This window comes from Emys orbicularis, chromosome 12 (assembly GCF_028017835.1).
Source record: "Emys orbicularis isolate rEmyOrb1 chromosome 12, rEmyOrb1.hap1, whole genome shotgun sequence".
Taxonomy (NCBI): domain Eukaryota; kingdom Metazoa; phylum Chordata; order Testudines; family Emydidae; genus Emys; species Emys orbicularis.
In genome coordinates, this window is record NC_088694.1 from 7,294,186 (window position 1) to 7,438,364 (window position 144,179).

Sequence of the window (144,179 nt, forward strand, 5' to 3'; positions counted from 1 at the left end):
GGACAAGGAAAGTTGCTTCTTTTAAAGCACACACATTACTTTGATAATTGAAATGAGACGTATTGCCTAATTCAAAATGTTCCTTGCTCCTTGATATAGAATTTCCCCCCCTGTCTCTACGAAAAGAAATAGCTATTTTAATTGGCCTTCTGGTTTCCTTCACATTGATTAGCCTGATTCTTGATTGCGTGATTTTTGGCAGTGCATCAGTAGGGGAGAGTTCTGCATATTTTGAGCAGTCCTGTAACTTCTGTATATTTTTGCATTTAATAGAATAAAGTCAATATAAAGTTTGCGGATTATACCAAGCTGGGAAGGGTTGCAGGTGCTTTGGAGGATAGGATTAAAATTCAAAATGATCTGGACAAACGGGAGAAATGGTCTGAAGTAAATAGGATGAAATTCAATAAGGACAAATGCAAAGTACTCCACTTAGGAAGGAACAATCAGTTGCACACATACAAAATGGGAAATGACTGCCTAGGAAGGAGTACTGCGGAAAGGGATCTGGGGGTCATAGTGGATCACAAGCTGAATATGAGTCAACAGTGTAACGGTGTTGCAAAAAAAGCAAACATCATTCTGGGATGTATTAGCAGGAGTGTTGTAAGCAAGACACAAGAAATAATTGTTCCGCTCTACTCCGTGCTGATTAGGACTCAACTGAAGTATTGTGTCCAGTTCTGGGTGCCATATTTCAGGAAGGATGTGGACAAATTGGAGAGAGTCCAGAGAAGAGCAACAAAAATGATTAAAGGTCTAGAAAACATGACCTGAGGGAAAATTGAAAAAATTGGGTTTGTTTAGTCTGGAAAAGTGAAGACTGAAAGGGAGCATAACAGTTTTCAAGTATGTAAAAGGTTGTTACAAGGAGGAGGAAGATTTTTTTTTCTTAACCTCTGAAGATAGGATAAGAAGCAATGGGCTTAAATTGCAGCAAGGGCGGTTTAGGTTGGACATTAGGAAAAACTTCCTAACTGTCAGAGTGGTTAAGCACTGGAATAAATTGCCTAGGGAGGTTGTGGAATCTCAGTCATTGGCAATTTTTAAGAGCAGGTTGGATAAACATCTGTCAGGGATGGTCTAGATCAGTGGTTCTCAAAGCTGGTCCGCTGCTTGTTCAGGGAAAGCCCCTGGCAGGCTGGGCCGGTTTGTTTACCTGCCGCGTCCGCAGGTTTGGCCCATCGCGGCTCCCACTGACCTCAGTTCGCTGCTCCAGGCCAATGGGCCTGCAGGAAGCGGCGCGGGCCGAGGGATGTGCTGGCCGCCCTTCCCGCAGCCCCCATTGGCCTGGAGCAGCGAACCGCGGCCAGTGGGAGCCGTGATCGGCCGAACCTGCGGATGCGGCAGGTAAACAAACTGGCCCTGCCCGCCAGGGGCTTTCCCTGAACAAGCAGCAGACTGGCTTTGAGAACCACTGGTCTAGATAATATTTAGTCCTGCTCTGAGTGCAGGGGACTGGACTAGATGACCTCTCGAGGTCCCTTCCAGTTCTATGATTACGTTGAACCAAAGTGCAGCAGCCATCTGGTTACTGGTATAGGGCAGCATTTTCAAAGGGGCGTGAACCCGGTCTCTATTTGTGCATGTACAACTTTGCCCAAGGCAGAGATTCCACAGGCTGCATCCTTCTGTGCATGGAAATCTCAATCAGTTGGGAGAGAAGAATTTTGTTTTATACTTGAATTGCTGAAAGAAGTTGCTGCCAATTCCTTGTGAACTGCACTGAAAATTCATTTTTTAAAAAGAGAACCAGTTGAACGCCAGAAAAATTGATTTGTCTAATGATGTATTGATTCTTTAATAATTGATGATATTGAGGAAATAGTTGCTTCTTGCGAGCCTAGTCATAAAGCAGCTGTGAAATGTGCTCTCCCAGTTCCAAGCAGCTGTCAATTTTAACCATGATTTAAAAGTTAATTTTCCAACCCTGAACGATTCCAGATGTTAAAGGATTTTTTTATTCTTCCAATCACATTTTTGGGCGTGCAGAAATCAAATCATTAGGATTGATTGGCTGAAAAAAATGAAGCCTTTACAGATTTTTCTCACACCTTGCTGACACTGCTTCTTGAGAAGTGGGGAAGAGTCAAGGGTATTTGAGGTGGAAAGTTGCACACTCAGCATTAGGTTTAAGGACACTGTTTAGCATGTAGGGAAATACATGAGTGTTTTGTTGCTGCAGAATAAATGTGTGTTAGAAAAATTGCTACCAAAAGGGTAAAAACAGAGAATGAGATGGGGGGAAAAAAGAGCAGATTATTCAAATAAATGAAAGGACAAGGAACGTAAGGATGATCTTGTGTTTAAGGCAGAGGCAAAGAAGACCTGGGTGCAATTTCCAGCTCTCCCACAGAACTCCTGTGTGACTAGGCAAATTGCTCAATCTCTCTGAAGCTCAACTCCCCACTGTCTAAGTCAAATTTGCTGCCCACTTTAAGATGCCAGCAGCATCTTGCTTTCGGTTTCTGGCTGTCTCTGTAGAATGCCCAACACTTACAGGCTAGGGAGGGAGGCATTCAGACTCGTCTTTCCTAAATAAGTCACTCCTTCTTCTATAAAGGAGTTAATAGATTCATAGATTCTAAAGCCAGAGTGGAACACTGTGATCATCTAGTCCAGGGATTGGCAACCTTTGGCCCGCGGCCCGCCAGGGAAATCTGCTGGTGGGCTGGGACGGTTTGTTTACCTGCAGCGTCCGCAGGTTCAGCCGATCGCAGCTCCCACTGGCTAAGGTTCGCCGTGCCAGGCCAATGAGGGCTGTGGGAAGCGGCCGCTGTTTCCCGCAGCACCCATTGGCCTGGCACGGCGAGACCCATACCAGCAGTTCCATTCTTTTGTCTGGGATTGAAGTTTGGCAGAGTTGCAACATCAGGTTAAAAGCCAGTTGAATTTCACATGCCTAGACCAGAGTTGAATGGCCCTCTAACACTAGTAAGTAAGCTCCATCATTAACCCAGACCTGCCACTTAAACATGAGCCTTCAAAATCTTAAAGTTGGTTATTTATTTCTTAAGATCAATGAATTAAAAAAACAAAACAAAACAAAAAATCACCATACAATACAAAGGTTAATATCAGAAAGTAGCCTTTTTGTTACAGTTTGGTCATAAAATACAGTATAAATAATAGCATGTTACATTAAAATAACATTTTAGATTGCTACACGGGGGGATTTCACATCCCACTCCCTTCCCTTTGCCAGAGTAACTATTACAAATTAGCCTCTGAGACACTCTTAACATTCATTATTTCTGGCACACAACAGGCCACATAAAATAAAGCACATACAAATTCTGTATTAAAAAAAAAAAAAAAAAAGTGCACTTTTTGTATTTTCACCACAAGTACATGTCAAATTGCACAGCTTAAGGGATTCTTGAGCACAAAGCCAGGACATCAGAATGAGATTTTTGGATTGGCTATTTAGCTGCTTAAAAAAAATCCAGACTACAACAGACACACTTGTTCAGCTGTCGTTTCATAATGGGAAATAATTGTAAGCAATACCATTTTTCCCTAACAGAATTACCATACAATTCCATAATCACCAAAATATCAAAATAATACTCAAATGTATATTGCACCCACAAACTCTGCGCTGTCATGCTGTGTAAATGTGTCTCCTCTTCATGAAGGGTGTATGCTCTGGTAATCAGACAGGCTAAAGGACCTTCCGTTTAAATCTGTAACACAAATTGTGTGCAGTTGTAACACACTTTTCTTTTGTGTTTTGTTATACATTTGCTGCTATAAATGAAAAGATCCTATTTGCTAACCCCTCCCAGATGAACCTTCTGTTTAGTTAAATTTTTAAAGGGCGAAGTCATTGAAGCGAAATCTCATGCACTTTACAAAAAGGCAAGATCAGCAGAGCATTAAAACACTGAGTGCTGGACCTTTGATGATAAAGTCTTGTCTAGGGGATATTTCTGACTAGTATAATGACACTAGAAATCTGATTTCACACACTGACAAAATGGATGACACTGTCAAGAACACTGCAAAGGTAAATGAAAGCTTAAAATTACATTTAAAGAGGTTGCCGGGCGAAATCTCATTAGACTCGAGTCACTTAGAATCCATGCTAGCATTTCACATCTGTGGGTTCTACGGCTTCTTTGAGTGGAAATGAGCATTGCACATCGCTAATAGGAAATTCACATAGATCCAGCATCTCACAGACGCTCTCTCTCCTCTGTCCCTATATATAATTTAGAAGTAAACAAGTATATGAAACAAAAATAAGGATGAGTGAATTAATTATGCCCAATGTCAAGCCCACTCCAACTTTATCAGTTTTAGAGTTCAGTTCATTCCCAAACCTTCTTAGATTAGCAGAGACTGTGGTTAAAAAGGATCAGAAAGGGAAACAGAGAAAAATTCTAATAAAGATTATTTGTATGTACTATGAAGTCTGTACCATTTTCTTGCAGCAACCAGTGTTCTTCTCTCTCTAATACACAGCACGGGCTTCTCTTTAGCTAGAAAAATATGAGTGCTTGTTTTAAATTGAGTGCTTGAAACCGCCTGCTCACACCCATGAGTTTCTGAATATGCCAGAACTTTGGGGTCTGAAATTATGTTCCAAACTGGAACCTCCCCTTGTTTCCAGACATCCAGATTTGGCCAGTTGAAAAAGATTTGGGCTAAAATTGCAAATCAGGACTTTTGCTTTAGGCCCATCTCTGTTTTAGAATGCAGGAACAAAGGTTTGTGAACCAGAAAAACGTTTGGGCAAGTTCACAAAATCTTTTATCTCCTCAAGGTTAGTCCGTCCCTACTAAGAATCCATAAAGGTTTGTCCCAATGTCTTTGTTTTCGGTTGAGGTCTTTCCTATTTTCGTGCCAAATCAAAGATAAACCTAACAGCTGCTCAGAATTACAAGGTTATCTGGGTATATCTCACTTAATCATTTTCCTGTCTTGGGCACAGGTGCACCTCAGTCCCTCCTATTCTCTGCGTGTGGCACATAATAGTCTAGTCTTCTGTGGGCTGTATTATTTTGGTCTAATTTCAGCTGTTGGGGTTAGTGTGCAGGTGCCAGCTGGTGTTGGTGGCCTGTAGTATACAGGAGGTCAGACAAGAAGACCTGGTGGTCCCATCTGGCTTTAAACTCTATGATGCTATAACAATATTCTCAGTGCTGCTGTAACCCACTAGAGAAAAACTAGGACAAACATCTCAGGTAAGACTGATTTTCATGCCGTGCTTTTATTCTCCCTACCGATTGAAGAATAGATAATCAAGCATGTTTCGGCAGGTTGGTATTTACCAGGAATATTAATGACATTTAACATCTCAAGAATGATTTGGTGCAGGGTCAGAGTTTCAAATGCATCTGAGTTAGGATGATGGGTCCCACTGAAAGTCGACTGGACTTATTCTCCTAACTTCCCTAGGCGCTTTTGAAACCCCACCCTTAAACTGTGCAGCTCCTGTTAGAGGTGTGGTTAAAACAATCCTGAGGCCACTCCCAGGATCAGAAATATGGGCTCTTGTCCACTAGGCCCAGAGTTCAGTGTATGAGGTTGTGACTCATCTTCCCTCTACTCAAACAATGTAATAGGGAGGGCAGGTTTTAGATCTGCAGGCTGAGTTTGGTGAGACTCTGCAGGGAATATGGCCACAGCCAGTGTGCACAGTACTTGTTGTCGTTCAAGTTATTTCTGCAGAGCTCTTAATCAGCTGGAAGCAGCTTCTAAGCCACGATGCTGGCATGGCTGCAACACATCCTGCTATGTATTATCTCTGCCTATCCCTGGGGTAAGGCCCAGCTGCAGGCCTGGTGACATTCTGTCTACCGACACTGTCTGTTAACGTCAATGGGAGTTCGATGGTAGCTACATTTCCATGTTCTGTGCTGATTGCTGAAATTACAGAATTATTTTTGTCTGTGTTAATTTTTTTCTAAGCATTCAAGGCGAAAAGACCGATCAACTACAGGGATAGAATTCTAGTCCATGAAACGATACAGATAGTCAAACAGTAGGAATCCTGCTTGGATCCTGACCTGCAACTTCTTCAGCCTGGACTTAAACAGGCCTCTTTTATGGGAGCAAATAATATCTTACTGCCAGTTATTTCTGGGTGCAATTTAGGCCCTTTAGACATTAAATTACCTGCTTTGGTAGCATAAGTGATTTAAATTGTTCAGGCAGCCAGAATTATTTGCAACTCGAAGGCCCAGTTAGGCTGAAAATTTGGTTCATTAGGCTCATTTCTGATCTGAAACAGACAGGTATTCGTTACTGTGTGACTTGAAAATACTGTTACAGAATCCAACAGGGCAATGGGTTGCTTATCACTTTGGCTTATAACCATCTATAACACCTTCTACTGATGTCTAACACATACTGCTCATGTCTGTAACATGCTTATAAAATCTGTTGATTATTCATAAACCATTTATAAATGAAACCTTTATGTAAAGTGAAACCACCCTATCTTTTGTTTTTTCTAGGTAAATTTAATAAGTTATGTTTCTAACCAGATAGAAGCCCACTGTATGCAAAATAAGATGCTCATTAAAGAGTAATTTTTGCACTGCTTCTGGGATTACCATGGGAATCAAATAAAAAACAAACAAACCACAAAATAGAGCAGAGCTCACATTTTGGCAGAGTCAAATTAAACTAAACCCACAAAAATTTCCATTCTAAACTTAGAACCCTTGATTTTCAAGTGGATTTGTATAGCGATAATTTAATAGCCTTTTGATAGCTATGATATGCAGCTGTGCATGCATGAACTCTGTCACCTAAACCTTATGGGACTTAATCCACAGGACACTAGTCCAGTACTAGAAAAATTCACTGGTGGTCAGAGTATTGGCAACTGACCGTTATCAATCAGGTGGGAAGTTTAACTGGGAAAAGGAGACTAATTTTCAGGAAACCTTTTGGCTCTGTAAAGTTAAAACGGTAAGCCTCTTTCATTTAACAATTAATATTGTAACCAGCTGGCTAGTATATCTATGTGTGTAACTCTGCCGTTTACTCAGCGGAGTCAGAGTTGTTCAGCTGTGTGTCATAGCCCCAGCACTGCTATGAGCTACTGGAGATTCTATTTTATTTCAGAGGATAGGGGATTATGCTTTTGAAGCAGAAGGACATAAATTCTGTCCTCCCTGACAGAGGAAATTCTGAGTGGCCATGGTGTGCCAGCATAGCAGCAACTGTTACCACCAAGAAATAATAGTTCCTAGGTGACAGTGGACTAGTTCAAGAATTAACCTTGCTTGGCATACCAGACACCCAGTCTTCCTTTTTCTACGATATGTGACCCACTCATTTTTTAGAACAAATCTGCAATTTACTTCCTTCTTCTAGCCCATTCAAATCAACACAATTATTCTAAGCACCACTTACTGACGATCAAAACTTTGCACTGATTTCCCTAAGATTTAACTTTGTCTGACTGGAATTATTGGTCTGCTGGTCAGGTTTCTGATATAACCATTTGCCCAGGAGACATGATAGCAACACCTGGCAATGTAAGTCAATTTGACTATGTGCAGGTGGGCCTGGACACTATTGTGTTAACTTGTGCATAGGTATATACTAGAATATGATGTGGCTGATCACAAGAGCTTGGCACACGTTGCACAAACCCTTGTGCTGGTTCCATTTCACTCAGCTCACCAGTGTAATAGCAGAGGTACTTCTTTAGTTTATTATGTGGGGCCTGTGTTTTTGGTGTATTTTCTTGCATTAGATGGTTGGCTGGTAGAGATGGGAGCATTAATTCAAACCCTAAAGCTACACAGCCCATTCGGATAAAAGGTTTGCAAATCCAAATCTAGGGTTAGATCTGATCCAAGTCCCACTTTTCATCCGGCCATAGCTTTGGTTTGCTGCCTGCATGCAGCCATGGTTGAATACAGATTAGCTCCTCCCAGCTGGGCTGAACTCTTGGATTAAGCACTCATTTAACAAAGAGGATTTATGCCACATAATGGTTTGTATGTACGCACCTTCTGTTGGAACATGACTGACTGTAACAGGGCCAGGCACCTCCTGAGCATCTCTTTGTGGCCAGAGGTCACTCTGTGGTGTCCGGCTACCAACTTCTCCCCTATTCAGGGCCCCTTAATAACTCACCATCAACAGGTAATTACAACATTCCCCTCCTGGGGACCCATTTATTGAGTCCTTACATACTGGACCTCCTGGTCCCAACATCAATTCAGTCACACTCTGCTAGTCAGGGTCTCTCGTAGGAGCTAAGCCCCATACTCCCAGGCTTTACCTGACTCAACCTCAGCCCCCTGGTTCTGGCTTCCAGGCCCAAACCCTTCTCTCAGTCAGGGTCCCTACCAGGAGCCTCTCAATTACTGCCTCTCCCCTTTGTCACAGCTCCCTTAGTTTCAGAGTCTTCCTTGCAGAAACCTTTCACTCACTGCCATTCCCTCCACTCCTCTTTCTACTTCATTGTGCCCTCTTGCTGCTCTTTATAAGGCAGTCACCCTAATCACTCCCAGGAGTGGCTCATTCTGTAATCAGGGTTGGCTAGCTCCAGCCCTTAAGAGGCAAACCATCCTATTACACTGGCCTATTCAGACCCAACAGTTCTGTCTGCTGCACCTCTAATCTGTCAAGAAGGGGCCTGGTTTTGGAACTGGGAATCCTGAATTTAAATCATCTTGTTTTCTGTTAATTCTTCAGGTGTGTTGTCTGTGGCTAGAGATTGGTAAAGACACCAGTTAAAAAATGACAGGAAATACAGATCATTAGGTCACAGAAAAAGAAAATTGCACTAGAGTCTTTTGTGGCCCTTGTACCTCGGACTTGAGCTTGCCCTTTGGGATATCAGCAAACTCTCTAATAAAACATCTGCAAATTGAGAAAAACTGGAATAAGAATGGCTAAGAAATCAATTATCTGTGCCCTGCAGAATTCATGCAGGTTGCTCTATGCCTCTCCTTCATCCATTAGCAGCCTTCGCTCATCATGGTCCAGGCATGTGCTCACCTCTTGATATGGCTCAACTAATCTTTTACCTTTTTTCAGTGGTAAAAATGGGATTTGGTTATGAAGCAAATGTAAGATTGCCCTCTTATTTGTTTTTAACAATAAGATTTGCCTCAATTTAAGCATTCTAAACTTTGTCATTATTCTTATTATTATGTATTATTTTATGTATTTGTGTGATGATCTTGCTGAAAGGATCCAAGAGGTATCGAGGCCCCATTGTGCTAGGCACGACACACACCCCTAACAAAAAGATGATCCTTGCCCCCTAAGAGCACTGAATGGTGTTTTCCAAGGTGCCATCCTAATCTAGGTAAGGCATTATCGTTATTTTATTATTTAATTTAGGGACACTAAATTGGCTCTCCTGGACACCCTGGTCTAATTAATCAGAATGAGTTCTATAAATATCCACCTTGCTCCCTGAGTGCTATATTCCCTATTGATTCCATTATTTCCATTTCTCTTTCTTTTATCACCTCTCAGATTACTACTCCCCCCCTCAAAAAATATCCCTGTTCACTCAAAACTGCCTTGCTCCTCATTAAAGTCTCAGCTCAGTGCCACCAAGAGAAACAATGTTGAGCTCTTTGACTTTAGCACGGCATCTCTGCACGGAGAAAAGGACGAAGCACGATATGAGTTGCCTAAGCTTGACATTTATAGGCTGAAGAAGTGCTGTGGCTTCCCAGATAACACTGCATTGGAATCTATGCCATACCGAAGTTACAAAATGCGTAGACATTATTCACAAGAGGCAAGGCTGATGCTTTAAAATAACCCCAAAGTTACTGGCAGAATGAAGCCTATTTGTTCCAACAAAAATGAGACTGCTAAACACATTCGTGTTATGGTGAATTTAGAGACCATGCATTAAGGTCCCAGAGGTCTCTCTCACGTCCTAAATCCATGTTGAAACACATTCTCCCTTCCTTTGGCTTCACTCGGGGCTCAGTATGTCGTTTCCCTAGTGACTTGGCTGGAAAACGTATGGTTGCTAGAGATGCTGTTGGACTTCCTGGTGAAGCTGGGTCTCTTTTTCTTCTTTCTCCATGGCAGGCACAGGAACATGAGCGTGGAGAGGAAGATCTGGCGGAAGTTTGCGGACACCAGGTTGTAGAGGATGGGGTTGATGGCAGAACTGACATAGAAGAGGACATTTGTCAACATGTAGAAGTAGTGGTAGAAATTATAAAGGAACCTGATGGAATAGAACAAGAAGAGAGTGGAAATATGAGTGGGGGAGGAGAGTATGAATAACTTACAATTGCAGGGTTGGAGAAAATGGAAGCCAGATTTTCAGGGGATTGCCATACTAGAGATCAAATGTGGTCCATCTAGTCCAGGGATCGGCAAACTTTGGCATGCGGCCCACCAGGGTAAGCCCCCTGGCGGGCTGGGCCGGTTTGTTTACTTGCCGCGTCCGCAGGTTCAGCCGATCATGGCTCCCACTGGCCGCGGTTCACCGTCCCAGGCCAATGGGGGCTGCGAGAAGCGGCGCGGGCCAAGGGATGTGCTGGCCGCCGCTCCCCGCAGCCCCCATTGGCCTGGGACAGCGAACCGTGGTCAGTGGGAGCCATGATTGGCCGAACCTGTGGACGCGGCAAGTAAACAAACCGGCCCGGCTCGCCAGGGCGCTTACCCTGGTGGGCCGCATGCCAAAGGTTGCCGATCCCCGATCTAGTCCAACAGTGGCCAGCACCAGATACTTCAGAGGAACGTTAAAACCCCTCAAAAACACTAACAGTAGATAGATGTGGGATAATCACCCCTCACAAACATCTTAACCTAATCCCCTAATACTTAGAAATTGCTTTAAACTTTGAAGCATGTGATTTTTATATCCCACCAAGATTTGCCTTGTCTATAGACACATTTGAAATTAAAAAGGCTAAACTGAAATGTTGCCCTACATGATGCACAAATATATCCACGTTTACCACAAAGGCTGCTTAAGTGGGGTTATCTACACTGCAGTATCTATGGCAGAGCTAAGACATCATAATGTATGCTGTCATCTCCTCTCTCAAGCCCGTGAGAACTGCATCGACGCATTGAATCGGTCTCTGTGGTAGAATGAATATATATTTTGAGGAGATATTCATTTTATGGTTGACAATAACAGGATTTTTCAGTGAATTCTGGACATGAAAAGTACAAAAGAGAGTTTGAGGGTTACAAAATAGAGCTGGTTAAAATTTTTCAGTCCCAACGGTTTTTTCAATGAAAAATGGCCTTTTTTGGAAACAAACATTTTTGTGCATCGTTAGAAGATTTCCAGATTTTCATTGAAAGGCTCCAAATCTTTCAGTTTTCAAAACTGAAGAAATGTTTGCTTTTTGGTTGTTTTCAGTTTTCAGCTACTGGAAAATATTCAGTTGTTGGTTGTTTTCAGATTTTGAAAACCAGAACATCTTTAGTTTTTCATTGAAAAGCTAGAAAATTTCCATGAGTGTTTTTTTTTTAGGGGTGGGGCAGGAGGAGAGGGGGAGAGTTTTATTTTTTTCAAAAAATGTTTGTGGAAAATATTTAGTGTTTTCTCTCCACCTCTGTTAAAACAAAGTTCTACATAAGGATCCTGATTCAAAGCCCATCGAAGTCAACAGAATGATTCCTATTGACTTCAATGGACTTTGGACGTGGTTCTTGGGAACAACTTTGCTATCTGATGAGGAGCTTGGATCACTGTAATAACATATCTAGAGTTGGTCAATATTTTTTGCACAATTCGTTTTTCATTTTTTTAAAATGGCCTTTTTCTGAAAATGAACCTCTTTGCTGAAAAATCGACAGATTTTTTTTTTATTTTTTCCTCAGCGTTTCTCATCAATATCTTCGCCAACTTTTTTAACAAGTGATTTTCAAAATCATTCTTGAAAAATTTCATTGACCAAACCCCCACTTTTCAGCAAGTCAAAATTTTCGATGATGATTTTGAAATTACTTTTGATAAAAATGTCAGTAAGGAATATCATGAGAAATTTCACAAAAGCCAGAAGATGAGTCCATTTCAAACCTGAAATGTCAGACACTTTAGTTTGCAGTTGTAGCCCTGTCCGTCCCAGAGTAGAAAAGACAAGGTAATATATTTTGATGGAGTAACTTCTGTTGGTGGAACAGACAAGCTTTCCTGCTGCACAGACCTGAAGAAGAGGTCTGTGCAGCTTGAAAGCTTGTTACTTTCACCAACAGACGTTGGTTCGTTAAAAGATATTACCTCACCAAACTTCTTAGTGAAATTGTCAACCTGTTTTTCAACCAGGTCTAACTATAACCCATACAGGAGTTCCATCCTGTTCCTATTTTAGTCAACTGCAAAACTTCCATTGCTTATAAGTATGTAGGAACCAGACTATGGCCAGGAACTCATCAACTTGATAACAAAAGGATGGTTTTTAGTGTGATGTGCAAACACCGCAAGGGTAGAAGGCACAGGAATCTCTACAGACTGAAGAACTGTGTATAAGATACTGCAACTGCCTTCTCTAATTGCTTATGAGAGTTGTCATAGGTATATGCCAAGCTTTGTAAAGTCAGGACAGTTATTTTTAGTGGTGTGGGAGGTTGTGCATCATTCTAAGGCTGTCAACATGAGAGCATGAATCCTGATTATAGGGTTTTGCTCTGTGCAAAAGGTTTTTCAGGGTTAAGACACACAGACCTTCAGAGAAAATCGCAATCTATTGCAGAACCCACGTCAGTGTCTCTGATTTAATGGCTACAAAGTGTTAGGATATGGCGGCAGCTGAAAGCAGCCAGAGGTGCGCTTGTTTGGGAAAGTGCACACCTTCCAGACTGAAAGAGCTTGTCACTTAGCCCCTAATGGTGTCAATAATTATAAAGAAAATGTGAAATTCTAGTAGCTTGCAGTGCAGGTGCCCATTATTCTTGCCAAAGGAAGTACTGTGAAAGTAAGTATCCTTTCAAGCAGTTCCTTTCTAAATGTTCTTAAAGATCAACAAATGTTAACTTTGGTCTAGTCAGTCCTCTTAACACACTTTAACAGCTTCTTTACTGTGGTTTATCCCTACAGCAAGGTACAAGATTTCTGACGCATACACACAGAAAATCTTCACCGGTTCCTGTTCACTGAGGACACAATTTTCAAGTGACTGGCGATTTTAGGTGCCTTAACTTTTGATTGCCCAACCTGAGACATCGAAAAGGGACCTGCCTCAAGGCAGGTACTCACAAACAAGTCTCTTCTGGAAAAATCTTGGTCTCTAAAATCACAAATGCTGTCTGGGGTCATACTTTATATTGACAGGTTTCAGAGTAGCAGCCGTGTTAGTCTGTATCAGCAAAAATAACAGGAGTACTTGTGGCACCTTAGAGACTAATAAATTTATTAGAGCATAAGCTTTCGTGGGCTACAACCCACTACAAACCACTATATGCATCCGAAGAAGTGGGTTGTAGCCCACGAAAGCTTATGCTCTAATAAATTTGTTAGTCTCTAAGGTGCCACAAGTACTCCTGTTATTTATACTTTATATTGATTCCCTTTATAAAGAGGTTAATAAATGATTAATAGATGTTTTAACAAATGGATAATCAATGGTTGTAGATTGCCATAGAGTCCAGCAGGTCAATAGGTTGCTTATAACCATCTATAACACTTTCTACTGATGTGCTTATAACCATCTATAACAAATACTACTCACGTCTATAACTTGCTTATAACGTCTATTAATAATTTATTAACCGTTTATAAACAGCAATTTAATATGAAGTGAGAGTCTCTGCCTTGTTTTTCATTTGTTTCTGTAAATATTAACTGGAAAAGGACCCTGGTTCATCTCAGACTAGGTTCCTCTTTAGAGCTGGTTTCAGACTGCTCCAGGGAAAAGGATGGATGTATTTAGACAAGTACTATTTTATCATTCCCACAATAAACTGAATATCAAGATCATCTGAATTAAAGGCACAGCCATCGTGCTGGGCGAATGCCACCAGGGTGCAAGCCAGGTTAGAAGAATGGGTGGGATGGCTGGGTGATGCGTTCTGATAGAGTGGAGTGATTCTTGTGGAGCAGGGGAATAATCTGACGAGAGACAGCATTTTCAGTAGGAAGGGTGCAACCGCTGGACTAAAATCCCTGGATTACTATTTGTGAGCGGGTAGAATTCATAGGCATAAATGGCTACGTTACACTATGAGTGAGGGGTGTGATTCCCTTGCTTGTGTACCCATGCTTGCACTAGCTCAGTGACAGCTAGCATGAGCAGCGCCGTATTATTGCCTAGGCCGACAAGGCCTAGGCCTAGGGCGGCAAATTTGCAGGGGCGGAAGCTCCCCTCTGTGCCCCGCCCCCCTGCTCCAGCTCACCTCCACCTCCTCTGCAAGCGCGCCGCTGCGTCCTGTTTCTCTCCCCTCCCAGCGCTTGGGCCGCGAAACAGCTGTTTCGCGGGGCAGGGAGGGAGGGGGGAGGAGGAGGAACGCCGCACGCTGGGGGAAGAGGTGGGGCCGGGGGCGGGGATTTGGGGAAGGGATCCAATAGGGGAAGGGAGGAGGCGGAGTTGGGGCAGGGACTTTGGGGAGGGGGTTGGAATGGGGGCGGGAAAAGGGCGGAGTCGGGACGGGGCCAGGGCAGCAATTATTTCCCGGCCTAGGGGCGGCAAAATTATTAATCCGCCACTGAGCGTGAGTATAAATAGCAGTGTAGCTACAGTCGCATGGGTAGCGGGAGCGGAGCGAATACATACCTACTGGGTTCAGAAAGGTTTGTACTCAGCACGGCTCAATCATAGAATCATAGAATATCAGGGTTGGAAGGGACCTCAGGAGGTCATCTAGTCCAACCCCCTGCTCAAAGCAGGACCAATCCCCAACTAAATCATCCCAGCCAGGGCTTTGTCAAGCTTGACCTTAAAAACCTCTAAGGAAGGAGATTCCACCATCTCCCTCGGTAACCCATTCCAGTGCTTCACCACCCTCCTAGTGAAAAAGTTTTTCCTAATATCCAACCTAAACCTCCCCCACTGCAACTTGAGACCATTGCTCCTTGTTCTGTCATCTGGTACCACTGAGAACAGTCTAGATCCATCCTCTTTGGAACCCCCCTTCAGGTAGTTGAAAGCAGCTATCAAATCCCCCTTCATTCTTCTCTTCTGCAGACTAAACAATCCCAGTTCCCTCAGTCTCTCCTCATAAGTCATGTGCTCCAGCCCCCTAATAATTTTTGTTGCCCTCTGCTGGACTCTTTCCAATTTTTCCACATCCTTCTTGTAGTGTGGGGCCCAAAACTGGACACAGTACTCCAGATGAGGCCTCACCAATGTCGAATAGAGGAGAATGATCACATCCCTCGATCTGCTGGCAATGCCCCTACTTATACAGCCCAAAATGCTGTTAGCCTTCTTGGCAGCAAGGGCACACTGTTGTTTCATATCCAGCTTCTCATCCACTGTAACCCCTAGGTCCTTTTCTGCAGAATTGCTGCCTAGCCACTCGGTCCCTAGTCTGTAGCAGTGCATGGGATTCTTCCATCCTACGTGCAGGACTCTGCACTTGTCCTTGTTGAACCTCATCAGATTTCTTTTGGCCCAATCCTCTAATTTGTCTAGGTCCCTCTGTATCCTATCCCTACCCTCCAGCGTATCTACCAGTCCTCCCAGTTTAGTGTCAGTCATGCCTCTGCTGCCACAGCCAGTGCTACCGCAGCGACACTGCTATTTATACTCATGCTAGCTCTCATCGAGGTAGCGCGAGTACGTGTACATGAGCAGGGGAACCAAACCCCTAGCTCATAGTGTAGATGTAGTCTAGGTAGTAGGGGACTCATTTGCAGAGGTGCAGAGCGCTCCACAGCTCCACTGATCTTAATGGACGCTCTGCATCCTTGAAAATCAGACCTTGTGCTCTTCTACTTGATCACAGATGAAGGATAAATAGACCTGTGATTGTGATGTCTTACTAACCCCAAAACAAACCTTAAACACTGTGTGTTAAGAATTGGTGGCCCGTTCCAATCATTACAAATACATAGTTGGTCTGTAGCTATGAGGTATTAATTCAAAGGAACAAGATTTCTCTTGTTCAGACATGGGCATATTTGTGGATGATCTTACGTCAAACCACCGTAAATTAATTAACCAGCAATATTGATAGTTCGCCGTTCATAATGTATCTGTAATTTCTGGACTTTCTTAAAATTAATCATGGCTTTTAAAAATATTAATATGCAAATGGTACACATCAATCTCTGTTAACTGCTGACAAAGTTGTCTATTCCTTTTGCTCAGAGCAAATGTTATTGTTACATAACTGCTTGCTGCTTTAAGTGCTTTTCTTATAGTAAAGTAAACAAGAAATAACAGTTTGCTCCAATGCATGCCTAGGAGTCTATTTTCACTATTAAATGTAAAATCCGGTTGTTACCATGGCAGGATATACAATTTGTTTCGGTGGACTGCTCTACTGGAAATCACTGTTTCTTGTGCTTGGAATTTATGAAATTTTAATAATCACTTAGTTTGGCTGCATTTTAGCATTGTAGAAGTGTCCTCCGCTCCCCTCGTCTCCCATTCACTGCAGGAAACAGAACTCTTTTCAGAGAACAGAGGATGTAATATTGGAAAAGAACTACCTGAGTAATGATTAGATTGTTCGCTGAACCCATCTCCTGTCATCTTCGCCTCAAGGAATCTGGGGCTAGATTTTCAGAAAGTTTAGGTGCACAATTGCATGTGCAAAATGTATGCTCTATTATTTACCTGATTTGTACGTGCAGTTGCCATGACTATGCAAAAAATTGGATAGTTGCATGAGCATATAGCTAATAGGATGTATTTGCATGTGTTATTTTCATCTTTTATGTGAGCAATGTCAATACATGTGCATACAAACTAGGTGTGCAGTTACAAGTATAATTGCCCACTTAAACTGTCTGAAAATCCCTGCAAATGGATGATAATCCCTATATGTTAATTCTGGCCTTTCATTGCTAAAATTAGCAAATAACCTACTCCACTCTTTTCATAGACTCATAGATTTTAAGGCTAGAAGGGACCATCTTGATCATCTACTCTGACCTCCTGCATACTGCAGGCCACAGAACCTCACCCACCCACTCCTGAAGTAGGCACATAACCTTTTGCTAAGTTACCTAAGTCCTCAAATAATGATTTACAGACTTCAAGTTACAGAGAATCCACCACTTACTCTCATTCAAACCAGCAAATGATTTGTGCCCCACACTGAAGAGGAAGGCGAAAAACCCCTAGGATTTCTTCCAATCTGACATGGGAGAAAATTCCTTCCCAACACCAAATATGGCGATCAGCTAGACCCTGAGCATGTGGGCGAGACCCAGCAGCTGGACACCTGGGAAAGAATTCTCTATAGTAACTCTGAGCCCTCCCCTCTAGTGTCCCATCTCCAGCTATTTGCTAATAGCAGTCACGGATTGCCTACAATGGCCTGTGACCCATCTCATCAAAACATCCCCTCCATAAACTTATCAAGCTCAGTCTTAAAACAAGTAATGTTTTTTGTGCCCTTTACTTCCCTTGGAAGGCTGTTACAGAACTTTACTCCTCTAATGTCAAGCCTAAATTTATTGATGACCAATTTATATCCATTTGTTCTTGTGCCAACATTGGCCCTTAAATAACTATTCTCCCTTCCGGGTGTTTATCCCTCTGAGGTATTTTTAGAGAGCTATCCTATCTTCCCATAGCCTTCATTTTGTTAAGCCTAACAGATAAGCTCATTGAGTCTCCTCTCATAAGGTAAGTTTTCTATTCCTCTAATCATCTTTTGTAGCCTTTCTCTGCACCTGTTGCAGTTTCAATTAATCTTTCTTAAACATGGGAAACCAGAATTGCACACAGTATTCCAGATGAGGTTTCTTCTTGTATAATGGTAATAACACTTCCTTATCTCTTCTGGAAATACCTCACCTGATGCATTCGAGGACTGCATTAGCCTTTTTCACAGCCGCATCACATTGCCAGCTCATAGTCATGCTGTGATTGACTAATACACCCAGGTCTTTCCTCTCCTCTGTCACTTCCAAATTCTTGTTGTTAGTCCCTAAGTACGTGACCTTGAATTTTGCACTATTAAATTTCATCCCATTTCTATTACTTCAGTTTCCAAGGTCATCCAAATCTTCTTGTATGATATTCCAGTCCTCCTCCGTATTGTAATACCTTCCAATTTTGTGTCATCCGCAAATTTTATTTGCATACTCCCACTTTTTTGTGTCAGCTTCATTAATGGAAATGTTAAATAAGATTGGTCCCAAGACCATTCCTTGAGGAAGTCCACCAGTAACCTCCCTCCTGCCTGACATTTGATCTTTCAGTATGACCCGTTGTAGTCTCCCCTTTAACCAGTTCCTTACTCACCTTTCAATTGTCATACTAATCTCCATCTTCTCCAGTTTAACTAATAATTTCCCATGTGGAACAGTGTCATGCGTTACTGAAATCCAAGTAGATTAGATCTACTGCATTTCCTTTATTTAGAAAATCTTCTCAAGAAAGAGATCAGGTTGGTCTGGCATTATCTACCTTTTCTAAAACCAAGATGCATTTGTATGTTGAAATGATGCAACTATTTTTCTGTCTGTGGATTCTCTCCTATCACCTGGAAAATTTAGCTTTTTGGAACTAAATTGTGTTTTGACATGAGCTGCTCCACCTTACAGCTAATGTCTCTGTGTCTTAGATAGATACCAACAATCCACTTAGGATGGATAAAAAATGATCCAGCCAAGGATTTCTTAGGGACTGGCAGAGGTGAAAATTGGTCGCTGTACTAGTAACAGGTGGTAATTTTGTGATTGCCAACATGAGATAATCGGATGCTATTTGACTGCAAGGTAATGTTTTCCATCACATACATCTTTGGGATCCGGCTTTTAAAACCTGTTATAAAAAAATCAAGCTGAAGACAATTTTGAGACCTTCTTAAGTTCATATTTCCCCTGTAAAACTTCAGGGCCAGATTCTGATCTCCTTATTAAATATCACCAGACCCCCTATTGACCTCAAAGGTGCTAGTAGTTGAATAACATGGTACTCAGTGGAAGGAAGGGGAGCGCAGTCTGGCCCTTAGACTTCTGCAGTGGCGTGGTACAATTGCATTCTACTTCAAAATAATGACTCACTCTGTCCAGTGATCTGTGGGAACATAGCAAAACATGAGACGCCGTACATGATAAGGAAGCCAGCAGGCCACAAAGGCAATCACAACAGCACCTGCAAGGTACAAACATTTCCATTATTTTTTCCTGGAAATAAAAAAAGCGATCAGTTTTTGTGCACGTTTAACACTGTTTTCTTTTAAAAGCACCAGAATGGTCCTATGTGCCATTGTGCTAATCAATAACAGTCCCAGAGGGATAACCGTCGCTTTTATCTTTATGGTAGAACAAGGGTAATGGAAATAATGGAAACTGGTTACAATCCATGGGGGAGTAGCGGGGTATAAATAGAAGAAAAGAAGTCTAATGCATGAAAAGGCAGGAAAGGACACCTCACTTTGTCTAGTTCAGACTCTGCATCAAGCAAAATCTGTCTTCACATTGATTGTATTTATATTTTATCTAACAGAAATAACCATAGCTCTTTTTCCATCCAGTGGCACATAGAATAAGGAATACTACGGCCTCAGTAGTTCATAGCACATACCTGTGTCCCACGTGTATAAAGCCATTGAATTACCAGGAGTCCCATTGTGTTACTGATCATCAAATGATTTCTAAGGATGATTTAGCTCTTTGGGGCAGGACTCATCTTTTTGTTCTGGTAGGACAGCACCTAGGGGTCCTGGTGCATGACTGGTGGTGCATGGCCACAATCCAGATAATGCATAATACTACTACTAATAAAAATCAATAATCAGGTGTATCTACCAATGGTAATGTTTTATTCCCGAGGGACACCTTTTCAGCAGGAGTTTGCAACACACCAGTCACCACACACTCCATTAGATTTGTCGAAGTAGAAACTTTGACAGTTCTGCTGGAAACCTTGTGACATGAATGCAGTGGCATAGATGGAGTCTTTTTCTGATGAGCACAGAAGTCCATTTTAAAATGGGATCCTTCAATATGATATTGTAGCAGGAATAAAAATGTTATTCCAGATCCACTTATTGACTGAGGGAGTTCTATGGGTGTGGCCCTAACAGCATCCCAGTGCAAGAGGCTCATTGGTAGGCAGTTCCAGCTGGCCTGACCAGTTCAGTGTACCCCAGTTCATTAATGTCATAAACTGTATCTGATGTGTCATATAAGTTATCATTGGAAAACTAATCACACTGATCATTAATATTCTTGCATGGTGTATGTACTGTAAATGCCCAAGGGCCCATACAAAGGAAGGAAGGAAATGTGAAACTAAAACATGTTTATCAGACAAGTCTGGGGAGTGGGGAAACAGGTTTCTCCCAGACAAAGGACAAGCCTATGCCTCCAGCCAGCCATCATCAGAGTCGATTAGCAATCACATGGCAAGTGGCCATTTATTTGCATCTGAGAGGGCAGGAACAGATCAATTTACATTTTAGCAAACACCAGCATGGAATAAACCAGCACAGAACTTCCTTCCCCACCCCACTCCACTTCTCCTTCCTGGCAGCTGGAATGACCTTTATTTGGGGGGGGGGGGAACCTTCCCAAGAATTTATTTCAAAGGTTCACTGAACTATACAAGAGAGAGACAAAGAACCCCAAGTTATCGTTCACCTTGTGGAAGGTCCTAATTGAGACACAGTCAGCCAGGCTGGACAAAGAGTGATTGGTGAGAGAAACCATAGTAAACAAAGGCTGTACCTTGCTAGATTAAGTTTTAGATTTTGATGCATGTTCTTCACTTTTATTTGCTTGTAACTACCCCTACCTTTATTTCTTTTACTTGGCATCACTTAACCTATGTCCTGTTGTTAATAAACTTGCTTTGTTTTAATCTAAACTAATCCAGTGCTGTATTTGAATTGAAGTGATTATTAATCCAGTTAATGAGGCAAGCTGCTGGGTATTGACTCTTTAAAAAGCAAACAAACCTTATTATTCCTCTGAATGGCTCAGGAATGGGCTGGACATTGCAGTTTGGGGAAAATTTGGGCCTGGGGGTGTGTTGGAGTCACTTGGCTAGTAGTAACCATTGCTGGTAGATACCAGAGTGGGGCTAGGGCTGCTGGAATAAGAGCGCTGAGTCAGAGCTGCTTAATACACAAACACTCAGTGCTCACTTATTTGCTGGCTGTCAGCGTCCAGGCTGTGAGCCACAGCAGCAGAACATTTAAGGCACCCAGAGTCACAGGGCCGGCAGGGACACAACCCCTCGCTGGTCTGGATCGCACCCAGAATGCGACAATAGTATATTGCATTTGTCTGATATTCAAGAAAATGCCTCTAGCTCAGAGGGAAATCCCAGTGTGGAGTTTAGAACCTCTCCAGCAACATCTCTACTTAGAAGAATGAAAGTATGTGTGAAAAGCCAGGGGCTCTCTACAATCAGAATGTGTTTCATTATATGGTGATCTAGGGATAATTCCCAGATAAACCAAAAAACTTCCATCAAGAGACACAATTAAGGCTGCAAATTACTTTAAAAAAAAAACAAGTTTAATAGAATTTTAGGGCCTAGGTCTCCCCTCACTTTAACTGAATTACTCTTGATTTACACTGGTAAGTGGGGAGTAGAATCATGTCCTTGGAAGTTTTCCAAAATAAAGCAGTCAGACCCTCCTGAAATTCATGAAAATTGCAATTCAGATTCCACCAGTAGCCCTGACTGTGTTCCCCAAACCAATTAAAAATGCTTCCATTTAGACCTGAGCCAAACCCCACTGAAATCAATGGGAGTCTTTCAACTGACTTTGATGGGGTTTGAATCAAGCCCTTTATCACGTCTGAAATTATTTCTTGACATCAACCCAGGACCTTGGTAGCTAGGTATTTTGTTTTGCGAGGCACAGAGCTATGGCTATCAGTCAGTCAGAATCGTGGACGATAAAGCCCAGTTGGTGGGTGCCTTTGTTAATCTAGATTTTTTTAAAATCAGGGAATCAAGGGAAAGATTCTTTTCTTACAATGCATATTTCCAGCGCTGTAAGAAATGACAGGCATCTGGCAGAATCCCAGTAGGAAACCTCAGTCAAAACAGCACAAAATAACAGCCATGGAGAAAAATCAGAGATAAATATAACCATCATATTGCTTTTCATCCCAAATGTGCTTTACAGATGGTAAGGGCCAAATTGTTCCTGGCCTTTATGTGGGCTCCTATGGTGATGGGAGACAGGAAAGATCCCTTTGAGGCCTACGTAACAGCCAGCTGCAATTTGCAGCCGCCGTATTCAGGGAGGCACCCCTTTTCCCTGGGTGTGAACAGTGCCCCAAAGAGTGGAAACTTGTCTCCAACCCTTCCCTCTTCACCAACAGGGCTGGTGCACAGAGGGGACTATGCTGTGTCTCATGAGGGGGCATAGCCGCAGGCATGTTCCTCCTAGGGAATGGAGCGCTTGAGGAGGATTCTGACTTCTGAATACAGATTAATCCTCCAGAAGTTCCCCCACTCTAATCACCCCATACTATGGGCCTATACCGAGAGGCCGAATTGGTCCTTCAGTAACTAACTGTCCTCATGCTCCTGTGGAGCAAGCAAGAAAGCGATCGTATCTCCATTTTGTGGGTGGATACAATGAGGCAAGAATGACTTGCCCAAAGCCACCCAGGGAGTCGGCATCTGAGCTGGTATCAGAACCCAAGAGCACCTGGCTCCCAGCCCTGTACTCGGAGCATTATACCATGATCAGTGCCAGCTGTAACAGGACTGTACTGGGAAGGAGTAGGGGAGAGAAGCATCGCCAGAAGGGGAGGTCAGGCCATGGCATCCTTGTGTGAGGCTCCCACGCAGCCTGTTCTGTTGGCTGTGCCTATGGACAGCCATGTCAGCAAATGGACAGTCTAAGGAAACAGAGGAAAGTTCATACAGTGTAAACTGAGTTAGACAAGCCCAAGAGCCCCCGTTTAAGATGAGACTGAAAAGTTGAGAGTTCAGACATTAGCCAGAACTTTGTTCCACTGGGTTTGAGCCATAGGCGCCGACTTCCCCTCTAGCCGGGTTGTGTGTGTGTGTGCTCGGCCTCCCTGCTCTGCCCCAGACCCCGCACCCACTCCTATCCTTCCCCCAAGTCCCTGCCCCGCTCCGCCTCCTGCCAACCATGGAGTCGGCGCCTATGGTTTGAGCTGGGGATAAGTTGGCCCTCAACTCTCTTCTCAGCCAGGATTCATCACCGAATTTGGTGCAATGAGTGGATCATTCACTTCCCCTGCCCAGGTCGGGTACTGACGGGGAGCACGACATGAACGCTGATCCACCCCCTAACCCACCCGCTCTCGACTATGATCTGGCATCAAGGCCCAGAGGAGATGATGTGCGTTGGTTGGAGGCATCTGATTTTCTTAATTAAAAGTACAGCACTGAGGCTGCCTGGAAGAGGGGTACATTTGCAGAGGCTAGCAGTATTCCCCTGGGGCATTTGAACCTTTCACAGATGCTGCAATAGCCATTAATTTTGATAAGATTTTTGGGAAAGGTGGGGGTATGTTCCTGAGAGAAAGCTAGAGGATCTGTTATTGCTCTTTCAGCTGAATGAATTCATTATTTCAGTGTGATTATTTTTTGGCTGCTGTGTGGTCACTGTTTGCAATTGTAGCTCTAATTCACTGTTAGGACACCTAGAGCTTTGTGATTTAAATCTAAAGAAATAATAAAATTAATACATCCAATGAGGGCCTGATCCTGTCATTTACTTTGGTGGCTGCAGACGCAGACCTCAAATGAGATGAGATGAGGGAGAAGTGGAGCACTCTAGCATCTTCTTTAAAACCATCCTCACAGTCTTCAAGAGGGTGTGAAATCATTTCTTCACAGTGGGAGGCAACAGGTGTCAGTTCCTCTCAGCCACCCTGCCTGGGAACATTGCAGGACACACAAGAAAAGGATGTTTGAATAGCTGCAAAGTTCGGAGTGACACTGATAACTCCCAGGGAATTCACAGGAGGACAGACACCATCTTCAACTCATTTTGTGATGAGTTAAAAAAAAAAAAATCCAGTAGACACAGCCAGTTTGTGAGCGAAAAGCAACGCACATCAAGGCAGACCTGCTTTCTCCTGTAGAGCTGGGGCTATTTCCCTCAGCTGTGCCTTTTCCTTTATTTAGCAAAATTCACTAAAGCATGAATCACAGTTACTGCTACGCTTCTTCAAGTTTCCCAGTCATTCTGGATGGTAGCATTCGGCCAGCAGCAGCTGTACGGGACCAGCTGTATTGTGGACTGCCCTTTGCAGAGCAGGGAGAGAATTAGAGTACAAACGTCCTCAAGGCTCATAACAAGAGCAAAGTGTCTGGATTCTGGTGTAGCAGACTGGAAATTTTGTGACGGCTCCTCTGAATTAAAAAAAGGGAGCATTTTTATTGCATATGAAAATAAATGATTTGCTCGTTTATGTATCCTCTGTGCTATTCATTTTGATATTAAATTCAATGTATTTATGCTGCCCCCATGTATACTAACACCATATAACAGCATTGTAGACGCTGTCAGGAAGAAAACAGAAGTTTTGCAAAGGGCCTCCAAAAGGTGTTACTTGTATGTACGCACGTTTTTACATACACACACACTTTTCAGGTGCTAACAACTGCTTTAAAAATGGTCCCCAATAGATTCTTTTGGAGCAAAGTTCAACACTTGTGCACGCCCTGGTTTTAGCCTTATTAAGAGACTCTTATGGTTTGATTTTAAATCCCAGATATGCAGCATCTCAAAAATTGTTTTTCCACTGTGCTATTTCTGATGTGTGGCATTGTGCATCTCAGCTTAGAAGGCTCTGCCCTGTATTTGTCACCCTTAGTACCTGTGTTTCAACTTTATTATCAACTGGATCAAGAATACACAGGGTAGCAAGCCAGCCCATCTCCATCCACTCCCTGGGGTCCAATCCCAAATAGGGGCACATGTCAATTTTCATCTAAAAAACATTGAGTAAAAAACCTCCCCTTTTATCTCATTCTCTTTCAGAAACCTAATGCCCCTTCTCTTTCATCACGCCTTGGTGAGCGAGGTGCTTACCAGGGAAAAGAGCTGGGTTGTAAAAGGAATGCTGGATAAAGTAGATATTTAAACAATTTCTATTGGATCCCAGAAACAGTTACATACAATCTTTTGGGTTCAGTCAGGGATTTCTTCTTGAGGAGGCAGAGACTGTTGATTACATGTCGCAGTTCAGCTTGGGTGAGCCCCCAACGTGTTGTGTTCTCAAAGAAAAATAGATGCGGATGAGAGAGTTCATTTAATCTCACAGCAGAGTAACACGTGCTAGAGCAGAGCATACGTGGTGACAGTGCCCTGGGGACTGACTCAGCAGGAAACATTACTTTCTGCACCATGGTGTAGATCTAAAGCCCATTAAAGTTATTGAGCATCCTTCCACCAACTTCTATGGGCTTTGGATCGGACCCACCATTGAATCAGTCTGTGGGTGACCCGCAGGAATGGTGTTCATGGGCCTGGAAATGGATTTTTCTCTCTCTGTCATTTTTGTGTTTTTAAAGATGGTTTGTTCTTTATTCCCCAAATTGCTATTTCCTTATTAAAAGAGACTGGGCCCATTATCTCTGCCCCTGAAGCAAAAGTGCTCTTAACGAGTCACACCGACACGATGAATGCCCATTTATCACATCGAAAAAAACACCGGTCTTGTTCCCAGTGAACTCAAGGGCTGCTTTTAAATTGAGTTTAATAGGGGCAGGATTGGGCCCATAAAATGCTGCTATTTCCACATATGAAAAAAATAGGATTCAACATCTGTAAGCAGAACCATGGTGAACCAGACTGGGGAGAACACAGACACAATCCCCTAGGAACAGATAAAGCCTGTGTTTGGCTTTTTATTTTCTTTCTACCCCATTTCTACATCTAACTTATTATTGAAAATCAGTTCAGTCCTTAAATTATTGCATCCGGGCTTTTCTATTCTTATTTAAACTAATTACAGCTTTATTTTTCTATCTGTTTAAAATGAATTACAAGAGTTCAATGCTGCTGCTGCTGCAATATTAGCTTTTAGCCATATTTTGCCTCTAATACTTTGGCTTATTTTTTAAAATTAAATCTGCAATTTGGAAAGCGACCTCAGGGGGATTTAGATGGCGATTTCCTATTAAAATTAATTGTACCCAAATCCCTTAGGCAGTTTTAAAGACCACAGTCTAAAAGTTTATTAAACCTTTTAAGCAAACTATGAGATGAACACATAAAGCACCCATATAAATCTGCATTTGACAGTAAGACGGAAGGTCTAGGAGAGTATTGTCTGATAAATATTCAGTGGATGAATGCATATCAAATGTAGCAAACCTTTGGTCTGCGTTGTGAAATCTAAACTGTTTTAAGACACAGTTATACATTCTATTCTTCATTAGAATTTTAACTTTGTAATAGGGATGCCCAACAAAAAAAAGGCAAACATATACAGTACTAACTCACGTATCCTACTAGGCAGGGCAAAGACAAAACAAATGTTTAGAGGAAGAAAGCAGCAGATAAACGAAAGAAAGAAAGAAAGAAAGAAAGAAAGAAAGAAAGAAAGAAAGAAAGAAAGAACAGTTTGTTTATTGTGCAGGAAGCCCTGCAGAGGAAGCTATGAATTTTGATGGATTTTTTATTTTATTTTGCAAAAGAAGATTTAAAAGATGCCAGTCTTGATTTTCTCAATAACATGTTAAACTAGATATGAAGATAACGTAGGGAGATAATTATATTAGATTACACACAGTATTTTATCTTAGCCTGGGTTTATCCTGCAGTGGCTGGGAGATGGTTTTTTCCATGTCTAACTTCTATGAGTACTCACACTGTGTTAGTATAAACATGGAAAAATGTGTGGTCTCTAGAAGGGTACTGACCCGACATGCAATGGCCTCCATTCTCAGTCCGTGTGCTGAGTGCAGGAATTACAGGAGGAAGGAGGCACTTTAAACCGCCTTTGTGCTCCCTGTATTCTGGGGCCATTTGGGAGCTTATGTGACTCCCAGCACTAGTTAAAACAGCCTCAGGGCTGTTCTAACTGATGCTCTGCCCCTGAGGTTCACTATGGGCCCTGGGAAGCAGCGAGTTGTTGGAGAGGAGCGTGTTTTGGCTGCAGCTGCTCCATAACTCACCCTGCCACTCTCAGCTCAGTTTGCCCCCACACTTTCTGCATTGGAGGACACGACTCTACAACCTGCTTGTGTCAGGGGGATTCCCTGGGGCTTGTTTCTGCCCGTTGACTGGCCCTTTGTGCCACCAGAGTGGTATAGAGAGGCCTTAATGGACTAGCGATCCTGCCCCTAGAATTTTGTTTATCACTCTCCATTGCTGCTAATACCTTTGCAAGAGCTTGGTGCTAGTTTTCTTTACTGATTCTGTTCAGCTGATGGTGGCAAACCCTGAGGATTTTCTCCTGAAGTTTTTGAGCGACGCTGAAATGAATGTGGCCAGTGGACAGTTGAGCAAAGGCAGAAGCACTTTGGCTACACAGCCATTTTCCCCAGCCTTATCTGAACTAAACATCTCAGCTTTTGGAGGGTCAGCCCGTCCGTAGTCATCCATCTCCAGCACCTCTTAAGGAATGTGTGCTCTGGTATGCAATGCCATCTCAGACTACGTAATGGGGCTTACATTAGGGATTTGCTTTAATGCTGATTTCTGGAGAGGCAGCTTTTATGTGTACCCATTTTATATTCTCATTTAGTTGATGCCTATGGAAAGTGTGTGTTACAGGTCCCCTGCTGTGCTGATCCACATGGGATATGAGTTGTTACAGCCCCCAGCTACACAGCCACTATGCTTTCAGTTCTGGAGGTCCCCAGTGTGTCAGCCAAGATGGTGGTCCTCACACCATGTCAAGAGAAGATCTCGCATGACGAAGAACAAATGTTACCATGTTATTTGAGATAAAAGACAGTCAAAAGTGTTAGTGCCAGCTGCGGCTAGTAGGTCACTGAATACTGCAATAATTCTTGGAGAACAGGTCGTGCGAACTTGGTGCAGTACATTACATACTTCATGTAATATTTACACAATTAAATTAATGTCTATATGGGCATGACGCCAGGAGGAGCTGAGACTAGCAGCAGGTGTCATGGGCCCTCAGCTCCCTTTGAAGTCAGTTGGATTTGAAGACACACGGCATTTTACAAGAGACAACCCTCTGAAGCTGCTATAAAGGAGGGCTCACTGGCGTAAGCACCAGGTTTGAAATCTCTAAGTACTCTGGAGCTGCTGATTTCAATTCCAGCAGGGTCCGCTCAGCCCTTCATCCTTCCAAAGTAGATAAATTGAGATAATTGTTTTGGTGTCTTTTAGAGAAGACCTCAGAATCCACGGGCCCAACCCTCTTCAACCAAGGAGTGCCACTGATCGGATGGGTAAACTTTTGCTGGGATTGGGCTCCGAGTTGCCGTGTGGGATTACGTCACACAAAAGGACCACCTGTTCTCTCCAGCATCCTTAAACTCAGGGTCTCGTCTCTTCACTGTTGTGCACTATGGGCCTGATCTAAACCATGATGAAGTCAATAGAAAGACTCCTTCCGACTTCAGTGGGCTTGGCATCAGGCCATGTATCCATTATCTGCGTGGCTGTGGCCCATCACCCCAGAGGTCGCTGCATTTCAGTGGGGAAATGGTCCCTATACATATGCAGCTTATAAAATAAATAATAATAACAGTTAATAATAATTAATAACCAGCACTCATTGTGACACAGAGGCCCATTGGTGGTTCACTACTCTGTGTCAGCAACTTTTGTCAGGCCTAACATACTTAGTACACCTAACACTCTGTTGTCATGATATATACCCAAAAGGTGGCATGTAATATATCACTGGAATACTAATAACTCACTGATCATTAATATTCTCATGTGAGGTATGTACAAGGTGTGCACAAAGAATTGTGGCTAGGTGCTAGAATTATATCCTTAAAATGTGTTTGGCAAGCAATGCATAAGCACAGTTTGCCTTAGACAAAGGAGTGTGTATTTGCTTGTCTGACCAGCCTGGTCGTCAGGCAGAGACAATTAAGGTACATTTACATAAAAGGTAAACAAAGTCATTGAACTAGCAGGGTGGGAGAATAGCCCTATCTTTATAGATAGGGAACAGAACCTAATGATAAGCAATTGAATCAACTACTTGTATACAATATTACAAAGTGTATCGGGTAAGGTCTTTTATGAAAGCCTGTGACACACTGGTGGTTTATATCATTGTGTAATGTCTGTATTAACACTGTATGAGGAATTATGGCTTTTCATTGACATCATGCTTTAATATTGGTGAAAAGCACGTTGCAGCCACATGAATGCAGGGATAGCTGCCCATAATGCACCGCTCCCAACACAGCTGCAAATGTTACAAGTGTGGCCACACCACTGCGCTGTCAGCTGTCAGTGTGGACAGACTGCAGCGCTTTTCCCTACTCAGCTGCATGAAGACAGGTTTACCTCACAGCGCTGTACAGCTGCAAGTGTAGCCAAGGCCAAAGCAATCTCTGTATTGCCTCAAGTGTTATTGACTAAACCGTTTTCCATTAAAATGCTGTCAGCAGTTTTGCTCTTGGCTTCATTTATAAACTCTACCGCCAACAATGTGTACATGTGAACATATGTGCTGAATAGATTTATGGACTCTGTGTCCAGAAAGCAAGAAGATAAACCGTGTTAATCACAACAACACAACAATGGGCAACCAGAAATTCTCAGCGACACTTCAATAGGCACCACCGCAATAGCCTAATTTCTCCAGGTAATTATCCTGAACGCACATGCAAATGGTTGGTTAGACAACATATGCACTACTAATTATGACAATTGTCTGTGCAACTGCAATAACTATGTGTGCAAACGTGAAATCCATTATTGCACATGAAAATTTGCCTCGGCATGTTTGCAAAAGCTGGGCCTGGATGTCTACCTGAACCATATTTAAATTATTCAGAAGTTTGGTTTGGCTGTAGTTTATTGAAGCCCACAGTTTATTAGTGTAGTGGTTCAGGGCCAGACAGTGGCCTTCCTGTGTATTGGTGCACAATGTGGGCTGGGGGGAAAGATGCAAAATGCAGCCTCTGTGCTGCCACAAATGCAAGCTTCATGCTTGCCTGAGCACATGGAGTGTGTGGGGCTAGGGCTGCTCTCCGCTCCAAAGGGAGCAGAAGAGGATGGGTAGGAGGTGTGGTCCATTGCACTGAAAAGGTACATTCCACATGTGTCCTGGGCAGTTCTGGAAGATGCACTAAGTTGGGTGCCCTCTGGGACAGCACGATTCAGCAAAACCTTCAGTGCAGGACTGTACTTATATGGCACACCTGAACCCTGAGTGGTTTTAGCGTAAAAGTGCAGATGAAGCCATTTCTAATGCTCCACAATGCAGTTCCTCCTTCTCCTCACTGATATTGAGTGAACGCTGGAACTCTGTCCAGCCACAGAACCCATTAACGACCTCCAGAGCAAAACCTCAGCAGCCATTCACCACTGCCAGTGAACAGTAAATGAAAAAGAAAGTAACCCTGTCCCTCAGAGAGAAATTATAACGCTGTCCAATCCCTCCCATGTCATTAAAAAACCAAACTGTCCTTAGGGACTTAAACTGTCTCATTTTGAAACCTCAAGTCATAAAAGTAGAAACCAGAGAAAAAATAGGCCATATGTGTTCTTGGTGAAATCAGTGGAGCTGGTTGTGACATTTTAACATTATTGTTTCAAATGTGCTGTGAAAATGTCAATTTTTGCAGGGGGGAAAAATATTTCCTCAGAAGTTTGAAGGGATGAAAATTCATGATTTTGTCCGAAGTTTAGGCTTCTGCCATTTTCACCAACAGAAATGGTGAAATGGCAAAGCTGAACCCTGGATCAAAGCTGTGAATATCTGTCAAAGACAAGGTGGGTGAGGTGATATCTTTTATTGGACCAACTTCTGATGGTGAGAATTAAAAGATATCACCTCACCCATCTTGTTGCTACAGCATCCTGGGACCGACACAGGTGCAACAACACTACATACAATATCTGCCAAAGTCTCTTTTCACACACAGATCCATTTTAAGTGAAAAACTGATTCTTCTGCACAGCTCCAATAAAGTGAAGAATATTTTCACAGCAATTATTAATTTTACTACATGGTAAGGAAAATAAATTGGACTAGGAAATAAAAAGGGATGGATTTTGAGAAGACTCTCCATGCAAAAATTGAATTGCATTTGCATGCATAATTACTGTGACTGCATACACAAACAGCATTAATTGCATATGCAATTGAGATAATTGTGCACATGTTTTGTATTCACTGTTGTGTGCATAGGGTAGCCAAAGTACAGATCCAAATCTTTGATTGTACAGGTTATCCTTAGCATCTTGCTGCTTAGCTCTTGATCTGTTGGTAAAACCACAAGTTATAATTAAAATGGCTTCAGTATTTGGGCCCTGATTCAGGAAAGCTCACCTATTTGAGATGGCACTTTAGCACATGCTTCATTTTAAGCACATACTTAAGTGTTTTTCTAAATAAGGATGGACTTAAAGATCTGCTTAAGTGCTCCCACAAATTATCATGCAACTGTAAAACCTTAAATTTGTCATCCATTCACTAGTGATGAGACACAAGACAAATAACATGGTCGGTTAAAAATGGAAAAAAACAATTCTGCAGGAAATTTGGCAGTTGTTTCCACTTTAGAGTTTGAAACAGAATTTTTTTTATTATAATAATTATAATTATAATATAAGTATTATAATTGTTGATTACAATAATAATAATTTTGAGGTTTTCCCCCTGAGCACAATCAAATAAATGATATCCAGGAGGTTGCTTTTACTTATGTTACTCCAACTTTTCCAAACTTCTCTAACTTTTGAATAGGTTCTGAGTAGCACAGTCACAGTTTCATTTTTCTGTTTGCCACTCTTCAACTTTTCCCAGGTTGAGGATTTGGAAAAGTTAGAGTGTGGCAAAGGAAAATGAAAAAAAGAAAAAGAATGAAAAACTCTCAAAACCCTAGATAGCATTCATTTTACTGCATTCATTGGCAAACATGGGGGGGAAAGGGAAAAAGAAAGGAGAAAAACAAAACAAAAAAATGAAAATTTGGGGGTTTGAGGAAAAAATGGAAAATTTCGTAAACCAAAAACTTTCTTGTGGAAGTTTTGGGCTTCAAAAGAGGCCATTTTTCACTGAAGAAAAAAAAAAAGGATTTGGAGAAAAACTACAACCAGATCTAATGCTGCTATCTGTAATTCTACCAGGTATGTCCCAGAACATGTTGCTAACTCATTCAATGCTTAACATCACAGGTACATACGCAGGACTCTCACTCCGTGCTTCAGAGCTTGCACACGGCTGGGCTCCATGGACATGCTGAGCATCGCCTGCTGTCCTCCAATAATGCAGACCTGGTTTTCTTGTGCCGCTTGCTTGAACATGATGATGAGCTGGTTGGCGATGATACTATTCAGGACAGAAATGACGACCATTGGAAACACAAAGGAGATGAACGTGTTGACCTGCAGGAGATACAAATGGCAAACCCATTTAGGACTTCAATCAGGAGATCATATTTTATTTCACATGATATCAGATAAACAGCATGCAAGGGAGATCTTTTCCATCCACGTAGGCTACACATTTAGCTTTTGGAATGCAGGACTTATTGCACAGAGGGGAATCTTAAACAATGGTGAAATAAGGTCACCCAGGTGGCAGAAAATTAGATGCAAGTGGCTAAATCAATCTTTCTCCAGTTATGGTGCCTTGCCCCTATATCAATGCAATGTGTTGATTGAAATAAACCATTGATTTTGTTATCCACATGACCAGCAGGATACTTCTCGGCTTTCATAGTATATGGTAGTCCTTATCAATGTTTTCTGAATAGCAGTTTCTTATTGTACACTGTATTCTTTTCTTATCATGGGCAATTCTTGGCCTCAGTTTTCTTCTATTGCATTCAGAATATTGGCCTTTCCTTGTAGATTTAATGATAGTTTTTTGTTAGCTGGTGATCAAATTATCCAATAACCCTTGTGCTCTAAGAATTAAAGTTGATCGGAATAAAAAGTGGAAGTTGTATTGTTTTTAATAGAAATTATTTGGTTCCTGGGGTTTTGATAAAAATTAAATGGAAGATCAAATTAACCAGTGATTGCCTCAAGTGGAAGGCACTGTTAACATCAAACAAACATTTGTGCATTCTCACTGTAGTATCTACAAACTCAGCCAGGAAGTGAGTTTAACAAGCAACGGCTTCAAGAAAATTAGAGGCATCTACATCTTGAGGATGCACTTTTAATCCATGCCAAGGCTCAATGTGATAAGGTCGCAACCACTTTATATTGCCACTCCAGTGTCTTAAAACTCTGGCTAATCTGCACAGCACAGTGAGAGAGAGCAAGAGAGAGTTAGGAGAGAGACTGTACAATGGCATTAAACTTTGAGCTGAAACCTGATGAGTGTATATCAGACTAACAAGCCTCTGTCTCCTATACATTTGAATTGGAAAGCTTATTATGTATTTCCCACCATGATTATTATGGCCTGATTCAAAGCCCATTGAGGTCAATGGGAGTCTTTATACTCCTAGGGCTTGTCTTCACTACCCGCCTGGATCGGCGGGTAGAAATCGATCTCTCAGGGATCGATATATCGCGTCTCGTCGGGACGCGATAATCGATCCCCGAATCGACGCACGTACTCCACCAGCCCAGGTAGGAGTAAAGGCCGTCAACGGGGGAGCCGCGGCAGTCGATTTGCCGCCGTCCTCACAGTGGGGTAAGTCAGATCAGATACGTCGAATTCAGCTACGCTATTCCCGTAGCTGAATTTGCGTATCTGAAATCGATTCCCCCCCCCCGTAGTGTAGACGTAGCCCTAGATTCTGGCAACTGTACATTTGTAGGAATTGAAAGTGTTATAGGTCTAGGTGTAGGTAGTTAGCATTTATATTTAACCCATCCTCATTGGCAGTATTGCAAGAGAAATGTGTAGTTGTTAAGTGTCTATCACCCTTGGATCTTTTGAAACCTTTGTCCAGCAAGCTCAAATTTCTAGAGTGGAAAATGAACTACACTGATTGCAAGGAAATCATTTAACTAGAGGGTTCTGTGGACATCATAAGCTACAAGAGCAGTGTCTGAGTAGTTTATGATATCCACAGGGAATTGTTTATATCTTAGTCGTCTGTGAAGCACCACAAGCCATGAGCCTTAAAAAAAATTAATGAATGCAACAGTTTTAAAATTTCAAAACATTTACAATTTAAACTATTTTCTACAAGTGACTGAAACCATTAAAACAGTTTTGTTAAGACAAAAAAATGATAGGGATTTTTGCCAGAGTCAAAATTAGCATTTTAACAGAGATCATTCTAACTTCATTTCCCAAAATGGCCAGGTCTCCATCACATCTGAATGGTCTAAAACAATAAATCAAAATCCATCATTTGAAAGTCAAACAAACAGATAATAACTTATTAGAAGAATGGTTTCGTATGCTGTTATTTCCACCAGCTATATCTCAATCTAATTCAGACATGGTGACTATCCATTTGGATGATGAGTGCATTATAAATGTCATGAAGGAATGGATAGATAGATACACACCAATTAGTTTTATGAATTATTTATACCAGCAGTAATGCAAAAAATAAGTACTACACAAACATTTGGATAACAGGTACAGTGCAATTACAAGTATTTACCTTTTTGGTTCATAAATCTAAGAAAGATGTAAGTCTAGTTTTGGAGAAGAGAGAAAGAATTCTTGTTACCCACTTTTCTTTAGCTAGACCAAAAATTTGTATGTAATGTATAGCAATTTGCTCCAGAGCCTAATGTACTTTAACAAAATAACCAGCTGTGTTCCATCTCTAGCTATCCATACGATGAGAAGGTCTTTTTTGGCTAATGCTAACAATAGTAATGGAGTTCCTCTATGGTCAATTTCTTGAGGAAACTCCTAGATACAACTCATTAAGACTATCTGCTAATCACTCTTGTTCTGAACATTTTCTAAGCAAAACGCCTGTATCTTCTGAAAAAAAGATATCTTACCTTGTTACTTACTGTTGGGCCTTAAAAATGCCTCACCTTTTGAAATCCACCCCAAAACCGCAAAGTGCTCCGTAAATATTAAAGGTCAGATTCTCATCTGGTCCAAACTAACACAGTTCCATGGAAATACATGATGCTGTGTAGATTAACGCTCACTGAGCATCTGGATCTACTTCGATAAGCTTCACAACGCACCTCTGAGGTAGGGATAAACTTGTGACATAGAAAGGTAAAACGACTTGCCCAAATTCACACAGCAAGCCAATGGCAGAGCTAAGAGAAGAACCCAGGGGTCCTGATCCCCATTTCTGTTTCTCTAATTGCTGGATACGCTTCTTTCTTACCTGATGCATAACTACTGCACTCAATAAAGGGAAATGCTTTACCCGCTCCCCTGTGTTCCAGAGTTTACTAACTTTCAGCTAGAAACTTTTGCCCTGCCCGTAAATTGGCCGCACACACAGCAATCACACAGGAATCATACAATATCCTTATAGAGCTCTTTAAAGTCCTGTTTCTTTGCTTACACCTCATTGCTATTGTACACTCTTCAGAAAGCCTGAGAGACTATCAGGAAACTTATTGACTTTCTCTTTTAAGAATTTATAGTGACAAAACACGAAAATCAGATCTTGGCGGAAGGTGGTTACCTTGAAAGACTATTTTTTTCCTTTCTCGATTTAGACCCAGGCTCTGATGATAAAAAAAAAAAAATAGACAGAATCAATGCCTCCCCCAGAGGCAGAAGGTTTTAATTTCTGTCCAAAATTATTTACAAGCACATCCTCCTCAAAGCAATGAATGCTGCTAAAAGCCCATCTCCTTCCTCCTAGCCCCAAGTATTCTGAGGTTTTATTCTAATTGAATTTCTTTTTAATCAAATTCTGTGAGCTCAGCCCCAAAACTGAGCTGAGTGGTGGGCCAAGCGCCACCTCATTTTCAGGAGAAAGAATGATGTTGCTCATAATGCCTGATCCAACTCTCATTGAAGACAATTGGAAATGTGCCATTGTCAGAGATGCAAATCTGGGTGTATCTGGCTAGCTCGTGGGCATGCATGTTGGAGTCTATGCATCCAAATTGTGCTTTGGGCATGCATGTTGGTGCTGACACACAAGGAAAGAACCCTTTGAACATTTGGCTATAAGTGATTTAAATATTTCTCCAAGCAGACATCTTCTTTAGGGGCATGATGCCAACTGCAAAGTTCTCATTGACTCCGACAGAGGTAGGATCAGCCCCAATCCATGATACTGATGAACGCATGCACAGTTCAGACTAACTCTCAGATGCATCAGCAGCATTTGTGCCATTATTCCTCAATGGTGAAGGAACATATACCGACTAGCAGAGTAATTCTCATCAGGAAGACACATATCAACCACGATGAGTCTGCTCGCTGAAGAATGGCAACTTCTTAAATACAGTGGTGAGTGTCTGATTACTGGATGCATACAAACACCTGACTGTCATATTTGTTCTGACTCACCGAATTCCTAAAAATACAGTCTCCTGAATAATGTTCCCAAGCCAATACAGAGTGTTTGCTGCCATATAACATCAGTCTCAAAGTTGCGTTTATGGCCTATGCTTTCAATGGGAATTAGGCACTTAACCTGTTTACAAGCTTTTCAGAATCCCAGCAGGTGCCAATTTGTATTTTTAGGCACCTAAATATCTTTGAAAATCTGACCCCTTTTCTTCCTGTTTGTACAGAGCCTAACACATGGTGCCCCAACCTTACTGGGCCTTACTGCAGTTCAAAGGACAATGGAGTGATTTGTTTAGTCAACCCTTTACTCCCTGTTCTTTGGGTATACCTGAAATTGACTTTTTTGATACCTGATTTCCTTTTAATTCCTTATTGCCAAGTGAGTTCTTAACTTCCACATAAACATCAACACATTTAACACCTAACAGCAGATTGACACAGAAGATGGATGAACTGGGTTGGGACTTCATATGCTTACGAGAAATAAAACAGATGGAAATTTATAAAAATTAAATCAAATTTCTGATAAAAATAATTCATCAGCCCCACACAATCACCTCAATAAAATCAGGCTTCTCTGAAGTTTGTCTGAACTCTGTCCATGCAGCTGTGACTGTGGGTTTCATAGAAGTCACGCAGTGATGCTAGCAAGAGACTAGCAAAACCACAGAGAAACTAAATCAGAGCCCCACTCATCTCTGTTGTAGGGATTTTTCCTGTGATGGTTATTGTAACTCTAACTCTTCTGTATTCAAAACAGAAACTCCACCGGTCCCTACTGAGGTTTATTCTGACGCATTGTGCTTATGCATAGTCTTCCCCCGAATTGTTCTGCTCATGTGGTTTCCCTGGGATACCATTGAGGCTGACTTGAATTTATTTGCAACATCAATAGCTAAGATAGACACATCACTTCACTTAGCGACTCTGGGGAGGGCTGAAATTGATTCTGTAAATTAGAAGCCCTGAAAGGTTTATTATGTGACCCCCCCTTTAATCCCAGGAGCAACAAACTGTAATAGCAGGGCCACTTTGGAAGAATTCTGCTGTTACATTGGTAAGCTCCTCACACGAACTCTGTGTTGGGCTTTTCTATTTTTGAAGCGGGGCTAAAGAAATCCCTTTGCTTGGACGTATTTTACACGCATGCACATAACGGAGGGTACAGTGGGTTGCATTTCTACACCAAGGTAAAAAGCGCATGGGAACCTGACCCTGCATTAATGGGAACGCTTTGGAGTCGTTACCATGAATTACATGCTCCTACCTGGAGGCAGGACTAAAACCTACAAGGGGAGTGTGTAGCTGAGCACTGTACTAGCATCAATGTCCTTAGATGCACAGGCATCTGCCCAGGCCCCACCCCTTTTTTTAGGAGTAAGGGAGAAGCACACGGAGGGTTTGAGAGTTTCAGCTGTTCAGTCCAAATACTACTCCCAGTGCATAGCCTGTCTCACAGCCACATTTAACTTACACTGGAATGGAACAACCTTGCAAAAGAACTTGCAAGACCATTGTCTCTAAACCAGCCACATGGGTGACAGCTCATTCACAAGTTGTTTGGCCGACTGCCCTAAGCCGCATAGGAACCAAGCAATGATGCGCTCCGAAGTGCACCCTGAATAACACTGCCAGGACCAGCTGTGACACAGAACATCTATCCCCCATGACAACACTTAAGCATTGGCCTCACATGTGACATGTATGTGCCAAAGGAAGAGAATGCCTCTGCATGAGGGAAAAATCAAGGAGAGTAATTTTCAGGCTCTAGTGGTTGCAACCAAAAGAGACGCGTTACTGTCAGCATTGAGGATTAATCAAAACCATGGAAGAGGTCAGAATGGAAGAAGGTAATTCACATAGTCACTCTGTCAAGGCAATGGGTAAAGGCACCAATGGATTATGCGATGGATTTGTTTTGCAAGATATTATGTGTTCCTTCCTATGTGCTCAGAATCTGGCCCTAAGGAATCATATCTCCAGATAAACCTGCCCAGCTATCATATATTTTCAAGCACACTTCATTTCCCCTTTTAATAGCCTGCAGCCACAAAACCTCTTCACTGACAATCCTGAACATTAAGCACTTTTTCCACTGATGCATCAAATGGAAGTTCAAAGCTGATATTCAAAGTGAGAGGCATTAGCAGTCAGTGGAATTCTTGGCTTTCACCTTAAGCCATCCTCCTCTTTATTTTTGTGACATTTGGAGATTGTTGTTATTTTTAAAGAAGAACCTCATTGTCCTACAGCTGTTTCCGGATATGTAGATGACCTGGAAGGAAGATTGTGATCTAATTGAGATAAGTCAGCTTCTCGTTATGGAAGCTTGATACCAATGTGACAACCCAAGTCGCTTGAATTGCATTTAAATGACAAATTCCAGAATCTCTTAGTAGTGTTATACAGCCTTCAACAGTTCCATTGGTTCTGATTTACAATTTCCTTCCCCGCAAAATGGATCTCGTAAGCCAACAGACCACATAAAACCAATTGTATTTTTAAACAAAACCTTCAGAACGGATCTGCAGTTCTTTGCAAATACTGTTTGCCCGAGGACCCTTTTTATTTACAGTTCAAACCATTCCAGTGTCATTTGGATATGGAAAGCTGAGGCATTCAAAATATGGGCGAGAAAAGCCAAGAACCGTGAGCACAGAAGCAAGTTGGCTTGAGCAGAAGCATAATTGAGGGATAGTTGAAAATAAACAATTGTCAAAATGGACCAAGATAGACGGCTAATTGGAGCCTCAAGTTATGATAACTTTATTCTGGCCGAGACTGAGGCTCCTATCAAGTCACAGTAACAAAGTTCAAGTATGACTCAAGAGAAAGATTTCCCTCCCCCTCCCCCCTTGTTACACGATGAAACATGGAGGTCACAGCAGAGGCAAATATTTAATTTTTCAGAGATGCCAAAGCTATGCCTTCTAAGACAAGGACACAGCTGCCTGCCATGTCAGCTGGCAGAAAATAAAATAGGGACTAGGAATGGGAACTGGCCAAAATGAGGGCTAATTTATAGCAGTGAGTTCTGAGACCGGGAGAGAGCCAATTTTCTTTCTTCCCTCTCTGGATGTGGGAAGTCTGATGATTGAAATACAGAGGGGTGTGGAAAACAGTGAGCTGCTAGGAACTGACCTGGACAGATGGCTTTTTCTGTGCTCACATTTCCTCACATCAACTATCCCTTCAGGAAGCCTTCAGCTTTGAGCTGAAGCACACATCTTGAGGTGTGAGAGCGATGCTGGCTGTGAAGCTCTTGATTTTCTGCTGGTGAGGACGTTTTAGCACAGAGATTCTCTACCAATACACCAGGAAGGATGGTACAGTGGTTAGCACACAGGGCTGCGGGAGACCTGGGTTCAGTTCCTGCTCCACTAGAAATATCTGGTGCAACTCTGGACAAGTCTCTTATAGCCTCTCTGTACCTCAGTTTCCCTTCTGTAAGATGGGGATAATAAGTGCTTCCCTACCTGACAAGGGTGTTGTGAGGGTAAATGCATTAAAGATTGTGAGATGCTCAGATACTACGGAGATGGGGGCCATATAAATACCTAAGATAGATAGGCCCTCTTGAATTCCAAGAGCACCACTTGTGAAATGGTCATTAGCACCTCTGTGTTTAGGGACTTCCTGGAATATGATGCTAGAAACTTCCAATAATCCAAACAATCCTTCACTTTTTGTTTCTTAGCAAACCAATTAAACCCTATATCTGAGATCTAACAATCTACCACATTCTGGCGCACCTAATTTCCAGTGGAAATTAAAAATAAATTATTCTCCCTCTGATAGCGGAGACATTTATTGTTAGTATATGTCAATCAGAAGAGCACATTCTGTTAGATCAACATTTGACTGCCAAGAATCTTGATAATTTGACTAAATGAATTTTACAAAATTTCCAGTTCTCACTCATTGCTTATAATTATCTTTTTTTTTAAACTAGTGGTGATTATTTTTAGCTCTTAATAATTAAAAGACCCCTAGCAAATTGCAGTATTGCATGCTCTGACAATCAGAGTATGACAAGCTTCAGAAAAAGGAAAATTACACAGGAATCACAAAGGAAAATTCATTTGAGAGTGTAGTGATTGTCTCCTAGTTGTTATTGGGGCATTTATTGCACTGGATGAGGTACACCACATATTGTGATAGGCATGAGTCGGACCCATGGATCTTGAAAGGCGTGTTGTGGGGGGTATTGATCATCAAAGGAACTCACACAGAAAAATGATAAAAAGACAAAACACCATATCGCTGATGGGTGAACACTTTTCAGGAAGTGATCACTCCACATCTGACCTCTCAGTCCTCATTCTCAAAGGCACAACACCTTCAAACAACAAGCCTGGGAGCTTAAATTCATCACTCTGCTAGCATGGGTGGCGCATCGCATAGGCGGTGGAAAGCTGTGCCTCCCCAAACAGCCTGGCATGGCCCTGCCCACGCTCCTCCCCAAAGCCCTGCTTGCCCTTCCCCCTTGGCCCCAGCCCAGGAGGCTGCTCCTCTTCAGGAAAGCAGTGTGCTGGGGCTGGGGCTAGGTTGGCCCAGACTTGGGGGGGCTGGGGTCGCCCAGTGCTGGGGGAGGGAGGGGGAGGGCTGAAGGTGCTGGGGCTACCTGCCCTGTGCTTGGGGGGCCTGGGGCCATGCACTGCCTGCCTGCCCTGTGCTTGGGAGGGGGCCATGCGCCATCTGCTTGTCCTGTGCTCGGGGGCTGCGGGAAGGCTACAGTGAGGGAAGGGTGACCGGGCCAGCTGGGGGCTAGCCTACCCCAGCTGGCGGTTCATCCGCCGCCCAGGTCTGTTAGATACTAAAAATCATGGATTTAATAAAGACATTGGGTTTATGGGTTTTTACAACAATCTATAACTCACTCTCCCCCACCCCCCTTTTGTGCTCTGACTGTGTAGGTGTTAATTGGCCACTTCACCTTGTATGGTCTCTTACAATATGTGCTTACTCTTGGGCTAAACAATCTGTTCCACCTTGTATTTACTTGTGATACTCTGAGTACCTTTCCCAGACCTGAAGAAGAACTCAGTGTAGCTCGAATGCTTGTCCCTTCCACCAGCAGAAGTTGGTCCAGCAAAAGATATTACCTCACCCACCGTGTCTCTTAAATGGCAATATGGACCTTCTGGAACTTTTAGGGTGATTCTCCATTACTTCCTTCAGCAATTCCCATAAGGATTATTTTTGGACTTTTTAGTATTGAGCAGTACGTTTTAGCACAACTTTGTCAGGTTTTATTCCATAAATATTGAAACTGTGTCCAGATCAAAAACACTGCTCTGAAAGGGTGGACCAATATGAGGGTTTCACAATCTTATAGGATAAGAGCTATAAACAGGGAAGCCCTAGAGAGTCAACCTCTAAGAAATGTCTAAGAAATACTAGCAGGCACTTGCCTAGCTGAGTGAATTAGGGCACAGGCATTTGTCTTTGGGGGCTTACAGACTTGTGTTCCAATCCTTATAGGTTACCAGTAGAAATGGAACCAAGTCACAAAATTTACCTCGGGACTCAAAAAGCTTTCAAGGGTGATTGGATTTAGAGTTTTGTTCTGGACCCATCTCTAGTTACAACTTACATGAATTTAGTTGTCTCATTCCTGGTGTATACTTGTCTGGGACACCCAGACATTTTGATGCAAGTTGACGTAATTGTCAGTCTCTGACCAAGACTGCCCCAGGACTACACAAGGGATTGCTGGAGGTCAGGCTCAATGTCCATGGTCATTAGTAACTGTGCATGTGGAAGTTACGTTTGGATCATCCTGTTCCTATCAGTCCATGAATAGTAGCAGAGAGCTATTAACAAATCAACAAACATAGTTGATTACAATGCTATTAACATACTATGCTATTAAATTGCTATTCATTACAATGCTATTAAAAACAATGCAAGTAACAAACAATGTAACACATTTACCCAAAATATAGAAACAAAGAATTTCACAGTCTGGTACTGTGCTTATCTGGCAACCAGTGATGCTGTGTAGAAACCCACAGGTAGGAAACATTCAGAGCTGGGATTATGTGGGAAACCATTTAAAATAGCAGAACATGGGTGTACTTAATCCGGCTTTGGCACAAAAAGATGAACTCGGTGATCTCTTGACATTCCTTCCAGCCCTACATCTCTATGAGTCTATCCTCCCTTTTGGACCAGGCACATAATTCTGCCACTATTTTGTTGTGTGAGCTAAGAAAAAACACCCAACAGCTTTGTGCCTCAGTTTCCCTGTGTGTAAACCAGTGGCATTAATACTTTCCCATCTTTCTAAAGCACTTAGAGATATAGCTGCAAAATATTATTGTTAATACAATCTGATAAGTATAAAGATACTATAACTAAAAAAACCACATCAGTAGTGTCCATATTTTGCATCCTACAGAAGACTCTTTGGAGAGCTTGAATTTCTCTAGAGGGATCTCATGTAGTCCAGAACTGTTTTGCTCTGGGAATATCCATAGACCAAAAAGGTTCAGGAGCAACTTAATTCCACCCAAGCAAAACCTTTTCAACAGAGTGTTAAATATCATCTGGAGACATTTAAAATAAAGGTTATAATGATGTGAAAAATTGTTCACATGCACAGCTACCTGATGTCAAAATGTTACAGTCTGCTATGAATTACAGATGTAACCTTTGAAGTTAGCACACGGCACAGCACTGACCATAGGGGATATATGATAGCATCAGGCTACATATCTGAAAGAGGCAGGAAGGGGAAATGAGCACTAGTTTTGTTTTTGTTTTTTCTTATTTTATCAGTAGGAATTAGTCAAAGAACCTTCGCATAATTATGCAGCAAACTGCAGAAAATGTTAAAGAGTAAACTAAGGGCCTGTTTCTCTTATCGCTTACAATGTAAATCAGGAGTAATTAATCCCCTTGAAGTCAGTGGAATTACACTAGTGTAAAACTGATTTAAGTGAGAAGAGAATCAGGCCTCAGATGTCTACACCTCAAGAAAAGGAAACCAAGCAAAAAATATGAGTGTTCCCTTTCCCTAGCTAGACACATCCTCAAAGCTGTAGGCAGGGGCGGCCCAAGCTTTTTTGCTGCCGCAAGCATGGCAGGCAGGCTACCTTCGGTGGCATGCCTGCGGGAGGTCCCTGGTCCCGCGGATTCGGTGGCATGCCTGCGGGAGGTCCGCCGGTCCCGCGGTTTCGGCGTACCCGCCGCCGAATTGCCGCCAAATCCGCGGGACCAGCAGACCTCCTGCGGGCACGCCGCCGAAGGCTGCCTGACTGCCGCCCTTGCAGGGACCGGCAAGGCGCCCCCCACGGCTTGCCGCCCCAGGCACGCGCTTGGAGTGCTGGTGCCTGGAGCCGCCGCTGGCTGTAGGGGTGGGGAAGCTCAGAAAGAACTGCACATTCGTGTGCTGATTAAGATCCACCACTATTTGAATAACTCCATCAGCTTCACTGATTTAAACTGGTGTAAGTTAAAGGAGCACCCCAATGAGTATGAATCTTATATTTCAACGGTGGTTCCATCTTTTTTTAAATTGACATTTACAGGCTGCTAGCTAGGATTTTAATACTAGACATACTTCCTTATACTCCTATGCTGGAGAGTTTGTCTTGACACAGCAATCGATATTGACAGTCACATCCCCGCCATGTCTACAGAATAACTAAACAAAGTCACAACTGATTGAAAGCGAGCTTTTAGTAAGATGCAACACGTGCTGCACTTCAGCACACCCTCATGACCAATTTGGGAATGGCATCACAGGCTCATTAGAGGCCTCTGGACAGTCTCAGCCATGGAGGAAGCAAACTGATTGTAATTTGTATTTGCACGAGGGAGGGGCAGCACAGTGGTTTAGATGAAGGAGTGGGCAAAAGCCTGAAGACATTCTGCAATCTGAAGTCACTGAGTCCCAGGGATTTTAATGGAATAACTCTCACTGTCATCAAAGAGCCCAGGATTTGATACATTGTCTTGCAAATATAAGTGAAGCTTCGCAATAGGTAACTCCATTTGCCAAGCTCATTCTGCTCACAAAGAGCCAGTACTTCAATGATGACGCAGGCGCTGATGGATTGTTAACATTTTTCCAACTGAATTTACATGGTTTCTACCACATTAACGAGTGTCATTTGCATTAAAGATGGAACCTCTTCCCTGGGTTTTATTAGAGAGGATTTGTTGATCCTGCTTAAAATATCTGAAATAATTGGGTTTTATGAGACTGAAGATATATTGTATATTCACTCTGGCTGGTTGCTTATATTAAGATATTTTAGTCTTTTTTTGTTGGTTGATGTTTAAGTTAGGTTTCATTTACATAAAAAAAATCTACGTGTCTCTGTGGAGTTTAATGCTGTCATGCAATATTTCCAGACCTCACCTACGTGCTTTAAGACCTACAGCAACTACCACTTAGAAGATAGGACATGCTGCACAGTAGGCCCCGTTCTAGATGGTTGGAGATGCAGGGGAACCCTGGACAGTTAAAGACCCCCTAACTTAGTCTGAATCTGTCATTCAGATATCTACTCTATTGTCTCCCAATTGCTGACCCTAGGCAACAGCTTTGCCTCTGGTTCCCACATAGGCCAGCTCTGTAAGTGTTTGGCCAGAGTATCTGAATGTTAAAGGCTTAGGGGAGAACAATGTGGTCCAGTGGATAGAGCATAGGATTGGGTGTGGGGTGAACTGGATTCCTTCCCTAGGTATGCTTCTGAGCATCTGCAGTCTTCGACCTTGAATGAGGCACTTTACCTCTCTGAGCCTTCTATAAAATGGGGATAAAGACTATCGAGCTGGTTTTGTAAAATGCTGTGTTGTAAAAACTGCTCGATAAGGGCTAATTATTGAGAAATGCTACAGACACTGCTACTGTGCACATGCGTGTAGTCTGCTGTACACTCTATCTCAATGGGCACAACAGCTCTCCTGAGAAGCATTTTTCATGACTGAAATGGAAGACACCATAACAGCATTAGGGCCCAATCCACTCCCATGGAAGCTGAAATTCAATTCACAGCATCAGAAACTGAACGCTGGCTACAAAGAGTTTGCAAACAACCCATCTGGTGTCTGTTTTCCACCTGTTTGTTCCACACACATTAATTGCTTTGGGGTCTGCGTCTGATCCACTGGTGAGATATGATGAGTCCACGTAAATTGCATCTTCATCAGTATGGCTTCTTTGTTGCAATAGAGTGTTGCTTTATTGGTTACTGTAGCTTATCACTTTATACCCATGAGCAATCAAAGAGCGTGACTGGTTGATTCCAGTTGGGACACTGTTTAAGAATACACAATGTGGAGCATTTTTAAGCCCATATGCATCCTACTTGATGAGAATGCAAAACAGTTAACAATCTGGAAAAGTGGAAAATTAATTAATCATATAGAGCAGATCGAAATGAACTGCTCTGCCACAAAGGATCCAACATGTATCGATGATGAACACATTCTGCCAACCTTCCCAATCATAAGTCTCCCTTCATAGACAAATCACTTGCCCATATGAAACAGCAGCTGATGCAAAACAACTTCAATGTACTTCTTGCTAAGGAAGAGATTTGCAAAGCCATCAAGGCGCTGGAAGGTGGCAGCATTGACTGAATATCTGCTGACATCATTTCCTTGCATAGTTAAGATCTTGAGGTCTGAAGTATTTCCACACTAATCACAGATAGTGGCAATATTATGCTAATTATTATTAATCATAAATGATGGTAATATCTGAGCTACATGGGTGATTAATTAAATTGACCCTATTTGGCTTGCAAATATGAGTGAAGGCTATAGGACATTGCCCATAGGTTCATTAGCCCTGACTTTGCTTCTCAAGGTCTTGTTGTTGATTTGCTTCCATTTGTTGCATTATTTTTGGCTGAACTGAAACTTACTTGAACATTTCCCCTTGGACAATGAAACCCTTTGTTGCTAGAGCTTTTTTTTTTTTTTTACAAACAGCCACAGTCTAGTCTGTGGTGGGGAGGGGGAGGGAAATAAACATGCAACTTCAAATGACAAGTTGAAATTATGCTTTAAATAATACATCAGTGCAGTTGGCTTTCACTTTTCAAAATCTGCTGGGATTTTGGTCTGCACTCGCTTTTGTAAAGGGGCTGTTACTCATCACCCTTCACAATTCATTTAATTTTCTATCCTAACTCTGCTATTTGCTTGCCATCTATATATTTTAATAAACGTTCCTCCTATGATGGCCAATGCTCATGATATTTAAATAATCTAGTCTTAATCCAGGTCCCTATGGGCTGTGGAGTCATAGGACTATTTTACATCTTTCCTTTCTTCTTTCTTCCCTTTGAAATAGGTGGAAAAAACCAGTGGCATATCAAACGGTGGCCACTTGTCAAAAAAAAAAAAAAAAAAAAAAGCTACCCTGGTTATCATGCTCCCCGCAGTTCTGACTGATTCTGCTTTGCTGATGGTAACTAGTGATGCCCTTGTCAAAACTGAGAAGAAAATCGTCACACTTCCTATTCTGTTAGACATGACTGCAAGCTTTCAGTGCAACTGACACACGTTTTCCTTGTGTGGGCTTTGTAAACTGAGATTGGTTAAGAAGGTGTAGCCATTCTTGTCTCAAGGAGAACAGTGCAGACTAGTTACATGCATTAATGGTGTATGTTTGTGTAAATAAATCATAGCAGGTGTTTCCTGAGGCCAAAGCAGGGATCTTTGCTTCTTTAACTTCTGCTGGGTATTGCATGGTTCTTCGATTCATGCTCAATATATTCACTGCAGTGAATGTGAATCTGTTATGCTTGAATATTTTCTCACAGAGCAAGTCTAAATGACCAGGATGCAAAGACAGTCAATTATCCTTATTTTTTCTCTTTCGTCATCTGGTAACATCAAATCTCTTCAAGTCCTGGTGATTGCAGCCATGGCATTTGCCTGCATGCGTGTTAGAATATTTAAAGGGCCCACATGTGTGCGACAATTATAAGTCAATGTTTGTGCTGTGAAGTGAAGGGACAGAGTTTGTCTGTTCAAGCAGATGCTGCGTAGATTCCTGAATGTTAATAGCCAGGAAACCGTTAAACTGGAGGTGATGGTAGATTTCTGTCACTTCCCTCACTTTTTTAGAGATCTGTGATAGATGCACTGTATAAATGGCAAAAATAAATGTGGACTGCACGGTGGCCATGTGGAATCATTAGGAGGAGTAAGACCTGAGTCCAGGCATATAGGAGCAAATTGGCGCTATGCACCGGCTACTCCTCACAAGGAGGAGAGTGGGGCAGGGAGTGGGGGAGGCCGTGGCTTTGCCCTTCACATGCCAGCTGTGTGGCTGAACTGGGATCAGGGGATGGTGGGTAGTAATTTGCTGTTGAAATAGGTCATTTTCTTGGGCATACAGTAAAACCACAAATAATTAGTAAGTAGTAATTTGCTACTGGTGTGGGTTATTTCCTTATACTCGTTCTACAGTAAAACCACAATCTAGCCCTAAACACATAAACTTAATTATTGGTTTCACTCCCTTGTCAGCTTCGGAGCCAGATTAAGGTGTTATAAGACCAAGGCTAGGCCCTGAGTTTGGGGAGTCACTTGATGAGATCAGAATTTCGGGATTCATGAAAAAAAATGTTTCTAGCTCTCAGAGCTGTGAAGAAAAGCTTGAAAACATGAACTGAAGGGTAGCCAGAGCCTGCCTGAGTGTGCACACGACCTGAAACAATCATTTCAAGAGGTATGCGCTGCCCCATTGGTCCTAACTCTGAAACTTGCTGCTTCCCCAAAAGGCGAACTGTCATGTGTGTGTGTGTGTGTGTGTGTGTTGGGGTGGGGAGCATAGGATATGTGTCTAGAGCCCTTGATTGCTTTAATTTGGCTCTGGTCAGTCTGCACTGGTATAGTGAATCAAGCTTGTGCCTAAATTAGGGTGACCAGATGCGATGAAGAAAATATCGGGACACCGCGGGGGGAGGGTGGGGTAAAAAAAAAACAAAAAGCCGAATGCTGCCAGCCGCCCGAGCAAACAAAAAGCCGAGTGATCCCGGCGGCACAAAATATCGGGACAAACAGCTCAAAATCAGGATGGTCCCAATTTTATCGGGCCATCTGGTCACCCTAGCCTAAATCCTTCTGCATGAAGTGCATGAAGCTGGAAGCAGAGATGCTAAAGAGAAATCTAATCAAAGGGAGGTCCTGGAAGAGAGTTTATAAAGAACAAGAAACAGAAAAATTGACATTGGGCCCGATTCTGATCTCCCAGACCCTGTTGCAACGAAGAGGTTACTTCAATGAGATCAGTGGAGTTGCACCGGTGTCAAATTGGTATAAGTGAGATAGGAAAATAAGAAAAAGGTGAGATCAATGCCAACAATTCCAGGGATGATTTATCTGTTGGTTTGCCTCCAGGATGAAACGTTTTGAAGCTACTTGAAATGGTTCACAGATGATTAAAAGTCACATTAATACAGCTGGTAAAACACCATCACGTCAGCTTAAAATAATTAGCATTTGACAAATAGTTTGAATTTTGAAACCACCAGGGTCTTTGGTTAACACTAACAAAGTTTGATTAAAAGCAGCAATTAAAACTCAGCCTCTGTGGGGCTATGAACTTTACAACAGATGTTTAGAGTTTTGCTCCATTGACCTTGGAAGTGCCACCAGTTCTTAACTGATTTGTGTTGCTAGGCCCTGCCACAGCCAAACTGAACCTCTTTGTTTTTTACAAGAAAATTGCTCATGGCTTGGACTAGATGGTGCAAAGCCACGGGCCAAGATAGGTACGTGCTCTACTCTGAGGCCAGGCCTACACTGGAATCTTTTGGTGGTACAGTAATGTAAATGGGGGTGATTTTTAAAATATTTCTAAACTGGCAAAACTCCTACTGTAGATGCAGTTATACCAGCATAAAAGTGCTTTTGCCAGTGTAGCTTATTTCGTTCGGGGAACTGTTATAAGCTATACTGACAACAGCAGTCTTTTGTGGGTATAAGCTGTGTCTCAGGTTTGCTGATATAGCTATATGTATAAAACCTTTTCTAATGTAGAGTAGGTCTCACACTGTTGAGAGCCCAATGCAAAACTCACCTTCCCACAGAAGCCTGCCCACAAGAAAAGAAATCTATGCATGATTATCTAAGCCCTAGAATGGAAGAGCAGAGTCTATTTCAAATAATTTTATTCTTATCTCAATATAACTCTCAGTGCCTAGATACTGTGGTGATTGGCTCCCTATAAATACTTAAAGGCAGATAGATTTTGCTACAATATTTGGTGATTAGTTATAGCCTGGACTGTGGTACTAATCACTATGCCAGGGAAATCTGTGTGTACTTTAGGATAAGTTAGCATTTTAAAACTCTCTTAAGTCTGTGTTTCCATGATAGTCCTTCCCAGGAGGATATTCAGGTCTCAACAGTATTTAAGAGAGACCTGTCTCTTCTCAGAGCTGTTCCATAGCTTTGAAAACGTAGCCGGCCTCTCAAAAACAAATAAGTGTGAGTAGCATTCACTGTTTGTGTCCCGCCCGAGTTACTTTCCCACAGCTCTGCAAGTCCTGGCTACGCATTTCATAACTGCAGGGATTGGATGAGCTACCAGGAAGAAATCTTTCAGATTATTGCTTGAGAAAGAGGCAGAAATTGACCTGCCTCTGTTATACTCGAACAGTATTGTCAAAGACAAATCAAGAGGTGCTTTTTTTTGCTTATAGGCTTGAGACAACATGGTTTACTTAATTGATTTATGAGCATGAAACTATCCCTCAACAAGGGGTCTTTGGGGCTTAATATGATCTTATGGAACATAAGAACATTGCACCTGATTCTGCAGAGTGATATTTTTGAAGGAGGAGAGTGCAGTGGGGTACTTAAATGAGTGCCTCTCCTATTCAGACCAAATCCTGCATGCCTTACCACACAAGAAATACTGCTACAGTCAAGGGGTAAGTGTGGGGAGTAACACAAAACAGGATGTGATCCTCCTGGTATATTGTGTGCTAATTGCTAACTATATGTCTTCAGTTAATTACATTCCCTCCATCACGCCTTATAAAGAGGAATGCCGGAGGGACAAGCATAGGAATGGCGTGAATTGTGAAATCGTTTGTTCTTTACTGGTCCCAGCTAGCTGATTGTTATTAGCAAGTGCATTGCTGCATTCTTATATTACAGTACACTACATGTTTTCATGCCTGTACCTGTTCCCGCTGACTTTAGGGGCAACTGGATTGGGCCTTTCTTGAGCCAACACATTTCTAATAGCAGCTGTTTAATCAACAGAACAGCAGGGAAGTTCTTAGGGGCACATCCTAGTCCCTGTGCTTAGGCCTGGGATCGTTCACATGCGGAAACCACTGAGATCTAAAACAATCCTCCCCCCATCACAGACCTTGCAATAATATCAGAGATGCTCTGCAGCTGAACCTGCATCCTCACGACTGCAGCAGTCCCCATATCTCTTGCACTACACCCTACTATGCATGGATGAGCAAGTTGGCCAGACTCCATAACTGCAGCATTAGTTTGTAGCTGATGTTTTCTCTCTGGAGAGGCATTTCATTGTTTTGCATTATTTTAGATGCTTTGTCACCCAAGCTTGCACTTTGACAAACAGACTTCGTTCAGGTTTCTCTGCAACTTAAGAGAATCAAGTTTACATTGTAACTTCCAGTATTCCAGATGGTGCAGTAGCGCATGTAATGCAAAGAATGTTCTAGTAGTACAGAACATACCACTGGGGCCCATCCAGCTGACAAGAGTCAGCCTCTGGCAAATAGCTGTTGTGATAACTGGGCCTATACATTTCCCTTCTTGTGAGCACAATTGGAAAAAGTGAGTAAAAATTCCTAAAATGTCACCGTAACCTATAATAACAAATGTTGATGGGAAAAGGTGCAAAAAAGAGGCAGAGAGGCTGAATTAGTCCAAACAAAAAGGCCCAGTGATCTATCTCAAGGGCTGTGTTATGAGCGTGCCTGGTAAACAAGAGAAGTGTGGGAACAGAAACCAGTGAACCAAAACTGATGCGTCGGAAATTAGGCCTACTTGGTACACAAACTAATGAGGGGATGGGCTATTCCATCCATCATTCCCTTCTGGGGTCCTCAAAAAAGAAACTTTGGGGAAAAAGCTAATGGACCATGACACTCACTGGCTGATTCAAAGAAGAGGAAGGAGTGAGCTTCACCATGATGTCTGCCACGCCCTCTGTCCCCTTGGACCCCAGACCTTCTTTATTTTAATCCTGGGAAATGTCCTGACCAGACTGTACCAGAGAGAGGGACCCAGATGACACACCACCTCCACCAGCTCCAGCTAAATCCCAACCACCACCTGGTATATAAGACTTTTCCCCTCTCCACTCCCATGTGTCCTTTTCCTTCCCTACCTTATTTCTTCTCTTTCCTATCCTTTTGCCTTCTCTCTAATAAGAGTCTGGTTTAGACAGCCAAGACTGCATATTTTGCAACACTGCTGTAAGCCTGCGACCAGAGAGGCAGCTAAATGGTATGCCCTAATCAGCCTGATGCTTGAACAAGTTTGCCAGGTCTCTGAATGGCTGATAAGATTGTTACTGGCCCTGTGTTTTTCCCAGCAGTGAGGCTGCAAATGAAAGTCAACACCCGAGACTGATGCTGCATTTTCTATCGTTGATGCTCTTTTCTCTCCCTTTTTGAGAGTGTTTGTCCTGCTTTGTCTTCTAGGAAATGGGACTGCACTTTTAACAACAACAGCTATGACAGCTCCAGGTCATCTCTACTAACTTCTCCTTTCCTCCAAAAGGACAGTTATTACCATTTTTAATCCCATCTAAGAGACTGTCGAAAAAGGGGCTATTTCCTTCTAACGACTCGCTACAGCAAAAGGGAGAGGGAACAAGGGATATTATTGAAATGAAAGCCTTATTAATACTTTAAACTGTTTCACCTTCTGTTCTTTAATAAAAGGTTAACAGGATTTTAATAGTTGATGTGTTTAATGGTGTGCCAGGTTACTAAGCAGGCTGAGGTCTCTGTATGCCAAACCCCTAACTTTGTTTAAAACTATTTAATGTTGGACAGTAAGTGGGTTATGTTAACACCTTTGGCCCATATATTCCATCTAAATGAATGCAACATAGCATACAGCATGTACAATATACATCTGATGCTGGCTATATTGGGAAACAGATGAGTGAGAAGCAGAAGAGATCTTGGATATTAGAGACCGGATATAATTTAAATGTTATTGTTGCTAGTGATGCACAAAGGCTCAGTATTTGCACCCACAATCTTACCAATGGATGTGGTAGGTTCTCCATCAGTTGAAATCTTTCTCAAAGATACCTTCTAGTTCAACCACAAGTTACTGGGCTCAATGAAGAAATTACAGGGTGAAATTCTATGGCCTGTGTGATGCAGGAGGTCAGGCTAGATTGATCATTTCTGGTAGAAATGGGTGAATTACAGATTTTTGTTTTGTTTTGTTTTATTTTTGTTCCCTGGCAATTCCACAAAATAAAAGAATAAATCTTGTTTTGGGTAGAAAAGAAACTGAAATTTTTCAAAATCTTCAGCGAATCAAAAACATAAAAAAAAAAAGTTTTGGGTTGCATGAAACATTTTGTTTGACCTGAAACAAAACATTTCATTTGTAATTCAAGCATCTATTAATGTTTTAAATTAAAAATTAAATTAAAGGAAATTATGAAATGAAAAACCACTTTGAGTAAAAAAATAAAACATTTTGTTTCAAAAATTTTGAAATGAAACATTTTGATTTTTTTAAAATTTTATTTCCAACTAAAACAATTTGGCCAAATCGACACAATTTTGTGAAATGTTTCAGGGTTGTCGAATCTGCATTCTTCTCCAAAAGGAAGTTTTGGGTGAAAAATTTCTCCCAACTTTTCTTCCTGGCCACAAAAATCTATGAGTCTATGAAAAAGTTCAAGTGCGTTCCTAACTTCTCCACACCAACACAGTCTGCAAAACTGGGGTGGTAAGTTAGTGAGACTTGATTTTTCCAATGAGATTTCCTGCAGGGTCAGAAATAGTGTTAGGATGGACTCTTTCATGCAGTTCGGGCACTTCCCATCCTGGCCATTAGCAGCCAGGGGAAAATCCTGAGTCTACTTTTTATAGCCATGGAGGCTCCCCAACAACAAAACTTAAGCAGATCCAGTGCGCAAGAGGGGCCAGGTCAATATTTCCCCAGCTCAGCATGAAGCTAAGTGGCACACAGGCTCCCTGCACACAGTATTTCTTATTCCACCTCTTAGGCTCCAACTGCAAGAGGAAATTAATCAGTTGGGGAAAGCATTTTAACTTCTTTGGCTAACAGTTTCCCAGGAGGGGCTACCATGCATACATTCCTCCGACCTGGATATCAGGAGTTTATTACTTTCACGCAAGACCTCCCTCAGTCTCTGATCTCCTCAGGGCAAGAACGTGTGACCAGCACCTAGTGCATGGAGTGTGCTACCATAAACAAACAACAACAATAGTAGCAGTGCACAAGATTACAAGTTATGTTGGAACAAGTGATATTGCATGACAGCCAGTGAGAATCTGTTGTAACAGTGCTCCAGCCACCGCATCCCCAATGAGTCTGCTGCGCTTTACTGAGAGGGTATCCATTCACTGCATTCTCCTCTTGACAGTGCAACTGTGGAACATCATGTTAATGCCCTGTACCATTTCCCATATGTACATTCAATTGCAGGTTGCCCTGGTGCATCCATCCCACTTGGGTTGTCTTCTGCAGCAATATCACCTGACTGGCTCCTGTGCTAGACTGTGACTGATTCATTCAGAATCTCATCTGCTGTATTTATCTGACATCACATCCCTCTGAAAGCAGCCTTAATGGGCAACGTTCCACTGTTTTTATAGGGTATCATACGGAGCAAGAATCTTGGTTCTTCCTTCTCTCCCCTCCCCAGTGACCACAATTGAATCTATCCACATGACACAAAGATGATCACTGCATTGTTTGTCCATCCCCAATACTATTCTTATCTCCATCCTAGTAATGTGCTTATGACATCAAATAAGCTCATTAAAATTAATTTATTTTTATTATACATTTTTGATACCAAGATTTTTTGGGGGCTACAAAACAATTAAGTATAAGTTCAGCTCCATTGATCTTTAAAGAAAGTTTAAGATAATGCAGTCATGTTGCTGCAAAGCCTTTTCCACCGATCCTGTAAAACCATTTCACCTTCCAAATCTCACTTTACAAACCATTTTTATTTGCATAAATCTGCGACAGTACGTCAAAAAGGGTGCTTTGTGCATTAGTGCACTTAAAGGTCTCACCCTTTTCTGCTGGAGAATGATGTACATCTACAGTGAGAGAGAAAGAGTACGGCAGGGCTGAAGCTAAGGTGGTAGAATGGAAATTAGCCTGCTTTGGAGGAAAAAGAATTCACTGCCATTTTATTTCCTGTGTTATAGGAGTAAAGTACAAATGGCTCTGACAAAAAGCAGGAAGGAAAGGGTGAATGCACAATTGCTTGGGACACTTAGGGCAACTTTTAAAAAAGGAGGCTCAAGGTCCATGTACACCTCTACCCCGATATAACGCTGTCCTTGGGAGCCAAAAAATCTTACCGCGTTATAGGTGAAACCGCGTTATATTGAACTTGCTTTGATCCGCTGGAGCACGCAGCCCCACCCCCCCGGAGCACTGCTTTACCGCGTTATATCCGAATTCATGTTATATCGGGTCACGTTATATCGGAGTAGAGGTGTACAATTGTGCACTTATGTTTGAGTGAGTGATTACTGTGACTGAGGGTGTAAAACAGGTGGCTGCAGATGCAAATAGATACTTAAGTTATCATTTGCATGTGAAATACCCCGATCTGCATATGCAACTGAGATAATTACTCATGCAAATGTGCACAGACCTGAGGCCTGCTTTTTTGAAAATGTGCCCCGTTGGTATTTTATAGTAATGTAAATGCACTCTCCGCAGCGGCTCCTGCGGAACCACAGAAGGGGTCAGCCAATGGCAGGAAAACTCCTGAAGAAGCTGTGCTGCTGTAGAGATGGGAGACAGGTTAGTTGTGTAGAGGCTTAGGATCTCCATAGATCTTGCATTACCTACTGAATTCAGGGCCCTGAGTCCCTTCCTCATTCCAGAGCCTGTCCTCTTATTGAAATAATGAACAAGAAATTCCACAAGTCATCCTGCAGGAAAGCACACAAATGGTACAGAATAATATGGCCCTATGTTTGGAAGAACTTGCTGACTGAACTGGGGGGAGCAAGCAGAGTGTGAAAACACGTGTTTCAGACACAGCAGTCTTAAACTTGGCCCAAACTGAGAAGAATATAGACTAGACAACCAACCCAGGGGATTGGAAAATATGTCTGCTTCTCATCATGATGATGATGAGGTAGTGTTAACTGGTTAAACACCTCCTGCGCTGAATAGATCAGTTCCAGTGGGACTCAGCCAGGTGTCAGAGCTACAGACATGATGTCTTAACAGGTAGGTAGAAAGAGTGGGAGAGGGAAATGACAACACTGGAATCCTTATGAGGTTTGAAGAAGGTTCATCATACTTTAAGTTAGGGAAACAAATACAATGCAAAACATATACCAGTAGGTGTACAAGGCCTCATCAATTAACTGCAAATAATAATAATAAATAATAACATATTAAATAATAATAAAATAGGTTTTATTCTGCAGCCATGGTCCTGCTCTCATTTTCCAAAAGGAAACGCTTTAAAAAAAAACACCATAATGCATAATTAACCTATGGAACTCATTGCCACAAGATATCATGGAGGCTGACCAGTAGGATTTAAAAAAAAGATCAGACATTTATATCCACATTATAGGATAAAACATTTATATGAGATATAAGCCCTCTTACTGCAGGGTGTAATCCAGCTAATAATAATATATGGAGATATCCTATCTCCTAGAACTGGAAGGGACCCTGAAAGGTCATGGAGTCCAGCCCCCTGCCTTCACTAGCAGGACCAAGTACTGATTTTGCCCCACATCCCTAAGTGGCCCCCTCAAGGATTGAACTCACAACCCTGGGTTTAGCAGACCAATGCTCAAACCACTGAGCTATCCCTCCCCCCAGCTACTAACTCCCTGGCATTAAGAAGAAACTTCTCCTATAGGCAGGTTAATTTTTCACTACAGAATTTGCACCTTACTCTGAAGCCTTTTTGCACCTTACTCTAATAGTAGCCATTGTTTGAGATGGGATACTAGACTAGATGGACCACCGGTCTGATACAATATGACACTTCCTATGGTCCAATACTCCACTGAATTCAATGACAAAAGCTCAACAGACTTCAATGGTGTAGAAATGGGATCTTGTAAGAGAAAAGTTAACTTGTTTTTCCTAAATTAATTTTAATTTTTAATCTGTTTAAACTAGAGATGGAGCAGAACTCATCCTCTGACGCCAAACACCCCACAACTTAGGCAACTTTAGCATCAGTAGCCAAACACTGCAGCTCATGCTTGTGTGGAGTAGCTGTCAGTGCTGTGAAAGGGTCTGTGATACAGCTGTAGAGAACACAAATCATCCTCTATTTGGCAAAGTGGGGTGTAACACTACACTGCATATTCTTCATAGAAATATTGTTATGATACGAATATGGCATAACTAACATATATTTTATGCAAAATGGGTCATGTAAGGTATCATTGGAAAGGTTATGATTTACTGAATATGATTATCCTGTTTGTATCATTTCTGAATCTGAAGTTAGGAATATTGACTATGTAACAATTACAACTGTGTGTGTACTTGGGGGAACGCCCACCAGACAGCAGGCAATCATCCTGAATGGGCCATTTTTAGAAGGACAATAGAACTTTGAAGATACTAATCTCCCACCTTCCTGAGAAGCTTCCTGGGATGTTCCTTTGGCATTGCAGGGTCACGTGAAGATGTCACCTGGTACGGAGTACCACCTTGGACACTGCTGGTATTTTCCACTGGAAAGAAAGCATTCCTGCCTTACGTAAATCCTACTTGAGGCTGGGAAGTGAGCCAAACAAGGTTCTTCTCCATTAGCTCTCGTCCCAAGAAGGAAGACTGCTGAAAACACCTAACGAGACAAAGGAACTAAGCTGGAGAAAGGCCAGGGCTGAGTCCAGGCTGAGACGGGGTCTAGCCTGCGAAGAGAAATAACTGGAACTCTAAGCTGCAGAAACTCTGTAACCTGCCTAAAACAACATCCAGGGTGAGAAATGACTATTTGTAACCTGTTTCTTTAGTGAATTAAGCTTGGGTTCTGTGTTTTGTTTTATTTGCTCAGTAATCTGCTTTGTTCTGTTTGCTATCCCTTATAACCACTTAAAATGTATCTTTTGTAGTTAATAAACCTATTTTTTGTTTATTTCAAAACCCAGTTTGTGCAATTCATATCGGGGAGGGGAGGGGGCCAAGCGCTGTGCATATCTCCCTCCACATTGAGGGAGGGGGCAATTTTTATGAGCTTGCGCTGTGCAGATCTCTCTATACAGCGCAAAACAATATTATTTTTGAGTTTACACCGCAAAGGAGCTGAGCGTGTGAGTGCTGGGCAATCCCCTAGCTGATTCCTCCCACAGAGAGCTGATCGCAGACTCGATGTGATTTTACAGCTGGGTGTGTCCCTACTTGTGTGTGTGCTGAAAAGGGGCTTGAGAGCCTGTCACAGCAACACAGAGTAAGGGAAACCCAGGCGGCTGGGACATGCGGGATCAGTGGGACCCCAGCACATTCGGTGGCACCCCAAAAGAGGGGTCCAAGTCATTACATGGGGTTCTGCACAGACTGCAGCTGGCTGCAGTTTACAGAAGGCCCTTGTTGCTGTGTTATATAATACATAAATTAAAATAATATACTTTTTAAATACAAGCGCTCATCTCTAACTAAAACAATGGCTTCCCCAAAACAGGAACAGATGCTGGCTCAAACATAAAACATTCCGCTCAAAATAGTCTTGGAGACAGAACCCTTGTGGAGAAGAGGTGTCCTAGCACTATCAAGTATGCAGCCAGGCTTTCCCAGCTAATTACTTAGCTAATAAATAAGCAACCAGTTTATTTTTTTAATTAAAACTAATTGTCATCTTCTTCAAATATTTGGCTTAAAGGGTGATAGGACAAAAGTGTTACTGTTCTGGGGAATTTTCTGAAGACCATGCTAATTTCCCAATGTTATGATCGGTAATCAAGAATCATTTCTCTGATTTATCTTCTAAAGGAAAGACTTTACACTATTTATGACATTTAAATTACTTCAGATTTGCAAGTCCAATATTGTCATAAATATTCATAGCCCAAAATTGACTATTTAGGGTGGTTTTTTTTTATAAATTTTAATTTATTTTCTCCAACTAACGACTAGCTTCAGGGCATGCAAACACAAAATAGAAATGCCTTTGTTTGTTGTCTTTGTTGCCCCACAACAACTAGCTCACAAACAACATTTATGGTTTTTGTTATTATTTATCAGACTGCATGCCAAAAAATTGATGGTGACCATTTCCCTGATCCCTTTCATTAAGGCCATTTGTAAAAAGCTTGTGCTATTTGGATGTTGCTGGATGGCTTCACTGTAATTTTAGTGTTTGTCAGATCCATTACTGAGGGAAATGAGAGAAATTCAGTGCCAATTTCTGCAAACTACAGATGCAAATCAACACAGAGCTGATAATAACCAGTGAGAGAACCACAGCCGCAGGCTATACTGTGGATTGCCCATTCTATTTTTTACTATTGGCCAGCGATAGCATGTTAGCTTCCTCGTTTACATAAAGAGGAGGGTTTGGATTTGACAACACAGCCTCCGTGGACACCAAATGCAGCTTGGCAAAGATGACCGACAATACTTTGGAAAATTAGAAACTGTGTCGTAACTATGGTTACAAAAGAACTTGCAAAAGTGTCCTTAAAACCTTTGTCAGCTTAGGCTTGATGCTGAATGGTGGTGAACATTTGCATCTCCCATTCAAGTCAATGGAGATGCAGTTGCAAAGCACAGCCTGCGATCAGGACTTCTCCTCATCTTCCAAAGCGCTTTACAAACTATGGGCCCAAAGCTGAAGTTCTCAGGCAAAACTCCTGTTGACATCAGCAGGACTATTGCCCAGATAGGGATTGCAGGATTATCCCATTACTCACACAGTATCCCTGAAATACAGCCATCTCCGGTGAGGGTGTGCATCCTCCACATGCCATAGTCTAGTTCTGTGCAACACGGCTTGGCTGGGTGGCTGGGGAAGGAGTAGGAGTGTGACAATAGGATCTGGTGCTATCTGGCTCCTCAGGTTCTTCAGGTGTACCGGAGTGTCAGTCAAGGGAGTTTCAGAGGGTGTAGCTGCAGGTGCCGTACTTAGAGGTAAAAGGCCTTAGTGAGCCGTGGGTTTGGGCTGTTTGCCTTCAGGAGGACTGGTTGGCTGGGGTTTTGGACCGCTGAACAGGCCAGGAGAGAGAGGACTGTTTGCTCATGTCTCCACGTGGCTAGGATACTTGGGTTTCAGATCAGACCCAATGTTTGAAGTCCCTGAGTGGTTAATCTGTCCCTGTCAGTGAGAGGGTGGAGCTAAACAGTGAGACTAAGTAAATAAATCAGTTGCCAGGTGAACCCTTTAAGAGGGGAACAGAAGCACCAAATGGAGGGTGTTTCCAAGAAGGGGTGTGATTCCTTCCATTTAGGAATGGCTGCTCATCAGGCAGCGGATATGGACAATGAGAGAAAAACTGCTGTGAACTGTCGTGGATGTGCCAGGTTTTCCTTTCTGCTGGAAGACAGAAGAGACTTCTGGTGTATGAAACGCAAGCTGGTGGCCATATTGGAGAAAGTACATGGTATGGAAACCCAAGTTTCATCACTGTGTAGCATCGAGAAAATGAAGACCTCTTGGACAACCAGGTTCAGAAATTGTTGCCACAGATGCCACAAGAGGAAGGATCAGTGATACAGGAACTAGAGAAAGTAGAAACTGAAGAAGCAGAATGGTGATTTGTGACCAAGAGGGGAAAGAAAGCCAGGAGGCATTAAACCCAGCTAGAAGTATCAAATCATTATCAGATATCCAGTGAGTCAACTACAACTGTTTTTGGAGGAATGGAACTGAAAGCTATAGGGGGCATTCTTCATAGGTGTCATTGTGGTACAAAGCAAGTAGCTACCAAAAGAGGTTCTTCAACTATCTTAAGAAGGCAAGCAATCACTCTACGTCAAGATGAATGGACAGAGAATTTAGTAAGGGACACAAGGAGGTGCTGTCTTTCGGGAACAAAAATAAAAGATATAATGGTAAGATTGGGTGGGACTGTGAAGTCATCTGACAAGTCTCCACTGGAGATGATACACATTAGAACCAGTTAATGGCATCCCGTGGAACTACACAGACTACAGAAGACATCAGGGATCTTGGAAGGGAGCTGAAGAAGAGGAAAGTCCAAACAGGTCTTCTTCCCCTTCTAGTTCCATGAGGAGAAGGCAGAAAATACTGGAGGTGCCTGCACAACTGATGTGAAGCTGAAAGGATCAGTTTTGTGGAACATGGACCCATATTCCAAGGGAAGTTGGGGCTTATGAAGGGGACTGCTTACATCTCACAAGGGGAGGGGCACTAATCTTCTCAATTGGAGACTAGCTAGAGAAGCCCGAAGGGCATTAAACTAACAGTGCAAGGGGGGGGGGGGCCCTCAAGAGGCAAATGCAGTACAAACTCCAACGCAGTGGATCACGAACAAATTGAACCAATGTGGAAAAGAATGTGAAGAGAAGAAAGTTTTCAGTTGCTTCTAATCCAATGCTAGCAGACTGTGCAACAAGCAAGAAGAATTTGAAATTGTCATTGATGAGAAGAAATTTGATATAACTGGCATTACTGAATGACTGGAATGTTAAAATACCAAGTTATAACCTATATAGAACGATAGAGTGAGTAAAAGTGGTGGGGAGGAGGGCATTTTACATTAAAGACACCATTACCTGCTTTAGAGTTATTGATAACTCAGAACCATGAGCTCTTTAATGCATATGAATCAATGAGCTAGTTATCAAAGTGCAGGAGAGTGTACTGGGAGGGGTCTGTTACAGACCACCAAATCAAAACCAAAAACAGGATGATTTACTCCCTAAGCACCTGTCTGTAGTGTGTGGAAAGAAAAATTATGTTGTTATGGGGACCTCCAATTGAGCAACATAAGCTGGAGGCCCCAGGCAGCCAGTAGTAAAAAATCATTAGCTTCTAAAAATTATAGATGATAATTTTCTAACATAAAAGGTATTAAACCAAAAATGAAGTAACTCTATTTTGGATGTCACTATGACATAAAGATTAATTAATCACTGTACTAGAAGTTGGTGGTTGCCTAGGGAATCGTGATCATGACCTGATTCATTATGGACAAACACGGGACAGTCCTAACTTATAATATATATACATGGTGCTTTACAAAAGCTAATTTCCCAAACCTTGATAATATCTTGATATCTTCAAATCAAGACTGGATAACTGTCTGGAAGATATACGTTAGCCAAACACAAGTTGTTGGACTTAATACAGAGGTAACTAGGTGAAATCTAATGGCCTGTAACATACAGGAGGTCAGACTAGATGATGTAATGATTCCTTCTGGCTTTAAACTCCATGAATCTATGAATTCATCCCCCATGACATGAGGGTACAGGAATGCTAGGAGATACTATACATCCATTGAATGATATGCAGGGACTTTAATGCCACTCCTGTGTACTCCATGCAGGAGCGCGTCTGCAGCGTGGAGCCGGCGTGGTCGGCTGGGCAGTTGCTAGGTGAGCTCTCCATACTGAGCAAATTCCAGGATATGGAATTTAAAAGGGAATGGGCATGTAGCTGTGTACCTGGCCACCGGGCAGCGGAATTCTAAACAGTGACCAGAGCGGTCACAGTGGGGCATGGTGGGACACCTCCTGGAGGCCTCTAAGGTCGACATAAGTAATTTAGCATCTGCACTGACCCTAAGTGCTACATCTCTCGTGGAGGTTGAGTTATTAAACTGCATAGCGGATGAGTTATATCAGTGGGAGCCACATTTTAGTGGAGATGCTAACAGAGTTAGGATGACATTAGCTGCCTTGTGTTGACCTAACTCTGTAGTGTAGACCAGACCTAAGTAACTAAATAGCAACTGCTGTAATCCCATGAATAATTCATAGCTGCATTTCTGTATTTATACTTTGACTATCACATGCGTCTGGACTCTTCTGCACCATTTCAGTGACCAAAAAATGAGCGGCATTTCTTATCAGAACATTTTTAAGAAGAGTTCATTGTACATTGGGTTTTTAGAGAACTGGAGTCACGTTTCTGAACATGAAGAGGCAAAGAATTCAGACTGAACAGCTGAGAATAGTAAGATAGCTGTTTAAACTCTATCAAAGGCAATCCAAGTGAACCGGCCAAGCAAATACGTTTGCACAAATCTGTCTCAATAAAGTGCAAATTGGTTTTCCAGTGAAACCTTCTTCTCATTTTCCTGCCTGATTATTTCCTCAAATTTCACTCTGATACCTTTCAAAATGTAATTAATTTCACTGCTTTTCTTCCCAAGAACAAGGCAGGAATGAAAAACTGGCTGTTTTCATGTTCATTTATCTAAAATGTATCTGTTTTTTAAAAGGCTAATAAGTTGCAGAAAGAAACAACACTCAGAGTGGCCCCTTCTGCCCTTAAACTGAGGAATGATTTCTAAGCCTAAGAAGATATTGCTGCTATTAGGAACTGTCAGTGCTTTAACTAACACAAGAGACAGGTAATCTAATGCCAATGGATCACAAAAACACTGTAGACTAACCATTTACCCCTTCTATTTCACAAGACAGGAAATCAGTAATGAACCACAAAACTAGTGATAGACGCCACCCATCCAAATTGGATACAGGTTTGGCTTTGGATATTGAAACTTCCAAACTTCTGGGCATCTATTGACTGGGCTTTTGGGTTCAGGCCTCTCTCTACCCAAAACCAGAACAAATTCACCTGGGGGTGAAATCTTGGTCCCACTGAGGTCAATGGCAAAGCTCTCATTGATTTCAATGGAGCCAAAATTTCACCTCTGGAAGAAGCTGGCTGGCTGATGTCTGAGAACCTTTTATGAATCAGGGAAGAGTTTCAGGGGACTTTCTGATTTGGGGTGAAAACCAGACAAAATTTGGTGATTTGATCAGAATTTCACATTGGGCATTTGGATTAATGATCAGGAGGATGGTGTGGACTGCACCCTCAGCAAGTTTGCAGATGACACTAAACTGGGAGGACTGGTAGATACGCTGGAGGGAAGGGATAGGATACAGAGGGACCTAGACAAATTAGAGGATTGGGCCAAAAGAAACCTTATGAGATTCAACAAGGACAAGTGCAGAGTCCTGAATTTAGGACGGAAGAATCCCATGCACTGCTACAGACTAGGGACCGAATGGCTGGGCAGCAGTTCTGCAGAAAGGGACCTAGGGGTTACAGTGGACGAGAAGCTGGATATGAGTCGACAGCGTGCCTTTGTTGCCAAGAAGGCTAATGGCATTTTGGGCTGTATAAGTAGGGGCATTGCCAGCAGATTGAGGGACGTGATCATTCCCCTCTATTCGACATTGGTGAGGCCTCATTTGGAGTACTGTGTCCAGTTTTGGGCCCCACACTACAAGAAGGATGTGGAAAAATTGGAAAGAGTCCAGCGGAGGGCAACAAAAATTATTAGGGGGCTGGAGCACATGACTTATGAGGAGAGGTTGAGGGAACTGGGATTGTTTAGTCTGCAGAAGAGAAGAATGAGGGGGGATTTGATAGCTGCTTTCAACTACCTGAAAGGGGGTTCCAAAGAGGATGGATCTAGACTGTTCTCAGTGGTACCAGATGACAGAACAAGGAGTAATGGTCTCAAGTTGCAGTGGGGGAGGTTTAGGTTGGATATTAGGAAAAACTTTTTCACTAGGAGGGTGGTGAAGCACTGGAATGGGTTACCGAGGGAGGTGGTGGAATCTCCTTCCTTAGAGATTTTTAAGGTCAGGCTTGACAAAGCCCTGGCTGGGATGATTTAGTTGGGGATTGGTCCTGCTTTGAGCAGGGGGTTGGACCAGATGACCTCCTGAGGTCCCTTCCAACCCTGATATTCTATGATTCTATGATTCATGTGAACCTCAAACTCAAAGCAAGATACAGAAAGTGAGAGTGCCGCACTCTTCAAAACAAAAAATAAAGGATGTCGCTTGAGCTCTGCTGATTTACACAAGCTCAAGATCTGGCCCAATACATACACACACAACTCAATGTAGCAGAAATAGAAAAGGTCCCGAGAAGGGCAACAAAAGCAATTAGAGGCTTAGATGAAACATTTCTGTATGAGCAGAGATTTAAAATATTAGGGATAGAGCAGCTGAATACAGGAGAAATCTGTCCACAGCTAGTCATTGAAGAGCTGTGAGAATGGCTAGAGGATTGGAAAACATGCTTAATAATGAGAGATTCAGGGAACTTAATCTATTTAACTTAACAAACAGAAAGTTAATGGGTGACCTGATCACAGTCTATCTACACGGAGAACAAAAATTTGTTAATAGGTTCTTCAATCTAACAGACAAAGGACAAAAATCTAATGGATGGAAGTTGAAGCTAGACAAATTCAGACTGGAAATAAACTGTACATTTTGAACAACTGTACATATTAACCATTGGAACAATTTACTGAGAGTCCTGGTGGATTCTCCAACACTGGCTATTTTTAAAATCAAGATTGGATTTTTTCTTTTTTGGAGATATGATCTAGTTCAAAAATAATTACTTTGGGGAACGTCTATGGCTGGTGTTATACAGGAGGTCAGGCTAGTTAATCACAGTGGTCCCTTCTGGCCTTGACATTTATGAACCAAGGCATGCACTTAAGGGCTTTGCTGGATCAGGGTCTTTATATGCCAAAGCAGACTCACAGTGCTCAAATTAATTTGACAACTTTGGTTCAGGCAGCTTTTGATTATCTTTCAACCGAAGATCTTAATGCTCCTCTATGATTTGAGGAACCATAATGAAATGTTGACCTTTCAGATACCATGACAAGAATTGGTTTGCATGAATTGTGTCTGAACCTCAAGTTTTACTTATAATAATAAAGACGCTAATTCAGAACTTTCAGGTTTTGATTCCATCTGTTTTTCTAGTCAACTTGTCCTATGGGTATGGTAGGAAAACAAGACCCCGGAGCCAATTCTCCTAGCAGAACATTACAACCCCCTTTCATTTCTGATTCAATAAAACATATGGAGAGCCTTTCAAGTGACAACTTCTCATAAATAATTCCACCTAATGGAAGATATTTTGGTAATTGCTGCATTTTAATTTCAACCTTCAAGTGTGGAGAATTCTCATTAGCTCATGTGTTCAGACACTAATGAATTTGCATGGAGGATATGTAGAGAATGGAGATAAAGGCTGAATTTATTCAGCACCTTTTGGACATGGATTTCCAAGGATTTCCAACATTCATTAAACAAGCCTCACCACTTTCTGGGAATGAGATAAATGTTATTATCCCATTTTACAGGTGGAGGAGAAACTGAGACACAGAGAAGCTAATTGAGCTAACAGAACAGAACTAGATCTGGTCAAAAACATTTTTGTGCAAAAGATTTCACAAATATTTTATCCGGTTTTTGTCAAAATTTCATTTGAAAGAAAATTTTCCAACTGATTTTAAATAGAGGAGCCCTGATTTCCAGTGTCTTGCTCTAACCTCTAGGTAACACAGTCCTACCTAGGAGCAAAGATAAAGCTAACAGTGTAGAAAAAATATAACACAGGCAAGCTGGACATACAGATAACAAAAGTTGATAATGCAGATTAACTACAGATCTGTATAAGATTCAGATGAGTATATATAGAAGGTAAGTACCATTTCTTAAGGGGTGGCTAGAATCTGGCCCAGTCTCAATGTACATGTTTTTTAAATGAATAAGCAATAGCTCAGAGATGTGTGAATAAGCTCTGTTATTCTCAACATGATGTCAATTGTGAAGCCTCATGATGGGAATTTAAATATCAGCATTATAAATTATTTCACTGTTCTTGTGTTCAAGAAAGAAGAGGGCCGCTGATCAGCTGATGTCACTGTATGCACAGGGCATAAGGAAGAAGAGGGAAATTCGTATTGTGAAGAACTGCACCATCTACTGTAAGTAGCGGTGGTTTGACATCTCAAGATGGCAGGGCTGGGTTTGTGGGTGCAGCTTGTTTTTAGGGCAAAGCGTGGGAGAGCAGCACTCCATTCTCCCCCCACAATTCCACCCTTTCATTTAATATGGTTTTGAAGGTGTTTGCCAGTTCAAAAGCCGAGGTAAATAAGCATGGAATTGCTTGTCCCTTAGATGTGCCTACATGGGACTGGTGTGAGGCTAAGGTCAGGCTGGTGGGAATGGCAAGTATTGAAATGTGTCATTCCCTCTATTTAACTTCTATGGAATTCCAGGCTCAGGGAGCCATCAACTGTATTTTGTTTGAGACAGGAATTAAATGTTTTCGAGACTCATCTCCCTGCTGGGTCTTTGTTGCTAATCAGCCTGTGAGTGATATTGTCAGAGAAGAGGAAAGACACCAAAGCAAAGGCAAATTTGTGCCAACCCATGGGAATTTTCTGTGCATCAGTTTTACTGCTGCTGACAGCATCTCTTTTAGGTGCTTTTCTTTGTATGAGTCTCCCTGCTTAAACACACAAAGAAGTGCAGCCGAATCACCCCAGTCCAGACAGCCTCACTTCAAGAGCCACTTTAGACATGTCCTCTTTCTCTCTGACCACTTTCCTCCATGTCCTTGATGGTCTCATGGACTTTGTCTCCAGTTCCCTTTCTCCCTTTCTTCTTATCCACCTCCAGCCTCATCACTGTCCCTTTACACTGCTGATGCAAGAGCCTGCTCCTCTGCAGCAAAACTGCCACCCAAAAAAGCCTCCTTGTACCTCACCATGTCCATTGAGTCCAATCTCATTTGAAAACTTCTCTCTTCACCCTGGCCTATAGCTCTGATGTTCTTTCCCCCATGCAAGGCATTGTTTAACTCTGGAAAAGCATATAGGGCAATGCCCATTTACACCAGCTGAGGATCTGGTCCACACTTTGCATGAAAGATATATTATATTTTTTTATATTGAAAGATGCATGTTGGTGGCTAGTGTCACAATAACCCCTTTCCCCGCACGCCTTCTACAATTCATGCAAATTCCTGCCCATCGGTACCCACCGGAAGCAAAGGCAGTAGCCTTTGTTATATGATCTGAAAACTCATACTCACAGCTTTTCTCCTCCTGCATGAAGAAACGCCTTTTTATTTAGTGTTTGCACATGCACATAATGCAAACAATCACCGTAATCCTGAAGTCGGAATTAAAAGCTAAATGAAAATGCACTGAAACCTTTCAAAGGCAGGAGACCTATTTTTGGCCCATCAAAAAGACATTCACAAGCCCTGCCCTACCTGACCACTATCTGGAAACCAGGGAACATACAGGAAAAAAGGGGAATGATGACTAATGTAATGATAGAGGCGGCTTTATCCCCCTACAATTTAAGAATAAAAAACAGGGCCCGATCCAAAATCCATTGAGGTAAATGGAAAGACTCTCACTGATTTCAGTGGGCTATGGATCAAGTTGCTATACCACTGCATACCTGGATTATAACACTTGTGCGGTGGTTTGTTTGGGGTTGGGTTTTTTTTTTTTTTTGCTATGAAAAATGGGGTTTCTGAAAGGAAGAACCGGAGAACTGTTCATACTAATAAATCTCTCTAGCTTATGTATATAGTGGAGACAAGTGAAAGTGTTTGGTTGTCAGCAGTGGAGAAATATGAGCAGAGAGAGCGACACACTAAGACTGGTATTTTAAACAAAAGTTAAATGACAGCAAACGCAGAGTAGATTGCCGTTAACTTTTAAAGTACATTTTGTACCTGTTTCTACTTAGTTAATACTCTTTTGGCAAAAATACATTGTTAAAAAAAGAACTTGACTCCCTTCCATCTTATGTTGATCTTAATGACACAGTCCTCACCTGAGCTTTGTGATCCAGCAAGAGATGGGTGTGAAACAGACCTACCCAAGTCTTTAGACCTATCGGTATTAGGAAATTTATAAAGAGAAAATTACATCCTGTCCTACTGTAATGTGAGGTACAAATGGGTTTGTTTATATACAGCATTGCAGGCATAAAAATACAACAAGACCTGACAAATATCCATATAGTGTAAGAAATGGTGTGATCCTAACTGGCATGATTAATCAGAAGAGGAAATCTTGTGTCACCTGGATCCTGAATTGTATTAACATACTTGTTATGCCTTGTAACCCACTGGTCATAATATGGCCAGAGAAGATGTGAGTTTGTTCCAGGTACCAGCTCTGGAGGTCTCTGGTTCAATCCCTGGTGTGTAAACCAAGATGGCAGCCATCAACAACAGGATCTACTAATGGTTACTTGAGAGATTGGAAACTCAGCATTCAGCCCATCTCTAAGTACGTGGAAATACTATGGGGAGAAAATGCTGATTCAGCATTAAATGGGTGTGCTGGAGTGTTAGGAACTCAATGCTTTTCGTGGACACATAATGGCATTTCATAACCAAGCCTTTTTGCAGCTTTTCCTACTGCAGCCCTATTTCCAGGATCTCGTCCTTCATTATCTTTTGGTAGGTGACTGTTGCAAGAAGGTCTTAGATTTGGGAAGACTTACAGGTTCTCTTTACATTTAGAATTACCCTTAAAACGGAAAAAAGGTCTAAGCCAGATATTGATTTTGGCTCTTAGACTGTCTAGACTCCTGGAGAAACAGAGTAAACAGACACCGCTGTTCCTCTCTACTGTGACTACCACTAGGAAAGTATTAAAACAAAAGCCAGGATGAATTTATTTTAATACAAGACCAGGAAAGAGAACCTCGGCAACTAGCAACAAAGTATACTAGAAGTTTAGAGGAGGGGGAAGGATTCTGTGCCCCAGTTTCTGCTCTACTCTATAACAGAACTATAATGTTCTGAATTAAAATTAAGCAGACACCTCTATAGAAGCATAAGCCAGGCAGATGACAGCTGACTCCTGAGTAATGAAAGCCTTACAGACAATCCTGACAACCAATTGTTTAATAAAAAAGAAGTGGCACGTTTGATAAGATGAATTTTACTGATGAAGCATTAGGTCATTTTAAAGGTATAACTTCCCCAATTAGACCCTTCTAGGTACAAGCCTCCAGGATCTCAGTCATAAGCCCTGGTTGATGGCAACCCCAACTGCGCGCCTTTCGCAAAGTAGCACTGAATTATGCTAAAATATTCATGTCAAGCTTTGTTTTGTTTGCTTTAACGTAAAACCTATGATATCTATGACATAAACTGGTGATCTATCAGTTTAGTTCCTAACAGAGGCAGCCTGCAAATCAAAATAATCATAATCCAAACTCCCACAGTCCAAGTCATAAAACCCACTTCACAATTCACAGTGTCATTTGATATTGCAGCTGAGAGGATTTCATGCATCTATGCATTTCATGGAGGCTAAGGATTTCATGGATCTATGCATTCAACTACCTCGGCAGTTTTAGAGGTATTCTTTCTATGAGGCACAGGGATGGGAAGCCAATAATTTACATTGATCTTTTCCCGTGGTCTATCAGTTTGGCACTTTTCACAGCTGCTGAAACCAATTAAAAATGAAGGGCCAAGATTTTTTTAAAATGACTGGAGATTTTAGGTGCCTACGCTGAGACACGTTAAGGAGACTTGATTTTCAGAGGTAAATCAATAGTGATTTCTGAACATTTTGGCCATAAAGAGGAATTAATGAAAAATAATATTAAAAGAAAGAAATTGTTTCTGAAGTAAATGAGAAGAGAAAGAAATTTGACTTGTCCTCGTGAGGGGTTCTGAGAAGGCAGGTCCATTTTAAACTTTGTAGTTTATAGACACTATAGGGCTCATTAGTCATGACACTGAGAAGCATTCTAAGCACTGTCAAAAGCCAGGGATACTTACTTTTCCATGTGATCTGCCTGCTATTTTGAGAGCAATTATATTATGTTACTATAGCATCTCTGCAGCTCCTGGCATTTGTTACAACTCCTCTTACCAACTATATAAAAGCCCCTTTATAATTTTATAACTTATCTGGGGGAACTTAATCAAATTTGACTGAGTTTAGTACACATGAAAATGAGAGCCTGATTGCATGGCAACTACTGCATCTGATATAAGCTCGTTGGCTTCACCTTCACCTCCCATGACGATTTAGCTCCAGCCTTTCTGTTCTTATCTTGCTTTCTTTTGCTCCGCCTTTAGTCCCCATGGCTCCACCCCAGCCACTGAATTACCACCCCTTCTCTATCTTTGTCCTATTTTCATCTCCATGCAGACTCCAATCCCTTTCCCTGAGTCTATAGTTCCTCCTTCTCCTTCATGCCCATCCTTAAAGGCTAAAAAGGAGGGAAAGGATTCTCTTTCCCCAAGGAACAGCCCTGTTCTTCTAGGAGGTTTATAAACCTGGTCCTCAGCTCCTAGAAGTGTTCATAGAAATTTAAATAACAATAATACAACAATCATAGTCCTATATGGTGGTAAAAGAACACTTGAGCCTTTGTCCACACTCACCCTCCTGCATAGCTACTTGGGTGGAGATGCCCAAATTTCCCAGCACAGATGCAAGCAAAGCCCATCTAGCAAACTTCTGCTGCTGTATAATTAACTACGGACAAGCAATAATAGCAGCATTGGAAGGAACCATGTAAACTCTGCCAGTGCACAGGGATGAAAATCCTGGCCCTATGAAATCAATGACAAAGCTTCTGCTGACTTCAGAACCTGGGGTTGACCCTAGCCCCACTGAATTACAACCCTCACGCAACCCCATTCTCCCAATCCATAGCCTCTCCTGATCTGAGACCATCTGCATCAAATTGTTTTTGTTTTTTTTTAAAGCTTACACTGACAGATATCCAGTGGAACTAGGTTGAAACCCTCCGTCTGTGAAATAAAACAAAGTTGCAACCAGCTTTATGGAAGTTGTGAGCTTTATGAGTTAGCTTACTCAGTCATACAATCTGTATTATCTGTGTATTCCCAGTGCATTGTCTCTTCCCACTCTTTGCCTAGTACCAAACTAAAAAGAATTATTTTAACATAGTAGTTAATGGCAACAACTTGCCGCTGGTCTCTGCAAACTTAGTCAATCACTGAACCATTCAAGCTGAGAAATCCAGCATCTTTCAAAGGAGGGAAACTGGCCTGTAAAATAAAGGACACGGGTATCTAACTGGAGACCCAATAAGCTAATCAAACAGCAAGGAATTTTGTCTCATCTTCATGTCAATCAGCAGCAAGGCAGATCTTCATTGAAGCATTTGTTCATTGCTGAGTTACTGCAACAAACCAAAAATGATAAAGGAGGGCTGGAAGACAGGTCTGAAAATGGGTTTTATTCACTGCAGGCTGATGGGAAAAGAGAAAGCCCTGAGTATTTCTGGCATGTGACAGTCCTGATTTTGGCTCCCCAAGGACAGGAAATAGCTTGTATTATTAAAAAGTAATTACACAATGAAGGGCTCCAAATGAGAATTGCAGAGAATAAGAGAACATCATTATGGTCACTTAGACAGAGAATGAAGGAAAGAGGCAGCACAGTCTTATAAACCAAGCCAAGTTCTAGTATTGAGGAACTACTAAGTCTTGCCACTGACTCCCTGTGTGGCCTTGGGCAAGTCACCCAACCTCTCTTTGCCACAGGTTCCTTGCTTATAAAATGAGGATGGATAGGATGTAAATGCCTCTGAGGGGCGCTGTGAGGATTCACCAGACACAGTGCTTGTAAATCTCAACATGAGAGGCCAAATCCTGAACTGGTGTAAATTGGTGACATCTATGGAAATGTCAGAGGAGTCCCGCGGAGCTATGCCGATATACACGCTGTACATATGCTAAATATTGTAACCTCAGTGGTAGAGGCAGCCAGAACCCTCACACAGCAGCACCTGCCTTGGAGCTGGTGACAGACAGCACCGCCCACCAAAAGAATCCAGTTCGCTTCCCCCAGCCACTCTCTCAAACCACACCCACCCTAACAAGGTAGGGGTAGCTCATTATAATATTTGGGGGCTCTTAGAAACAGTCTTTCAGCAAAGAAAGGTCTTCTCCTTACTCCAACCCTTGGTTTATGGCCTACATTTTCAGACAGTGACATGAACATCTGACTGCTGAGGTTGCTTCTGCATTTACCATGATCGTATGCGCAATGCAGTAATTGCATATATAAATGACTGTTTATTGATTAACATTTCTACAGTGCCCATCACCATATTGTGGTCCCCATCCCCCAAGGAACTTTGAATGTCCCAGTCTTCTCTCCTCATTTGGGCTGACTGAAGATAAGTTTCACTGAAGAAGCATCACAAAGACATAATGATAAATCACAATAGGATAACCTTGTTTTTACTGATGATATTGCCTGCTTAGTTCAACACATTGCTTAATGCAGTGGTTCTCAAACTGGGGCCGCTGCTTGTGTAGGGAAAGCCCCTGGCGGGCCGGGACGGTTTGTTTACCTGCCGGGTCTGCATGTTCGGCCAATCGCGGCTCCCACTGGCCATGGTTTGCCGCTCCAGGCCAATGGAGGCTGCGGGAAGCAGCGCGGGACAAGGGATTTGCTGGCCGCCGGGGGCTTTCCCTACACAAGCGGCCGCCCCAGTTTGAGAACCACTGGCTTAATGGAAGAAAAGACCCAGCTTTTGGTAGATATAGCAAAGCAAGTTTGTTTGTTCATCAACACGGGGAAGACAAAATATATGGTTGTCAATGTCCCAGAAGTAACTGTTGGAGTGGACGAAGAAACACTAGAAGTAGTAAGTCATTTTAGCTACATAGGTAGTAAGATGTTCTGTGATGGTGACACCATGCTAGATGTCAAGTAACAAATATTAAAAGCAGCAAACAACTTTCATAAACTTGAAACTATTTGGAAAAGTAGCATGATTGGCAGTGACACAAAAATTAATTTTTAACGCCCCCATAATGTCTGTCCTCCTGTATGGAGCAGAGTGGTGGGAATCTACTATAGACATTTATAAGAAGATCAACTCATTCCAAAGTAAATGCTTGTGTCAGATCTTCAGAGTCCATTGGAAAAAGTTTCTTGCAAAACCAGAAATACTAAGTAGCACAAACCAATTTAAAGCATCAGATATGGTAAGAAGATGATGATAGATATATTGAGGACATGCTTTTAGGATGCCACCAACACAATTTCCACAGGAAGTGATAATATGGACACCACCTGGAAAGAGAAAAAGAGGGCTACCTAGAGAAACATGACACAGAAGAACAAAGGAAAAAGCCAAATCCATGAACCTGGTACTCAGAAGCCTGAACAGAGCCACACAAGACTGGAATAAATGGAGGAAACTGGTGGATGCCCTATGCACCTGAGGGTGCGAGAAGATAAAGAAAGAAGAAAGAAAGATGGCACTGATTTGTGTCACCCAAGAGCAGCCACCCCTGGCTGATTAAGGAGTGAAGAGGATAGGCTTTGAAGGGGAGTCTTCTTCTTTCCTTTGGCAGAAAAATGAAGGTCAAAATTTGTCAGGCTTCAAGGGCGGCAGATGGGAAATATGAGGATCTTTGGGGCCCCAAGAAGACCAGGGTGAATCCCCAATAAGGAAAAAGCTCCTTCCAATCATGGGAGGGCACGGTGGGGAGGATTTAAGGGATCAATTTTCAGCCCAACTGAGACTCCTTATCTAATCTCCGCGTGTGAGAGTGCACGTCATGACCACGCATGAACTGCTGGTTCAGTTGCAAAGATCTGAGCCTGCCATTCATCTGCAAACCAAAAGCAGCTCTGGCCACCAAAACTTTGCCCCCTCCAGTTCTCTATCTATCCCTCTAGGTTCTTTAGCCCCCATCAATGTAGTTTCTACATTTCAGATTCATATCCTTCAAAAGCATGCAGAACTAGACTCAAATTCAGGCACTGAAATAGGCATCCAGAAGGGATAACATTATGACTCAGCTGGCCCCCCACAGCAGCAGAGGATACAGAAAGCGGCAGATTAGGAAAGCATTCCATCATGTAATAGGAGGGCAGGACAAGACTCTGCACGCCATCACTGACTATCTATGCAGTGGTCTATGCCAAAAGAAGCAGGCTTAAAAGAGACGTGTACACAGACCACCCTTGCTGACGGGCTCCATCATCATTTCCATCTCCCTGAGTGCCATGCAAATCAGCCTGAGGTGACAAAGGAGAGCCGGTACCGAGCATCAGCGCGGAGATGGTGAATAAAGAACCAGTCACCTAAAATGACAACAGAGGCAGCTGAATAAGGTGCAGTGCAAACGCTGCCGTTCTTGAGGTGGGTAGCTAGAATCAGCTCATTTGACTTTCTCCTTGCTGCTCTTCCAGGTGTTTCTGTAGCCCTGAAGCATGTGTGCCTTTATAGGATATTTTTAGCAAGCTTAAGTTTACAGATGGTGAAAGGGAAGCAAAGCATCAGCATCTGGAAGAAGTCATTCCACTTCCAGTGTAGCAGGAGTAACACATTGACTTATTCATGAGTGAAGCCAACTTCCTTCTTTTTGTGTCTATCACCCTCTCTTTTAACACTTGCCGGATGTAGGGAAATAATTGGCGTTGTCACCAATTATTAAAACTCAGAAACTAAGGCTCTGGGAGACAAGAAGCATTCTCAGACCATCCCCCACCACTCTACACTGCTTTCAGAGTCAGCCTATTGCATTATTTAAACCAATGCACATCAGTCACTTATCATGACAAAAGGACAGAAAGGAAATCATTTAAAATGGCATTAAGATCATCAGTTTGACCACAAAGCCTCAGGGATTCATAGTTGAGGACTGGTCCACCACAACCCAGGCACAAGTTTGAGTGCCAGCGCCACATTAACATTTCCGGCCAACCTTCATCTCTCATTCTAATGAGGGAGAGTGTTGGGTGAGGGGAAGGGGGAGAAATCTCACAGAAGCCTGGTGGTCAACAGTTAACGTTCTTTCCTGCAAACAGATTCCACTTCAAGGAGCTGAGGAGGTTGGGTGCACAGACAACGTGAAGCAATTTTAATAAATCTCACAAGACAACATCCTAATATTTTGTTCCCTGCAGGAGAAGCTTAATCCATTAGCTGAAAGCTGCTAGTGTCGAGAATGGCAAACCTTGCCACAGATGATACCTGGAAGATGAAGATATTTGAAACACCCTGCAGTGGGTATCCATTAAAAATGGTGGCAGTTGCTCAGCAAGCTTAAAGGATGCAGTCTGTTACCATGTGGGGAGGCGGGGTTTTGGCATGTGTCACTCTTGGATTTGCCAAGGACCCAAGATTGCCGACTGCCCATTGTTATTTATGGATCTCACTCTTTTTTGTTTTTTATATGGATGTTTGAAAATAGTCCTGCTATCACCTTTTTCCTATGGACATGAAAAAAGAGAAATAATGAAAAGAAAAAGTTAATTGACGTTATTCTCACCCCTTTAAAATGAAAACGAACCCAACAAAACTCAGTTCACTTTGGATTTGTTTTGACGATTAGGGTCCTCTCTTCCTAAAAACAGCTTGAGTGCAGCTAGCAAGTGCTTCAGCAACAAGCAAGGTTGTTCTGCCTTTTCTCCAGCAGAAAGGAACGAAATGAATGATTAAAATGTGATCAAGACCCAGCTCTCTTTCTCCCCCTTATTTTGCAATTTAATATCCAAGACGCGTCAAGCCAAAGAAAACACAGCACTGAAGTGACAGTCTGATTATTGTTTATTCTCGGTTGATACTGTAAATTACCAATCTGATGCTATTCTTAGTCCTCAAAGAAACTAAGCACTTCAACTCATCTCTCTTGTTTTAAAATCCCAACTAAAATGTATTAAACAATAATCTTTTAATTCAATGGAAATGAAAGGTCTACTCAAGAGTGATGATGTTTAGCCACAGTTGGAGGTTATCCAGTCCCATATAATTACTTTGATTGATAATGTATGAAGGGAATGGTCAAGCATTACTGCTTCCCCAACAGCATTTTGTCTCCTCCACTCACTCACATTGGTATGAAGTAGGAGTGTCTAACTTTTGACACAAACAACATGCCACCACTGTTAAACCGAGCTCAGAATCAGCCCCTGGCTCCGTCTTTATTGTATTGTTCGGGGCTATCTGTCCATGTTCAAAAGCATAGCAAGTTCCAGCCGTGTTATAAAACTAGTGTCGGCAGAACCTGGCACAAACCCTGGGTGCAGAAAAGCCTCCTAGATACTTCCTGACTGGATGAAAATTAGAGTTGAACCAAATTCACAAAAGTGGATCCCCTTTGCTGGATACGGGGGGAAATTTGGGTCAAGAACCAAATCTGAACTTCATAGTCAGCCTCTTTTTTCATAATGGACTGAACCAACACCCTGGATCTAGTTTGACACACTGGTTGTCCATTTAAGACAAGATAAGAGCCAACCAGCATCAGCTAAAAGTGACTCCTTTAGCTACAGGGCAGATGTTTGTGCTTTTTGGTGCACAGGGTTCAATCTCTGCTGACTATTCATGGCAGGGGTCATTACACAAACACTCCAGAATTGTAAAGAAAGTCACATCTGGATATATACAGTATCCAGACTTTGTAGGTAGGACCCATTGCTACTGCATTTAATGTAAAAATATGAAAACCTACTCTGAATCTTGGTAAAAATCACAAATGTTCTGCTCACAAAAGAGAAGTTCATTGACTTTCTCTCTTCAGCCAAAAGGGGAAAAAAAGGTCACATCATTAATTCAGTTTGAATACTAAGCATTTCAACGATGTCTAAACAGCACTAATAACACATAGCCTGATGTGATCTCTGTTTATTTTATCAGTGAGTTTTCGCTCTGGAATTGATAATGTGGCTCCAGACAATCTTGTTTTGTTCACCTTGAAACAGTATAAATGTGTAGCTTTAAATAACTGGCAGCTGCGTGAGACCGGAAAGCTGGAATGAACTGCTTCCATAACTTCTTATTTGTATTGTGGTACGGCAGAGACTTAGTGCAGTAATCACGTACAAAACGGCAACGTATCAATTTCTAACTGTGAGTTGCCACAGGTATATCCTGCTCTAAGTACAGAGGAAAAGCTGTGATCACAGTGGGGATAATTCCTGGCAAACGGTGACTTTTAAAATGGCAATCAATGTACTTTTTAGTATTTCCCAAGCTGTATTTTTCCTTTTGCAGCCCAATCAACTCCTCTACAGCCACATTTTGGACAAGTCACAGTTAGAATTATGAATGCAAGGCAAAAGCGATTCTTATTTTCAACCATATCTCTGGTCTCTCAGGATAATAGCTATGCTTTTTCCCAGCAGCCCCTGCAATGCATTCTTTGTGATTCAATACATAAAAAGCAGCTTTCATTGAGATTACTTATCTTCATGTAACCTTCACAGAATAACAAACAGTTGTATGAAAACACAATAAAAAATAAGCACTATCCCTGTGTGGAAATTAATTTTCTAAACCTTATTCATTGGTATTTGTCAATACTAATTACAAATTATAATACGAATACTAAAACGCTGAGTTTTCTCTCCAGCTGCATCCCTGAGCATCGATGATTGTATATCAGTACAAAGTAAAGACAATTCAGATTAATCTGCTAGCTGTCTGTATTACAGCCACCTTTACAATAATGCAGAACTTATTACTTTGGCAAGCCTGCCAGGAGATGAAGTGTCCACAAGAGGATGGATATTTTATTATTGCTACAAACTACTAATATTTTAACAACATAAAGCTGTTTGGATCAGGGACTGTCTCAAGGTCTCCTAATCCATCCCCTCATGCTAAGGCAGAATTTAGTATAGTTCATCCCTGAGAGGTGTTTTTTTAACCTGTTCTTCAAAATCTCCAATGACAGGGGTTCCACAACCTTCTTAGGTAACCGGTTTCAGTGCTTCATTATCCTAATAGTTAGAAAGTATTTCCTAATATCTAACCTGAATCTTCGTAAAATGAACAGACACTGGAGAAAAAATGATCTGTTACACATGGTATTCCAAAGCCTCCTTCTCAGTGTGGGAACAAGTTTTGACTCTTGGAAAGACATGCTGTGTTACTGTCAGTTTTGCGTTATACAAGGTTATGTATCAAAAGAGAGGGAGCTGTGTTAGAGTTTGCACTCTGGTTAGAGTCAGTTCTTGAGACAGAGTTGCTCCCTGGGAACTGGGCATTGGTCTTGGGCTGAGATTCCTGGAAGAAGGGATTGCCCTGCATGCTGTTTGACCACCTCATTTCAGGACTGCTGTATATGTGTAAATAAAGCAAGTTACTTTCAGAATATACCCATATTCCATATCACTGATTTCTTCTCCACTGGAAAGCCGACATGCAAGGCCTCAGACATCGCCTACTTCCTGACACAAGGGCAAGGCTGATGTCAGAATGGGACACTGGTGTCAGACAGGCAATAATATGAATATATATGCAGGATGACTGAATAATGACTGACAATCATGAGTAAAGGCTTGGTCCAAAGCTCGCTGACGTCAATGGGCCTCTTCCCATGGATTCCATTGTAGCTGAGCAGACTAATCCTGTAGTGAGCTTTGTGGGTGGATCCCTGGCCCTATGAATAGCTCATTGCAGGATCAGTATGAGACCGGTGGCTAAGGGACACAACCTACAAATAAACACCAAGGTGAAAGAGGAATTGTTGTAGGGAAAAATTAAGAAAGGGAAATTTTACACTAAATATCAGGGTCAGTTGCCTGCTAATGATATGTACTGCGCTGTGGAATAATCTCCCAAGGAAAGTGGCGGAAAACCCATTGCAAAAATAATATTGAGACCTAGGAAATTTTCTAGTTTGAAAATTGGTAAGAGATATGTGTGTGTCAAACCCTGTAACAATTTCACGCACAACACATGAAGCAATGTAAAATCCAAGCCAGATTGAAGTATGTGTTACTATAAGAGCGACTCTCTGAGACTATGATGATTGTACACTGGAAGCGAGAGAGAGAAATTTTAACCATTGGTTGGCAGGAGCCTCAGCCAGGCCTTGGGCGGAGGGTGGGGGTCTTCTCCAGGAAAAAAGGCTGAGACTAGAGGTCATGACCTTTGGACCATGTGAAGTCTCAAATGAAAGCCAGTGTCTCCATGGTCATCAATGTCACTGTGAAATATATGTACAAATACCATGTAACAAGATATATACTGAAAATATGTTCTTAAAGTCTGTGTCTGGGGGTGTTGGTCACTAGCAAAGGTGAAAAACAGGTTTCCTGTCAGACAAGAGCTGTATATGCATCTGCCTGTTTACATATAAGTTCAGTATTGTCTCGTTCACAATAGGTCTCCCATCACCAGTCTGAGCTGAATGCAAATGAAGGATTATGGGGACTTCAGAAAGAATGTAACTGAAAAAGAAAAACAGCAGTAGGGGAGGGAAGCCTGCACTTGCTGGACTATATCTGGGGGTAGAGAAGTCTCCCGGGCAGCCTTCACTGAGGAAGTAAAAGGACAGAGGCTTTGCTTCATGAAATAGAGGTCTCAGCCTCTGACATGAACTTTTGGTGAGATAAACTTCTTTAGACAGGAGGTTAACCTGTGAGTTAAGTTGAGTCTCTAGAAAGCGTGTTATGATTTTGTTTTATATGTAACTGTTTATTCCCAATATTCTGACTCATGATCACTTGAATCTCTCTGTTTGTTGATAATAAGCGTATTCTTGTTCTCATTATGAATGTGTGTAAGTGCTGGCCCTGAGCTGAATCTTACGAGCTGGTGTGCCCTGTTCCTTTGGAACAGCAGGCCTGGTATTTCGGGGAGTGTTCAGTGGCTAAGGGGCTGGACACTGCAGGGAACACTGGGAGGATCTGGGGTTGGTGTGTGCCTTTTGCTACCTGCACAGAGAAAGCAAGGCCTGCGAGGACTTGGAAGGCAATGCTTGGGCAGCCAGAGGTGGGTGGTTTCCGGCAGCAGATCCACAGCAGCTTCAGACAAGAGAGCTTTATGCTCAGGGCAGGTAGTGGTAAGGTGTCTTACAAACCTGGGTACCTCGGGGCAGCATCACACTCAGTTTCATTCCATTGCTCCTAATGACACCCTCTCCCCGGAATGATTTCTCTGCCTCCTGGGTGTCAACACCTTCATGTACTGGTAGATCATTATCATTGTAGCAATCTGTATGCAGCGTGGAGGGAGGAGCACAGGCTGCAGGAGGGAAGAATCAGGAGGAAGCACCAGGAAGTCAGTCTGTTAGCACATGGCTTGAATGTTAAACCGCAGCTGATTTAATAAAGACACAATTTAGTTTTACAAGCATGGAGTCCTCTCATGTTATTACCCTGCATGCGGCCATGAGATTATCATTTCCTCCACGCCTTAGTCCTTATTTACCTGCTTCTCCTTTTAACCAAATTATCAATTTTTAAAATCTTTTTTCCTTAATTTCAATATGCATGGTACTTTGCTGACTCATCACTTTCCCCCACCCTCAGTAGTCCAGAGAGTATAACAGAAAGTTTCCTATTACTGCATGGGGAAAAACCTGAGGCTCAGGACTCGCAGAATGTTAGCTGAGATAGCCTCTAGGACAAGAACAATGAAATATGAACTACATTAAGTAAGGGTCAAGCCTTAAGGAATTGCATCACAGGCAGTAATTAATATATGGCATTTGGTACAACAGAAGGTGATGCTAGATTAAACATGAATTAGCAAAACTCTGGAGTCTGCCTTAATTAAAAACCAAAATCTTCTAAATTAAAATTATCTAGATACAGATTGGCTTTCTCTTCCTATTGTAACCACATCTTCAGTACACTAGTAGTAGCTGAAAAAGCCCCAATTTTTAAGCACACATAATGGTGGAAAAAATCATTCACTGGGCTGAAATTTCACAGGCTTATTCTCACTGTGAGAGAGACCTTCTCTAGGGAGTGTGTGTGGGGTGGGGTGCACCTCTCTACTGCATTATGGAGAAGCTGAGAAGGGGGCCACTCATGGCATAAGTGGGAGGCAAGCTCATTTGCCAAGCCTACCCCTAGCCGAAACTGAAGAATGCAGATGAAATCTCTACCCCTTGAATAAATATCTCTACTCCCTGAATAAATAGTTTCTAGCATGTCTTTTTCCATTTCCTTTCCTTGAGGGCTTCCTGGCCACTTTTCTCTTGGAAGGGATTAATGTCACCAGATTAGAGAATGAACCAAAACTTGCTCCATTTCCCCATACAAATGAATAATCTCTTCTGTGAACACTTCTCTACAAGCATGTTTAAAAGCACTATTAATGTATATAGTTTTACACATTGTTTGAGAGAGGGTGGGGTGTTAGTACAGTAACTTCAGGCTTAGTTGAAAAGTCTGTTCACAGGAATTCCTTTAACAGACCCTTCCTGTTAAGGGGAGCCACCCCCTTAGAGAGGCTTAATTTAAAGAGGGCACTTCTAACTGATTGGGGCAGGCTGAATTGTGGGAAAGAAGCACTAGGACTCAGAGAATTCTGGGAAAGCAGCTCGCTATAAAAGGAAAGGTTTTCACACCTGTTTTCAGTCTTGCTCTGACTGCTAGAGGGATTAGTCAGTGCTAAAGTTAGGGGATGACTATCTAAATATAGCTATTCTAGTAACAAAGTTGCTTTCTGTTTTCAATTGAAACAGCTGTCTTGAGATAGTTTGTTTGTGTTTGAATTTTTCACACTGGGCCTAAGTGGTAAGTTCCTCTGTTAAACTTGGAGACACTAAGCTTGTATACTACACTAGTTAGAAATGTTTGTGTGCTTTGTACTACACCCGACAAGGACTTGTTAGGTGATGAACTAGATGACCTAATAGGTCTCTTCCACTACTAAGTTCTGTGATTCTGGGACAATGGTCCCTAGAGTTGTCTAATGCTTTTTTGTTGCCTAGTAGGAAAGTATCTCTCTGTCATGCTGTTAAGATAACATAGGAAGAGAGAACTCCTTTGTTGCAAGATGACCTCAAACAGTATCTAGCAGACCAGGAAGCTTTTCTGATACTTGCCAACTGTTACACAGGTAACTTCAATTCCACAGCACAATGCAATCTAGGACACCAAATCCACTTTGAGGGTCTGATTGGGACAGAGATCTTTGTGATTGTCAGAGTTCCGCCTTCCCATTCCAGAGTAGGAGGGGAGGGGAGGGGTTTCTAACTGCCTAATACCCCACCCCAGCTCCAAAGCAGTCAAGGCCCTTGAAAAGAGTCAACAATGGCCTGTCTTCCACTCTGAGGAGAAGGGGAGGCTACTGATGGTCATACCTGTCTGTACTAACCCTCTGGGGAGACTGTAAATAGCCCCGTCCTATCCAGAATAGAAGGGAACTTTTGCAGTGTGAATTTGGCTGTGTTTCTCACTGGAAGCTCCTGGACTGGACTGGGTATCAGCCCAGGGATCAGGAGACATGAGTGCTCTCTGACATCCACTCTGTGTTACCTAGGCCAACTCATTTATCTTTGCTGAGCCTCAGTTTCCCTATGGAAATAATGCTTGACTATCTTTGTGAAATGTGTTTTGATCTAGGGTTGAGAAGCACTGTAAGAATGCTAGGCATTAATGACAGAAATGCCTATCTGTATATCCTAGGGTATGAGTGGAGTTGCTGTTCTGATTATTTTGATTGTAAGTTCTTTCCCCAAAGAACTTAGTCTTTGTTCTGTGTTTGGACAGCATCTCGCATGATGGGGGCCCTGGCCCATGAGTGGGGCTTCTAAGTGCTGCTGCCACACAAATAATTGTTTTATAGAGTAATATGTGTTGGTTAAAGAAACTGGTTACATTTAAACTACTGACACTGGGTTGGGTTGTGTGGCTTTTTATTTCAGGGCTGCATTTTGATGGGCAAACATCAGTGGCTGAAGCAAGTATCCGAGTAAGTAGTGATGCCAACATCCTAAAAAGCCCCCTTCTCTCATTCAGCACAATGGGGCCCAAGGCAGACTCTGTGTGCTGGGCCGGAGAACAGTACAGCACAGGGCAGAGTGGCATACGGTAAGGCCATGTAAAAACTCCTCCTGTGGACTGGTAATGGATTTAGATGTGTTCCTCCCACACAACACATTAACTTACTGTGACCAGCTTGAGCAGGGCTATTTTTCAGCGCTCATGGCATTGAGGCATAGAAAGGATTAACTGGTCAAAGGGAGAAGCCCACATTGTTTGTGATGCTTAGTAAAGCTGCGTCTTGCCTAGCACAGTCCAGCAAATGCATTTCAAACTGTTCCAGAAATGCTGTGCTCACTGAGGGTGATAATATCACGGTACAAGAGAAGCAGGCTGTGTAGCAGGTGACTGAAAGCGAAGGTGGGAGGGAGGGGGAATGCTAGCACCTGTAAAGAGGACCTGATACTGTAAGATGCTGAGCACCCTCTGCTCAGTCAGTGGCAATTGAGAGAACCCAGAACCTCACAGGATTGGGCCCAGGCTGGGAAGCTTCTGCATCCATCTCCCTTGCTACCGTGGCGTGCTGTTTACCATGGCGTATTCACGAAGCATGAATATAGCCCAGCATGGTGTCCTGGCTTTCTTTAGTTGAAAGCCACACAACCAGTAATGACAGCCCCATAAAGTAACTACCCACATACAGTCTGGCTGTTAATATGCCCCCCCATAACTTAATGCCTCCATGTTGTATAGCTGTCTAGTTCCTTTTGTAAACTATTGCCCAAGGTCTATAAAATGTCACTTTGAAGGGCAAAATGCTGGTGAATCCAACTAAATGAGTTAGGAGAAGTGTGAGCGTGGACCCTCCCCAGCTGGGAGAGAAATGGTAAAGGAGGAAGTACAGCTTTATTTACAAGCATGCATGGGGACTATTAAGAGACCCATATTGTCACTTATGCCCATGGAAAGTGGATGCAAAATACCACATCAGACTTCTAGTGCTTTGCACTGGTGTAAATGACAGGCAGTGGTGAATCAGACCCTCCACACTTCTTTGGAAGCAGGAATTACTTGTATACAGTAGAGCCCTGGTATGCAGATTTAGCAAGGTGGGAGGGAAGAGCAGACAGGAGGTCAAATGCAAAAGCTGTTAATGAAACTAGAATGAGGTGCTGAGTCCATAGCGTTCTACCTGACAAACTCATCACACGTATGTGCCAAAGAGTAAAATAGCTCCAGATAATTGCAGGGCACAAGAATTTGTTGAGCATCATCTCAGATTAATTTTCCTGACAGCTTGTATAGAATGAAAATGGGCTATATATTTAGAGATAAAACCTACAGCGACAGCATACTCCGTGATCAGCATATTTTACTTTAAAAACAACAAGGAGTCTGGTGGCACCTTAAAGACTAACAGATTTATTTGGGCACAAGCTTTCTTCTTCAGAAGAAGTGAGGTTTTTTTACCCATGAAAGCTTATGCCCAAATAAATCTGTTTAGTCTTTAAGATGCCACCGGACTCCTTGTTTTGCGGATACAGACTAACATGGCTACCCCCTGATATTTTACTTTGTTTCCCATTTAAATCTCTTATGGGGAAGGGCAAGGAGAGAGATTCTAGTACTTCAATTTACTGGCTAGCTTTGCTGGGTCATAGCTGGCTGACTCTATACGAGACACTGAAAGAGGCACTAGCTGTTTAAAACATCTCATGAAGGCCTGGCTGAGCTTCACTAAGGCACTTTTCTGCTTATCCAGTGCTGGTGCTAACCACTTACGTGCTGCTCTGAATTCCAGTGTGACCAGAACGTTCCATTAAGGATCACTCCACTGGGTGGGGATCACCAGACACACTGTGCTCTAGCCATCTCCCCAGCCAAACAGGGAGATGCACCCTATGGCTGGGAGGGAAGAGTGGGTCATGCCAGCCTTGCACCGTTAGAGGAATCCTGTTAGCGCAATTCTCTCTGCTGTTGGAGTCCCAGTAAATCTCAGGGCAGCTGCCGTTGCTTGGCTCTTTCATTTAGATGCCTCAATGGGGGAATTAAGAGCATAATTTCCGGCACCTACACTTGGAAAAACATTGGTCTAAGATTTAGGATTCTTCGGGGTGGGAATCGGTCTTTGTATCTGTCTAAAGCAGGGGTTCTCACAAGACATTTTTGGGTGGCCTTAGAGTGCGGCCACCAACTCTTGCTGGTGGCTGCTCTAACCATTTTTCCTAAAATACTTAGTTAACTTTAGGAAAAAACAATAAATGTGCACATATCCATGTCCAAATGATTGTAATTTATGTAGGTTTTTTTTTTTGCAGCCTTAATAAAAATAACACACTGTTGTCTCTATCTTTACTGGACCTAAATAGAATAGAAACACAAATAAGGTGCTTTGTACATTCTTGTCTATTTTGTTTGGTTTGCTTTTTTGGCCTTTTTTTAAACCTGCTAGCTAGTAAGGCTGCTGCTGTGAAAACTGATATGTATATTTGTATGTATCACTTTTCACAGCAGACTTACTAGCTAGCTGGAAGGCAGTGAAAAGCGATAAACATACAAGTATCGCTTTTCACACCAGACTTATGCAGCCTTGGCAAGCCATGGATGGGGAGATGGGTAGGGAGGCAGTGGGGGGCCAGGGGCGATGGGGATGAGCCCGGGGCTGGAGCCTGAAGCCCCCTGGCTGGGAGGTATGGAGCCTGAAGCCCTGTGGCCGGCACCTGCCGTCCCAGCGCTGAAACTGGAGCCTGGGCCCCACCACCCCTGGGAAGGTGGGGAACTCACACCAGCTGCCTGCTCCTCTGGCATTTGTGGCTGCAGAGGGCAGGGCCCAGCCCCTGCTGGCAGACCTGGGGGAAGGGCCACTGCTTCTCTCTCTTCTCCTCTCCCCCTCCCTCCCCACCCAATTATTGCCCAGGAGGCTGTGCCTACAAGAAGGGGGGAGGGATAGCTCAGTGGTTTGAGCATTGGCCTGCTAAACCCAGGGTTGTGAGTTCAATCCTTGAGGAGGCCATTTAGGGATCTAGGGCAAAAATAATCTGTCAGGGATGGTACTTGGTCCTGCTGTGAAGGCCTCGATGACCTTTCAAGGTCCCTTCCAGCTCTAGGAGATAGGTATATATCCCTATTAGAAGAAAAGCCTCTGGTGGCTTCATGTGGCCATAACAGCCGCATTTGAAAACCACTGGTCTAAAGCACCATGCACATGAATAGCACTATATAAAAATAAGACTAATAGCCTTGCTGTTAATCTATGTAAAGTATTTTTCAGCAGTGACTTTTCACCTGAGTGGTGTTCACATTAGATGATAGCAGAGATGGATGTGCAGGTTTACTAACAAACTATGAACCACAGTTTTAAGACCTCTGACTTTGTTCCTGCTTTGATTGCAGGACTCTCAAGTGAGCACCAGTAATGGTGGATGTAAACAGCAGGGTTTAGTTGTTTACCCCAATGGCCGGGGAAGTTGGGTCATCAGATGTGTAAGTCCCATCACTTCTGTGTATGTGCAATTGACTGTAAATTAGAAACTGCTGTAAAAATGTGACTTAATATGTATGTTTCGCTGTATTCTAGGCACAGCTGTTGATGCATTGTAAACAGCAGGAAAAAATGTATGTGTATTTACATATTAAATCTAAATATCCATTTATACAGAGCTGTACCGAGTCATTCCATGTGGCTAAGAGCAATCCATTGTTGCAGGGTTTTTTTTTAAACTGCATTCATATGAATTTATTGGATATGTTAGGTAAGTAAGAGAGAATGCTTTTGGCTTCTGAGTATAGGAAGCAATAAATAGCTTTGGTGAGTGGTTAAATGTCAAATCAAAGCTGAGGCATTTGATTACTATGGGGGTGGGGGGGAAAGGCTGGGTATTCCTGCACCAGGAAGATGATCTTCCTATAACAAGATGACCCCCACCCTCCAAAAAAAATCCTTTAGAGCTGGGGTAGGTGCAGAGGGACTGAGCGTCCCTCAGGCTTTCCGGTGCCCTAACATTAACCTTTTCATCTAATCTACATTGTCATGATTTAGAGCCCTGATATCTGGTGAATTGATGGGATGATTGCTCTCTCAGAGGAAAGGAGTGTCCCAGCTCTCCACTGGAATAGGGCCTCTGGTTCTTAGCCCTAAGGGTTCTTGAGATATCAGTCCTTCAACGTGTCACTAGTCCAAGATAAGCTACTACTTATCTGGGATATCAGACTAGTAAAAGTTTGGGGTGGGGGTGAAAAGTGGGAGAGCAGAGGAGGGATTTCACATTTTGGGTGAAAAAAAGGAAACCATTTGTGTCAGGCTGATTTGAAAAAGCAGCAGCAGCGAGAGCCATGGGATCTTACAGGTAGCCCCAGAAGTACTGGATTTGGGGTCAGTGCAGGGCCGGCTCTGGCTTTTTTGCCACCCCAGAGCGCCGGGAGCAGGGCGGCAAGCCCCCGGTGGCCAGAGCGCCGGGGGGTGGGCGGCGAGCCCGGCCGTGGCCCCGCTCTCCCCGGCGGCGGGAGCCGGAGCGCCGCGCCGCCCCCCTCCAGGTGCTGCCCCAAGCACAAGCTTGGTGGGCTGGTGCCTGGAGCCGGCCCTGGGTCAGTGTAGAGGTGAGCACAATCTGTCTCCCCAGCCATCCCAGTATCTCCGCACAAGCCTTTGGCTTCAGCAAAGTGGGTGATCACTGTGATTTGTCCCATAACAATGTATGTCTGTGCCCTACTGGCCGTCTCGCTGTGCTCGGTCCACTAATCCACCTCTAAATCCCTGAGCAGCTTTCAGAAGCTGCTGGTTTGTTTTGACCCAGCCTGTCAAGGGAAAAAAGCTTCCTTTTAAAAAAAAAAAAAAAAAAAAAAAAAATCCCCAGTATGTAGCATTTCTCCACAGTCTCAAGTATATCGGTCAAGTTGTGTAGCTTCTGTCTTTGTCAATAAAATAAACTCCAAGATGATATAGTGGGGGGGGGGACCCACCTTTGAAAGGGGTCAGAGTCCTTATTAACTACCCTATTTACACACTAGCCCTGTTATGTGGGTGGCTCCTCTCCTCTTTCTTTCCCTGATTCTCTTCCCTCTCACCCTCCTGAGACAGTGGGGGGCCTGTTTTTCCCTCAGCATAATTTAGAGCAGTCTCAGGGCTGTTTGCTGCTAGGAGATTGCTTATGAGTAAGGTTATGTTTTAGTCACAGAGGTCCCGGATTCTGTTACTTTACTGGACCTCTGTGACTTCTAGGGCTTCAGGGGGTGGAGGCAGGACTGTGTGCCCCTGCTCTGCAACTGGGGCTGGCTGGAACCAGGACCCTGCAGCCCCAGCCCCACGGCTTCTCCTGGGGGCTGCAGCTGGGGCTGCACTCCCCAGCCTGGCGTCCTAGGCTTCTCCCGGGGGCTGCAGCGGGGGCTATGTGCCCCCCTTGTGACTTCCCGGGGCTGTGCGCCCCCTGCTGCGGCCAGGACTTGGCAGCGGCTGCAGCAAGAGCCACACACACCCCTGTCCCACAGCTGTGCCCAGCTCCAGAGCGGGACTGTGTACCCCTCCACTGCAGCCAGGGCTGTGCCCCTTGGCATGATGTGGGGGCTTGGCCTGTTAGTCCCCTGCCCCATGGGACTCCATTCACTCTCCTATCCCCCCGGTTATTTTTAGTAACGTCACGGACAGGTCAAGGGCTCCGTGAATTTTTGTTTATTGCCCATGACCTGTCCGTGACGTTACTAAAAATAACCATGATAAAAACTTAGCCTTACTTATGAGCATCGCATAGCTGTCATACATCTGTCTTCTCTCCTACACGTCTGCCATAGGAAGCAGTGGGGTAGAGCATGCTATTGTGCCTCTATGCCAACCAGGAATTCTCCATGCTGGGAAAGTCTTAGCTGTTCTAGTGAAAGGCAGTTTCACAGCCCTGCTGTAGTGCAAAAAGGTGGAGGCATGTGCCAGAACTTCACTCTACCATCATCTGTCACTTACAGACTATACGCGTGTAACCCTTCTGCCCGTCAGAGCTGGCAGCAACAAGGGCCGGGTTCAATATCTAAGGGTTTCGTTTCAATAACACAATGCAAAACTGGCTCAAGCCCCCACCCAGTGACCTGGGACAATTACATACCACCCCCCTGGGCACCTCTAAGAGGCAATACTTCCCCTCTCTCAAGCACAGCGTCTGCGTGTAGCAAAAGCCTTTTAATAAAGGAGGGAAACAATGTGGAATTATGTTGAGGAAACACCACAAACAGGATTCATAACACAAACCATGAGCAAAAGCCCCACCCCCAAGTAAGTTTGGCACTATCCTTTTCCCCTCAGGTCCAACAACCCAACAGTCACCCTACTCACACTTTCTGACCTTGGTTAGTGGAGCCCCAGACTGGTTCTTGAGTCCAGTAACCCAAAAGTCACCCCTCCCACAGTTTCTGTCCTTGGTCAGTGCAGCCCCCAGAGTCCAGAAGTTCATCAGCAGAGTCTACCTCCCAGCCTGGGTGGAAGTGGGGGGATGTATGGGGGATATCTTACATGCTCCGCTGCTCTGGTTGACAGCCGATTGCCATGCCTCTCCCTGGGGTTCTGCTGCAGTCTTCACTGCCAGCTGCTCTGCTATCCGTTCCTCTCTGCTAGCTGTCCTGCTAGCCACTCACCAACTTGTCTTCAGCGTGCCCCCACAGCTCTCAGTAACTTCAGCTCTTTAGTGATTTCAGCTGTTAGGTGGGGGGAGAGGGAGAAGGAGGCCCAGTGCTGGCACACTCAGAACCACTAGCCCAAAGTAGGTCTAATGCTTAGACCTAGGAATCAGTGATTTCATCTCTGCAGCACTTAACAAAACTCCTCACTGAATCAACATTAATTCTATTATTACACTGTAGCAAGAGGAAGGGTCAAAGTGGTGTTTGAGGCCCACATTATCAGATGCACATGCCTGTCCCAGCCTCTCTCAATTCACTGGAACTCACATCCCTTGCCTAGCAAGTGCTACTTAGGTGAGGGCGAGTCTCTCCATCATAAAATGCCAAGCACAGTTCTACTGTCCTTGATTCACATAACCAGGATAACAACGCTTTATTACTTCTGCCCCAATAACAAAGATACTGGGGATCCCACAGCAGCCAAAGTGACCATTTGGGCAAGCAGTCCATCATGGTAGGCAGGGTGGGTGTGCCCATGCAAACGAGATCAGCCCCTGAAGTCCTTTTCCACAGCTCACCACCAGCTGTCAGGGTAGAGCTCATTCTGACTCCTCTTACACATGCAATGTATGCATTACACACCACCCATTCCTTCCACTTTGGGACAGCAGAGCTTTATTTCTCTTTCTTTCCAAGGATAGAGAGGGCCTTATATTCCAAGCACATAACAAAAGATCAATGCCAGGTCAAAAAGGGTAATTCGGGTTCAGAATTTTCAGTGTCTGGACAAACAGCTGTGACAAATGGTATCACAGGAGCAGGATGGAGTGGCTATAAAATGAAACCGAGGTGAGACTTTTCCAATCAGCTTTCTCCTCAGAATGAAATGAGTAAATTATAATGACCAAACTATCTTCAGAGGGTGAAATGGTACCTCCAGGAAGAATCATTAAAGGAACATTAGCAGTAAATTATGCTCTTTCAGAGTCAATGTGAGTTGCATTTCATAAGAGAGTTTCCCAAAACTCAAAGTGGCAGACAAAACAAAATCATATTAGTATTGTTGGCATCACACAATCATATTAATGTAGTTATAGACTGATTAAATTCATACTTAGTATGGGCAGGATATATTCCCCTGAAAGGATGTATCAGCTATGAGATGAGACTTCATTTAGTTATTTATTCAGCACTATACATCTGTATTCTTCTTTATATTATGGTAGCACCTTGGAATCCCAATCAAGGACTAAGTCCCATTGTGCTAAGTGCTGGGTAGACACTAAAGTCCTGTTATGCTGGGAGAGGTTAATGGCTGCCATCAAGCAGGGCTTTGACCTATAGATCAGTCATAGACCTGTTTGAAGCAGGTAAGCAGGCAAAGTACCTTTCTTTCAGCCTAAATGGTATGAGCAATTAAGCCCCTTTAGGGAGTGAGATAGCTGGAAATGGTAGAAGCCACTACCCAAGACAATCGGCCACCAGGCAAGGCCTGATCAGAAGCTGAGCCATGTGGGCTGATGTGTTCCCTGACTGCAAATGTTGGGGCTAGGGAAGGAAAGCGAGCAGACAGCAAGAGAAGCAATTGTGAATGTGGCCCTCAGAGGGAACTGAGACAGAGCTCCATGGGGTACAGACTTGGAAGCTGAGAGCAAAGAAACTGCCTCCTTCTATTTGACTCATACTGTGTTCAGGGAAACAAGACTTTGTGTACATTCTCTGTGAATAAATAGTAGTATACTAAAGACTATACCAGAGTCATCTCATCCATTTCTCTTTGTAATGGAAACAATCTGGCAAGGCCCAAATATTGGCTAACTGCTTGTGCCAAAGGGGCTATAGTACTTATATGGCCCCCATAACCATAGTGTCTGACCGCCTCACAGTGTTTAATGTATCTAACCTGACAACACAAATGTGAAGGGGATAATCTCTCTTCCCTTCATTTTACAGATGGGGAAATGAGGCAGAGAGAGGTTAAGTGACTTTCCCAAGGTCACACAAGAAGTCTGTGGCAGAGCAGACACTTGAACCCAGCTCTCCCAAGTCCTAAACTACTGTCCTAACCACTAGACCAGTGATACTCAGACCACACTGGTTCAGGAGCAAAATTAGCGATCAACATTACCCAAAAGAGCCACAGTCGTGTGAATTCATTGTTTCATTTACTATAGTCTAGTAGTGTTTTAATATCATGTGCTGCAAAGAGCTGCAAGAGACACAGTAAAGAGATGCTCGAGAGCCTGAATTTCACTGCACCAGACCATCCTTCCTGCCCCACAGATCAGTCACATCAGACAGGATGCAACCGATGTCATGACCAGACATACAGCTTGAGAGGATGAAGTAATAAAACACAGTGCAGCAGAAAAGCAGAATTCTCAGCTCTCCACTTGTCTAACCAACACGTCCAGTGGATGGTTCTTCCTAAAGAATAGACATAGGGTTTGAAAAACACGACTGGCCTAGAGAAAATGACTGAAATGGCAACCTTCTAACCTTGCACAATAGTCTCAGAAATGCAAAAGAGTGAAATTCTATCATGGAATAGGAATTGCCCGACTGGGATAGACTAGTGGTGTATTCAGTCCTCTAACCTCTCTCTGGCACAGGTGCTTTGAGAAAGGTGCAAGATATCCCAGAGTGGACAATCCTAGAGTAATCTGCTCATAAGGGAAGCTTCTTCCTGATCTCAGTCAAAGATTTGTTGGTTTATGCCCTCAATCATGTAGATTTATTATCCAACCTAATAACTCTTATCCCATCTAATTAACTGTTGACTGATTATCCTGAAATAGCCAATCTTTTTCTTTTTTTAATCTTCCTGGCCTCTATTACACCTTGTGGCAGAAAGTGTCAATTACGTTGCGTAGAAAAGCATTTCCTTTTATGACTTTTGAATGTGTTGCCTTTCAGTGTCATTGAATGGTATAAATGACTACACAAGTGCAAGGCTTGGGAGCAATTGAGTCAACATATGTCCATTATCCATGCCAGAGAAGCCCCCTCAAATTGCTTTGAAGGCTTAGTGAGTTGTGATCAGCATACAGTAAGCCACAGCATTCATTTCAAAGCGAAAGTTAGAATCAAAGGACGGCCTGCAGGAGGAAGAAAATCTTCTAAAGCAAGGTAAAATCATTTCCCACTAGATTATGTGCTAGCCCTAACAGCAATGGCCCTAGATTCAGCCTGTGTTATCCAAGGGGAGGAATTGTAACTGGAGTGCACAGGAGGGTATTGTAGAGAGAGGGCAGAAAATGGTGCAGAATTCAGATTACTCCCAGTCTGGTGTAGGAGGCCTGTTCTTCTATTTTGTATACTTATAGAAATGGACTTGGCAACGTGACAACAGGAAGGCTTTATGAAAGAAATTTACTGCAGAAGATGCAATAGCGGAAAAATGTAAATCCACTGGCTGGGAGTGGGGAGAATGCAGGCAATGATGCTTCCAGTGAAAATGGGTTTTCTCTTATAACAATTATTCAACAACACAGGGCCTGTCTCTCTTGTCAGCTACAACCATGCAAATTAGGAGGAACATCACTGAAGTCAATGAGACAAATCCTCCCTGTAGCCCTACTGACTCCCACAGAGCTTTGATTTACACCAGCTGAGGACGTGTCCCATTGGTTTTATGTTCAGCACTATGTTTTACACCAAGATCAGCTTGAAACATTTCCATCCAAACACTTGACAGAAAATAGCCTGTCTAGGAAATGAGAAATCTTGTGAAAATTTCCAGTTTTCACTGGAAAACCCCAAACCTGACATTTTCCAGTGAAACAAAAAACATTTCAGTTGCAGAAAACTGGGGAAAAAAATCAAAGAAACTTGACAATCTTAAAAATATTTTTTTCCCCCCGAGGGGAAACTTTTCCTCCCCAACCAGCGTTGCTCACTATATGCAGAACTGAAATTAATGGAATTATACTGGTGTAATATCAGCAGGAGAAAAGAAGCAGGCCTAGCATATTTATGCAATTTGCAGAGGATTATTGTATGAGCAATTCAATCTTAGTGCACCAAATATCTCCCTTTCAGAGTGCTACAAAATAGAGCAGTAATCCCTACCTTTTATACCTGTCTCATCACTATATATCCCAAAGAATCATCTCTCTAATTTTCCCAAACCCTTTAGGATGGCTCCATACACAGTGGTGCGGGCAGAAACTGGTTAAGAATGAAGTGTAAAAAGGATGAGTATCTAACTGAAGACTATTTTGGTTGGAAGGGAGCAGAGTATTTTGGGCAGCAGATGTCATACCACCCACCATGGAGGTGGAAAATGTTTGAGGATACCACCTTGTTAAAATTCTGGCAACACAAAACTTACCAAATGCATCTGCTATATATGGAGACTATTACACTAATGATCAAATATGAACGGCCTTCACCATCACTGTGATTTTCATGCTACTCTTAAAGCTATGTGAGTAAATAGTTTGGATTACTGTTGGATTTGTTGAGCTGCAGACAGCTTTCAGCTAACTGCAAGCCAGAACCTTACTTCTGGCTCTGTCAAACAATGAAGGCAATGGAAAAGTGTCCTTGGACAAAATCTATTTCAGACTCAGAGAAAAGTGGATTGCAAGCATGGTAAAGGAGAGCTGCAGCTAGGAACCAGCCAGCACAGAACATAATAGATTAGCTTCTTGAAGTAGACATGGAGTATTCTGTGAGTGAAGAGAAAGTGGCATGTAATCCACTTACCTCACTAAGTGGCCGTCAGCTGTGAAAAAATAAACTTGTGTTGACTTGTGCTCTATTGAATGAATGAAAATCAATGGACTTTATTTGCAAGACTCTTATGTACTGAACACAATGCCGCAGAAGTGGCTTAAGTGTAGGGTAGTGGGCTGTTAACTCTTTCCTCCCTGCAAGATAAATCTGAATTTAGTTTCTACACATGCCTTCAAAATATTAAACACAATCAGCTGGAAATTGTGGAGGGGCATAAATGATGATATAAAGAGCAGGGCAGAGGAGAGTCAAGCCCAGAGGCTCTCAGAAATCTGACCCATTTGTTATTTTTATATTTAAAACCCTGATTTTATTTGACTTTTTAAAAAAATCATGTTTAAATCCATGAAAACCTTACAATCCGGATTCAACGGTCAGCGTATCCTCTGAAAATGCAGCTGTAAAATGTACACTTCCCATGCAATAAGCCTGCAGTTGTGCATGCAGACAGGCCATAAGAAGCAAGGCCGCCCAGAGGATTCAGGGGGCCTGGGGCAAAGCAATTTCGGGGGCCCCTTCCATAAAAAAAAGTTGCAATACTATAGTAACATGTATTTGGAAATGTAAAAAATAACCCGTGAAATACATTCAAAAATTAATTTTTAATAATTTGAAAATACACAAAATACATTATTTAAAAACATTAAATGCTTTAATGGTATGTATACATTTGCAATTACATAATGGGCTGTCGCTGGGTGATGGTTGGTGCCAATGGGCTGTCGCTGCCTGGGGATGGCGCTGCTGTTGCCCAGGGCTGGGTGGGGAGCTAGGCTCTGGGTCGGGGGAAGCCTGGCTCAGAGGGGCTGTGCTCAGAGCTGGGGGTCAGGGCTGTGGGGGGATGGGGTCGGGGGGTGCCCGGCTCACAGGGGCTGGGCTCAGAGCTGGGGGTCAGGGCTGTGGGAGGATGGGGTCGGGGGGTGCCCGGCTCACAGGGGCTGTGCTCAGAGCTGGGGGTCAGGGCTGTGGGGGGATGGGGTCGGGGGGTGCCCGGCTCAGAGGGGCTGGGCTCAGAGCTGGGGGTTAGGGCTGTGGGCGGGAGGTCGGGGGGGTCTGGCTCAGAGGGGCTGGGCTCGGAGCTGGGGGTCAGGGCTGTGGGGGGGATGGGGTCGGGGGGTGTCCGGCTCAGAGGGGCTGGGCTCGGAGCTGGAGGTCAGGGCTGTAGGGGGAGTGGGGTCAGGGGGGTGCCCGGCTCACAGGGGCTGTGCTCAGAGCTGGGGGTCAGGGCTGTGGGGGGATGGGGTCGGGGGGTGCCCGGCTCAGAGGGGCTGGGCTCAGAGCTGGGGGTTAGGGCTGTGGGCGGGAGGTCGGGGGGGTCTGGCTCAGAGGGGCTGGGCTCGGAGCTGGGGGTCAGGGCTGTGGGGGGGATGGGGTCGGGGGGTGTCCGGCTCAGAGGGGCTGGGCTCGGAGCTGGAGGTCAGGGCTGTAGGGGGAGTGGGGTCAGGGGGGTGTCCGGCTCAGAGGGGCTGGGCTCAGAGCTGGGGGTCAGGGCTGTGGAAGGAGGGTCGGGGGGGGGGGTGTCCGGCTCAGAGGGGCTTACCATGCTGCTTACTCCCGCCTCCCCCCTCTCCTGGAGCCTCAGCGCGCCACGTCCAGGAGCAGCCCTGGACAGCACTGCAGCGGTGTGGCTCCACGGGACCTGATCTCCCGCCGCTGGGCCCGGAGCCCCGCCCCCTTACCATGCGGCTCTGAGCGGGAGGAGCTCAGGCCATGCCGCTGAAGCGCTGTCCAGGGCTGCTCCTAGATGCGGCGCGCTGAGGCGCTGGGGGATGGGGGAAGGCGGGGGCAGGGAGGGGAGCCTCCGACATTCCCGGGGCCTGGGGCAAATTGCCCCATTTGCCCCCCCCTCTGGGCGGCCCTGATGAGAAGAAGTTTTATGCACACAAAGGGATGCCACATGCAGATGTGGCCACATGAAAGGAGGGGACCCTTTGGAAAAATGTCTCCCTTACACTATCTATATTCTCATACTATTATTTAAGTCTGGAAAATGGGTAATTTTTTAGGCTACTAATGCAGACTGAGCCTAATCCCACACTGTAAACATTGACTTCAGCAAGTTGTCTGATGGGTCTGAAAGGGTACTGGGATGCAAATGTAAAAATTACACTCCACACAATAAAAATATCAAAGACCCCCCAAAGCATATAGAATCTTTGATGTTTAATGTCCTAGAATGTAGTGTTTAAATTTTGCCCCCAGATGAACATCTTTCCAGGTACCTCAGTACAAGGAAAACTCAACGAGAGTTTGGCCAGAGCAAGAAGTGAAAGCTCCTTGGGGCAAGGACTGTGTCTTCTTTTGTATTTGAATGGGGCCCGGCACATTGTGAGCACTACCAGACAACTAGGAAGATATGAGAAATATCAACGAAAAGAGAGGCATGGGGAGCCATCATCTGGTCCGCTTCCTGCTGAAATCAATGGAAAGTCACCTATGGAGTTCAACGGGAGGTGGATTATGCCCTTGGCAAGGGGGCAGCGTCAAAGGACACACAGATGGCAGCACGTTATTGTGAAGTAATCATACTGGAGGGATAGCGGTAAACTGCCAGGCAGCAGCATTCCTTTAGAGGGCAGGAAAGGGGATTAAAGCCTTGGCTACACTCGCGGATTCACAGCGCCGCCGCGGCGAGTGTAGTGCGAGTGTAGTCGCGCCACCAGCGCTGCGAGAGCTCTCTCGCAGCGCTGCAAGTACTCCACCTCTCCGAGGGGAATAGCTTGCAGCGCTGCGAGGGAGCGTGCAGCGCTGCAGGTGCTGATTACACTGGCGCTTTACAGCGCTGCACTCGCTGCGCTCAGGGTGGGTGTTTTTTCACACCCCTGAGCGCAGCAAGTGCAGCGCTGTGAATTGCCAGTGTAGCCAAGGCCTAAGTATGACACTTGCTCATGCAACATTGGGCATTCAAGACACTCAGGGTACGTCTACACTACCCGCCAGATCGGCGGGTAGTGATTGATCTAGTGTAGACGCGATAAATTGATCCCTGATCATTCTGCCATCGATTCCGGAACTCCACCACGGCAAGAGGCGGAAGCGGAGTCGACGGGGGAGTGGCGGCCGTCGATCGCGCGCCGCAAGGACGCGAAGTAAGTGATTCTAAGTTGATCTAAGATACGTCGACTTCAGCTATGCTATTCTCGTAGCTGAAGTTGCGTATCTTAGATCGATCCGCCCCCCTCTCCCCACAGTGTAGACCAGGCCTCAGGAAGGTGGCTGAACAAAATCCTTCCAGATGCAGAAATTGTAGCCCATCACCAATATCATCTGAATACTCACTGCCCCAGGGTACCCCTGCAGTGACTGACTCCATGGCTTCTATAAGGCAGTAAAATTACATGAAAACTGCCATGAACACTTCAGGTTCAAAAGGCCCCTTTCCCGTCCACTGCAGAACCCAAGATGTCTATGTTCTCTGCTGGGATAGACCCTGCTGTGTGGAGAAATGGATGAAAGTTAGAAGTGTCTCAAGCTGAACATGGAGAATTGGGCAGCCCCTTCTTCTTGACCCAGAAAAGAAACAAAACATGAAAGATTTCAATGTGATGTTCCAAGCAATGCTAGAACGATGTTTAACAAGAAGAAGTGGAAAGATGGCATTATTGGGATGCAAATGTAAAAAATATGTTCAGGGCAATTAAACATCAAAGATCCCCAAAAGCTTTTCCCTGCCAGACATGACACCAGCGTTCTCCATCATCACGACTGCCGGATGGAAGCGAATCCAGCACCATATCATATCTGCGCAGATCAAACCTGGTGCGTGTCAGGAACGTTACCCCTTTGATAGGCATCAGAACATGCCCAGGGCAGAGGAAACAGAGAAATATTTCTAAATGTCAGTAAGTGAAAGTGCCATCTGTTTGGCTCAAGCAGATGCTGTATAGAGACCATAGTAAAATCCTTTCAGGGAGGGATGGGGGAAAGACAATTAAATAGCTGTTTTAAATTATCCAGAAGAAGATTAAAGCCAACTACAGGGCTTTCTTTCCTCTGTGCAGAGGAGCCAGTAGATTAACGTAATCTTTCCCACTTTTTTGCAAACGGTCGGTAAGAGGAAAACCTAAGAACTAAATTGATCTGCCACAACATTTCCTTGTTCTTTTATTCCCTACAGCCGACATCTCAGAAAAGAGAAATCAAATGAATTCAAATCAGTACAAAAAAGAGTGTGTAAGAACTGCCACAACAAGTGGTTACATAATGCAATGAAAGCATGAGCTTCTTTAATTTAGATCCAGAGATAAGGACCGCTGCAGCGCAAAGGGGCTAGGATTAGTCATTCTTGGCTAATGCCGCACTTGGCAACCAAGATCAGCTGCTTTGTTGATGCGGTTGCTTTGAGAAGCTGACATCTCATATGTTTAATTCTCTGCTTAACAAAATGTTTTATTATCAAAAGGAAGAATTCAAATCACTGAGCCTGATTCTTCACTGTCCTGCACCTTGCAGAATGGCTTACACCTGCAAGAGAGAGTGCAAAATGCTAACATATCAGAATTCTCTTTGTTTGCATCAGTGATCGCATTTTACCCCCATTCTGCACTCGCTGCATACAGGTGGAACGCCCCAGTTCAGGGCTCCATCCCTAGTCAGCACAGTAATTGAGCATTTACATAAGTCTCATTGAATTCAATGAGACTTAAGCATGTGCTTAAAGTTAAACAGGTGCTTAATCACTGTGCTGGAGTCTACATGGCCACATAAGATGCAAAACAGTAGAGAATCAAGCCCCCTGGCTTGCCTATATACAAAAAAGTTGTGCCACTCTACCTGTGGCAGACTAGTTCAAGTGTGCAACCCCTTTAATTTGGACATAGTTATATCAGGATAATGGTACTTATATAGCTCTTCCCATATGGGAAACTATACCAGTATAAAGGTAGCTTTATACCAATATAACTGCATCCACTCTAGGATTTGTACTGGTATAACTATTTCAATTAAAAAAAAAAAAACCAAACAGACCCCTAACCGAGATAGCTACATGCATATAGACCAAGCCTTGGTGATAGAAAACTTTTCTAAAACAGGTTTAGTTTCCCACTGCTGCATGTAAGAGTGGTGAGTAATTGACCTTTAATAGCACTAAAGTTTTAAAACTAAAAGTTATGCTAATGCAAGGACAAGACAGTGGGTGCATTCACCTAAGTTACACTGGTGTAAATCCAGAATGTCTGTACTGAAGTTATAGAGTCATTCTGGTTTGACCCAGGTACAAACACAAGTAGAAACTGACCATTTTGTTTTAGTGGTCTGCAGAGAGCTTCCGTCATCTATCGTTTGTTATTTACACCGTGCCATAGATATACCTGCCCTTTTGCCAACAAACAGAAGAAAATGGCCAGGAACCTGGGAGGGGAGCTTCCTGCAGTTCCACCAGAGTGAACCTGCCTCACCCAGCCCCCGGAGGATTCGTCTTTTAGAAGAACTATTCAGGTGGTGTAGAGCGGAGTTGGTTGGGAATTTAACAACAAGGTTTTTTGATGGAAAATGCCAATTCGTGAAAACTGAAACTTTTCATGGGAATTTACCAGTTGTGATGAAACTTTGTCAGAGGAGGTTTCTCGGGTCCATTATGGAATGTCAGGGAGCAGTGGCAGGAAGGAGAGATACACCCCTGCCTGATTCTTACCGGGGACTTGAACCTGGGTCTCCCATATCTCGGAGAGTGTACAAGCCACATGCTATTGGCTATTTTGGGGTGAGTGTCTCTTTGCCTCTCCAGTTTTTCATTGAAAAATTTCCAAAGGTCTCAGTTTTATCCTGATGCAGAATAAGATTTGTTTATTTATTTAAATTGCAATAATTCTTATGGGATGGGAAAAAACCTCTAGTGCAGAGTCACCACAGCTGGTCTTCAAGACACCCTCTGCTGGGGGACATGATAAGGGAAAAGGAGGAATGACTGGGACTCCCTTGCACCCCAGTGATTTCTGGCTGCTGGAATGGCCCCTCTGGGCTGAGGGCCTGGGCATCAATTGCCAAAATCACCACTTTTGCATGCACATACTCCCGATCTATGCTGAACACTCCTGTGTCAGCTCAAGATCATGGCCAGTACCCTTCCCTAGGGAAGAATATAACGTAAGGGCTGCACTGAGGTCAACTGCAGTGCTCATAATATGGGAGGACTGAGGTTTCTTTATAAACCTCACAGAAAAAATACATTTATAGAAGTGAGACTTGAAGGATGGAGGCGGGGTAGCATTTGGGCTAAGCAGTAGGCTCCAGGAAGTAGTGAGTTTCCATTAGCAATAAGAGATGCAGCAGGTGGGCAGAGCTACAGACATCCTAACTTTGATGAACATACTGAGAGTCCAAGCTTACATGCTGAGGCTCTACTGGCCCAGTCTTGTATTTCTGATTCTCTAGTTCTTCACCAATCTAGGTGTAGAGAAACTGGAAAGGATCCAGAGGCGAGCAACAAAGATGATCAAAGGTATAGAATACCAGCTATATGAGCAAAGGCTGTAGGAACTGGGTATGTTTAGTTTGGAAAAGAGGAGATTAAGGGGGGATATGATAGTGGTCTTCAGATCCTTGAAAGGCTGCCATAAAAAAGATGGAGAAAAGTTGTTCTCTTTTGCCACAGAGGGCAGGACAAGAGGCAGTGCATCCAAACTACAGCACAGCAGATTTAGATTAAATCTCAGGAAAAACTTCCTAGCTGTAAGAACAGTAGGACAATGTAGCAGACGCCTCTGGAGGTTGTGGAAGCTTGTTCACTGGAGGTTTTCAAAGAGCAGCTGGATAGCCGTCTGTCTTGAATGGTTTAGACACAACAAATCTTGCATCTTGGCAGGGGGTTAGACCCTCACGGTCCCTTCTAACCCTATGATTTCTATCCTGAAACCTGACTCACTTTTTCCAGTTCCACTCGTTAAGTTCCCCTGAGGGCACTCTGGAACGGGCATGACATTGAGAGCAGGTAGAAATAAAACAGAATGGTTAGTTATGAAGCCTATTCTTTCATACGAAGGATTATGTACTATACCAAGTACCTTAACAGTCTGCAGACACTGTGACACATAATAAACAAGGGATTTGGAGAGATAGGCAAACGACTTCCATACAAGGATCGTGGGACTAAGAGCTGCATTACTATAACTGCCCGCCAAAACCTTTGAGGAGTCGCAGAACAGCTCCCTGTATTAGAAACAGGTGGTAAGAAACACATGTGCGTTCTGAGAGGTAGATTCTCACCACTTATGTCTCAGAGCAGATGAGCATTTAGAAATTCAGCTTTTTGCCCCCCAGTTGCACAGAGTTGTGCACTTGGAACACAGTCACTTTGCCTGACACCTTTTCACACGCGCTGAGCCCTTTCGACACTGCCAAGCATAGGCCAGATCCTTGAAGTCGATGGAGTGACACTGTTTTACTGCAGCTCAGAGTCTATCGCCGTGTATTTTAACAAGGGGACTTGCGCCAGCTGTCTATGCAAATAAATGGCACATCCGCATGCGTCAGGTACTTGTATATCTGGCCACAGTGAATTACAGTCATCCCTAAAGGAAGAAGCAGGCTGAAGTCAGTACCGAGGCTGAGAAGAGGTTCCCATCACTCAGGACCCGCAATGCTATATTTGCCCTACAAACCCCATTGATTTCTCCAATACACCGTTCCTGCACTGGAACAATTGGGGGATTTTTTTTTACTCAAGACAATTATAACTTCGGTTGTACCATGAGAGCAGCTCTAAGTGTGTGTTAGTTGACCAAGATATGTATGAGGGCAGCAGAGAGAGAGAGAGCCATCTGTCCTCTCTCTACCACATGTGCACCACCCATCTCCCTTGTAAGCTAGGAAGGAGCAGGACTCTGGGGCAGTGCTGTGGGTTGAGATTTTGCACAGCTGGCTTTACCATTGCGATAGGTGTTGCAGCCTCATGCCCTCCTTTGGCCAAAGATTTTTCAATGTAGTTTTTGGGGGTCTCCCGCTTGTAGTCTCCTTTGACATTGTTTCTGAGCCCTATAGCAATGCCTTCCATGTTCTAGGTTTTAGAAGCAGCTAGAAATCAGCCCGAGCAGCAGGATATATTATACAGAGCCAGGCTTGGTACGTTTGCGTACAGTGAGTAAATGCAGTTACTTGGAATTCAGCTGTACATGTGTGGTTTCTTCATATTCCTATTGCTGTGCAAACAGCAGAATACCGCTGCCCAGCTAAATGTGAAGAACTGAAAGTGGGGGGTATTTCCCTGACAATAACTGGGGGGATGGATCCAGGCTGTCCCCTCCTTCCAAGACCAGAGATGATCCCGGGCAGCACGTACCTATGTGGTGGAGGCCTGGGGGAGTGTGCGGGAGAGGGGGGGCACTGCTGCTGGCTGAAGGAATGGCTCTCACAACCAGCTCAATAGGCTTGCACAGTATCATGGGAGAGCTGTCCTATTGTGAGGAGAAATGGAGCCTTCTTTTATAAAGGCTGAAGGCGAAGTGGTTTTGAAACTATTGCAGCACGGGTAAATACAAGGCCTGATTACTGAGTTAGATGCACAACTGTATGTGTAAAAATGTTTGTGCAATTGTCTGTCTCATTTGCACTTGGAGTTAATGATTAATGTATAAATCACGCAATTGCTCATCAAGTGTGACAACAAGTTTGCACGCAGTCACACTGGCCAGGCCTGCATTTGGCGCACAGTTTCACTTACTTTTTCCTTATGCAGTTACATGCCTCCCTTGTTTGAAAGTCAGACCCATGGACAATAGCAGTTCCATGAAATAGCCAAAAGCATTCTGGGTATTAACATGCAAAATGAGCAGACCAAACATCTCACTCAAAAACTCTTCTTCCTGTTACCACCGCAGTGAGTAGCTTTAAAAACCTACTCCAGCTGAAGTGGCATCCAAACATTAATTTGCCTGTGTGGAAATGGTTTTGAGAGGTGCTTTAGTTTATGTGAACAATTGGCTGCAGTTTCAGTTAGAGGATGGCTTTCAGTTAAAGTATTAAACAGACTTAAATAATGTAGTTCCAATGTACTTAATGCCTGTTGCCAAATTCAAGACTGAGGCCAAAATGCAAGCCAGATGCACTGGATTGACAAATAGACTGAAGGCTGGTCAATGAAGATACACGATAGAGCATAAGCATAAGCAGCTGCAAAGATGGTGACATACAAAACTGAGAAACATCACTATTCTGTAAGATTAAACATCAAAGGCTCTCCAGAGCTAACCCCTTCAAGGCATGATGTGGCAATGAGTTTAAAGTCCTGCATTACTGTTAGTTCAACCTCCCCGCCCACAGTTATACCAGTTAGTTTATCTAATGTATTACTTTTACTGCATTTATTATTCCTTAGAACTTAAAGAGCATTTTTGAATTACTATCAAAAGATTAACTAATTAACGTTCAGTAAAGCCTTCTTAATTAAGAAGTGTTAAAGCATAGGGCATATGCTAAAGACCTGCCATGAATATTGGTTCAATTTATAGACTCACAGACTTTAAGGTCTGAAGGGACCACCGTGATCATCTAGTGTGATCTCCTGCACCTTGCAAACCAAGGAACATCCCCCATCCACTCCTGTAATAGACACCTAACCTCTGGCTGAATTACTGAAGTCCTCGAATCATGGTTTAAAGACTTCAAGTTACAGAGAATTCACCACTTACACTAGTTTAAACCTGCATATGACCCGTGCTCCATGCTGCAAAGGAAGGCAAAAAAAAGCCCCAGGGTCTCTGCCAATCTGACATCGGGGAAAATTCCTTCCTGACCTCAAATATGGCGATCAGTAAGACTCTGAGCATGTGGGCAAGACCCACCAGGCAGATATCTGGGAAAGAATTCTCTGCAGCAACTCAAGAGCCCTCCCCATCTAGTGTCCCGTCTCCAGCCATTTCATTATGTTCATGAATATTCTAATTTAATTGTGGGAATCTTTGCCAAAAACTGCAAATTTTAAGCAAATATTGACAAACATTTGCAGAAAGCAGATTTTAAATACATACCAATATTCACACCAGAAATTGATTCTAAGAGGTATGTTCATCCAATCGGGCAACAGAAGCAACAGCGTGTTCCTATGTGTCCAATCAAAGATATTCACCACAGCTTAAACTGGTTTCTGACTATGGAATAGTTTCAATTAACTGCTTGCAAGCCAGATACAAAACAAAAAACTATTTACAAGTAATACTTTAGAATTAATTGAATCATGAACAAGTTCAAGAAAATCATAACCTGCTTGCAGACAACCTGCAAACAGGAAAAGTGATTTATTTAACAGTATTTACCCAGCTCTGATAAGTGCAATATCATTATTTCCATTTTACGTGTGGAAAACTGATTCGCAGTTAATTGGCTTGCCCAAGGCCACAGACTTGTATGTTGTGAGAGAATGCATTGTCACACACTGTGCCACTCAACTTGATTAATGCACTTCAAGCCTGACTTGCAATATCTCTACTTGTTCAGTCCTGTTTCCGCCCCCCCCCCCCCCGTACTAGCTTCATAGAGCGAAGAACTGCATGCTGCTTTATCATATGTTTAAAAGGAACTAAACAGCCATTAAACCAGCATCTCGCATGAGCAAATCAGCATTTAAATCTAGGTCTCCAGACAGGGAAAGCTGCTGTGCTACATAAATGAATACCAAGCCCGCTGCTGTTTTACATTACAAGTTACCATTATGTACTCTTAGTTTTTTCAATTAGTGCACAAGTGAAATTAGAAACCCCCAAAACAAAATGTACGTTTTTCTACACTGGTCAGTTAGATCACACAAAGTGATGCATTTCCTGTTGTGTAATAAATTAATGCCCCTGCACTTTCATGTTTGAAATAATACAACACTGATATCCCACAGCACTGAGATATATATTAAACAATGATGATTAAAGTTGCTTAGAAATGCATGTCATCTGTAATCTCTGAAGATGCATATTAGGAGATAAACCCACCTCCTCAGCCCCACAGCCAGCCATTGGATGTCATTTTTAATCCTAAACAGAAGATGATTTGAAATACAAGATATCTGGACTTCAATTGCACTGGTCTCCCATTAAGGATAGCTGTTTGATCGGAAGTTGAAAGTTAGGTACTATACTCTGTCTTCTTCTCAGCACACATATCTCAGCCCTCTTCATCGGAAAAAAGGTGCTGATTTGCTTCCGTTTAACTGAATATAATTCCCTCTCTACGAACTAGTCTGAGGAGTATTTAAAAAGAAAAGATTTAGTGTACACACTGTTATATACTCTTTTAAACTCTAATTGGCTAGAGATTAACTCCCACCCCTCTGAAAACTCATGTCTAGAAGACAAGACCCTGAAAAGTTCTCAGATCTGAGACTGGCATCAACAGAAAAAACTACATAGGCTGATTTCTCTTTTCTTCCAGTTCATGTCCAGTTTTCTTACATTTTCAAGCCTATTGCTCCAGTACATAAATATCCTTGAAGAGTTAGAAATTCCATCAAAAGGTAAAAGTAAAATGTGCATAAGCAAACAGAACACTGACTAAACTGTTATCCTGCATTCCGTTCCACACACTATATAGCGTTCGATCTTCAGTTTGTGTAAAGCGGCAGAGCTCCTCTGAAGTTGAAGGAGCTCCTCTGCATTATTCCAAGTAGCGATTTGTGCTTAAACAGCAGCTCTTTGCCTTGCAAGTTAGTTCATTTTTAATGTCTGTATTGTGACATGAGCCATAACTTTGTGAAATTATGTTCTGTTGCCATAGGGAGGAAATACGATGATATCAGCAGAGAAATGTAATTTGAAGATTGGAAGAAAGGAAATCTATGTTTCCTTGATACCATGACAAGTTAAGAGCAGGTGCAAGAGAAATATACAGAATTCAGAAAAGTCAGAGTCAAAGGGTGGGATTGTATTTATTCCAGTGGTTAACTGCTGCTGTAAAGTGAAAACAGTAACATACAAGACACACGAGTCCAAGTCCTCATCCAATGGAGTTTTGCCAGTTTACACCAACTGAGGGTCTGGCCCCAACAGCACTGAGCACTGGAGACATTATTAAAATGGGGAACTGGCCTTGTTTTCCCCTGAATTTACAGAGAGCCAAGTCACCAGTGTCTACTTTAGAAACCATTTCTGCTACTTGCTGAAGTGCAGTGGAGAGATGCTAGTTTGGCTGAAGCAGATGTTGGAGCTTATTCTGATCTCACTAACACCTGGAATTTGCCTGGGTATAATTCCATCGGCTTCAGTGGAGTTACTTCTCATTCACACCAGTGCAAGATCAGAATCAAGCCCCAAGACAGATCAGAAAAGACCTTTGCTTCTTTTATGCACAAAAATTGCACAGGATGGATGGATGCGTTTGTCTGGAAAGGGATCAGTATGTCAATTCTTCTCCTCCTCCCACCCCGCCTCCCTCTTTGGCCAGGCAGCAGCTTGCAATAAAAGTAAGCACATGTTCACCTGGAACACCACCACCTTCTGCTCTCCAGAGACCATTTCAAGGGACTTACCCTCAGTCGTACAAGTGCAAAGGGTGACTAATGCTGAGGCTTGCACAAAGCACATCTACAAAGTTTTGCCGGTTTATGATGTCAGCTAGAACAGTGGTTCTCAACCCGGGGTATGTGTACCCCTGGGAGTATGCAGAGATCTTCCAAGGGCAGGGCCGGCTCTGGCTTTTTTGCTGCCCCAGGCAAAAAAGCCTCCCGCCGCCCCCCCCCTGCCCCCGGCAGGGAGCGCGGCAGGGGAGGGCGCCGAGCCCGGCCGCGGGCCCGCTCTCCCCAACCGGCCGGAGCGCCGGGAGGAGGGCGGAGAGCCCGGCCGGGGCTCCGCTCTCCCCGGTGGCCAGAGCGCCGGGAGGAGGGCGGAGAGCCCGGCCGGGGCTCCGCTCTCCCCAGCGGTCAGAGCGCCGGGGGGAGGGCGGCGAGCCCGCCGCGGCTCCGCTGGCGGCCGGAGCGCTGGGGGAGGGCGGCGAGCCCGCTGCGGCTCTGCTCTCCCCGGCAGCCGGAGCGCCGCGGGGAGGGCGGCGAGCCCAGTCGCGGCCCTGCTCTCGGGCCGGAGCGCCGCACCGCGCCGCCCCCCTCCAGGTGCCGCCCCAAGCATATGCTTGGTGGGCTGGTGCCTGGAGCCGGCCCTGTCCAAGGGGTACTCAACTCATCTAGATCAGTGTTCCTCAACCTGAGGGCTGCAACCCCCAGATTGTCATGGGATGGATTTAGGGGGATCACAAGTGCAGAGCCAGCATTACAGGGTGTCAAGCATGGCAATTACCTGGGGTCCCACACCACAAGGGGCCCTGCGAAGCTAAGTTACATGCTTCAGACAAGGTTCACAAATGAAAAAACAGGCTCAAGTATCACATTGAAATGTAAGTACAATATTTATATTCCAATCAATTTATTTTATAATTATCTGGTAAAAATTAGAAAGTCAGCACTTGTTCAGTGCTAGTACCTTTGTATTTTTATGTCTGATTTTGTCAGCAAGTAGTTTTTAAGTGAGGTGAAACTTGGGGGGAGGCAAGATAAATCAGATTCCTGAAAGGGGTACAGTGGTCTGGAGAGACTGAAAACCACTGAGCTAGAGCACTGGCTTGCAACACAGCCAGGTCCAAAGGAGATCAATGAGTGACCATGCTCTACAGAGCTGCTGTTCTCTAGGAAAGCCAGCAGGTGCTAGGTTAAAAAAAAAAGTCAATCAATCAATCAAAGCACCTTACTGACCACTGATCTCCAGTGTAGCTACATGCAGTCAGGTCCCAGCATGAACACAAAGGAACGCAGGAAAACTCACCTGAATGACAGTCTTAAGCGTGGAGGCTTCCACAATGGTGGTACAGATCAGAGAGTCCGGCTGCTGGTCCCTGCCATAGATCTCGCCCATGGTGAAGATCATGGGGATGGCCAGCAGGAAAGAGGCCACCCAGATGCAGCTGATGAACTTCTTGGTCCTGCTCCTGGACATGATGCTCTTGGCTTTGAAGGGGTGGCAGATGGCCATGTACCTCTCCACGCTGAGGCTGGCGATGTTGAGGGCAGTGGCGTAGGTGCAGGCATCCCTCAGGAAGTAGTAGCCTTTGCAGACGGCGTCCCCGAAGGCCCAGGGGTGGTGCACCCAGATGAAGTTGTACAGCTCGATGGGCATGCACAGGAGGAAGATGAGCAGGTCAGAGAAAGCCAGGCTGGCCAGGTGGTAGTGCACCGTGCTCTGCAGGTTCTGCAGGGACTTCTTGCGCACCAGGGTGTAGGCGGTGATGGAGTTGCCGATGGTGCCCACCAGGAAGAGAGCCAGGTAGATGACCGTGACCATGACTTTGGAGTAGATGTCGGTGTTCACATCCAGATCTTCCTCGTCCGGCCCTTCGGAGTACAGATCCGAGCTGTTGGAGACGTTCCCAGCCGCATCGCCCGTGGGCTGCAGGTGAAACGGGCTCGGGTGCTGCTGCCACGAAGAAGTTGCGTTCAGGTGCATGGTCAGGAGCCGGGCGGCCGAGGGATGCTTGGCGAAGGAGGCTGCCCCGCGTGGTACCCAGCGCTCCGCCAGGCTGCGAGGGTGGAACGCTGCCACTAAGAAGCGGAGTGGAAACTTGGCTCGTTTAAATGCGCCGGAGAAGGCGGCGCCCGGAGGGGGAGCGAGAGCCCGCCCAGCTCGATTCACAAAATCCGGCGGCACAAGGGGCTGCGCTTGGCTCTCTCTCCCCCCCACCCCCCGCCCGCCTGCGTCTGGTTCCCAAGGCTGCTCCCGCTCCCCAGATGCGAGCCGCACTAATGGGGTTGAAGCAGGGCGAGGATCGCTCTGCTCGCTCTCACACACAGCCCGTCGAAGCTGGGCAGCTAGTGGTGTGTGATGTGAACGAACTGGAAAAAGGTAAAAGCCGGATCGAGCTGGAGCCTGGCGGATCCTGCTCATTTTTGCCCCACCCGGGCTCAAATGGCACCGACGGAGAGCAAGGCTGGGTGCTCTTGCTGGACCGATATTAACCCAGACCCCGATGTACCTCCCCCCCCCCCCAGCACACGTGCCGCAAAAACCCGGCCCCAGCACGTGGATTGCTCCTGGATCCAGCCACGTTTGGACCCCGAGCTACCAAATGCTAGTTCCTAAACAGTGAACACGCCTCCCGCCTAGTGCACCAAAACACTCCCGAGTGGGGTGCACAAGTGCCCATCAAAACCTGGACCCGGCCCCTGGCTCTAACTGGAATCTTTGGCCTCAAGCCCCACTTTGTACAGTCTAAATAGGAAATGTGTAGCCACAGCTACTTCACTGTAAAAAACTGGACTCCCTGCATCCTGGCCCAGGTAGTTGGTACCTGGAGCCTATTTTTAATCTTAACCACCCTTTCCCCCGCCCCCTAAATTCTACTGTCTAAACAGAGGGGGAAATCTCGGGTCCTAGTGCAACCAAAAAACCCAGCTCCTGTTGCAAACTGGGGCAGCACCACAAAAACACGAGTGTGGTGGGGTCTGCAGGATCTTACCTTTTTTAAAATTATTATTATCATCATTATTATTTGGCTCCCAGATTCCAAAACTGGGCACTAGTTGGTGTTCCGACCTGGCCAGAAAAATCCAAACTCCAACACATCCAAGTGCAAGAGCGACATAAATACACCAGGATATTGCTGGATCTAGCACATTTTTGCCCAGAAGCCTGTTAATTCTACTGAGTAAAGAGATCAAGGGTTGCCGCTCCTAGCCCTGCAGTTTACAATGTAATTCATTAATTAAATATCAGCAGGACCTGTCAATCCAGCTTTTACATTTCTCCAAATAAACTCGCCCACATGTGAATAATCCAGCATGGATAAAACATGTGGGTTCAGTTCCTGCAGCCAGCCTTTTCCCCAAGGCATTGTGGCTTAGGACCTATTGCAAAGCCTACCTGGCTAATTAACCAGGAACAGGAATTGTGGGGCAGAAGGAATAGAAACTGTCAATGCTGTAGATCACCTTTGGAAACAGAGAAGCCTGGACTCTAGGGCCACAGCACACAATGTGATGGACATTCAGCAACCAAAATCATTGTTACAATGGAAAAATTAACAACAGAACAGCCAGGGCCAAGCAAAGGATCTTGTGGCCACTTTCCCTGCCACACACGGCTCAAACATCTGCTGCTCCGTATCTAGTGTGAAAGGAAAAAAAGGGGAAGACAGAATCAGTGGCTTGTGTCTTATTGGAATAAACACTATAGCACGGCTCACTTATCTGGGGTATGTGCATACATTATGCAGAAAGAACGTAAATAACCAATCTGTCTGAGGCTGTCCATGTGTTTGGCAAAACTACTCCATGAGGAGAGGGAGCCAAAAATAAGATCTGAAAATGGTTGCCTCTGTTGTGTATGGTTATTTTGTATCAGCACCAGTGCTATAGCATAACTAACACACACACACACACACACACTCCCCCCATGTTTCTCTCTATTCTATATCCTCCAAGGTTCAGGATTTACAGTCCACGTCTCACTCCAGCAGCTCCATTTCAGCTACAAGCTTGTGGAGAAACTAGACTGAATACGGTGCTAGAGGCAAAGTCTCCTCTCATGATCTTCCTCAAGCAGCAGACATGTTTGTCAGCAACAGTTTGGACTAGTATAGCAATTTTCAGTAATAGGAAAGTCTAGCTCAGGGATTCTCAAACTGAGGTGGTTACGTGAGGGTCAGGGGCTGACAGCTCCAAGCCCAGCCATGCACGGGGGAGAGGGGGGATGTCAGTCCTGAGCCCCTGTTAAATTAAAATTAAATTACCCCACCCCCGTTTTTAATTTATAAGGGGGAGGGATTGCACTCAGAGGCTTGCTGTATGAAAGGAGTCACCAATACAAAAAGTTTGAGAACCAATGGTCTAGCTGGATAGCTCTGTAATGGGACGACTTACCCTTTCCAATCAGAAATTTTGGAAAAGGCAGAGGCCTTGCAAGTTGGATATGATCCATGATAAAACTGATCTTTGTAAGAGCAGCGAGTCATTTTTTCAACAAAGTTTGTCTCCGCTTACAATTTTCTTGACTTATTTCAAGAAGTTATTATTGAAGAACGCTGCAGTGCATCAGGAGGGTGCTCCTCGTTGCCCATATTAAATATTTGATTTGCATTTATTATCGGCTGGTCCCATAGGCCACATGGTAGCATTTCAGTGACCTGACTGGATCAGCATAGATAAATTCCCTCCATAAATTCCCAAGGAGCATTCCACAGATATTCTCCACCATTCACTATAAATTCAGTGTTTCCACCAGCTTTCCTCCCACTAAGGTCAATTGACAGAATAAAATAAAAGGGGGAGCCAGCTGAATTTGCATAATCATTCATGCAAACTGGTGGGAACTGTTTTGTAGCACTCAACTCTAGTGAAGCGTATGGGCCTAAAGGGTGGACAATATCCCTTTAATTTTAACATTTTGGAGTCTTTTCTTATGAAATCTGCATGAAGAGAAAAATATCTTTTATTCCCTGGGGTTAGTCTGTCAAGGGCTGGTGCATCCATCATCCACAAAACCACCCCCACCTGATCATTTCCTTCTGGCTTCCAAGGAGAAGTCTCCTGGGTGACTTCTTAAGCGACATTTGGAATGTTTAAGAGGAACTAAGGAAGGCAGAACAAGAACATAAGTATGGCCATACTGGGTCAGACCAAAGGTCCATCCAGCCCAGTATCCTGTCTGCCGACAGTGGCCAATGCCAGGTGCCCCAGAGGGAGTGAACCTAACAGGTAATGATCAAGTGATCTCTCTCCTGCCGTCCATCGCCACCCTCTGACAAACAGAGGCTAGGGACACCATTCCTTACCCAAGAAACAAATTATAATTAGTGAGGTCAGTTCCAACCTTCCTCCACATCAAATAGTCATTCTAATCGGTCTGGGGCACTTAAAGACATAGAATAGACAGACAGCTCAGCTGATCTAACAAGTGAACATTTCAACCAGTGTAATATTATAGGGCCTGATTCAAAGCCTACTAAAGTCAGTGGAAAGGATTCCATGTCAAAAGAACAAAATCTTCAAATTAATCCACATTCGTTCAGATAGGCAGTAACCAGATTGTTTTGTGATTGTCTCACAGTGGAGGATTTTTGTTCCTTTGCAATCCTGTAATTTCATGTTAACCATGCAAGAGTGAATTGGTCCCCGCAACTGCAACTCACACATCTATTGGGCTATATATGGTTTGAAATGTCTGAGAGCATCTGCGCGGGTGTATAAAATTCTCGGTTTTGGAGTGTGTTTTAAGTTTCTGTGCACTGCCGATCACAAATATTTTGGATTACAACCAAAAGAATACCAGCTATCACAGCCTCACATCTTTACAGCTGTCACTGGGAGCTCAGTGCACCAGTTCCTGTGCTTTAGCTCAACTCTGAATACCACCCAGCCTTGCAATGACAATTATGAAAGAGATGGTTACGGAAACCAATCGCTTACTGAAATATCAACCTAGGTGGTTCACTTGCACCATTGCTGTTGATTTAAAGTCAATAGTCTTACAGGCCATTACAGTTCATTTTAATTTCTAGAGCTTTCAGTTCATAAAGGTACATCAGAGGAATCGGTGTCCCTTAATTAACAGCTGGTGCACTCAGAGCATTCTCTTTTAATGTCAGCAAAGCCTCCATAGGATGTTTCTAAGTTAATTGATTTAATATATACTATTAAATACTTAGCAAGTCTGCTCCAGCCATAAATGGCTGAGGCATTTTTGTTAGCATAAACAGAAGCTCCCGCTTTACAACCAGACCCTTGCATCTCTTTCACAAGGCTGGGGCTATCCAAAGTGCTGGGGTGAAATACAGTAACTCTCATCAATTTTTTTTGGGGGGGGGGGAGGGAGAAGTGGTCCTGAGGTTGTCTAGTAGTTCAGGAAATTTGAAATAACCTCAGTGTCTTGAACCATGGAAGTGCACAGTTTCCTTTTGATTTCTTTGTAGGTGGCAACAGATCAGAAAGAATATTTGATATGAAAGGAATCTGGAACTAACCTTGTTAATTGTAAGGTATTATATTCCCGTGCCACCTAAGCGCTTCAGGGTAGGGACTGTTAAATACAATGTATTTGTACAGCAATGGGACTATGATTTAGGCTGTGCTAAGATACAAAAAATAATACCTGCCTTTTTTTTTAAATGCTCCAAATGCAGCTCCAGAACAGACCCAGCCATCAGCTTATGGTGTCCAAAGCAAGAGAGGAGAGATCCAGGATGAATGGATGCTCAAAGTATCAGCCCGTGACAGACTGACTGGGGGTGTGTGGGGGGTTACTATTTATGTTCTTCTTTGCTGATATTTTATAACAGAACTTTATAACTGGTTTTGTAACCAGCGTTTATACAAAGATTTTAACGGCACACTCTCGATTCCGGAGGAATTCGTCTATACAAACTATGGCAGGAATGGATACTGCACATCAAGGTGGAGTTGAGACACTTTTATAGAGTACATAGTTAAACAGGCCTACTTGTAAAGATTGCACTGCCAGACAAGAAACCCCCACAAAGCTTCTCTGAGCCAAAGACAAGATATAAGACCTGGTCTGCTTCAGCCAAATGAAAAGAAAGGTCTAAGGTGGACTCCCTTCATTTAAAAATGAGAGTATAATAAGGCCAGGAAGCCCTCACTATATAGAGAATGGGAGTGCTCATCCCAGAAATCCCGACCCTTACCACCAGCTTCCACTGCCTCTCATCACATCCCTTTTATAGAGTCTTGAGTGAATTAATTAATTCCCTGCAGCTGGTGCAGACCTGAGACCCAGCAAATCCCTTCACTCAGTGCAAGCAGCTGTGGTCCTTTCTCTGGCCAGAGGGAGAGAAAGTTAACCCCTTCTCTGCAACACTCTGCATAGGGTCTATTGAAAATACCTTAAAAAGCACCAGGGTTCTTTCGTTGCTAGGAAGCTGGATGAAGAAGTTGGCACAGAAATGCACTGGGCAGGGCATTGCTCAGGTTTCTTTCAGGTTAAGGGATTCTGAAATGAAGGGGCAACGGGCTCTTTCCTGCCCTCCCTTCCCCATGTCCTTTTAACCATGCAGTCTCCATGCAAAGGAAGCGGAGAGGATTTGAAATGAAATGTTCTCTCCTTGCACACCTAAACCTCCACCCTAAATCCCCACTGTTTGTTTCTGAACTAGGCGACCTTTCCGCTAAGCTCGCCTCTTTTTAATATATTTTGTGTCTGTGTGTCTGGGGCTTAAAAGAAAAAGAATCATGAAACCAAGAGATGACCAACCTCAAATGTTACAGCAAGGCATTTACTTAAATCATTCAAGAAAATGTCACCCCAAAGACCTTGTCTAATCAATCTACCTGGGCTTTAAGCGGAGGTCCCACTGAGCCTAAGAGAAGAGCTCACAGATTGCCAAAAGAATCCTCCCAATTCCCTTTTATGTTGATCTAATGTGATGCAATAAAAAAAATATATCAGAACCCATCAGGAACTTTTATTCTGATTAACCCTCCTGCAGTCTGATTTCCCCAGGCGTGCCTGCTAAGGAGTCTAAAAGCTGCAGAGGCAAAGATGTGCAGGGAGTTGGCCCAAAGAGAACAAGGCTAGTATCATTTTCCATTAAAGTAGCAGCCTCTAAGCCATAAACACATACCTGGCAGATTTCTGACTCATAAGGCTGGACTGATTTACAGCTTTTAAATAAATTTGCAATGGGAAGTCTCTCCCTTCTCCAAATGTCCCTTCCTTGATTGCAGGCGCTTGTGAGCTAAGCTTGAATTGTGAATTCACCCAGGATATGTTGCTGGAATACAAGATGTGTGGAGTGGGCAGTGAAAGAGGAAGGCGTGGGGGACACCGGCACATCGAAATGACCAATGCTAATGGTGTTATTGGATGTTTCATTACGTATGTGCTTGAAAGTGCCCCTCCCTGCAGTATATTGAAAAATAAAATAAGATATTGCAATCTGGATGGGGAATAAAGATTTTCAGTTGTGATGTATCAAATTATTTACTAGATTAGACTGAAATGATTCAGGGAGAGTATTTTAAAGCAAAACGACTGACAGGGGCAATATTTATGGGACTTGACTTTCATACCAGACAAACAGTGTCATTGGAACCCTTTTAGTTTCAAAACTTTGCTGAATAAAGAAGTCAAAAGGATTTCCCATCTCAGAACAGAACAAAGGTGCATTTAGTCCAGTATCTTGTCTCTCAGGGTGACCAATGCTTAGGGTGACCAGACAGCAAATGTGAAAAATCGGGACAGGAGTGGGGGGTAATAGGAGCCTATATAAGAAAAAGACCCAAAAATCGGGACTGTCCCTATAAAATCGGGACATCTGGTCACCCTACCAATGCTGAATGCTTCAAAGGAAAACATACCCTACCTGCTTACCTCCCCCAACACACACACACACACACACACTCACTCTGGAGAAATGCTACTCTGCTCTGTGCTCATGATTAACTTAGATCATTTGCATGTGGTAAACATTTGCATGTGCAACCACATATTCACGCTGCTGTTCAATGAAGGATAAGTAAGATGCATGGTGGAAGCTTGTAAATATTGCACTTGCTGGGCCAGATTCATCTGTGGTGTAACACCATTGAAACCAGGGACATTGCAGCCAGGGTGAATTTGGCCCATTCTGTCAAACTAGTTATTTGGTTGGCTGATTTAATTTTTCCAGGCGTTTGGTCAAACAGAAGATACGAACTTGATTCTAGATTGATGCCGATGCAGATTTTCATAAAATAGGCAACCAGTCAAAGCAGAGAGGAATGAAATGTGCACAATGACAGTGGCAGCAGAGTTACACTAGAACGCACGTGTCTTCCTTTTCAGTCGCTATGGGCTTCAAGGCTCTCTCTGGAGCAGCTTTATTTTCCACTTGAGACTGCGAAGGAACTCAAAGAGCAGCAGGAGACTTTTTTGGGCTCCACTCATGCTCCACAGGAATTCTGGGCTGGAGGTGACCAATCCCTGCAGCTGTAAGGTGGCAGGACAGAAACAAAGAGAGGACCCTGCCATGATCTGGGATGCGGAATATGAATTCCATTATTTTCATCTTAAAAAGTCTATGACTTTTGACATGCTGGGATTTTTGAACATGGGTGGGTGGGTCTGATGGTAACAGCTGAATAATTTTCACTGAAAAAAAAAATCTAAAGTGCCGCCAGTTTAAAACCCTGAGCCACATTGGGAGCTAACAGAGAGCAGGAATGTGCAGTGATGCTGCACTGACTCAGAGGACCAGACCAGTGAACTCTCAGTCAAAGCTTTCATTCCCTCAGGAGTGGTGAGGTTTCTTCTTCCCTCACATATTAAAGGATTTTTAAAAGCCTCCTCCTGAACCTCGATCAGCCATCCCTACCTCCCATGCCCTCACAGTACACAGGACATGATTTAACCCTAAATACGTAGTGATTATGCACATTGAAGGTCACACGATGAGCTGACACAGAGGCCCTGGGTTTCTTTCGCAGCTGAGAATGTAAAATGCATGTGTGCACCTAAACTAGTCACTGCAACACCTAAAAGGGGGACTGGGTGCCTAAAGACAATTGCAGCTGGTCCTTATCCAATCCTCAATCAGGCAAATCTCCTCTGAAAATGAATGGAAGTATTGGTCACCTAGAGGCTGCAGTATTTGGCCCAAGATCTCCATGTGGCTACCGAAATGTGGATTTAGAAACTTATGGGTAGGCACCCAAATTGGAAAGTTGGACACACTGTCAGTTTCACCTGCCTTTGTTTTCATAGGAAACTGTGACTTCCAGGTCCCATAAATTGTTCAAGTAACAGGCACAGTCAGATTCCTTGTGGCAGTCAAAGCAGCTTGAGTGCACAATATAAATGATTGTGCGCGCACACATGCACACACACACACACCCCTTATGTCTGGCAAAATTGGAATAATCAGTTTTACCACAGATACAAACATAAAGAAGAGGAGTGAAGAATTCCAACAGGACAGGGAGAGTTTCGTTGCATTCAAATTACACCCATGATTACAATCCCATAGGGTGTGTGCGTTGCTAGAGATTAAGCTAGTAGATTTGTATGACTGCTAATGATTGTGTTATTACATGTTGCCATTCAGGGGAAATACCTGTGTTTCCTTCTTTTTCAAGTTGTTTCCTTTTCTTTTCTGATTCTCCGTCTTGGGCGATTACCTGTGAGGTCCCTGCCTGCATTTTTGTTGAAGACTGTCAATAGCACCACTTAGTGGCTTGTTCCACAAAACACATCATGGTCCATCTGCTGGAAACATTCGTATTTAGAAGGCACCAGGTTCCTCATTCTTATCTTTCTGTCGGATAACCAGAATTTTCACCAGGGCTCAGCACCCACAACTGTGGCCTGATTTTCAAGAGTGCTCAGCTCCCATTTAGGCACCAAAATAAGTGGTTAGATTTCAGCCCCCAATGTGCTGAGTTCTTTTGAGAAGCTTTCCATAAGTGTGGGAGTGGTGGGTGCTGAATACTCTTGAAATCTGGCCCCATATAACTTTCTAATGTGTATGAAGCACCACAAATAGCACAGACTTCTGATGGCAGTAGTAGGGGCAAACAACCTAGCTAGTTGTTCTTCACTTTGGGGAAGGATTGTAAAAGAATTTATATTAGGGTGGTGCGAGGTCTGCTAGACCTCCCACCTCCAGGGTCTGACTTGGATATGCGTAGGGAACTCTCTAATATGATGAGGGAGATAAATACTTTGGGGAATTGTGTCATAGTGGGAGACTTTAACTTCCCAGATATAGCTCGGAGAAGAAATGCTATTAATAGTGGTAGATAGATGACAGTTTTCTTCATTGTCACCAAATTGCTGGGTGCTGTTGGTGGCCTGTGATATACAGGAAGTCAGAGTAGATGATCTGGGGGTCCCTTCTGGCCTTAAACTCTATGACTCTAGTTTTAAGATGCAGCTTGATAAATTCATGAATGAGATTATATGACAGGGCTGCCTGAGATGGGAGGGCCATGGACTCAAGGACCCAGCAGATACCTCTGTCTCTATGTGAAATCGTTATGAAATATTGTCCCATTTTGAGGAAGTTTATACACCACCAGAGTTAACACGGTTTTCTTGTGTGAATTTTCTTGTGCTGAAAAGATCATAGGCTAATAAAGCTTTTTTCCATGTGCCTCACCCTAATGGTACCACATGATGTTCAGTTTCATAATCCTAGACACTAATCATGCAGTAGCCTGTTCAGGCCCCCAGTTCTCCACTACATCCAAGCTGTGTTCAGACATAGCGTACAGTGGCTGTGCCAAGGAGACAGCCATGATCCCCTGATCCTCAGCCACTCAGCTCCAGTGGAAGTTACAGTAGCAGGGACCTGGAGATCAGGTATAGTGCAGCTCAGGTCCACCAGACCTCCACCTGCCCCCAACATGCCCCCTCCTGGTTAGGCCCAGGGGGTGGGGCAGCTGGTGTCGGAGGTGGCTATACTTGCTGCCTCTGCCAACTTAACACTGGGTGGATATCCCCCGATTCAGAGGGGATTCAAGGGAATTGCCAGTTGGCTTCAATTCACTTTGTACTGCTAATGCTAAAGTGAAGTTCGCAGAATGGAGCATTTGGTCTTTCACAGCACAGCCTGAACTGCCGTAAACTAGACTTATTTATAGCATACGGCTCAGCTCATTCCTGGTATTCTTTCACTTAAGAGCCTACATCCTCCCAATTTGTCACCTCACAGTCACCTTGAATTTGCCTGAGTTCCCGTTCCACTCCGCAGCAGTCACCACAGAAAACCCTCACACTTGTAGAGCCAGACTTTCTAAAGGGATCTGCTCCCAGCAGCTCTTGTCTCCCATTGGGTGCCTAATGGGAGGGAGCTGAGCTCTTTTTGATAATCTGGCCTGTAATGTTTAAGCAGAGTATGTGTTTATTTAGCTATCCTTAGGCAGGTTAATTATTAGAAACGTGGAATTTAATGGGCTACATTGTGCAACATTTTAGTCCTAGTCAAGAGCACTTACTCCCAGGAGTAACACATTCATTTCAGTGAGTCTCTTGGATTAGTAAATGCTCACTACTGTGATTAAGGGGTTCACAGTCTGGTCCCACAGTTCACAGCACATCCCTGTAAGGGATGCATCAGGGTCACTTCACCCATTACGCCAATGCATTATTTTCCCCCACCCTTTTGTTCTAAATTAATTTGGTGATTTCTCAGTTTTTATTATTCTGTAAAATTCCCACAGCGTGATTTAAAAAAAAAAAAAATCTTGTCTTCCTCCAACCAGTGCGATCCAAGTTCTAATGTGGATATATTACAGAATGGTGCCAACCAGTGAGCCTCTGAAATCCAGAAAATCCAGGAGGGAGAACAAGAAGTGGTTCTATTGGCCAAAAGATAAATGGATGGGATTTCCAAAGATGCTTTATGGGTTTTGGTCACTAGGCAGCTTTGAAAATCCCACTCTAAATCTCAACCCAGTCTACAGATCCCTTCATCCTTCCAATATGGACACAGAGTGGGATTTTCAAAAGCACCTTAGTGACTTAGGAGCACAAATCCCATTGACTTTACAGAGAGGTAACGCTGATGTCGCTATTGGCATGGAGAAAGCATGTGCTCAATATGTTGGAGACACTGGGGTAATTATGAAGTAATTTTTCTATGGAAAACATTGAAAGTTTGTTACATCTGGTTCTAAATGGTGTCTTGAAGCAGCAAATACAATCAATAGTTTAGCAGAGGCTGTGATCTACAATAACGAGTAGAATGCCTGTCATATATAGTCTTGCAAAAGAACATTTAAAGATAATCCAGGTTTTCATTGCAGGAAGGGGACAGAGAGAAGTAAACTTTTTGTCATTGTTTCTGTTTCACACATAGATTCATAGACTCTAGGACTGGAAGGGACCTCGAGAGGTCATCGAGTCCAGTCCCCTGCCCTCATGGACACGGACAAAAGCCAACACTCTGTTGTAGGAAGAAAAGCTAAGAAGGAAACTAAACAGAATTCAAAGAGGAAAAGAGCTAGACTTTGATGGAAGGCGGTGTTCAGAAGCAACAGTCATTCCAATAGTTTATCTCAAATGTCAGAGATGCTTCTGAGAATTTGAGGGTGTGTACCCCTGCCCCCCCCCTCTCGGTACAACAATAATGCCATCAGTAGTAGTATATTACCGCAGTCTACTATCACCCTGTTAATAGGTGATAGTAGCTATCACCATTAGAGACAGAAAAACTAGAAAACAACAGCAAACAGAGGATATAAATGTGAAGGAGTTTAACACTGGGGGGTTCGGAGGAACCTTCCACAGTAAAGTGCTGTGGTGCGCTCAGGAAGCCAAACTCTTTCAGACTGGATCTAATCTATACAATTAAGAAATCCAGGGCTTGTCTACACAACCTGGCAATGTGCACTATTGTTTGAAATAGCACTGCATTAACACACCCTTGGAAACGTTTAATGCAGCCCAGGAGGGGCTACACAGGCCAGTTAGTGCACAACACATTGGTGCGCGTTAGATCACACCCCTCTAGTGCACATTGCTGGACCATGTGGACAAGCCCTTTGGGAGAACACGGGGGAATCCACGTTCACAGTGGGTCTCCTGGGCAGGTGACTGACGCAGAAAATGTCAGTGTGTTCTAGCACCACTCGGATCGGTTTCTGGAGGAAGGAGGTGGTCTGATGAGAAGCAGGATTAAGATACATTACAAAGGGACAGCCTCAGTTGGTTCCTAGAGGCTTTTTATTGTTCTGTTCTTGAGATGACTTACATTAATGATTGTATTAGTCAGAGCACAAGGATACACAGAGGACACACCAAAGCAGGCTGGTGGTTAGCTAACTACAATCACCAAGGAAAAAGGCATGCATTGTATTGTTATTGTTCCTTTTAATAATTCCTTAGATTGATACAGTGCTGCACATCCTGAAAGGACCCAGAGCAAAGGCCACATTGCTCCCCTCTGCTCTGGGAGAGGCAAATTTGGCCAGATAACTCCTACGCAAGAGCCTCCTGTCTACATAATTGTGAGCCTAAAAGGAAGTGGGAGAAGCAAAGCTGCTCTCCATGGTATCTATCACCCCCTGGAAACTCATGGGGATAACGAAGTATGGCCATACATGGGTTGCCTCACTTCCTTTAAGAACCCCCATACTTGAGCATTCAGCATTCAGTCCATAGCAGCAACAGATGCTGAGTTACCATGGCAGGTGTGTGGAACCATTCAGAAGAAACTCCACTAGTGAGTTCTATCCGAGTTTCCTGTCCCCTGTGCAGCTCTCTCTAGCATAGGGGACAATCTAGTTAGCCCAATCAATACGATAATCCTACCACTTGATACCACTAAGTGCAGCTACCTCTGTCTAATGAAGCCAATTCTACAGATTCCATTGTTGGAGAAAATTTATCTCCAGAGAAATAGTGTGAGCAGAATCCAATCCAGTGTTACAAACCTTCCAAGCAGAAGATTCAAATATAATCTGAGTGCAAAATCAACTCTGTGAAACTACTGGGTCAAATCTTGGCCCCAGACAAGCTGCTTTGTGTTGCTCCAATGGTGTAAAATAGCCCTAAATCATCTTAAGTAGATGGGAATTCCCAGGGTTCAGGGAATCCAAGGTGGACTCCTCCATCCTTCAGGTCACAACATAGTGGGGCTGTTGGGGGCATACCAAGGGGAAGGGGACATTGCAGGAGTGCTCCTATACTCCTGTGATTCCCAGCTGCAGAAAGGCCCTGGGTGATTATAATTTAGAGCAGCCCTGCCACTGCTCTAAAGTATGCTGGGGTGGGGTGGAAGGGCCAGAGATTGGGGGAGCAAATAGATGGCTCTTTCCCTCATACACCTCCTCAGCTGTGCTAAGCAGAGTTCTGGTGCAGCTCTGGTCCAATATTTCAGAGAAATGGGTCAGTAACGTGCAGTCTGGTTTATATGTATTCCATTTTAGTTTCTTTTTTTTTTTTTTTTTTTTTGCAGAAAGGTAAATGATAACACTCATGTCTGCCTGAATCAGAGAGAGATCTGGTCAACTCTCCTTTCATACTGTGACATCTAAATGCTCTGGGCCAGAATTTTAGACAAGTGGGACCTGATTTACAAATGAGCTCAAGGCTAGATTTCCAAATACTGAGCACCCAGAATTGTGTCCAGGTTCTCAAAAGAGCTGTGCACCCAACATGACTCCAATGTGCTGAATGCTTTTGAAAATCGAGTGCAGACTGCTGAGCTGTTTTGGGAGCTGCGGGTGCTGAATAACTCTGAAAATCAGGCCCTTAAACAAATCTTTGGTTAATTTGGTAGAAAGATATTGTTTACTAAGGATGGGAATCTCAGACAACAGTTCCTCCATTTAAAACATTTTCAAGAGAAAAATCAACAACAAACCAACCAACAAACAGTGCTATTCTGACTTTGAAGGACAAATAATTCCATCTGTTCAATTGCAAAGAAAATTACATCTTACATCTGTTCTCATGCTGTAGAAAATAGCGTCTTTTCTTTGAATACATTCTCCCATTTGTTTTCAGAGGAGGGTTTCTTTTTTGCCTTTAGTTTTATACAAAATTGTAAACACCCTGACAGATTTAAACACAAAAGCAATGGCTTCTTTTATGATGCTGTTGGTAGAACTTATCATTTTAATTTCTTATTGATTCCCAAGGCAGACAAAGATCTTACTGTGACAAGAAGGAATGCTATGTCTCTGCCAAATGAAACCAACATATATTGGCGCAGAATACAAAGAAAATGGTGGCTTCTGGGAAATGCAAAGTTTTAGCTTTTCCAGTGCCCTGCAAATTATATTTTAGGCCCCAAAATCATTTTCTTTCTCTAACGTTTTTCTATCCTTGGTTCTCACTTTATTTTGAACAGGGTTTGGGGGGGAGGGGCGGAACATAAATCTACCTTGCTTGTTGAAATCACGATTCTTTTACTGGCTAAGAAAACATTTAAAATAACTATTGGTCTCCAAGTCGAAATATAAAGTCTATAAAAACATCCTTGTCTGATCCTGTCTCCATCAGAAAGCTGAAATAGTTTATTAAGATTTCCTTGTCATTGTAATGTCTCGCACAGGTGCCAACGTGTTACATTTAACGCATAACAGAGGCTTCTTTCAGGGAGTGGGGATGAGGAGGGATGAGGAGGTGCATCCCAAGCGGTTTGACAAACTATTCTTACATTACACAGAGTAGATGAGCCAGTGGAGTCACTGTGACACAAGTGACCGTTAAAATGCAAATGAGGGACTTCAGCTGACAGAGCTACCTCAGGACTCAGGAACTGCTTTCAAAATAAGGATACGGAGGACCAAAATGCAATAGCGCTATTCTGCACTTCTATAGCACCTGCCACTGAGGAACCTAAAGCACTTTTCGGCCAACATGGATGGAATTCACCCCTGTTCAGAGAGCCAGTGTAAGACCCATGCACCACTTACATCCCTCCAAATAGGCGTTGAGTGGGACTTATGCGGTGTACAGACCCTTGTGCGGGCCCTCTGCAAGGGGGGGATTTCAACACAATACATGAACTGTGCTGCTGACTCTGGTGATTTCATCACAAGCTTGTGATAAGGGTTATTTTCTTAAAGCTCACAACTGGCGGAATCATGTTATTATTTGAGAATCTCAGCTTCCGTTTTTTAAAAAGAGTTTCTAGGCCTCATGGTTTCAGAGAAGAGCTGGAAAACATGAGCCCTAAAGTCTCCAATAATCAAGCGATGAAAAGAACCCTACATTTTTTCCAATTCTCAAGATTTAAACCGATGTCATGATTTTTTCGGGGAGGGAATGACTCATGATTTTTGAATGCTTGGGGTTGGCAATACTGCATTTAGCCTCACAACACCCCTGAGGCACGTAAGTATTAGTATTCCAGTTTATAAATGGGGAAACTAATGCTGAAAGCAGTTAAATACCCAATCCATCTTCCACCAAATTCAGCTTTGTCATTGACTCCAGTGGAAGCAGGCACAGGTCACAAGTGACTTACCTAAATTCACACAAACCTGTGGCAGAATTGAGAATTCAACTGTCCTGATGGCAGGTCCCTTACTTGAATCACTATGTCATATTGCTCCAATTTTTCTCTTCTTTATTTCAGTGCTTGAATTGGATGCTGTTTTGAGGTTTTGGAAATATTTGGACACAGGTTTTTTTTTCATTTCAAGATTCTGGTTAGAACCAGAACTGCTGTATAAAAGGTTGTCATGATGGTACAGTATTTCCTGCCACAATCCAAAGTAAAAGTCCTGGAAGCTCTTTGACGCAGGAACTGTCTTTTTCTTCTGTGTTTGTACACCATCCTGCACAATGGGGTCCTGGTTCACGCCTGGGGATTCTGGGTGCTACTACAATACAAATAATAATGGAAACCTCAAAAGGAAGATTTCTAAATGTGACATTTCCAGCCTAGTTTTGCAAGCTCCAATAGTTCAAATAAGCTTCAGAGAAGCATCCAAATGTCTAGATGTTCATCTGAACTACACCCAGACTCCAACCCTTCGCAGGTTCATCACTCACTGGTTTAGTAACAGAAGTGACCAGAAGGGAGAGTGGTAGAACAGAATGAAAATTTGGATGTGCAATTTTAGGGCCGAAAATGTATTTATAAAAACTGAAGCCTCCTCTCATGCCAAATCTATATGGTTTCTTATTGGGCACTTGAAAGCTCTTAGAGGGTTATCCAAACCTCCCTTCATTTGGCTGTCTATATAGCAAAAAAATATGGTGCACTGAGCAAATGCATTAATTTCTGGGTTTATGGTTGCCTGAAGCATGATATCTTTCCTTTACCTGGCCTGTTAAATCAAATGGTGCCCAGGTTATATCTTTCTATATGATTTTCAGTCTCTTTGTTACCGCTTGATTCTTGTGCTATTGCTAAGTGACCTCCACGCTGGGCACTTCTAAAGAGTATTCGTCTCCTAAACTGACAAATACCACAATCAATGTTCAAATATTTAACAAGCCAGCCATACTGTGCTGAAAACAATTACTGTGATGGGAGCATGCACCAAGACATCTCCGGGGAAAGAGAAAGGGAAGGGGAACCCCAAGTGCTGTAAATAATAGGACAGATTTTTAAAGATGGGCACACACAACTTCATGCATATATCTGAGCACATGCAAACCAGTTAGCTCATGTGAGGCCATTTGCAAATAGAGGTATATGCTTACAAAGCTCATGTACTGGTGTGGAAAGCAAAATCCTTTTCCTTTAGTGCAGTAAATGACTTTACTGAAGTGCTCAAAATAGAAAATGCTGTCTACCACCCAAGCTTGAACGTTGGAGGAAAATGTCTAGAAACTGATTTGGTTAGATGGATGCATTCATATAAATAATTGCTGAATGTCAACTAAAGTAGACTAACGATAGGGGATGAAAAGTAGGCTAGAAAAACTAGATAGAGCCCCCCTTTCAAAACAATAATATCAACAAAGCAAGCAAGACATGTTTCACTGCCCGATAAACATAAAAGCATTAGTGAAGATAAATGGCACAAAGGTATCACTGGGGCGGGGGGCCATGGATCATGTCGTGCTCCGCAACAGGCCCCAGCCTGGGCCGGGGAAGCGAATGATCCAACCAACAGACCAAATTCGGTGATGAATCCTGGTCACGTGCCACCTGAATCACGTTGTGCATGCATGAAGATGACTCTGAGGTCAACTGGCACTGGGGCAAAATGGTGTGCAATTAACTAAAAGATTTCGTTGAAATCTTTGATTCTCAGGGCATCTGCTTTGATTTTTCAGGCAACTGTCTGGAAACTTTTGCAGATCTCAGTCTGCTAGGCACAGCGTGTTGGGTAAGATGGGTAGTTCAGAAGTATCTCGCGAGAGTTATGGTCATTGTTTTTCCTGCTGTTACTCAGACAGACTTAAACGTCTGTATGACAGAGTGTCACCGAGCCATCAAGGAACAAACACAAAAGGAATCCAGATGAAGAAAACTCAATGTGAGGCTAAGAGGCAGAATGTGCTCCCAGATTAGCTTGTACAGGATTATTACTCTAAGTGCATGTAAACACATGCACAGGTGCACAGGCACGTACACACACACCACCTCTTTCTCATCAAAGTGGTCTAATTTTTAAAATTACACCCGTAGTCAGAATTGCTTCTCCAGTGTTCACATTGCCCTGTATTTGACTTTTGTGATCTTAAATTGTCACCGCTTAGGAAGAGTTACTTATATCTAATTTTATGAGTGCTTCATCTTGTGCCTAACAAGTCTTTATCGGATGGTGTTTCATTCATGGCTAAAGTGCACAGAGTCTTGGTGGAGTGATAGGCAGTAGGCACTTGAGGCATTTTGATAGAGTATCACAATCAGAGTAGATAAAGCGTAGTTATTTTATTTAAGCCTCAGTCAGATTACCATTGCCTTATACTGGATAGTAAATCTCACTCAGTAACTCATTATTATTGAAGATGGTTTTAATACAAAAGAGAGCTTTTTCCTTTGCATCCCAGTGAGGAAGGCACAATACAGTGCCCTGTGACATCAGCATCTGTTGCTATGGGAATGACTATAATATCATTCCGATCTCCAAATACAGATGCTGTAATCTGAAGTCCCAGAAAAGACTGACAGCAAGAAACAAATAGGTATCTCCAGGAAGAAGCAGTGAAACTCTAGGACAGTGGTTCTCAAACTTTCCCTTTCACACAGCGAGCCTCCGAGTGCGACCCCCCCTTATAAATTAAAAACACTTTTTTGTACATTTAACACCATTTTAAATGCTGGAGGCAAAGTGGGGTTTGGGGTGGAGGCTGACAGCTCGCAACCCCCCATGTAATAACCTCGCGACCCCCTGAGGGGTCCCAACCCCCAGTTTGAGAACCCCTGCTCTAGGAGGCCTTATTATGGTGGCTAGAGTGAAGGGCACGGATAGTGGTGATTGGAGGAAACTCTTTGTGTGACCTCCGGGTAAGTCACATGAGCTTGTTGTGACTAAGTCAACTGGATCAAAGGAAGGAATGGAGAATGGATGCTGCCTGTGTGTTGACCTTTCCTGGATAAAATGATAACAGAACAAAAGAGCCAATCACAAGGAAAATCAATAGCAATCTAAATGCTTAGAGCGAATTCTGAATGGGCAGCTCCCAGTCACTGAAATCAACAGGGGCAATGCACACGCTGAAAGACTGATTTGGCCCTTGATGTCACTGCATTTAATACTTTGTCCACGAGCATTACCCCCTCCTCCAATTTTGGGGTGCAATTTTGCAGCTGCAAATAATTGTGCCTGCAATGAATTACGAACACAGTTCACTGCCCATATGACTACCTGGGTGGTAAGTGCAATTGGGTAGTTAAATGGTAAAGAACTATGAATTGTGCCTACAGTTAATTGTGTATTGAAGCATTGTAATTTTCAGGTGCAATTTTTCTCAAATCAGGCCCTTTACCTTTAAAGCTAAATGTAACAGGTTTCATGCATCAGTATGGCACTCAGATACCCTGGCGATGAGCATGAGCTGGATGGATAAATAGATAATCATAAACTTTTGAAATGTATGTTCCAACAAACCAAATGTACAGGCAGACAAGACAAGCACTAAGAACAAGACACAAAACTGAAATTACCTGCTCTTATTTATCAGCTTAATATTCTACCAAATCATGATTCAATGACTTGGCCTTTATGAGCTGTGCATTTTGTATTCGTTTTGGTTCCTTAGAAAGTTGAGTATAACTGGCATAATAGTAGATTAAACTCATAAAAGCTCATAAAAATGACTCCATGGGGACTTATATTTTCATTCATTTTGAAAGTATATACTTTTCCCCTCTTTGTAGCTATAACTTAATGGAGCTCTTTGCTTTCTTACGAGTCCCTTAAGGGAACCTATAAAAATCTCATATGGGGCTGTTGTTGACTATGATCCTAGAATCTTACAGAAATGTAAGAAGCAATGGATAATTTGCCATATACATGAGATTTGAGAAGATTTTTGCAAAAGGAGAACCCTGACAGGAACCAAATAGAAGTCCTTTTGCAATATCCGCTTCCTCCACCAGCCTTTTACTGGAATTTGCAGGTAGCGAATAAGCTACATGAGGGATCCCATATTGCTCGCTGAGTGCAATAAAAAGAAACATTTGGGGCCACATTTATGATTTAAATGGAGTTCTGCCAGGAATGAGTTTGATACATACCAAGGAAAATCAGATTTAATTTGGCCCCAATTCTCAATGGTGAAATTTTAAAAAGCACCTAAGGGAGTTAGGTGCCCAAATCCCACTAATTTCCACTAATTCCTTAATTTTTAGACAAAAACCAAGGCACAAACACTTCCGTTTCTGCTACTGCAGTTGTTCCTTTCTCTCATCCAACGCCTACATGTTGCTCATCTCAATTTAGAAAAGCAATAACACAGAGCTCTGCTACGTGCACGGCAGTGAGCATCCCCACGGCTTCATTTTGGCTTTGTTCAACCTCACAGATTATTAAGAAAAGGAAAACAAAACGGAAGGTCATTCCATTCAGGGAGCCCAAGCAATCAGTCTCTGTGTTAGCCAGAACCCTGCTTTACACTGGTGCTTCTCAGGTATTCAGAGGGGATTTCGGGCTAAGTAATGCTCCTGACTGGAGGAGATGGAATCCTGCATTGCTCACGTATTCAAGGGTTGCACTCAATTAACAAGAAGTAACATTCGAATAGACAGGGGGAGGGAAGAATTTTCTATAAATTCTTAATTTGGATGAACTGCTACATGGCATCTGGTGTCACTGACCCAGGCTGGAGAAAGCAAGAAGGAAATTCCTTCACTCTTTACTTAACTCTTCTCAGCTATTAGATGGATTATTAGTTCCGATAGTTCTCCTGTGAAACAATTATCCGTTGAATCACTTTCCCTTGACAAGCTCCTGCACAGCCTCCCACCAGTCTCAGCTGTAACACTCTAACTTGATAATTCCCTTTAGGCTGTGGAGCTGCACTACTTTATTCCTCTGATCTGGTAGCTGGTGATAAAGAACGATCATAGGAGGGTCTGAGATTGCTTTGTTCCATTTCCCCCCAGCCATGAGAGGTGACCGTGGTAAAGTCTCCCTCCCTCATATTAGCACTGCTGTATACGGCAGTACAGCAGATATTATCATCTGTATTGCATAGGAGCTGGTGAACGTTTTTCTTTCAGCTCAGCCACTAGACAGCAATTCATCTGGTGGGGCACAGATGAGAGGAAAAGCTGACAAGCTGAAGAAATGACAGATTTCAAATAGAAAAGCTTCCTATAATTTCTAAATACCCAGCCCCAGATCCTCAAAGGTCTTTAGGCTTCTAACCGACATTGATTTCCTAAATACCTTTGAGGATCTGGGGCCTACTTCCCAGAACTTTCAGGTGAGACACTATCCAGTGATGGTTCTGTGGGCAATAAATATCCTATGATACTTTTCACAAGTGCATATCTTGGCCATGCTGTCTTGGTTGAAGTCTAATTTGGTTAAGTGTATGTTCCCCCTACCTGAATGACTCCTGTAGTTTTGATTGGATAAAGCATTATTTTTGTCCACTTTCTATACTAGTCTATTGTGTTGTACCACTCTGTGATGTTAATTCCACCCATGGCTGCGTTTCATTGGTAGGAGAAGAGATTTATATTTATATGCCATTTGCAAAGTGCTGTAGGAATGGTAGGTATTATTCTTAGCAGTGCTAAGGGCAGAGGGAATAGGAGTCATATGTTTTTCTTGCAACGCATTTCACAAAACAATGGAATGGTACAAGAAGGCTACAAGGATGAGGATATAAAGAAGAGACCTCGCTAACATGGAGCACTTGGCTTTGCAAAGGTGATACGCTGTTTCTCTGACACCCCCACATTCATGGAAGGTCAAGTGTTACAGAATTGCCTCAGTTCCAGTGGGTGGAGGATGACAGCCCTCAGGCAGGCTGCCCAGGAGAACTCCCCCATCTCCCCTTGTGACCCTCACTCCTTGACAACCTGGAGGGTGATTTGTAGGTAATAGATCTATGACTGCATTGATACACCTGCCTGAGTCTCCCATGGAAGAGTCAGGCAGGGGGCCCCTGGAGTACTATAGCGTGTGGGTTGTGTACTATATTGTACCCTGGCCACAGCTTGGGGGAAAATTCCACCCCCACCCTCAGCCTCCTATGGGATTCCCTCTAAAATAAGGTCTTTGCTGAGAAATGACACAGGTGGAAGAAGACACCTAGAAGCTAAGGTGCTTCATATCTGAGCGGGGCCTGCAATTGTAAAGGGAGCATTTGCATCAGCACTCGTAGACCCTGAATGGATGAATGCTGAGCAGATGTTCCACTTCCAGGGAGAGACAGACAAAGCTGATCTCCCCGGAGTGGAAGCTTTGCTCCTGGAAACGAATAAGCCAAAAGGATAAGCCCTATGAAGATGAGGCTAATGAATGCAGGAGAGAGATCTCCCATCAGTGAGATACAGACACAGAAAGCTAAAGCCAGGCTTTATGCTTCCTTATGAAGCCATCTGGAAAAATGAAATCCTGCAAACTCAAAGTCTCCCCGACCCCGCACACACGCCCAAACAGCCACTTGTCAATCATCATTATTTAATAGCTAGAATCAGGGGCGTGCGCAGGAATATAAATTTTACTGCTTTGGGGGGGGAGGGCATATTAAACACACACATATTATACACATTAAACCATATCGACACAAGCACATACATCAGATGCAAAGAAATACACAGCAGTACACTCACCATTTTAATGAACTGTACCTTTGATCCACCTCGAATACGGGCTCCTTAACTTTATGGGGGAGAACATGTGCAAACCAAGCAGGCTCACGTGCATCCGTAACCTCACGTTATGGGGATATGTGTATGACCTCACTGAGTTTGTGTTAGGACGAAATACCATAGAAGAAAAAGTGTGCGGGGGGGGGGGGCAGAGAGCCCCAGACCCAGGGCCCAGGCTGGGGGCTCAGAACTCCTCCCACCCTGGGGCTGCAGCAGGGAGGGCGAGAGAGCTCCTCTCCCCCTGGGCTGAGGTGGGGAGAGCGAATTCCTCCAGCTCCGGGGCTGCGGGAGGCAGAGCAGAACTCCTCTAGCCCTGTATCTAGCACTTTTCAGCTGTAGATGTCAAAGGGCTTTACAAGGGACAGTAAATATCACTGGCTTCGTTTTGCAGATAAGGAAACAGACACAAAAGGTTAAGTGACTTGTCCTAGGTTATGCACCGGGTCAGTGGCAGAGCTAGGACTAGAACCAGGACTCACACTATCTGCCTGATCATTGACAGCTATGTTTTAGAGGTCACCAGATATTGGGTTTGTGATATTTTCCCCGTAGATAACAGTATTATTGCTGTGGGGGCATTCCCTCTCTCCCTCTCAAAGTAACCAGCTAACCTGTTGGGTTAATAAACAAATACAAGCGTGTATTTTTTTCTGGCTTTCCAGTGACACCCTGTACATCAAAATTAGTGGAGAAATGGCCAAACTAAAATCCCCAAATGCAGTCAGACTTGAGAGCTCCAGACTACGGTGTCCATAAAGCTAATTACCCATGTCCCATTCCCATGTATCATTCTGTGCATTCATCAGCATAGAAAACAACAGCTAATACGAACCCAGTATTGTTTTGGGTTTGAAGTTTTGCGTATTTAGCAAGCAACCCTAAAGTACGCCTCACTTACCATGACCTGCCTTCTACACCTTTTAGAAGTTACACAGAAGAGAGTAACAGAGGGTCCTGTGGCACCTTTAAGACTAACAGAAGTATTGGGAGCATATGCTTTCGTGGGTAAGAACCTCACTTCTTCAGATGCAAGACTTGCATCTGAAGAAGTGAGGTTCTTACCCACGAAAGCGTATGCTCCCAATATTTCTGTTAGTCTTAAAGGTGCCACAGGACCCTCTGTTGCTTTTTACAGATTCAGACTAACACGGCTACCCCACTGATACTTGACAGAAATGAGTGGCACTCAGATAAAGATCAAATGGCCGTAATGTTTTTAAACAGACTTTGCCATGAAACAGGCTGTAATATCTGCTTGGATTTAGCCGCCTTACCAAGAAAGGGAACTGAGGTAAGTTTTAGGAATTCAAATGCAGATAGCTGCAGTTGTGAGGCACACGGCAAGGGAATGAACTAACAGCTCAGTGTGTAACAGAAATGTATGTAACCTGTTATTACTGTTCAAAGCCTTTGTGATTAGAGTCAGGCTCAGCTTTATCAATGCAGTAAAAAATATAATTAACTGTGTCTGGTCCTATTCTTCAGTTACAATCTTCCTAATTACATCTGACTCCAAACCAAACACCGCACTTGCTGCGTGCATATTATTTTGTTATTTTAAAAACGTATAGTGGAGACTTCTGGTATTTTAGCAGAGACTTGTCTGAGCAAATAGAAGACAAGGCATGCACAATATACAGAGGCAGGCATGTTGGAATTTGAGTCCAGTCAGAAGATAACCCTCTTTTTCCCCTCTCCATTTGTGCCAATCGAAGTATCCATTCTGCAGAAAAAGGATCTAAAACCTTCGGTCTAGACTGCAATTCTACAGTCTGCCCTGAGTAAGGGGCAGCATGTAGCTGCCGTGACTCATAAGCAGACCAGGGAGTGGATTGTGCAAGAATCACAATGCCTCCCCCTGTTCTCTCTCGCTCTGAGGTAGGGAGTAAAGCCCAGAGCCTTGACGATATTTAGGAACCCATCAAAATCAATGGGAGTTAGGAACCTAATACCTGCAGGGAGATGGGCCTAGTTTCATAGCTTCTCAAGGCCAGAGAAGACTATCACAGTCATCTAATCTGACCCGCATGACAGGCCATACCATAGAACCTCACCCAATAGTTCCAGCATCATAAAATTGGAGCAAGCCAACTCCCTGCAAGGCACCCAGCCATCTACTCGGACCAGTAAAGAGGGAGGTATTAAACCAGTGAAACTTTATGTGTAGACCAGGCCTGTGGGCTGGACCATATGCCTATACAAGGGAGTCATGGAGTATACACCTCCCTCACAGCCCTGTATGGGCTGCCCAGACCTTGAGACTAGGCACACAGGAGGAAGTGGGATTATGTGTTTATTTTCTCCCTCCCTGGAGCATGTGGGTAGGGAGGCAAGTCACAGCCTTAGCTCCACCCACCTAACTCGCTGGTCAACCCAGGTGTGCTAATTTGCTAGTGACCTAGGTCAGCAGCGAAGAGCTTTCCCTGTCCCCAGAGCAAAGAAGACGTGGGCAAGGGCCCTGAGACTCAGAGGCATGGCTCTGAGGTACAATGCTACCCAGGACTTCTCATGGGGTGGTAGAGTTGAAGGCTCACCCTTTGCTCAGGGCTGTGCTTGAAGGCTCAGTCTAGCCCTTAACTAGCAGCTTGTACATGCAAAGAGGAGCTGTTTTTATGGTGAGCCGGATGAACTGTCAAAAAATTATTATATCTTTAAAATCTTACGGTGCAACTTAAAAAGAAGTTTCTATGCTTCATCCTTCCCATGCACCTTCAGGAGCTGCTTTGCCCTTATCTAATGATACCCAGCCTTCTGTGTGTACAAAGACACAGTGGTGATTTCTCTCCTGAATGCTATTGTCCTCTCAGGAGAATGCACATTATTAAAGTTGACCTTTGGCTCTGGTCCCTGCAAGGCCCAGTGTGATTTGTTTGAAGCTCCCTGATATTTTTTTTCTCCTGACTCTTGGAGAGAGCCTGAAACTAGATGGATAAAAGAAAATAATAAGCCGAGAGACAGTTGGTATATTTTCTTTTAAGAAAGCCAGCGGGAGAAAAATCACTAATAGTAAAAAAAAAACCCCTGCACACTGTTATTTCTACTGTCCAACATGGGGTGCTGGCCCTCGTATAACCCACTCATGAGTGTGTATTACTGTTCCACTTCTGCGCCAATCCACTCAGGCCAGGAGTGTTAAAGACCCAGCTCAAGCTGTAGCAGCTCATGCTTTTAGCTCTGGAGAGCCCTGGTTCAGTTCCTTGTGTGTTAGCCAAGATGGCTGTGGTGTATTGAAAACTGAGTAGGAATTGTAAGCTCTGTTGCTTTAATTTGCACGGGGTTTCCTGGTTCTGCTTGCAGGCTAATGGGTTCTGTAGGGAAGCATGTGATCAGACTCAGTCTGCTAAGTGCCAGCCTGCAGCAAGGTGCGGTGAGTTGTGCCCCTCTACCTTAAGGAGCAGCCTGCTTGGTCTCTCTCTGTTTTGGGGTTCTGATGCGTTAAAGTCCTGGATTTTGAGAAATAAAGTCGTGTTACACTGCAACCTTCTTGAACCAGTAGTTTATGTTTTTATCTAACTTCTATTTGTAGGCCGTGAACATAACAAGAGCAACCATCCACTTGCTCTTCTAACAGCCCTGAACTACCACTGAGCTCAAGTAGCTCTGTGTTAGGATAAAGATCTTGTTCTATGGTGAAGGAATTTTTCTTTTCCCAAAAGAATCTGGACTTTGTAACAGTTATGTAACATTTAGTGTAAACCAAATCTATGATTAATACTAGAAATGGACCTCAACTGGAACCTAGATCAGGCCATAAGTCATGATACAAGCTGTAACTGGATTTTCTAACAAAGAAAGAGGAAGAAGGGGAATTAGACATGAGCCAAAAGTGTGAATGTACAGGAGCTGAAAAGGGGGCGGGGGACAATGAGAGTTACAGGTGAATATTTACCCGCTTTGGTTTATATTTCGGGAGTGCCACATTTTGAACTCTGTTTGACCAAAGGTCAGCACTGAATGAGGTTGAAGTCAGAAAACAAAATCCATGACTATATAGTAGTACATTTTAAGCTGGACCTCCCCTCCTTCTGAGACTTGGCTTCTACATGTGCAAAATTGTGCACTCGCAAAAATGCATCTGCACTTTGCAGGTGCAAACACATACTAAAACTTTTAGAATTTTAGGGTGCTTTAAATGTTCTGCCATGCCAGGGCAACAAGGGCAGGGTATTAAAAACCACCTCTCTGACTTAGGAGCACAAATCCCATTTAAAGTCAATGTTGTTTTTGAAAATCCCATTCTAAATCCCTACACGCTAAGAACTACTGGAAACTGAACACATGAAAAATGACTAGGGATAGTTGATAACTTTTAAATGAAATATTTTTCCTTTGGAAATGGGATATCATTGAAATCTAAATTTGCCAAGGGAAAAGGTCAGTTTCAGCAGAATTTTCAGTCAGAAAAAATCAAAATAAAAATCTTTTGTTCCAGGTTGACATTAATATCTGCTGAGCCACTACAGTGTCTCATGAGAGTTGTAGTTCTAGGTTCCTCATTCTTCTCTATGAGCCCTGCTTCTTGGCAGGATTACATCTCTCATGATGCACCATGGTCCTCCCTGTGTCTGAGTTGCTGCAATGCTCTTATGTATCAACATTTTTCAGTTTATTTTTTTCCCTTTTTCCACCATTTTTCCTTTTTCTGTCTTGCCACTGAAGAGAGGGAAAAGGAAAAAACAAAAAAAATTATCAAGTGAAAACTGACAACTGAAAGATTTTCAGGGGCTTTTTTTGTTGAAAAAACACACATTTTGAAAATCAAAAATTTTTCATAATATGTTTTTGAAGAAAGAATTGATGAAATTTATTTTTGGACCAATTTATTAATTATTTCACATCTTGGAAACTGAGACACAGAGCGATTCAGTGACTTGACCAAGGTCGCATAAGAAGTGTGTAGCAGAACAAGGAATTAAATTGAGATTATCTTGAGTCCCCGGTTCAGTGCTGTAACTATAAGTCCAGCCTCCGTCTCTTTCACTAGACATAGGCTTGTCGAGCTGTGTCTTTCTGCCTCCTCTGTTTTCTTAGGCTTGTAGTTTTTCATTTCTTTCATCATTCATTGATAAAGTACAGGTTAGCAGTCACAAAAGCTCACATTATTGTTTTCATTTTGAATAAAAGGCTTGGCTGGTTTGTAACTGAGAATATAGATTGCAGGAATAGAGTGTATCAACATCTCCTTTCATCTCTCAAGGGCCATAATTTGCGTACATAGACTTCACTTGATTGCATCACACTACTAGCTGCAAAGCATGTAACCTGCCCACTGCAAGTTATCACCGATTTTTGTAATGGGTTCCGATATTGCTGTGAAGTCTCATCTTCACAGATCACTGCTGCTGCTGACTGCCTTAGGATTTCTGGCTGAATATCTTATAGACAAGTAAGGCCATGTGCGTTTCTTGGACTACACATTCTTTCTTGTTATGGAGTATTAACCAGGGTTTGACTTAAACACTGCTTTGGCAGACAGTAACTTACAACAATAGACAGCTTGTTTCCAGCTTTCTGATGAATGAGGCATATGTGTTGTGTTTTAGAGATGCTCTCTGAACAGTAAGTAGGAAGAAATGGAGTGCGGTGAATTCAGCTGTTACTGAAGCTTCGGATCATGGCCTGGATATGTTAAGCAAAGCCCTGGGGTCAACACTGTTGTGTCAATGGGGCTATTGCGTCTCTCCACTAAATGCTAGTGCTGCATTAAGGAAGAAAAGCCTAAGGAAAGAAAAAGTTATAGCTAGGACTGTGGGGCTATTTCAAGAAAGTATGAGGCCTAACCACTCAGATTATTCATTATTGTTACAGTTATTTGAGTGTTTGGGTTGAAGGCAACTGACCAAACATTTAATAGGGCAATAATATAGGGTAGAATGTCCATCTGTACAGTTATGACATGCCTTCAGAGGTGTCATAACAACAATAAAACTCACACTTACACTGCACTGGATCTCAAAGTGTTCCACCAATTTTAATGAAACCCCACACCACCTTTATAAGGTGATTGGTGCACAGGTTTTACTGCTCAACTAAAGCACAGAGAGGTTAAGCGACTTGCCCAAAGTCACACACTGAAACAATAACCGAGCAAGAACAGAATCTGAGAGTCCTAACTCCCAGTCCATTGCACTATTGAACAGTATGTTTCAATAATTGTAATAATCACCTAGAAGTCTTCTTGCCAAAGCATCTCATTGCTATTACACTTTCGCCAACCCCCAAAGGTTCCAAAACCACAAGTTAGGCCTGCCAAAAACATGAGGTTGCTTTAATAAATCATGAGATTTTAAAAAAGTAATAAGTGTTGGGATATTCTTATTTGTCTTCTGGTTTTTCAGAATCAAGGGGTTCACATTGTAACCATGATACCTATAAACTTCCTTTTCTTAAACTGAAAGCTGAGATGCTCACAAAAATCACATGACTCCAGGAGATGGAGCTTTAAGAAAAACACCAATTATTGTAAAAAGAACAGGAGTACTTGTGGCACCTTAGAGACTAACAAATTTATTTGAGCATAAGCTTTCGTGGGCTACATCCATAAGCTTTCGTGGGCTACATCCATGTAGCCCACGAAAGCTTATGCTCAAATAAATTTGTTAGTCTCTAAGGTGCCACAAGTACTCCTGTTCTTTTTGCGGATACAGACTAACACGGCTGCTACTCTGAAACCAATTATTGTGACACTCACGTTAAATTGAAAGAGTTGTCCAAAGGGTTAAATATAAGAAATAATACTGTAGAAAACAGCCAGACCTGCACAGTTACTCTCCATTACAGACACAAAGTGACTTCTTTTCCAGCCAACTGGGCATATCCAGTTATTTTAGGATTTTAAAGGAATTTCATACTGAAGGCACTCAATTGGCTCCCAAGGTATGAGAAGACTGAAATTTCATGAAAAGCCTCTGGGGACATAATAAGCAAATATCTGTCTATGTGTGTATAGGGTTTTGCAGCTGCACCCTTTGGAATCCTCTCTGGAAATTGTGCCCCTAATGAGGAAAATTTCTGAACGACAATGAAAACTAGTGAGATATATATTATGGATGGGCCATGGGGTTTGCTTACAATAAGAGCCAACACAAAGCTTCACTTCGAACACAAACCAAACCCGCACAGAGCGAGATCTTATGGAGGTGCTAAAAAGCACTGGGTGAATTTTTTCCTCATCGGTTTGAATTTTCACATACTTCCCCCGGGAGCAGAAACAAAAGTAAAGAGATACAGTGAGAGAGGTCAGTATTGTAGCATTTCCAGTATGTCTGGAAGCAGAAAATGCAGGAAAATTCATGAGAAAATCTGTTCTCCTGAGATTTACATTCCAATTTCGCAGACCCAGGTGATTCAGATAATTTCACAGAGTCTGATTCTGCTGTTTGCCTTCTGGGTCAAAGACAATTGAACTCAATGGGATCTGTGCTCAGCATTCCCCATGTGATTCTAGGCACCTGGCAGGATCACACAGGTCAGAAAGATGCTGAGCAGCTAAACTCCCATTGACCTCAGCACCTCCTCAGGATTTGGCCCCACAATGTGGGTTGCTTGAGGTTTGCCCATCACTAGCTCCAGTCACGCAAAGTAGTGATCTTTTTTTAAAAAAAAAACAATAACATAAAACCTGTTCTCTGTGTTATGACAGCTGCTACATATAAACCGAATGGGAGACTATACACTGCCAAAGGACAAAAGACACTGATAAGCTGTGATTGCGAAAGATTGTGTTTTTTTCCTCCCTTGCTGTACGGATGATAATACAAGAAGAAACTGTTCCACTTAAATGATATCACACTTCATGGGGAAGCATATTGTATCTTTCCTTAATGGAACACAAGGTAAATTACTGTGGTGATTGAAAGAATAGGTGAATCAAAATAGCACTGAATCCCTGATTAATGGAGAATGTTTCCTCTAGAGAATCAGGGAAGAATGAGAGATGAGAACTGATCAGAATCATCTCAAAATTATGTTGTGCTTCCCTGTCTGTTGTATCCAGCTGTTACATCTTGTGTTATATCTAGATTGTAAGCTCTTGGGGGCAGGGACTGTCTTCTTGTTATATGCACAATGTGAATGGGCCCTCGAGACATTAAAGCAATACAGAAAATAATATTAATGAATAACTGATGAATATGTTTCTATCCCAGACTCAGCATGCAAATGAGGCTTAATGTCTGAAAACACAAGTTTCTAATAATACCAAACTGTGATTTCAGGCATGTTATTGGCACTGTGCTTTGTTCCTTAAAAAACAAGAACAACAACAACTCAGCAATAAAAAAAGAAAGGAATCTACACAATCCTATGTTGACTCTGGCTTATCAGCTTCCATGAGGACTTTTTAAAGTGATTTGGAAAGCAAGGAGACATGTTACAACTTCCTCTACTGATCTGGTGTATATTAGAGAGGAGGTGGGAGGCATAGGAAGTTGTTTTCCTTGAGGGGCCATCTTCCACCACCCAGCAGGGTCTGAAGGCTTGAACACAGGAGAGACAGCACAAGGAAACCAGACTGCAGAGAGACTGTGCAGGACTCAAGAATTCTTAGGGTATGTCTACACAGCAAAAGCTGTGGAGCCTGAATCCAGATAGCACGTGTCAAAAGAGCCGTGGTTACAGTGCCGCATGGGCTAGTGAGCAAAGTACTCACTCAGAATCCATGCCCAGTTTCAGAGCCGTAACAAGGAATTTTTGTGCCCGAGGCCAGGGCCGGCTCCAGGCTCTTTGGAGGCAATTCGGCAGCGGGTCCCTGAGTCCCTCTCGGAGAGAAGGACCCGCTGCCGAATTGCCGCCGAAGAATGAATGAAGCAGCGGCGGCAATTCAGCGGCAGGTCCTTCCCTCCGAGAGGGACTCAGGGACCCGCCGCCGAATTGCCACCGAAGAAGCAGCGATGGTAGAGCTGCCGCCAAAGCGCCGCCGATCGCAGCTTTTTTTTGTTTTCCTCCGCCCCACTTGGGCAGTAGAGCTGCGCCCCTCCGCTTTGTACGCCCAAGGCAAGTGCCTCACTCGCCTCGCCCTTGTTACGGCACTGCCCAGTTTGTACAACTCACACTGTCACCCATACGGCATGGTCTTCAGTACTATCGTTACCTGTGCTCGCTGGATTCAGACTAGCTTGTGTAGGGGGCGGTTAGCCCTTGCACAGCTCCTATTGACTCTCCCTGCAGAACCAAAGGAGGGATGTTGGGGGAGAGGGCACATGGGGGGGGGGAAGGAGGGGCACATGAATAGCCGTAGGTATATGAACTACATGGATCCAAAAGCCTTGCAGGGGCTATAGCTACTACTACAGCCCATAGGCCCTTACCTTTTAAAGTCAGCCAGTCCCCTCACTGAGGGCGGTGCAACCCCCTCTTGTCATTGGTCCATGAACTGCTTGTCCCATGCAGAAGCCTTCCTATTGGCTCCAGAACAGTTTTCTAGATCCTTCTATTCCCACCCCTGATTCAAAGCATGCTGGGAAATGGAGTCAGAGGACTCTGGCAGCCATCATAGTTGTAGTCATTTTGGAAGGGCCCCCTAGAAGCTCAGTCTGGTGCTGGAGCTGGCAAATGCCAAGCTGGGGTTACAAATAAAAAGTACTCCTGGGCTCACAAAATCTCCATGCTGCGCTGCTGTGGGTGAAGATTGACGCTTATTTGAAATACGTAGGAAGCTTGGATAATCAGCTCTGAAAGTGAGAACCAAGGGAATGCAGCTTCTTTTGGGCACACTTCTCCCTCCATTCTGGCTTTTATGGCTTTTCAGTTTCATCATCAATCCTTTTCCTTGTCCCCCACTCTTTGCTACTGCAGCAGTAATTCCCCCTCAGCTGGAAGTGGAAGGAAGAAAATATTCTACTCCTGATGCAAATAACTACTCCTCTGGTAGCTAATGAGAATTACATGGGTGCATGTGGAAGAAACAATACCCCAATGAGGGTGTGATAAAATAGTAAAAGGAGCGCTCAACCATTCCCAGCTTAAAAAGCCACTTTGTCACTGAACTGAGACAGTGAGCCCCTGGAGAATTAGAGAGGGTTCAAACGGAAGTGGTTATACTCCTTCAGCGGTTAATACAGTAACAGTTGCAATTTGAAACTTTTCCATGCAGCAACCAGCATGGATATTATTGAAATTCAAGAGAGATCCAGTGCTGGGTTGGTATCGCTGCTGTGATTGCATAAGGTGCTGTAATATTGTTATTGTCATACTGAAGGATGTTGGTAGCTACTAGCAAGTGTGACTTGATCGATGGGCAATCACAGCCCCGTTGAAACTGATCGGTGTGCTAGCCGCTCTTCATTCTGGCTAAATGGAATAAGCAATTAAACTCCTCTGTGGAGTAAGATAGCTGAAACATTAGACGCCACTACCCAAAGTTCTGGCCACATGGAAGGCTCTGTGCAAAAATGAACTCAGGAAGAATAAAAGGGTGCCTGGCCTTTGTTTTCTGCACTGTGTCTCTCAGACTGTGACCTCTAACCTGAGAAGATCCCATGCAGGGTAAGCTGCACTGTTGTAGAGCTACATAGCTGTGACAGACATATATTATGATTTTTATTAGAAGCGAGGGCCAAATTCAGCTTTGGTATAAATCAGATCAAATCCTTCTGACTTCAATGGGAATGCATTGATGCCCGGACTGGAACTTGACCCACAAGTTCCAGGGGCAGGAGGACATGATGGTGCTTTCGGGTTCATGACAATGCTGACATTTTTGATGTTGTTAAATTTTGGGTTTCACAAAAGTTTTTCCCAGTTTGATGAAACTTTGTTTCCCAGATTTGACTATAACAGCCATGAGATTATTATAAAAGCCTCATAACACTTAGTCCCAAGTGGCATTAGAAAGGAAAGTGACATATGAGGCAGCATATGGCAAATGTGTATTTAGAAGCACAGAAAACAGACAAAACTCATTTGGGGTCAAGAACTAATCAGGCAATGTATGTTTTAGGTTCTGTGTTGATGCCACTGAGGAAGAACATTATATTGAAAACTATATTTATAAACACAATAAAATCCAACGGTGTACAAAAGGCTGGACAAAAAAGAAAAGAAGGGGGTGGGGAAAGAGTCTAGTTTGTGGCAAAACATCTCTTCTTTGGCCACCCAAAAGCAAAGTCAGAGGATTTCATATAAATTCTTTATGTAAAGAACTGTCTATGGTTTATGTATAGTCAAGTTCATAATCAACATTTTCATGGAGGAAAAGAAAGTGCTTAATTTATGGTTTATTCTTCCAGATTCATTACCTTCAATATTTGGCACAGATTCACAAAATACCATTTTAGACACTGAATAAATTGTTTTATTGGAGAAGAATTGTTTTATTGGGCGTTAAGTAGCAAGATCACTTTTACACACAATATTATGAAGTTCTTGTGGCCCATAAGGAATCGGTGGGCTCCGTTGTTGACCATGCAGTGTTCCAGAAAAAGCAGGTAATCTGCAAAGAACACAAGATGAATAATATTGATAATATTGTCATGGCTTTGGGTTGTGGGATAAAAACAATGGAACCCTGGGGAAACTGTTTCATCTTTATAATATTTCTCCGGTGCGTATACATTTTCTCAATCCCATTGCTTCTACTTGGGTATCACATGTCATTCTGCACATGCATATGTAACTTTCTGTCATTCCAGGAAGCAGAATATAATAGACCTGACTGTGATCTCATATTCTCCAGTGTAAATCAGGATTAACCCAAATGAAGTCAGTGAAGTTACACCAATGTAAATCTGAGGTGAGCAAAATCAAAGTCAACCCATAATCTTTCATTGAGTCTGGTAGCCATTGCTTCAATTCCAGAATTGGGTCCAAGACTTGAGCATGAGTTAGCTTGACAACATGTGTGAATTACCTCTGCAGATAGGTCCATATGGTGATTCTTCTTTGTCTTCTGATACATGTTGCTATCATGCCACCACAGAAACATGCCAGATGGCTCAATTTGTTGTTCAGTATTCCTTCTCTCCTTTCTGCACTACATGTTAATCTGTCTTCCAGCAGATTTTTAAAACACATTTTATATAGCCTCTAGCACATCATAGTACATTTTTAAGCTTCATTAACTCTCTTGTTTGACATCAGCCAGGATTTGATCAAATATTCAGAAAATCTGCCCTCTAATTGAGTTGTGGTGATGTACCCAGTTTGCATTAACTGGAAGAAATAATTAAGTTAGAGATAGTGACATTTCTCCATTCTTTTCCGTGTTTTATGGACATTCATCACTTTTTCATGCAATAACGGATTGCCAGATTGCTCAGTAGCGTGTGGACATTCTAAGCCCCTAGCCCAGGATAGTATATGTTTAACTGTAAGCACATCATTCATTTCACTGAAGGCTATTGGACTATGCACATGCTTAAATATAAGCAAGTGCTTGAGTGCTTTGCTGGATCAGGGACTAAGTGTAGGGTCCCAAATCCTGCCAAGATGCTAGAGCCTGCAGATGCCCAGTCCCAGTTCATATCAGCTCCTAGATTTAGGACATCTTCTGTCGTATTAATGGCTGGTAAAACAGTGAGAATATTTGAGGCAATGATGAAAGTCCTTGGGCAGGCATCACCCCCATCTAAAGACTTTAGGAAAGAGAGTTTATGAACTTCATAAAGATCATGGAACAATGGGAGTTTCCTTGAGTAACGACCTGAGGACCTGGCCAAATGATTTCTGAGCAGAGAGGTCATCATGAGCTCAGGAGTTGGATACCTGATAGTCCCCCTATGTCAGAATGCCCAACCAAGTTGCATTCAGCCCCGAGTCTCAAAATT

At 43.3% G+C, this 144,179-nt stretch overlaps 1 protein-coding gene across 1 annotated transcript; it reads right to left on the minus strand.

Annotated features, from left to right (window-relative positions):
* Positions 1-9,924: 9,924 nt before the first annotated feature.
* NTSR1 (neurotensin receptor 1) lies at positions 9,925-109,190 on the minus strand. Its single transcript, XM_065414990.1, has 4 exons — positions 108,513-109,190; positions 32,334-32,535; positions 19,091-19,181; positions 9,925-10,174 (listed from the first exon to the last, which is right to left on the minus strand). Exons 1-4 carry the CDS (start codon positions 109,188-109,190, stop codon positions 9,925-9,927), a joined length of 1,221 nt encoding a protein of 406 aa, XP_065271062.1.
* Between the last annotated feature and the right edge of the window lie 34,989 nt (positions 109,191-144,179).

Excerpts from the sequence above, each read along its gene's own strand:
- NTSR1 (XM_065414990.1), bottom strand. The coding sequence starts at position 109,190 with ATGCACCTGAACGCAACTTCTTCGTGGCAGCAGCACCCGAGCCCGTTT. Across the intron at positions 32,536-108,512 it reads CGCTTAAGACTGTCATTCAG|GTCAACACGTTCATCTCCTT; the intron begins GTGAGTTTTCCT and ends TATCTCCTGCAG. Across the intron at positions 19,182-32,333 it reads GCACGGAGTGAGAGTCCTGC|GTGCTGTTGTGATTGCCTTT; the intron begins GTATGTACCTGT and ends TGTACCTTGCAG.